Here is a 113,261-nt window from a genome sequence, read left to right on the forward strand (position 1 = left end):
ATATATATATATATATATATATATATATATATATATATATATATATATATATATATATATATATATATATATATATATATATATATATATATATATATATATATATATATGTATATATATATATATATATATATATATATATATATATATATATATATATATATATATATATATATATATATATATATATATATATATATATGTATATATATATATGTATATATATATATATATATATATATATATATATATATATATATATATATACTAGCTTTTGGGGTGGCGCTTCGCCCCGCCCCCCCAATCCCCCCCCTGCGCACTTAAGTCGTTGCGCGCCATACTAGTTACGCGCCATTGTAGTTGTGTACCTGTGTCTTCAGATCTATACCTCATTATTCTAATGATTGCCCTTGAGCTTTGTTGATGGTGATTGCTAATCGAACATTCCCTGTGTCCCCGTCGTCATTTATATATCCCCCTGTGCCCCCGACGTCCCCGTTATTGTTGTTTCCCTGTGTCCCGGTCGTCATTTGTGTCCCCGTGTCCCAGTCTGTAATTTCTCTTTGAGTGTCGCGGTTGTTTTTGTCCCGGTCGTCATTTGTGTTCCGGTGTCCCGGTCTGTAATTTCTCTTTGAGTGTCCTGGTCGTCATTTATATTCCCTGTGTCCCGGTCGTCATTTCTGTCCCGGTGCTTTGTTGATGGTGATTGCTAATCGAACATTCCTTGTGTCCCGGTCGCTTTCTCTTTGAGTGTCCCGGTCGTCATTTATATTCCCTATATGTCCCGGTCGTCATTTGTGTCCCGATGCCCCGGTCTTTAAATTTCGTCAGTCGATTAACATGACGTCAGTCGACACACAAACATGACGTCACTCGACACACACACACACACACACAGACAACTTGTATATATATATATATATACTAGCTGTTGGGGTGGCGCTTCGCGCCACCCCAACACCTAGTTGGTGGGGGCGCTTCGCGCCCCCCCCAAGCCCCCCCGCGCGCGTAAGTCGTTACGCGCCATAATAGTTACGCGCCATTGTAGTTGTGTCCCTATGTCCCACCTGTGAATATAGATAGATATATATATATGGTTTTAACTACGTAAAACTTGCGAATATACAACATTCTTTGCTGTCCCATTGTCTTTGCATATAAATAGATTGTCAGGTTTACCGACTCTTGAACATGCAACATATAATGGTCCATGGGAAAACAATCTGTATTCAGATCTATACCTCATGATTCTAATGATTGCCCTTGAGCTTTGTTGATGGTGATTGCTAATCGACCATTCCCTGTCCCGGTGTCCCGGTCGTCATTTACATCCCCCTGTTTCCCCCGGTGTCCCCGTTGTAGTTGTGTCCCTGTGTCCCGGTCGTCATTTATATTCCCTGTGTCCCGGTCGTCATTTGTATCCCGGTGTACCGGTCTGTATATACATTCGTTTTTTAGTTTTGTTTTTCTCCTTTAGTTTTTTCCTTTTTTTTTTCTTTTTTAGTTTATTTAGATTTTTAGATTTTTTAGTTTTTTTATTAGTTTTTAGTTTTTTTTTTCTTTTTAGTTTTTTTGTAGTTTTTACCTTCTTTTTAGTTTTGTTAATTTTTTTTTTTACTTGTGTCCTGGTCGTCATTTATACTCCCTGTGTCCCGGTGCTTTGTTGATTGCTAATCGAACATTCCTTTTGTCCTGGTCGCTTTCTCTTTGAGTGTCGTCATTTATTTTTTTCTTTTTTAGTTCTTTTAGTTTTTACCTGTTTTAGTTTTTTTTTAGTTTTTAGTTTTTTTAGTTTTTTACCTTTTTTTAGTTTTTTTAGTTTTTTTAGTTTTTTAGCTTTTTTATTTTTTTTATTAGTTTTTAGTTTTTTTGTAGTTTTTGCCTTTTTTTTAGTTTTTTTAGTTTTTTAGCTTTTTTATTAGTTTTTAGTTTTTTTTGTAGTTTTTGCCTTTTTTTAGTTTTTTTAGTTTTTTAGCTTTTTTATTTTTTTTATTAGTTTTTAGTTTTTTTTGTAGTTTTTGCCTTTTTTTAGTTTTTTCAGTTTTGACGTCACCTGATCCAGTTTTTTCAGGTGACGTCACCTGATCCACGATCCACAGATCCACAGACAACTTATTTTTATATATATAGATAGTTTTTTTTTTTTTACTTATGTCCTGGTCGTCATTTATACTCCCTGTGTCCCGGTGCTTTGTTGATTGCTAATCGAACATTCCTTTTGTCCTGGTCGCTTTCTCTTTGAGTGTCGTCATTTATTAGTTTTTTCCTTTTTTTTTTAGTTTTTTATTGGTTTTTACCTTTATTTTAGCTTATTTTTCAGTTTTTTCCTTTTTTTAGTTTTTTTTTATTTTTTATTTTTTTTTAGTTTTTTACCTTTTTTTAGTTTTTTTAGTTTTTTTAGTTTTTTAGCTTTTTTACTTTTTTTATTAGTTTTTAGTTTTTTTTTGTAGTTTTTGCCTTTTTTTAGTTTTTTCAGTTTTTTTTTTAGTTTTTTATTGGTTTTTACCTTTATAGTTTTTTTAGTTTTTTAGCTTTTTTATTTTTTTTATTAGTTTTTAGTTTTTTTTGTAGTTTTTGCCTTTTTTTAGTTTTTTCAGTTTTGACGTCACCTGATCCAGTTTTTTCAGGTGACGTCACCTGATCCATCCATCCATCCACAGACAGACAACTTATTTTTATATAGATAGATAGATATCTTCTATCTATATATAAAAATAAGTTGTCTGTCTGTCTGTCTGTGGATCAGGTGACGTCATGTTTCTGTGTTGACTGACGTCATGAAATTAGTTGTCGTCATTTTTGCTATGACGGTGACGTCATTAATGGTATTTAAGACATGCGTTCACGGAAAAGTGTTTAATTGTAAAATGACTGAAGAACCTACAATGGCAACAGCCGAGGAAGCTGCTCAAAGAGTCTATGCCAAAAAACTTGCTGCTGATAGAGAAAGTAAGAAAAGAAAGCGTTCCGAGGAATCACAAGAACAGCAAGAAAACAGGCTTGCGGCTAAAGAACGCAAAACCGCGCAGTTAGATGAAAATCCACCTGGACAGCGAGAGTCAAACATATCAAAACTGAAAATGATAGCGATGATGATTGGGTTTGGGATTTTGACTTGGATAAGGTCATCAATGCCTACCAGATTTAAGTTAAAAGAACAAAGATTCGTTGATATGTACTTCATAGTGACGCTGAAAAATAAAGAAGAAAAAGAAAACTAAAAAAAGAAAAAAGGTAAAAAACTAAAAAAAAACTAAAAAGAAAAAACACTCAAAGAGAAATTACAGACCGGGACACAAATGACGACCGAGACAGAGGGAATATAAGTGACGACCGGGAACCTCAAAGAGAAATTACAGACTGGGACACCCGGACACAAATCACGACCAGGACACAGGGAATATAAATGACGACCGGGACACAGGGACACAGCTACAACGGGGATGCCGGGGGCACAGGCGGGATATATAAATGACGACCGGGACACAGGGATTGTTCGAATAGAAATTACAGACCGGGACACCGGGACACAAATGACGACCGAGACACCGGGACACAGGGAATATAAATGACGACCGGGACGCTCAAAGAGAAATTACAAACTGGGACACCGGGACACAAATGACGACCGGGACACAGGGAATATAAATGACGACCGGGACAAAGGGACACATCATTAGAATAATGAGGTATAGATCTGAATACGGATTGTTTTTCCCATGGACAATTATATGTTGCATGTTCAAGAGTCAGTAAACCTGACAATCTATTTATATGCACAGACAATGGGACAGCGAAGAATGTTGTATATTCGCATGTTTTACGTAGTTAAAAACATATATTTATATCTATCTCTATTCACAGGTGGGACACAGGGACACAACTACAATGGCGCGTAACTAATATGGCGCGTAACGACTTACGCGCGCGGGGGGGCTTGGGGGGCGCGAAGCGCCCCACCAACTAGGTGTTGGGGTGGCGCGAAGCGCCACCCCAACAGCTAGTATATATATATATATATATATATATATATATATATATATATATATATATATATATATATATATATATATATATATATATATATATATATATATATATATATATATATCTATCTATATATATAAAAATAAGTTGTCTGTCTGTGGATGTGTCAGGTGACGTCACCTGAAAAAACTGGATCAGGTGACGTCAAAACTGAAAAAACTAAAAAAAGGCAAAAACTACAAAAAAAACTAAAAACTAATAAAAAAAATAAAAAAGCTAAAAAACTAAAAAAACTAAAAAAAGGCAAAAACTACAAAAAAAACTAAAAACTAATAAAAAAGCTAAAAAACTAAAAAAACTAAAAAAAGGCAAAAACTACAAAAAAAACTAAAAACTAATAAAAAAAATAAAAAAGCTAAAAAACTAAAAAAACTAAAAAAACTAAAAAAAGGTAAAAAGATAAAAAAACTAAAAACTAAAAAAAAACTAAAAAAAAAGGAAAAAAACTGAAAAATAAGCTAAAATAAAGGTAAAAACCAATAAAAAACTAAAAAAAAAACTGAAAAAACTAAAAAAAGGCAAAAACTACAAAAAAAACTAAAAACTAATAAAAAAAGTAAAAAAGCTAAAAAACTAAAAAAACTAAAAAAACTAAAAAAAGGTAAAAAACTAAAAACAATAAAAAATAAAAAAAAAAAACTAAAAAAAAGGAAAAAACTGAAAAATAAGCTAAAATAAATGACGACACTCAAAGAGAAAGCGACCAGGACAAAAGGAATGTTCGATTAGCAATCAACAAAGCACCGGGACACAGGGAGTATAAATGACGACCAGGACATAAGTAAAAAAAAAAAATTAACAAAACTAAAAAGAAGGTAAAAACTACAAAAAAACTAAAAAGAAAAAAAAACTAAAAACTAATAAAAAAACTAAAAAATCTAAAAATCTAAATAAACTAAAAAAGAAAAAAAAAGGAAAAAAATAAAGGAGAAAAACAAAACTAAAAAACGAATGTATATACAGACCGGTACACTGGGATACAAATGACGACCGGGACACAGGGAATATAAATGACGACCGGGACACAGGGACACAACTACAACGGGGACACCGGGGGAAACAGGGGGATATAAATGACAACCGGGACAAAAAAACTAAAAAGAAAAAAAAAACTAAAAACTAATAAAAAAACTAAAAAATCTAAAAATCTAAATAAGCTAAAAAAGAAAAAAAAGGAAAAAAATAAAGGAGAAAAACAAAACTAAAAAACGAATGTATATACAGACCGGGACACCGGGATACAAATGACGACCGGGACACAGGGAATATAAATGACGACCGGGACACAGGGACACAACTACAACGGGGACACCGGGGGAAACAGGGGGATGTAAATGACGACCGGGACACCGGGACAGGGAATGGTCGATTAGCAATCACCATCAACAAAGCTCAAGGGCAATCATTAGAATCATGAGGTATAGATCTGAATACAGATTGTTTTCCCATGGACCATTATATGTTGCATGTTCAAGAGTCGGTAAACCTGACAATCTATTTATATGCAAAGACAATGGGACAGCAAAGAATGTTGTATATTCGCAAGTTTTACGTAGTTAAAACCATATATATATATATATATATATATATATATATATATATATATATATATATATATATATATATATATATATATATATATATATATATATATATATATATATATATATATATCTATCTATATTCACAGGTGGGACATAGGGACACAACTACAATGGCGCGTAACTATTATGGCGCGTAACGACTTACGCGCGCGGGGGGGCTTGGGGGGGGGCGCGAAGCGCCCCCACCAACTAGGTGTTGGGGTGGTGCGAAGCGCCACCCCAACAGCTAGTATATATATATATATATATATATATATATATATATATATATATATATATATATATATATATATATATATATATATATATATATATATAATATAAATATACAATTTTTGATTTATATATATATATATATATATATATATATATATATATATATATATATATATATATATATATATATATATATATATATATATACAGTTTCTCTCATGTTCTTGTATTTTGCTGAAGACGGCCCTTGGACATAGGGCCGAAATATCCACAGAACTGATTTCCACTGTCTTGAAAAGATTTTCCCTATTGTCTCTACTTTGTATTTGTTTACCTATTGGCTAATGCCCTCAAATTCCTTGTCTTAGAGGACATTATGTTTTCAACACTAGAATGCAGGATTGGTCCACAAAAACATCTCTAGGTGAATCTTAAAACAGCTTATTTTCAAAACGCTGCTAATCACTAGAAGAATGGATTCACTATAGCAAAATACCGTTAAAGCATGAAGAAAAGTCCTTCAAAGCTTTTATTAGGCCAAAAAGAATATACAAAGCATAGAAAAAAGGGTAAGTTTTTTACTGCCATTAAAAAAGTTTTACAGAAAAATCAAATAATTTTACTCACAGTAGAACTGTCCCTTTATTAAACTGAAAAGAATGTGTTCTTTTAGTTATTTTGTATGACCAGCCAGAGCAGCATTGGTCAGGACTCTTTATTAACCCGAAAAGAATGGCTTATTTTCATTGTGATGAAAAAACCTATTGGCTAATGCCCTCAAATTCCCCCTCACAGAGGAAGTAGTAAAACTCTAAGCTTTCAACACTAAAATTCAGGATTGTTCAGCAAAAACATCTTTAGATTTCTCTGAAATACCCTATTTTCAAAACGCTACTAATCATTAGAAGAATGGAGTCACCATATCACAATATATTAAGTTTCTACCGTTAAAGGACGAAGAAAATTCCCCAAAACCCTTTTTACCGCCAATAAGAAATTCTTACAGTAAATATCAAATAATTTTACTCGCGTTAGGAAAGGCATATTCTCCTCATGTTGGAGGGTTGAAGAGGGGACATTCTTGCCTTGTATTGGGAGCGCAGGTCTAAGAAGCCTCAGCATTCTTGCCATACGTGATGACCGTTCGTCTTGAGGTGACCGCAGTATGGGGTCATAACTTCGCTTATGGCGATTTCTTCATGCTGGAGGGCTGAAGAGGGCACATTCTCCCCTTATACGACGAGCTTAGGTCTTGAAAGCCCGGTATTCTTGCCATACATAATGACCGCTGGTCTTGGATTGACCACAGTAGGGGCCACATCTTCACTTATGGTGATCTCCCCATTTTAGAGTGCTGAAGGGGGTGCATTCCCCTTGTTTTGTTTTTGGGGCGTGGATGGGCTGGCATTATTGTCATGCATTTTGACCGTTATTTTTTGAAGTTATTGCAGTTAGTGACACATCCTAGCTTACCTTTGTCTTCTTTATAGGTAGGGGCAATGGTCTGTACTTACCTGAAATGGAAATTAAATTGCACGAAATTAAAGTTCCTTGTTAAGTTTACTTCTAGTAGACCCATGTGCCAAACACATCATCAAGAATTTGTGTAATAAAGAATAATTTTTGTTTTTCCGAATAACTTGAACCTTAAAATCTTAGTTTCTCCTTAGATTTCAGATGAATAATTGTTTGTTTTCCTGACCTGCGAGGATAAACATGAAAATGAGTTTTTTAAAAAAAGGTATAGAATTCAACTAACCAAAAATAGAACTAAATAATCTAGCTAAGTGAAGATGAGTTGTATATTGAATATGGGAAAAATGGAATGTTTTGACAGAAAAATTTGAATTAAAGAGTTTTGCTGACCGTAAGTATTTATATTCCGCGATTAAGGTTTGTTTTTATTGTCTATAATAAGCAATAGTAAAGGAAAAACATTATTCACACATATTTCACACTTGAGCTCTAACAATTTTATATAAGATCGTTTAAATGTGATAAGTGAAACGTTCTGAGAAAGAGAAAAAAATCGAGTTTAATAAGCTATGCATAACCGAAAAATATTACTTTAAAATACCTATCTATGACAAGTCTGTAGACCCGTCTTTGAAAGGTTCATTGTTCCAACCTAACCCCTTTTTCAAGACAACAAAAAGTAGCTAAACTAGACTTTTGGGGGATATAGGCAAATTTTCTTTATGAGAAATATGTACAGTAATAGGTCATGCTAGAGGAAAAAGCCAGACAATAAATGAACTTTTAGTCTGTAGCCTAGGGTTACATCTGACACTATTAAGTGGGAGGAGGCTCACATAATAGTTCACTTCTTATAGTAAAATTTTCCTTGTTTACATATTTTTTTACTATAAAGAAAGGGTGTTATTCGCTATGTAGTTGTATTTATGTAGCCATTTCACGCTAAAATTCAATTTCACCTTCGTCTCTTTATTTTAGCAAAAATGATATACTTTTTCCATTGAAATATCATTTCCTTTTCATAAATAGAATTTAGCAGACAATGCAGATGTTATAAGTGCCCCTCTTTCACGATCAACTAACAACTAATTAGTAGTTTGTCCTCCTTAGTGAATAGCTGTTGACCGCTTGAAATGGAATTAGTCATTTTTGAATATAAAAATAAACTACCCCCTAAAAAATCTAAGATTATATTAAACCATAACTCATCAATTTAATCAGAAAAGGCATCCTTATTTTTGATCTGCTTGCCCTGATTAAGCGCAAATAGAGCGTTTAATTTATGAGTCGGTAAGAATGCACACTTTTGCATAAATATTGCAATACCGGCTGTTTGCTTTAAGCCCAAAATCTGACGGATATTAATCAAGTTGTTTTTAACCCTTGCTAACCCTTGTTTTAAACCTTGCTATATGCTCAAAGTGAATTAATAGGAGTCATGGCTCTTACAGTAAAGCATATTTTGACGTGATAAAAATTAGATTAACTTATCCACGGTGAAACTCCTTTATGTGGGAGGGGTGGAATTTTGGCCTTTAATCCAATATAGAGAATCATAGTAGGTTAAATTTAAGTATAATGCCCTCTTTTTTGGGGGGGGATTATATAAACAAAGCCTTACCTGTTAGTATCTTTGAGACATGTCCATTTTTTTAAATTAAGTTGCATCACCTTCAAAATCTAATACAAGACTGATGAGAATTCCGTTCTAATACCCGTTTTTATGCGCCTCGGGGACAATAGAAAATTACCCGGTACCCGCTAGAAGAATAGGAATGAACATTGGGTCGCGTAACGCTTCTCTTTCCTGGAATTGACGGGATACCCTTTGTTCGCTAACGAAACTTTGTTCTTGGGAAAATCAATAGACGTCTTGACTCTGTAACGGTTCTGGTCATAGATAATGGTGGAAAAATCCCTTGTTTGCTGTCAGGAAAAGGTTATGTGTATGATGCATTAAAATATTGGGTGATGAACAATTGAGGACCATGCCCTTACTTGAGAAGGGCCCTGAAGATTTGTTCCTGGCCCTCGCGGGTTTTTAAACAATTAGAGAAAAACACTATTATGTAACATTTGCATAACTAAACAAACCATATTACGTAACAACAAAATAAATCCTGAAGTAAAGAAGCCCTGGCCCGTTTTGAAAATCCTCCCAATTACGTAATTAACACCTGCATCTCTTAGAAAATATTCCCTTTTACGTAACATGCACCTGCACCTTGAAGAAGTTTAAAAAAGTGTTGTGTCTGGGAATCGAAGGAAGATAGCCCCACTTAAAAGCATTATGGCTATATTACATATGTCAGTATTTTCGTGGTCTTTATTGAACCGAAGAAAGAATATTAGCAAAGTACCGCGATTTTAACGGCTTATTTTTTTCCAGTGACCAAAAACATTGAAGGTGTCCCCCTCATCTCATACGTGACAGCCCTGGCTGTGATAGCAGTAATAAAAGCGATTGTTGCAGTAGTAGTAGTAGTAGAAAAAATGATATTGCCTTTTTGGTCAATTGGTCATCTCTTTAAAGATTGAATATTAAAAGGGAACTAGATATTTCAATTTCCAATGTAATGAACCTCCTTAAGAGTCTATACGACCAGCTCTTCCATAAAATACCTCATGTGCCCCCGGGACACAACTTGCACCCCTTTTTCCGAGGCTTTGGGTTTTTCCCCACCGCAAAGGCCTTGTTTTATGATCTTTAGACTATTTTGAACAAAACTGTTGACTCAAAATTTCTAACGGATGCATTTGGGAAAAAGATGTCATGGAGGATGGGCGCAATTTGCTGTGGGGTGGGGAGGGGGCAATTGCACACTCTGGACCCAATTTCACCCCCACCCCTCCAGACATCACTTCACAATAAGCTCAGTTCAATGATTAACTGTGGTTTTGGATTTGAAAATGATATTTCATCATTATTTTCTAGACAAGTTCGATGTGGAAAAAATCTTATTATTGCATGACTACAGACTCGTTTTAGAATTTGTATCACACCTTAAATTTTTCCGTTTCATAGAGAGAAATAACTGAATTTTCAGAGTTCATATAACGGTTAATATATTATTCATTTCGAGTAGTACTAGGTGAGAATAAGATGTTACCTGATAAATCAATTCATTTTTGTATAAGGTGTGTAATGACTTTAAACTTACTATTTTTATGCCTAAGCTTTTAAGATAATTTTAATTATATACTGAAAATTACTGCTATCAAAACTTATCCCTAGGTAACTAAATGAATTTACTCTTTTTGTCTTACTTTGACTTACAATTAACTCTTCTATAGTAATTTTATTTACCACCCGCTGTGATCATAAATCATAAATTCAGTTTTAGAAAAGTTCGCAGCTAGGTAGTTACATTCAAACCATTTATCCAAAGATTTTACTCTAAATGCAAAATTTGTTATGTACAATTATTCTGTATAATATGAAGTAATAAATGTTTTCTAACTTCAAACTGTCGAAATACTTTCCCTCTCCTCCTTAATGTGCAGATAAAAAGCCCAAATTATATATTTTTCATCTATTCTGTCACTTGTCTTTGTCTTGTTTCATGCTAAGCTGACAGAAAATGGTAAATTTACGACAGTTCATATAACTGACTTACCAATAAACTTAACATACCACTTGAAGCCTCTTTTTATGTTCTTCATAATGAAAAAAGGAATCACCAATGCAACAGCACAAACACGGAAATAAACATACACCATAAAAAAAAAGACAGAAGGAGAAAAGCAGACTGTTTTCCTGCTTTAGTAACAAATAAAGATCAGTACTTGAATGAGACCATAACCTTACTCATCTATCCAATTACATAGGTCAAACTGCATAGCCATACACAATCAACCGTAAAGAATAATCCATGGACAGGTAGTCGTGCCGTAATTAAGTATAAGTCGTCATTTACCAAATATTAAAAACAATAAAAAAGACAAGTAATTCAGAGGTGAAAACCCAACACAAGGGCTAACCTAACTAACCTAAACTAACCTCATTAAAATAATTTTAGCACTGAGAAAATGTAGCATTATTTTTTCGAAAACGATGGAAAAAGAAGGCGCTGAGAAAGCGTAGTATTATTTTATGGAAAACGAGCGATAACTCGTACTTCATTTGAAAATTCGTCATTTTTAAGAGCTCAAAAAGTGCTTAAATTTGAATTTATGGTAGAAGTGACTATTATATTCATAAACAACCCAAAAGAAGGCATCGATTGGTATATTCACTTTATTGGTGAGCCAGTTATATGAACTGTCATAATTTTACCCATAACTTAAGGAGGAACCCAGTTTGTTCTTGAGTTTTAAACATCGTAAACATGAGTGTTTTGTATATAATACACAATTACCTTGTTAAGTTCTTCCTTTGATTTTTTTTTCTCCTTAGCGTATTTAGTTTGATTTAACCATCTTGTGAGTTGATTGGAGCCTGGCTAGTGAGTCAAATTACAAATTGCTTTCTTGTGACATAATTAACCGTAAACTTAAAAGGAAGAAGATAAATTTTAATTGATGAGATTTGGGATAAGATTACTTCAATGAACATGTTTAAGAATACTTTTTCAAATATATACTCGGCGATCCTGATGGTTTCTGATTTAGCTTTCGAAACGTCGTCAAATTATCTCTATAACCCCTGTCTAACCCCATACTTCTTTCAAATATATACATGGCGATCTTGACTGTTTCTGATTTAGCTTTCGAAATGTCGTCAAATTAATTGCAGCAAAACGGATGGTTTTGCGTCGTTTGTCGTACGATTTCTGTCATTTGTCGCAAGTCGCAGGATTTTGTGCAACAACGCAGCAGTGGGAACCAGGGATAAGGCAAAATATTTCAAAAGCAGATGACAGTAAGGTTTCAAAATTCGAATGGACGAGCAACAAATTTGACTGTTGTCAGCATGGACAAGAAAAAAATCCTTAGTGGGCTAACAAAATGGTCTAGAAGAGGGATTACTACTTGTACCTGTGGAGCAGTAAACGGAACGAAGGCTTTCAATTGCAAAAAATGTGGTAAAGCCCTGAAAGCAAAAGCCAGCTCTGTCAAGAAAGCTCAGTTGAGTGAAATAGGCTGTGCAGTTCGTTTAGTAGGTCCTGATGTAGACAAGGTTTGTTAACATCTCAAATTTAACCTAATACTCGTTAAATTTCCTTGGGTTTCGTTTTCATAAGACTAAGAAGTAAACTTTTGCTGTTGTTGATGAATTTGCTAGCTAACAGATGAACATAGGCTATCAATTGATTTGGCTTTTAACAATCTTAGGAGGCTAAATTTGGAGTTCAGTACATTAAACATAATTAATTTAATCAGAAAATTATTTCAAAACAAGATGTCTGAAATACAGTAATTCTGAACAACAATATTCCTGGGACCAAATTCTACCTGGTTTCAGTAAAAAGAGAAGTTGTGATTTTATTAGTATTTTGGCTTTAAGGATTTGTTTTTAGGTATATCATATTTAAAAGACATATTATTTTACAAGAGTGATCTGACAAGATTCATAAAGAAAATTAAACCCAAATTAAATTTGACAAAAAGTTGTATTTCTTTAAATTATGTACCTGGTCTAGATAAAATGCTAGTGTAGACATAGGACCCTAGCTACACAAATGAAACATGTTGAGAAAACAGTTCTTTCTTTATAATATACAGAATAATCCTAGTTAACAAATTTTGCAAGATCTTCACTTCTTTCCTTGTAGGCTATTTCCAGTTTTTCTATCACATTTCCAAATTTTTTTGTGTCTATTCTGTTAGTCTTGAAATGTGTTTATAAACAAATGCCATCTAACTTAACCTAACCTAATTTATCACTATTGGTCTATTGAAATGATTTTTCAAGGCACTGATGATGTTTAATTAGAAATATAGAACACTTGCAAATGAACAAATGCAGTTATTTTTCAAAACTTTTTGAAAAAATGCAAAAAAGTGAAGATTAAGGTTCTCCCTGTGAAAAACATGTTAACTAGGATTATTCTGAGAGAGAGAGAGAGATTGGTATATTTAAAAACTATCATAGCATAGCTAAATTCAGTTTTTTTTTTACAAATTCTTACATTTAAACAAAATCACACACTACAGCTCAGCATTGAAAATCATTATGAAGAAAAGCACAAATGAGTTGGCATAACAATTAGTTCATACTTTAGGGGGTAGAAGTTTATTTTGTAACCAAGTTTGACTATTGGGATGGGCTGGTTTGGGCAGCAGTGATCAGTGGCTTATATTGGCTTGGACAGATTTTCCAAATTGCAGAATCAGGTGTTCAAGCTGGACTGTAAGAGTAGATAAATACAGTTTTGCAAGGGCTTGATCATAGGATATTTTGTGGTTTTGGAGTATAATCCTTATTGCTCTTTTCTGGACAGACTATGTTGCATATTAGGTATGCAGTGTGGTTGGCAGATGTACCCCACACCAGGTATGCATACATGAGCAATAGGCAAACATAACACATATAGGCATAGAGAAGACTTTCAGTATCACACCCAAAACAAAGAATTGTTCTATTAACATGTTTCCTTATGTATACCTAGAGTTCCTTAAGCAAATTTCATACAAATATAACATTGATAAATGCTTTCAGTCAATTAAAACATTGAGTAGTTTTCTAAGTTCTAGGAAGGATGTGACTTGTGGCAATTTGGATAGTGGTGTTTATAGTATTCCTTGTTATTTTGGAAGGTTTTACATTGATTAAACCCACCAGCAGTTTTTTCTTAGCAAATTATTAAGGATTATAACTCAACTAGCTGTTGGGGTGGCGCTTCACGCCACCCCAACACCTAGTTGGTGGGGGCGCTTCGCGCCCCCCCCAAGCCCCCTGCGCGCGTAAGTCATTACACGCCATATTAGTTACGCGCCATTGTAGTTGTGTCCCTATGTCCCACCTGTGAATATAGATATATATATATATATATATATATATATATATATATATATATATATATATATATATATATATGTTTTTAACTACGTAAAACTTGCGAATATACAACATTCTTTGCTGTCCCATTGTCTGTGCATATAAATAGATTTTCAGGTTTACCGACTCTTGAACATGCAACATATAATGGTCCATGGGAAAACAATCCGTATTCAGATCTATACCTCATGATTCTAATGATTGCCCTTGAGCTTTGTTGATGGTGATTGCTAATCGACCATTCCCTGAGTCGCCATCGTCATTTATATATCCCCCTGTGCACCCCAGCGTCCCCTTTGTAGTTATGTCCCTGTGTCCCGGTCGTCATTTATATTCCCTGTGTCCCGGTCGTCATTTGTGTCCCGGTGTTCCAGTCTGTGATTTCTCTTTGAGTGTCCCGGGCGTCATTTATATTCCTTGTGTCCCGGTGTCCCGGTCGTCATTTATATCCCCCTGTGCCCCCTGGCGTCCCCATTGTAGTTGTGTCCCTGTGTCCCGGTCGTCATTTATATTCCCTGTGTCCCGGTCGTCATTTGTATCCCGGTGTCCCAGTCTGTATATACATTCGTTTTTTAGTTTTGTTTTTCTCCTTTATTTTTTCCCTTTTTTCTTTTTTTTCTTTTTAGTTTATTTAGATTTTTAGATTTTTTAGTTAGTTTTTTTTAGTTTTTAGTTTTTTACCTTTTTTTAGTTTTTTTTAGTTTTTTAGCTTTTTTAGTTTTTTTTCTTTTTAGTTTTTTTTGTAGTTTTTACCTTTTTTAGTTTTTTTTTCTTCTTTTGTATTAGTGTGAAATAATTCAGACGTTATATGCAGACAAACACGATGTCACTCGACAGACAGACAGACAGACATAAACCACAAACAACTTATTTTTATATATATTTATTCATATTTTTTTAGTTTTCTTTTTCTCTTTTATTTTTCAGTTTTTTCCTTTTTTTTAGTTTTTTTCTTTTTTAGTTTTTAGTTTTTTACCTTTTTTTAGTTTTTTTTAGTTTTTTTAGTTTTTTAGCTTTTTTAGTTTTTTTATTAGTTTTTATTTTTTTTGTAGTTTTTGCCTTTTTTTATTTTTTTCAGTTTTTTTTTAGTTATTAGATTTTTACCTTTTTTTTAGTTTTTTTTTCTTTTTAGTTTTTTTGTAGTTTTTACCTTTTGTAGTTTTTTTCTTCTTTTGTATTAGTGTGAAATAATTTAGTGTGACGTCGCCTGATCCACAGATCCACACACAGACAACTTATTTTTATATATATAGATTGATAAAGCTTTAATATTTAGTAAGCCTCCTGAAATTTTGGTTTTGGTAGAACATGTTTTCTATCACCTTGACAACTAATAAAATCTGATGGTGTGAGAGCCATTTCTAATAATAGAGGCTTGACACAGTGGGCTATGGAAGCAATTAAAGTTAAAAAAAAATTCTTGCTAATTTTTCAATAAACAGAGATATAAGTAATTTAAATATTGATGTGATTTATAATATTCTTCTTAAAAGTAGACCAATAGCTGATGAGAGTAACAAATTTTTGCATAGTCATCAAGGGACTAAGGACATACAAGAATTGCTGCTGTAGAATAAAGCAAGAGCATTCTATTTTAATTAAATAGTTAGTTTCATATCCACTTTATTGTATTTTATTCAGTTGCTTCAGTGTTTTCATTAATCAACTGTAATTAGCTTCTTTGGTGCTCAATCACAGTAACTACAATTACATATATTGATATTGTTTTTGTGTTTCCTGGTTTTAGATTTTATTTAGTTTTGGGTTATTTTAGATTTTATCTTTTTTTCTTAGTGTTGAAGACACCTTGTTTTATCCAGGCAAAATATACTTGTTGTTTCAGTTTGCCTTTTCCTTTTGCTGGCTGTATTTCCTATTTGTTTTCTTCATCTTGAGATTATGTATATATCTACCCAATAAAACAATAAATTCTTACTTCATAATATATAACATGTTTGTATTAATCAAATCATTATGTCCCCTTCCATTGTTATCTGCTTTTGAAAATTTTTCAAATAATATTTTGGTGAATATTAAAAACAATTTCAGACAAAACTAGATTGTATTAAGTTTAAACTACACAAAACTTGTTCCAACAAACCACCAATGATGTTTGACAATATTCATTTAACACAGAAATACATATATTACTAGGACTATATATGGGACCATAAGGGGGGGAGATTGTCATATAAATAACCATGATATTTGGAAATACCATGAATATAATGGTACAATCTTTATTTTACTAGCATATTTCCTTCAGAAGACACATAACTTTCGAGTTTCCAAAATCAGCAAGAAGGTGTTGGTTTAAGGACTTGAGACAAAATTTTAAGGGATCAATTATTTCAACTCTTTTGTTTAATCAACTTGATACAAAAAAAAACTAACCTTAACTTTCAATAAGATTGCCAAGATAACTCAGTAGAAATTCTATCTTTCAGCTTTCAACTCATATTTTTTTGAAATTCTTGGGAATCATAATCTAACTGAAAATGTAGACAATTTAGAACTAACAGAAGGAATTTGATATGCTCTAGATTGCCTGAGAAACAAATAAGGGGACAGGATAAGTAAAGATTTATTTCCTAAAAATAACTACCAAATTTTTCATTTTAAAAAATCATATTAAAATATTAACTACTCTTTAGAAAGGGCATAAAAAATGTTTTGGGGATATTTTCATCATTTAAGTTGCAAATTAGTCAATAAAAAGAAAAATTGCCAGGTAAAATATATGGGGAGGAAGGTGCATCAGTATTAAAGTGAATCAAGGCAAAAAAATCAACTCAGTATGAGCTTCAAAATAAAAATTGGCAACTCCTTATATTTATGAAAATTGACAACTTACATTTTTGCTACCACCAGTTTTAGACTAACCATGATGTTCAACTCAAAATTACATCATGTGGCAGAAATACATTTAAGAAAAGGAGATTACCATTTGACTTCTTATTCAATGCTATTTCTAACTTTATAGGGCTAGTTATAATGCAACCTACCAGTCACCAGGCAGTGAAAAGCATGTTTTGACTTTCAATAAAAATATGATAATTTGCAATCTCCTAAAATTCAAGATAGGCCTGTATCTGTAATTTAAGCTCACATATTTGGGAATTTAAAAATTTGCAACTTTCACATTTGAGATGCCACAATATTATTTTTTAATGCCCCAAAGTAGATGTTGTCATTACACCAGAAATCTAGACTCATGATACCTTGTATTTCAGTGTTTTATTTAAGGTGATACAGTAGCTTATTGCTTGATTTTTCTACTCTCTTGTTGGTGAATGGTGAATTGTTCAAATGACAAAACTTCAAATAGCGACCTCTCTAGGAGGCTTAGTTATCAAGATCAGTCATGAATTTTGGGTTTGACAATTAAGAAAAGTTGACATTGAACTGCTAATTTTATCAAATGAGCAAAATTTTATATGCAGGTATAATTTTTCTATGGGTAACCATCTTGGGAGGGAATCATCCAGGGGAAAGCATGAGCCATAAAAGTGTTAATGCATAAACAACTACAAAAAAATCATTGAAAGTTGAATTCAAAGTCTTTTCTTTAGGTAAAGGATTGGGAATTATTTGGACACTATAAATACATAAACAACTTAGAGATTTTCGCTGAAAGTCAAATTTGAAACTGCGTTTTTCTTATGGATTTACTGGTGACAGTTTAATTACATCTGAAAAATAGAGTTGAGGATTAACTGGGAGACCATAAATATATAAATATGTCAAATGGATTGTAAGTTTGAAGGAAACCAGGGGTGTAGTTTGCTATGAGGCAGGGGGGGTGGCCACTGCCCCTCCCAGACCTTGGTTTGCCCCCTCACACCCCAGTTCACCACCACCCCCCCCCACCCCGACCCCAGTTTGCCCCCCTGCTGAAATTTAATTTCTTCCAACATCTTGTCAAAACTAAGATAAAACTGCATAGTTCAAACATCAACAGAAACAGATTAGTTTTTAATACATATTTACCTTTACGGTAATATAAGTTCCCTTTGTATTGTACTATAAAGTACCTTTGCAGTACTTTTAAAATACTAAACAATACTTTTATGATACCAAACGGCTTTTTTTACTGCCTCTTTCACTTTGTTTGAGAAAATTGGCTCCAATTCCCCCCCCCCCGGATTTCGACAAAATTATACCTCTGACAGAAACCCTACCAAGGTTGTAGTCTAACCTGAATTTTGATAACAAGGACTGCTAAAAAATGTTTATTTGGGTAAAATATGGAGTAATTACGTACATATATATATATATATATATATATATATATATATATATATATATATATATATATATATATATATATATATATATATATATATATTATATATATATATATATATATATATATATATATATATATATATATATATATATATATATATATATATATATACATATATATATATATATATATATATATATATATATATATATATTAAATTCGGCTAGAAACAAACCGAGCTAGCCTATTCTGAATAAGGCTTTTATTTATCCATTGTCTTGCCCAGAAATGGCTCACAAATCGCCATATTGCATGGCACTCTTTTGTCTACAATTTCAGGTAACATAGCTTCCATATAAAATTTATGGAGGCTTGGAAACATTCTGTGTTGCCAGAAATTTTTGTCGTGAATGATTTTTTCAATGTGAATATCTCCTTTGCCAAAGTACAAAAAAAAAACAGGTCAAGGTTGCAACATTCCAGCTGTACCTGAACTTGATAAAAATAATTATGGTTCCTCTTTAAATAGATGCTATTTTATTGTTATTAATTTTGAATTTAAAGTAAATCCAAGTTTAAACCTGGTTATTCAACTTATAAGTTTAAGCCGATTTTTCGATTGTGAATTTACAATATAATGAGCACATACAAATTGAAGTTTGAGTTTTATCTAATCTGACAAAACTGCTTATTGAACACCCCTTTTTGACCCGTCGGGAACCATGAAAGTTATGACTATAAACTTACATGTTGGATGACCTTTGTCTTGTAATTCTTGAAGAGATATGGGATATCCGGAAGCCAATGGGAACGCCTCAACTCCGTGAAATCCAGGTTTCTCCCTGATGTTGTGGTTTTCAGTCCAAAGAAACCATCCCTCTCAGTAGATGCAGCATTTTCAGCTCTTTCTCATTCCTTAGACTTGGTGATACAAGAGCAATACACAAATGGTTTGATAAGGCTGGTCTTCCCAGGGAAATTTACTTCTCCTTCAGACCATCATGGTGGACTTGATCATTCTTCACTCTTCAAGTTGAGCCCTCTCCTGTTCCTTTTTCTGTCAATACTTAGCACTTCAACTATCTTAGAATTTAAATAAGTAACAACATAGTGTATTCAACAGATACAAAAGATTGTAATAATGAAAAAATTGTATCCATTCGAGTTCAAATCCAATTTATGCTGGTGGGTTAATTCAAAATTTAATAGGGCTATACTAAGTGCACAATATAACAAGAACCTGTCTTTCACTTGCCAAAGTTGACTTAATACTAAGCAAAAGATGAAAAAGAAAACATATATATGACAGCTAACTTTGACCTAATTGCTTCTATAAGACACTGAAATGTAGTTACCTTTTCTCCACTAGTCTGTCAATCAAGGCAGGCGAAAGCACAGAAATTCCCAAAGCGGCAAGATTATTCAAAGGATAATTCCTTGAAACTGATTTTCATTATTTTTTGAGCAGGTAGACTAAAATATTTTTAGGGACTAACATTTCCTGTACTTAAATCAGACAATTCTGAACAATTCATCGAAACTGAATATATCTCTATATTAGGCCCAAATTGAAAGAAATTAAGTGGTTTTTCTAAGATATCTGGGAAATTTCTCTGGTTCATTTAAATCTATCATCTAATTCCTACCAGTTATATCATGGCCGCCAATATAATTCTAAATAGTTTGACCACACTAGCTAAAATATTTATAATGGACGAGATAGGGCAAGTCTTTAATGTACCACATCCCCTAAATCATTAACATTATTCAGCATTTTCATCATTTTTTCAGAGAAGGCTGTTAAATTCTGAAATTGAGTAAAACAAATATATAATTGCACCTCCGCTGTAAATTGGAAATAAAAAGACATTTAGCATTTAGAATATTGCTAAGATACTGCCAGCACATAGGGACCTATTTGACCAAAAATCTATTACCTTAGCACAGGGCTGTACACAAAAGTTTTTTTGTTATTTGCCTTCATTTAGCATTAAGGTCAATCTCCTAGGTTGAAAGCTAATTCTATTAAGATAGCATTGAAATACGTACCGAGATTTCCTCCTTTCTCATTGGCTTAATTGCTCTCTTGAGGGTTGTACCAGAATATTTAAACTCTGTTGACTTAATTGAGATATTACGACTGGATTTAAAGGGAATTTAAATTTTTCACATGTCTAATTGGTAACAGCTGACCATTGGAATTTGGTTGGTTACAAGTCAGATAACGGTTTAGCATTTGAATTTTCACAATGGGCAGAAAAAAAAACGAGATCAAATAAGGGACAGGAAAACCTGAGACATTGGTACGTTCCATCTCAACGTTATAGTAGAATATATTACTTTTATTCATGGACAAGTTACATTTTCAAACAGTTCGTGGTAACAAACTGCAGTAAGGAGCAACCAGGCTCAATAGTAACCAAAACTCTAAAAGCCGAAGTTTTGGTACAGATAGTTACATCAAAAGAATTGCATTTTAATGCTAATTTTAAATATATAAGTTTCATCAAGTTTAGTCTTACCGGTCAAAGGTTACGAGCCTGAGAAACTGTGCCTTATTTTAGAAAATAGGTGGAAATACCCTCTAAAAGTCACTGAATCTTAACAAAATTACACCATCAGAGTCAGCGTATCCGACAACCCTACTGTAGAAGTTTCAAGCCCCTATCATAAAAAAGGTGGAATTTTGTATTTTTGCCAGAAGACAGATAACGGCTACGTACTTTTTTGTTTTTTTTGTTGTTGTTTTTTCCTCAGGGGTGATCGTATCGACCTAGTTGTCCTAGTATGTCGCAAGAGGGTTCATTCTAACGTAAATTAAAAGTTCTAGTGTCCTTTTTAAGTGCCCAAAAAATTGGAGGGCACCGAGGCCCCCTCCAACGCACATTTTTCTCCAAGGTCACCGGATCAAAATTTTGAGATAGCCATTCTGTTTAATTTAGTCAAAAACCTAATAACTATGTCTTTGGGGATGACTAAATCTACCACAGCTCCCGGGGGAGGGGTGGCAACTTATAAGCTTTGACCATTGTTTACACATAGTAGTTGTTAATTATGAATCGTACAGATGTTTTCAGGGGGACTTTTTGTGTTGGGGTTAGGGTGGGTCGGGGGGGGGGGGCAGGTTACGTGGGAGGATCTTTCCATGGAGCAATTTTTCATAAGGGAAGATAATTTCCATGAAGGGGTCGCAGGACTTTCTAGCATCATTTAAAAAAAGGCAATGAGAATTTTTTTTCAACTGGAAGTAATGGTAAACATTAAAACTTAAAAACGAACATAAAATATTACTTATATAAGGGGGTTCGTCTCTTCCACAATACTTTGCTCTTTACGCTAAAGTATTTTTAGTAACTCTAACTAGTTATTCTATGGCCTTTGTGATTCAACGGTCATTCTGAAAGATTTGGGACAAAATTCAAGCTTTAGTGTAAAGAACGAGGTATTGACGAGGGGGCAAACCCCCTCATATACGTAATAAAAATACACAAATATATAAGTTCGTTACATAAGTTAATTCGTAAGGTACGTATGTTTGTTACTAACAAAAACGTTTGTAAAAAAAATAAAACAAATCTAGTTGTCTTTTTAAGCAACCAAAAATTGGGAGGTAACTAGGCCTCCTCTCCCACCCCCCTTTTTTTAGCGAAGTCGTCCGATCAAAACTATGAGAAAGCCATTTAGCTTGTAATTAACATAAAAATTGCTTCTCCAGACTAAACATCCGTATGATATATGGGTAGATTATTGCAAAATATATCGTGCGAAGAATACTTTCTGCCAGAATATGCTTCAATCTTTTGAGGATGCCAACTCCACGTGCAACTTTGGTGGAGATAATGTCGCTATGATGCTTCTACGATAGATTAGAAGCATTATGGAAACCGAGGTACCGCAGTGAAATAACTTGTAAAATAGGCTTTTCACCAAATAGAACTTTACTACTTACATCAACAGAATCACCCACTCTACAGAATGTCAGTAAAAAAATTTCTTTACATTCATACACAGCAAACTTACACTTGTAAACATCTCTAATCTTTTGAGAGTAGTACGAGCTTTTGCTATCAAATTATCTGCGGATTTTGGAAATTTTGTTAGCAATAATGTTAGTAATATATGTATCCTTTAGATAAACGCGCATCATGTTCACGTAAACTAAATAAAGTAAAGGGCCCAGCACAGACATTTTGCTATTTATAATGTTAGATATTGTCGTATGAGTGTCTACACCAGGAAACTACTTTACCCCATGAAATACAAGGCTATCAAGCATGGACTCTTGATCATAATTAAATGAAAAAAAACTAGTTTTTTTAATTGTAAGTAAGGAGCGACATTAAAACTTAAAACGAACAGAAATTACTCCGTATATGAAATGGGTTGTCCCCTCTTCAACGTCTCCCTCTTTACGCTAAAGTTTGACTCTTTGCCACAATTCTACTTTTTAAAACAATTAAAAGCTTTAGCGCAAAGAGCGAGGCGTTGAAGAGGGGACAACCCATTACATATACCGAGTAATTTCTGTTCGTTTTAAGTTTTAATGTCGCTCCTTACTTACAGTTAAAAAAACTAGTTTTTTTTTCATTTAATTTCTGAACGTTTTTGAATTAATGCATGTTTGATTTTGGCTCTCCACCATAGGACTTGTCCAATCTTATTGAATTTTTTGTATTGAATCAGATTGACAGATTATTAGAATGAAATTTGCATATTAATTTCTATTTGGCTAAATGGCTTTCTCTTAGTTTTGATCAGACGATTTTGAGAAATAAGGGGTGGGGAAGGAGGCCTAGTTGCCCTCCAATTTTTCGGTTATATAAAAAGACAACTATAACTTTTAATTTTTAACTAACGTTTCTATTAGTAAAAATATACGTAACTTAAGAATTAACTTACGTAACAAACTTTTATATTCTTATATTTTTATTATGTATATAAGGGGGTTTGTACCCTCGCTAATGCCTCGCTCTTTACACTAAATCGTAAGTTTTGTCTCAATTCTTTAAGAATGACCCCTGAATCAGAAAGGCCATAGAGTAAATAGTTGAAATTACTAAAAATACTTTAGCATAAAAAGCGAGGTATTCATCTCCTCCTAAATACCTCGCTATTTATGCTAAAGTATATTTAGAGCCCCTCTTATGCGTAATAATCTCTGTTCGTTTTAAGCTTCAATGCTACTCCTTACTGTCTCCTTAATTGAAAAAACTTTTTCATGTTTATTTTTTCATTGTTGTTTTTATAGTAGTTTTAGAAAATCCTGCGCCCTTTTCATTGAATTTCTCTTCCCCCACGACATATTTCTCCAAGGAAAGATTTACCCGCATAGCCCCCTCCCCTCAGCCCCACCCCCAAAACCAAAAAAAATCCCCCTGAAAATGTCTCTACACTTCCCAATAGGATTATTAAATGTAAACACTGGTCAAAGTTTGTAACTTGCAGCCCCTCCCCCAGGGACTGTGGGGGAGTAAGTCATTCCCAGAGACATAGTTATTATGGTTTTATACTATGCGGAACAAAATGGCTATCTCAAAATTTTGATCCGTTGACTTTGGAGAAAAAATTAGCGTGGGAGGGGGCCTATGTGCCCTCTAATTTTTTTGATCACTTAAAAAGGGCACTAGAACTTTTCGTTTCCGTTAGAATGAGCCCTCTTGCAACATTCTAGGACCATTGGTCGATACGATGACCCCTGAAAAAAAAAATAAAAATAAACACGCACCCGTGATTTGTCTTCTGGCAAAAAATACGAAATTCCACATTTTTGTAGATAGAAGCTTGAAATTTTCGCTATAGCGTTCTCTGATACGCCGAATGCGATGGTGTGATTTTCGTCAAGATTCTATGACTTTTACGGGGTGTTTTCAGCTATTTTCCAAAATAAAGCAAATTTTCTCAGGCTCGTAACTTTTGATGACAAAGACTAAAGCTGATGAAACTTATATATTTAAAATCAGCATGAAAATCCGATTCTTTTGATGTATATTTTAGCATCAAAATTCTGTTTTTTAGAGTTTCGTTTATTATTGAGCCAAGTGGCTCCGTTACCACGAACTGTTTGATTATCAAGCTTTTTTTCTATTCGACCAATTTTCTCCTCCAAATTTTCAATTTGAAATCTCAGACAACCTAGTAGAGCCTGCTCAATTTTTGCAAACTTTGGATTAAACTCGAGCGTGATTGAATCATAAACCTGGCTGATTATCAGTTCAGTACCTTCTTTGTTCAATGAATTTGGGTCATTGAACTTTTCAGTAACTGAAAGTAAACGAAAGTAAGGAGCAGCATTAAAACTTAAAACGAACAGAAATTACTCCGTATATGAAAGAGGATTTTCCCCCTCAACGCCCCGCTCTTTACGCTAAAGTTTGACTCTTCTCTTAACTCTATTTTAAAACAGTAAGAAACTTCAGCGTAAAGAGCGGGGCGTTGAGGAGGAAAAGTTCCTTTCATATACGGAGTAATTTCTGTTCGTTTTAAGTTTTGTTGTTGCTCCTTACTTTCATTTAATCTTGGCTCTCCGCACATAAATAATTAAAACAAAATGTACATATTAATTAATTGCAATTAATCGGAAGATTTTGAGAAAAAGGAGCGAGGGAGGAGGCCTAGTTGCCCTCCAAGTTTTTGATTGCTTAAAAAAGCAACTAGAACTTTTATTTTTTTACAAACGTCTTCATTGGTAAAAAATATACGTAACTTACGAATTAACTTACGTAACGAACATCTATATTAGTATGTTTTTATTGCGTATATTAGGGGGTTAAACCCTCGTCGATACCTCGCTCTTTACACTAAAGCTTAGATTTTGTCCCAATTCCTTAAGAATGACCTCTGAATCACAAAGGCCGTAGAATAAATAGTTGAAATCACTAAAAATACTTGAAGCGTAAATAGTGAGGTATAACGAGAAGGTAAACCCCTCATATGCGTAATAATTTTTGTTCGTTTTAAGTTTTAATGCTGCTCCTTACTTTCAGTAGAAAAAAAATTTTCATATTTATTTTTTCGTTGTTTTTTCAAATAATGCTAGAAAATCCTGCGTCACCTTCATTGAAATTATCTTCCCCCATGAGAAGTTTCTCCATGGAAATATCCTCCCAAGTAACCCCCCCCCCCCTCAACTCTCCCCCTAAACCCAAAAAAAATTCCCTGAAAACGTCTGTACACTTCCCAGTAACCATTGCTATATGTAAACACAGGTCAAAGTTTGTGACTTGCAGCCCCTCCCACGGTGACTGCGGGGGAGTGAGTCGTCCCTAAAGACATAGTCATTAGGTTTTTCGACTATGGTAAATAAAATGGCTATCTCAGAATTTTGATCCGGAGACTTATGGGAAAAATGAGCGTGGGAGGGGGCCTAGGTGCCCTCCAATTTTTTTGTTCATTTAAAAAGGGCACTAGAACTTTTAATTTCCGTTGGAATGAGCCTTTTTGCGACAGTCTATGACCATTCAGTCGATAAGATCACCCCTGGAAAAAAAAACAAAAAAACAAACAAATAAACATGCATCCGTGATGTCTTCTGGCCAAAAAAAATGCGAAATTCCACATATTTGTAGATAGGAGCTTGAAACTTCTACAATAAGGTAACGGGAACAATAAGGTTCTACATTAAGATTCTATGACTTTTAGGGGGTGTTTTCCCCTATTTTCTAAAATGAGGCAAATTTTCACAGGCTCGTAACTTTCGATGAGTATAACTGGTCTTGATAAAACTTATATATTTAAAATCAGCAATAAAATGCGATTCTTTTGATGTAACTATTGGTATCAAAATTCCATTTTATAGAGTTTTGGTTGCTATTGAGCCGGGTCGCTTCTTACTACAGTTCGTAACCACGAACTGTTTGATTGGTTATATTTTCCAGCAGATGACTTTTTATTTTCTCCAGCTGGGCTTCAGTTGTAGCTAATTGTTCGTAAATCGGGGCGATACTTGAAGACACCGAGTTAGACCATAATTTATCTCTTGCTTTCAGGGCTTAAAAGGTCTTAGAAAAAGTTTCGTAAATTTCTGTGGTATTAACAAGTTTTTGTGGCACTTTGTATTTTCGAAGTGACATATAGTGATCATAAATTCTGTCGGTCTGTCTGTCTGTCTTTCCCTGTTTTACTAGTTTAGGCACTTCCAGATAAGCTAGAACGATGAGATTTGGCTGGCGTATCAGGAACCAGACTAGATTAAATTAGAAATAGTCATATCCCCAATTCGATCATCTGGGGGGAGCGGGGAGAAGGTTAATTCGAAAAAAAAGACCGGGATGAAACTTGGTGGTAAAAATGAGCACAAATCCTAGATACGTGATTGACATATTCGGAACGGGTCCGCTCTCTTTGGAGAAGTTGGGGGGAGGGTTAATTCTGAAAAATGAGAAAAATCAGTACCAGACAAGATTAAATTAGAAATAGTCATTTATCCGATTCGACCGTCCGTGGGGGGGGGGAGTGGAGTGACGGTTAATTCGAAAAAATGAGGTGTTTTTAAGTTACGAAGGAGTGATCGAATTTTAATGAAATCTCATATTTAGAAGGATCTTGCAACTCAGATCTTTCATTTTAGATCTGGCTGAATCCAGTTTCATTGGGGAGAGTTGTGGGGGGGGGGGTATCAGAAATCTTGGAAAACGCTCAGAGTGGAGAGGTCAGAATGAAATTTGGTGGCAAGAATGAGCACACATCCAAGATACGTGACTGACATAACTGGACCGGATCCGCACTCTTTGGGAGAGTTGGGGGGATTAATTCGGAAAAATTAAAAATGAGGTATTTGTAATTTATGGACGGGTAATTCGATCTTATAAAACTTGATATTTAGAAGGATCTTGTGCTTCAGAACTCTTATTACAAATCCCAACTAGATCCAGTGAGAGTAGGCAGAGGTGGATGGGGAAACCGAAAATCTTGGAAAATGATTAGAGTCAAGAGATCGGGATGAAACTTGGTGGTAAAAATAAGTACAAGTCCTAGAAACGGGATTGACATAGCCGGAACGGATCTGCTCTCTTTGGGGGAGTTGGGAGGGGGGGGGGGGGTGATTCTAAAAAATTAGACAAAATTAAGTATTTTAACTTATGAAAGAGTGATCGTACCTTAATGAAATTTCATATTTAGAAGGATCTCGAAACCCAGATCTCTCATTTTAAATCCCTACCAGATCCAGTGTCATTGGGGGGGGGGGGGGGGCAGGATATATTGGAAAACGCTTAAAGCGGAGAGATCAGGATGAAACTTGGTGGAAAGAATACGCACAAGTCCAAGATAGGTGACTGACATAACCGGTTTGGATCCGCTCTCTTTGGTGGAGTTGGGGGGGAGGGGGGTAATTCGGTAAAATTAGAAAAAATGAGGTATTTGTAACTTGCGAACGGGTGTTCAGATCTTAATGAAATTTGATATCTAGAAGGATTTTGTGCTTTAAAACTCTCATTTTAAATCCCGACCAGATCCGATGACACTGAAGGGAGCTGGAGGGGGAAACTGGAATTCTTGGAAAACGTGAAAATCGAGGTATCTTACGAATGGGTGATCGGATCTTAATGAAACTTAATATGCAGAAGAATCTTATGTCTCAGATAATCCATTTTCAATTAGAATTGGATCCAAGGACATAGAGGGCTGGAGGGAAAAACAGAAACCTTGGAAACCGGAAATCTTGGAAACCGCTTAGAGTGGAGAGATCGAGATGAAACTTGATGGGAAGAATAAGCACAAGCTATAGATACGAGATTGACATTATTGGTACGGATCCGTTCTCTTTGGGGGAGCTGGAAGTTGTTAATTTGGGAAAATTAGAAAAATTGAGGTGTTTTTAACTCAAGAATGGGTGACCGGATCTTAAAAAAATTTGATAATTAGGAGAAACTCATGTATCAGAGCTCTTCTTTCAAATCCCGACCAGATCTGTTGACATTGGGGGGGGGGGTTGGAGGGGGAAACCGTAAATCTTGGAAAACGCTTATAAACACAGTAGATACGTAATTGACGTAACCGGACTGGATCCGCTTTCTTTGGGGGAGTTAGGTGGTTTGGTTCAGCGCTTTGGTGAGTTTAGTGCTTCTGGACGTGCTAGGACGATGAAAATTGTTAGGTATGTCAGGGAGCTGCACTCTTTGACTCGTTACAGTTGTTTTCCCCGATTCGACCATCTGGGGGGCTAAAGGGAAAGGAAAAATTAGAAAAATTGAGGTATTTTTAACTTACGAGTGGGTGATCGGATCTTAATGAATTTTGATATTTAGAAGGACCTCTTGAATCAGAGCTCTTATTTTAAATCCCGACCGGCATTAAGCCTCTGATTTTCCTTTTAAAGCAATCTATTGATTCTTAGAATGTTACTACAGGTCATATCATATGAGCTCTTGGCTCCTCTTGACCTCGTCATAAGTGCGATATGAGCTCTTAGCTCTTGTTTCTGACGAATAGTATATAAATATAAGTAGTTTGAAAAATTTATTAAATACCCCTAGGGATTTCCTTCCTCCCTTACTTGTATTTATATTACTTGTATACCCCAGGGCAAGGGTGCCCAGTGTTTATTATGTACCTTCACGAATATATTACTTTAAATGACATTAATTTAGTAGTATATGCATTACTCCGTAAAGCAAAGTATATGATTACCCCGGTTCCAAACCGGGGTAATCAACCATTTATGAACGAGCCTATAAATCGTCAACTGTATGAGATGATGGGGAAAAACCAAAATATTCCAAGATACGGCACTATTAGGAATGAAATGAGATCCCGTGGAACTAAAATGGACGAATATCCTACAACTTTAGATTAAAAAAAATAATGTTCGTATATTTTATAGGCCTACAATCGGCGTTTCTTAATTTTAAGAGCCACTAATGTTTAAAATAATGTGTTTTAAAGAATAACGTTCTTTTTAAAAATGATATTCATACATTTTATAGGCCTACAATCGATGTTTCTTTACTTTTAAAGGCCAATAATGTTTAAAATAATGTGTTTTTAAGAATAATATTCTTTTTAAGAATAATATTCTTTTTTAAAATAATGTTCATACATTTTATAGGCCTATAATCAGTGTTTCTTTACTTTTAAAGGCCAATAATGTTTAAAATAATGTGTCTTTAAGGTTATTGTTCTTTTTAAAAATAACGTTCATACATTTTATAGGCGTACAATCGGTGTTTCTTTACTTTTAAAGGCCAATAATGATTAAAATAATGTGTTTTTAAGATAAATTTTCTTTTTAAAAATAAGGTTCATACATTTTATAGGTCTACAATCGGTGTTTCTTTACTTTTAAAGGCCAATAATATTTAAAATGATGTGTTTTTAAGAATAATGTACTTTTTAAAAATAATGTTCATACATTTTATAGGCCTACAATCGGTGTTTCTTTACTTTTGAAGGCCAATAATGTTATCTGCGTTGTAACAGCTTTGTAACCTAAAAAATGCCAATTCGTATGAAGTGTTAAATATGATATTGCCTCAAGGTGTTGTTGCCAATTATACATGTTTTCAACTTCCTTTTAAATCTGGTCGCAATGCTAAGGAGATGTCAACATTCTTAATGATATTCTGGCAAACCCCTCAAGGAGTGGTCAAGCCAATGAGAAAGGAGGAAATTTTGAATACTAAGAATTATTGCTAAAAATCATTCCACATAACTACAAACTTGAGAATCTTTGGGATTATTTATCGGTATAAGATCTACAAAACGACACAAAAATCAAGGCTGTATGATTAGTACAACCCTTTTAAATAGTATAGGAAGAATATCTTAAATGGCAAATTTTAAAGGAAACTGATGATAACAAAAAAAAAATTCACGGCCAAAAATTTTGAAATTTTGTGGCAAATCGAGAGGCTACTTTACAATTCTCTACGTCTTCTAAAATTAATCTTATTACTACTTTTAAAAATTAGAGGTGTCCCCACTAATTAATTTTTATGAAGCTCTAAAGAAAAAAAATGCAAATTTGTTCGGCCTATTCATGTTAAAGCTTTCAATGAAGCTACAGGAATTTTTTCATTAAAGAATCTGCTCGTGTCTGTTGTTAATTAAATAAAAAAAAACTAATTTTTTTAGCTGAAAGTAAGGAGCGACATTAAAACTTAAAACGAACAGAAATTAATCCGTATATGAAATGAGTTGTCCCCTCCGCAATCCCTCGCTCTTTACGCTAAAGCTTTTAATTGTTTTAAAAAGTAGAATTATGGCAAAGAGTCAAACTTTAGCGTAAAGAGCGAGGGATTGCGGAGGGGACAACTCATTTCATATACGGATTAATTTCTGTTCGTTTTAAGTTTTAATGTCGCTCCTTACTTTCAGCTAAAAAAATTAGTTTTTTTTTATTTAATTTCTGAACGTTTTTGAATTAATGCATGTTTGGTTTTGGCTCTCCGCACATAAATTATTAAAATGAAATTTGTATATTAATTCTTTTTTTGGCTAAATGGCTTTCTCTTAGTTTTGATCAGACGATATTGAGAAATAAGGGGTGGAGAAGGAGGCCTAGTTGCCCTCCAATTTTTCGGTTACTTAAAAAGGCAACTATAACTTTTAATTTTTAACGTACGTTTTTATTAGTAAAAAATATACGTAACTTAAGAATTAACTTGCGTAACAAACTTTCATAACCTTATATTTTTATTATGTATACGAGGGGGTTTGTACCCTCGTTAATACCTCGCTCTTTACACTAAATCCTAAGTTTTGTCCCAATTCTTTAAGAATGACCCCTGAATCGGAAATGCCGTAGAATAAATAGTTGAAATTGATAAAAATACTTTAGCATACAGAGCAAGGTATTTATCTCCTCCTAAATACCTCGCTTTTTATGCTAAAGTATTTTTAGAACCCTTCATATGCGTAATAATCTCTGTTCGTTTTAAGTTTCAATGCTACTTCTTCCTTTTATTTGAAAAGACGTTTTCATGTTTATTTTTCATTGTTTTCTTATAGTAATGCTAGAGAATCCTGCGCCCTTGTCATTGAATTTTTCTTCCCCCATGACAGATTCCTCCAAGGAAAGATCCTCCAACATAGCCCCCTCTCCTCAGCCCCACCCCCAAACAAAATAAAATCCCCCTGAAAACGTCTGTACGCTTCCCAATAACCATTACTATATGTAAACACTGGTCAAAGTTTGTATCTTGCAGCCCCTCCCCCAGGGATTGTGGGGGACTAAGTCATCCCCAAAGACATAGTTATTATGGTTTTCGACTATGCTGAACAAAATGGCTATCTCAAAATTTTGATCCGTTGACTTTGGGAAAAAAATGAGCGTGGGAGGGGGCCTAGATGGCCTCCAATTTTTTTGGTCACTTAAAAAGGGCACTAGAACTTTTCATTTCCGTTAGAATGAGCCCTCTTGCGACATTCTAGGACCACTTGGTCGATACGATGACCCCTGGGAAAAAAAAAAAAAAAAAAACAAACAAATAAACACGCACCCGTGATTTGTCTTCTGGCAAAAAATACAAAATTCCACATTTTTGTAGATAGGAGCTTGAAACTTCTACAGTAGGGTTCTCTGATACGCTGAATCTGATGGTGTCATTTTCGTTAAGATCCTACGACTTTTAGGGGGTGTTTCCCCCTATTTTCCTAAATAAGGCAAATTTTCTCAGGCTCGTAACTTTTGATGGGTTAGACTAAACTTGATGAAACTTATATATTTAAAATCAGCATTAAAATGCGATTCTTTTGATGTAGCTATTGATATCAAAATTCAATTTTTTAGAGTTTTGGTTACTATTGAGCCGGGTCGCTCCTTACTACAGTTCGTTACCACGAACTGTTTGATACGCATTTCACTGCTATAGGAAAATAGCATTGGCTTCAAACCTCGGAGATTGACCTTAAGAGCCAGCAATTTGATGGGAAATTACCTAAAAAATAATGGTATTTTACCACTAAACTTACAATAAAGTGTAATCAGTTCCATGGGTTTATTTAGTACTGGGAAATAATTGTTTGAAGTATTGTGTTGGAGAGTAACTTTGCTGCACAAGAAAAAAAATTAGTAAAATTAAAAACAACGTGCAGCAGAAACATCTTTGAATCATAGAGCATATTTGCCATATCCTCCATTTACTATTTTCCCACTTGCTTTTCAGAAAATTCATTCTACAAACAAAGAAGCTACTGTACTTAGAAGTAATTAGTAAAATAAATACTCTTCAAAAAGAAGTTTAAAAAATTAAGAGGCAAGTTTAAACTAAAAATAAACAGTAATTAAGACACATTTATTTTATTAAAATTAAGACACATAATATTGTAATCTAAAGGTTAAAATGAACAGAAACTACTATGTATAAATTAATGAAACCTAAAAAAACAGAATTAAATTAGATAATTAAATCAAACTAACAGACACTACCATGGATGAATATTCCTCAACTTACAATTCTATGTCCTAAAGGGCTGAGATTCAAGTCCTAGTGTCAATAATTTGCTTTGGTGCTGAGGTGAATAGTAGGATTTTTTAGGATCAACCAGAGTCCACCCAGCTCTAAATGGGTGCAAATTTGAGGAAGGTAAACAGAAAGTGTGCAAAATCACAGGATGGCTGACCCTATCCTCCCATTGCACTTCCTGCCTGAAGGACCATGGAAGAAATCAGCACTGCTGCTTTTGACTGTAAAGTCTAGTTCTGTTTCTTTATTTTTTATGCTTATTAGAATTTTTTTTCAACAAAATAGATATCTTTTAATTTTAATTCTATATCCTGAAGGTTTAGGGGTTCCTTGGAGGCAAAAAAGGTAAAGAAAAGAGGCTGGCTGTCTTCAAATATTTTTTACTCCTCCAATAAGGTACTAGGATTTTTAGTGTCTCATCAAATGAAGTCCCTCTCAAGTTCCTACAACCACGCCTTCTGGACAAAGTGGTTATGTGGAAAATTATGTCAGGGTGGCACATAGTTCTTTACTAAGGCAATGCTAGTGTGTTTTTCTTTTCTGGCCTTTGAGCCAGTTTTCGCAATAGTCTAGTCGTTGTACAAGCTGATTATGTTTGCATGCTGTGCTTTCAGATACCAATTGACATAATAGTTGGTCTTGTTGTGAAAATCTGGTAATATCATAACCAATAATAACCTTTGATTGATTGCAAACAAAGTTAATGACAGCTCAGAGGACATGGCAGAACAGTCATTGCTACTCTACTTCGAAATTGATTATAGCCCCTCTTCCTTAGTCTACTGGTTGCATTAGTTTTCGGTTTTTATAGTTATCATAGTAAACAAGAAATAAGTTTAATTATCTGCATTGTTTATTTTCAGATCTTTTCTGTGCATGTTCCAAACAATGGCCTAAATTTTAGATCTTTTGTTCAGATTTTCTCTTCTGAAGCTGAAGGAAATTGGGGACTTTGTTATGTAGTCAATTGTCCAACCAACACACAGGTATGCCTCATTATATGAGGAAGATCTCTTCTTTGGTAACTTGTAATATTAAGTATAAGTATATATTGTAATATAAGGTATAGGTAAACACTGGAATGATGGTGATGTAAAAAAGATTGCCTACAGTCAAAGCAGGATTTAAAGTTTTTACACTCCTAGTCCCAAGCATTTTTGGTGCTCCGTTTTTGCGAGATTTTTGGAGAAATCCTCAAAAATGTGGGATATTGGAAGTACTGAACATATCGCAATTGATGAGCCAAAAGTAATGAAAGAGAGGTGGTGTTGAACTCTGAGCTGCCATCCTTGGGACACGTCTGACAGTTTATAGTGGCCGCGGGATTCATGTGTTGATTTGAAATCATTTTTATGTGAAAAGGCAGCGCGGCGGTGGGTGCATCTGACACTTCGACGATAAATCATATCAATTCAGATTTATTGCACCCCTGGCAATACGCGCCCCTAGGTCTGGGCCTATTTGGCCTGCCTACAGTCATATTATAAGAATTTCATAGATTCAAGAATTTTGGTGATTTTACACCATGCTTTGATTCAGCAATATGCGTCATATGGATATATGCTATGGTCAAGTATTTTCTATAGAAATTTCAAGGTCCAGATTTTTCCAAGTCCAGGTCCAGGTTTTTCATAACAAAGCAGAATCTTTTATTGGAGGATATATAGATGGTGTTTATAATATTGTTGCTTTCTTTAACATATTGTAGGCGCTTAATATAGAACAGTTACAGAATTACTAGTTTGGAGGTTTTACTTATCAATCTTGGAATTGTAGAAGTCCTGTGATTGTTCAAGATTATTGTAATGATAATAGGCCATTCTATTACCATGAAACTTTTCAGGGGTGGATTTTCAGTATTTTGATTGAGAGGCAGAAGGGTCTATATCTGAGGGCTCGGGATAGTTTCAGGGGAAAAGCCCTCTCCCTGAATTTTTTGAAAAACACAGGCCTAACATGTTTTTAAGCTGTCTAAAAACTTATATTTTGGAAAATCACTTATAATGAATGCCAACAAAATAAGCGGTAACAAAGTCAAGTTACTAATTAGCAAAAAAGATGCTTGGTTAATATCAAAAACCTTTAAAATGCAGGATAAACACTGCAGACAAATCGAACACACGTAAAATTAAGTTGGCAGTCCTGCTTCTGCGCCCATCCAATGTGGAGACTCACTGGTGGATTGTCCGCGCCTGGCTTGCATGGCGTGTATCTATTTGTGTGTGCTTACCTTACTCTATAAGATTTTAAACAAACCTAGCGCCTTATTTAATATTTAATAAAAGTTAATTTAAAAAAAATATTTAATTTAATAAAAAGTTAATTTATAATGTACCTCTTTAATTCACAGTTAATTCATAATGTACCTCTTTAAACAAACCTAGCGCTATAGTAATTTTTGCTGTATTGCCGTTAATTTAATAAAAAGTTAATTTATAATGTACCTCTTTAATTCACAGTTAATTCATAATGTACCTCTTTAAACAAACCTAGCGCTAGTAATTTTTGATGTGTTGCCATTAATTTAAAAAAAAAGTTAATTTATAATGTACCTCTTTAATTCACAGTTAATTCATAATGTACCTCTTTAAACAAACCTAGCGCTATAGTAATATTTGCTGTATTGCCGTTAATTTAATAAAAAGTTAATTTATAATGAACCTCTTTAATTCACAGTTAATTCATAATGTACCTCTTTAAACAAACCTAGCGCTATAGTAATTTTTGCTGTATTGCCGTTAATTTAATAAAAAGTTAATTTATAATGTACCTCTTTAATTCACAGTTAATTCATAATGTACCTCTTTAAACAAAAATAGCGCTAGTAATTTTTGATGTGTTGCCATTAATTTAAAAAAAAGTTAATTTATAATGTACCTCTTTAATTCACAGTTAATTCATAATGTACCTCTTTAAACAAACCTAGCGCTATAGTAATATTTGCTGTATTGCTGTTAATTTAATAAAAAGTTAATTTATAATGAACCTGTTTAATTCACAGTTAATTCATAATGTATCTCTTTAAACAAACCTAGCGCTATAGTAATTTTTGATGTGTTGCCATTAATTTAATAAAAAGTTAATTTATAATGTACCTCTTTAATTCACAATTAATTCATAATGTACCTCTTTAAACAAAACTAGCGCTATAGTAATTTTTGATGTGTTGCCATTAATTTAATAAAAAGTTAATTTATAATGTACCTCTTTAATTCACAGTTAATTCATAATGTACCTCTTTAAACAAACCTAGCGCTAGTAATTTTTTATGTGTTGCCAATAATTTAAAAAAAAAAGTTAATTTATAATGTACCTCTTTAATTCACAGTTAATTCATAATGTACCTCTTTAAACAAACCTAGCGCTATAGTAATATTTGCTGTATTGCCGTTAATTTAATAAAAAGTTAATTTATAATGAACCTCTTTAATTCAGAGTTAATTCATAATGTACCTCTTTAAACAAACCTAGCGCTATAGTAATTTTTGATGTGTTGCCATTAATTTAATAAAAAGTTAATTTGTAATGTATCTCTTTAATTCACAATTAATTCATAATGTACCTCTTTAAACAAAACTAGCGCTATAGTAATTTTTGATGTGTTGCCATTAATTTAATAAAAGTTAATCTGTAATGTACCTCTTTAATTCACAGTTAATTCATAATATACCTCTTTAAACAAACCTAGCGCTATAGTAATTTTTGCTGTATTGCCGTTAATTTAATAAAAAGTTAATTTATAATGTACCTCTTTAATTCAAAATTAATTCATCATGTACCTCTTTAAACAAACCTAGCGCTATAGTAATTTTTGCTGTATTGTCGTTAATTTATAATGTACCTCTTTAATTCACAGTTAATTCATAATGTACCTCTTTAAACAAACCTAGCGCTATAGTAATTTTTGCTGTATTGCCGTTAATTTAATAAATAGTTAATTTATAATGTGCCTCTTTAATTCACAGTTAATTCATAATGTACCTCTTTAAACAAACCTAGCGCTATAGTAATATTTGCTGCGTTAATTTAATAAAAAGTTAATTTATAATGAACCTCTTTAATTCACAGTTAATTCATAATGTACCTCTTTAAACAAACCTAGCGCTATAGTAATTTTTGCTGTATTGCCGTTAATTTAATAAAAAGTTAATTTATAATGTACCTCTTTAATTCACAGTTAATTCATAATGTACCTCTTTAAAAAAACCTAGCGCTAGTAATTTTTGATGTGTTGCCATTATTTTAAAAAAAAGTTAATTTATAATGTACCTCTTTAATTCACAGTTAATTCATAATGTACCTCTTTAAACAAACCTAGCGCTATAGTAATATTTGCTGTATTGCCGTTAATTTAATAAAAAGTTAATTTATAATGAACCTCTTTAATTCACAGTTAATTCATAATGTACCTCTTTAAACAAACCTAGCGCTATAGTAATTTTTGATGTGTTGCCATTAATTTGATAAACAGTTAATTTATAATGTACCTCTTTAATTCACAATTAATTCATAATGTACCTCTTTAAACAAAACTAGCGCTATAGTAATTTTTGCTGTATTGCCGTTAATTTAATAAAAACTTAATTTATAATGTACCTCTTTAATTCACAGTTAATTCATAATGTACCTCTTTAAACAAACCTAGCGCTATAGTAATATTTGCTGTATTGCCATTAATTTAATAAAAAGTTAATTTATAATTAACCTCTTTAATTCATAGTTAATTCATAATGTACCTCTTTAAACAAACCTAGCGCTATAGTAATTTTTGATGTGTTGCCATTAATTTAATAAAAAGCTAATTTATAATGTACCTCTTTAATTCACAGTTAATTCATAATGTACCTCTTTAAACAAACCTAGCGCTATAGTAATATTTGCTGTATTGCCGTTAATTTAATAAAAATTCAATTTATAATGAACCTCTTTAATTCACTGTTAATTCATAATGTACCTCTTTAAACAAACCTAGCGCTATAGTAATATTTGCTGTATTGCCGTTAATTTAATAAAAAGTTAATTTATAATGAACCTCTTTAATTCACAGTTAATTCATAATGTACCTCTTTAAACAAACCTAGCGCTATAGTAATTTTTGATGTGTTGCCATTAATTTAATAAAAAGTTAATTCATAATGTACCTCTTTAAACAAACCTAGCGCTATAGTAATTTTTGCTGTATTGCCTTTAATTTAATAAAGAGTTAATTCATAATGTACCTCTTTAAACAAAACTAGCGCTATAGTAATTTTTGCTGTGTTGCCATTAATTTAATAAAAGTTAATTTGTAATGTACCTCTTTAATTCACAGTTAATTCATAATGTACCTCTTTAAACAAACCTAGCGCTATAGTAATATTTGCTGGATTGCCGTTAATTTAATAGAAAGTTAATTTATAATGAACCTCTTTAATTCACAGTTAATTCATAATGTACCTCTTTAAACAAACCTAGCGCTATAGTAATTTTTGCTGTATTGCCGTTAATTTAATAAAAAGTTAATTTATAATGAACCTCTTTAATTCACACTTAATTCATAATGTACCTCTTTAAACAAACCTAGCGCTATAGTAATTTTTGATGTGTTGCCATTAATTTAATAAAAAGTTAATTTATAATGTACCTCTTTAATTCACAGTTAATTCATAATGTACCTCTTTAAACAAACCTAGCGCTATAGTAATATTTGCTGTATTGCCGTTAATTTAATAAAAAGTTAATTTATAATGAACCTCTTTAATTCACACTTAATTCATAATGTACCTCTTTAAACAAAACCTAGCGCTATAGTAATTTTTGCTGTATTGCCGTTAATTTAACCTCTTTTATTCAGAGTTAATTCATAATGTACCTCTTTAAACAAACCTAGCGCTATAGTAATTTTTGATGTGTTGCCATTAATTTAATCAAAAGTTAATTTGTAATGTACCTCTTTAATTCACAATTAATTCATAATGTACCTCTTTAAACAAAACTAGCGCTATAGTAATTTTTGATGTGTTGCCATTAATTTAATAAAAGTTAATTTATAATGCACCTCTTTAATTCACAGTTAATTCATAATGTACCTCTTTAAACAAACCTAGCGCTGTAGTAATTTTTGCTGTATTGCCGTTAATTTAATAAAAAGTTAATTTATAATGTACCTCTTTAATTCACAATTAATTCATAATGTACCTCTTTAAACAATCCTAGCGCTACAGTAATTTTTGCTGTATTGCCGTTAATTTAATAAAAAGTTAATTTATAATGTACCTCTTTAATTCACAGTTAATTCATAATGTACCTCTTTAAACAAACCTAGCGTTATAGTAATTTTTGCTGTATTGCCGTTAATTTAATAAAAAGTTTATTTATAATATACCTCTATAATTCACAGTTAATTCATAATGTACCTCTTTAAACAAACCTAGCGCTATAGTAATTTTTGATGTGTTGCCATTAATTTAAAAAAAGTTAATTTATAATGTACCTCTTTAATTCAAAGTTAATTTATAATGTACCTCTTTAAACAAACCTAGCGCTATAGTAATTTTTGCTGTATTGACGTTAATTTAATAAAAAGTTAATTTATAATGTACCTCTTTAATTCACAGTTAATTCATAATGTACCTTTTTAAACAAACCTAGCGCTATAGTAATTTTTGATGTGTTGCCATTAATTAAAAAAAATAATTCATAATGTACCTCTTTAATTCACAGTTAATTTATAATGTACCTCTTTAATTCACAGTTAATTCATAATGTACCTCTTTAAACAAACCTAGCGCTATAGTAATTTTTGATGTGTTGCCATTAATTTAAAAAAAGTTAATTTATAATGTATCTCTTTAATTCAAAGTTAATTTATAATTTACCTCTTTAAACAAACCTAGCGCTATAGTAATTTTTGCTGTATTGGCGTTAATTTAATAAAAAGTTAATTTATAATGTACCTCTTTAATTCACAGTTAATTCATAATGTACCTTTTTAAACAAACCTAGCGCTATAGTAATTTTTGATGTGTTGCCATTAATTAAAAAAAATTAATTCATAATGTACCTCTTTAATTCACAGTTAATTTATAATGTACCTCTTTAATTCACAGTTAATTCATAATGTACCTCTTTAAACAAACCTAGCGCTATAGTAATATTTGCTGTATTGCCGTTAATTTAATAAAAAGTTAATTTATAATGAACCTCTTTAATTCACAGTTAATTTATAATCTACCTCTTTAAACAAACCTAGCGCTATACTAATTTTTGCTGTATTTCCGTTAACAAACCTTTAAACAAACCTAGCGCTATAGTAATTTTTGCTGTATTGCCGTTAATTTAATAAAAAGTTAATTTATAATGTACCTCTTTAATTCACAATTAATTCATAATGTACCTCTTTAAACAAACCTAGCGCTACAGTAATTTTTGCTGTATTGCCGTTAATTTAATAAAAAGTTAATTTATAATGTACCTCTTTAATTCACAGTTAATTCATAATGTACCTCTTTAAACAAACCTAGCGCTATAGTAATTTTTGCTGTATTGCCGTTAATTTGATAAAAAGTTAATTTATAATGTACCTCTTTAATTCACAGTTAATTCATAATGTACCTCTTTAAACAAACCTAGCGCTATAGTAATTTTTGATGTGTTGCCATTAATTTAAAAAAAGTTAATTTATAATGTACCTCTTTGGGAGGTCTCCCTCCCAAATTATTGGGAGGGCTACTAACTAGGCCGAATGAGGCCTGTAAAACGTGTCATAGTGTTAATTTTTTCGTCCTGCATAGGAGTAGAACTAGTATTTGCTTCCCTCCCAGGGTTTTAAGGCCTGGTGTATGGAACTCTATTTAGGAAAGCATTTGTATGGCTAAACACCCAGGGTTGTTTAAAAGCAATTTAAAGAGGTATTTGTTAGGTAGGGGCTCTTATTTATTATGATTATTATTATTGATATTATTTTTGTAGAATTGGTTTATGAGAGACTGGTTGTGTTTTTCTGTTTTGTTTTTTATGGCACTTGGTATGAACCAAGTGACATATAGCGATCGCAAATACTGTTGGTCTGTCTGTCAGTCTGTCCTGCTTTTGCTACTTTAGGCACTTCCAGATAAGCTAGGACGATGAAGTTTGGCAGGCGTATCAGGAACCAGACCAGATTAAATTAGAAACTGTCGTTTCCCCGATGCGATCATCTGGGGGGGTGGAGGTGGGGGGACGGTTAAATCGGAAAAATTAGAAAAAGGGAGGTATTTTTAACTTACGAACAGGTGATCGGATCTTTATGAAATTTGATATTGGGAAGTTTATCGTGTCACTGAGCTCTTATTTGAAACCCTTACCGGATTAGGTGACATTGGGGGGAGTTGGGGTGGAAAAACCTAAAATCTTGGAAAACGCTTAGAGTAGAGGGATTATGTAAAAATACAAAAAACTTGGTGGTAAAAATAAGCACAAGTCCCAGATACGTGATTGACATAACTGGACCGGATCCGCTCTCTTTGGGGGAGTTGGGGGGAGGGTTAATTCTGAAAAATTAGAAAAATGAGGTATTTTTAACTTATGAAGGAGTTATTGGATCTGATTGAAATTTGATATTTCGAAGGATATCGTGTCTCAGAGCTCTTATTTTAAATCACGACCGTATCTGGTGACATTGGGGGGGTTTGGGGGGGGGGCGTACCTAAAATCTTGGAAAATGCTTAGAGCCGAGGGATCTTGATGAAACTTAGTGGGGAAAATAATCACAAGTCCTAGATACGTGACTGGCATAACCGGAACGGATCCGCTCTCTTTGGGGGAGCTGGGGGGGTTAACTTATGAAGGAGTAATTATATCTTAATGAAATTTGATGTTTGGAAGGAAGTTGTGTCTCAGAGCTCTTATTTTAAATCTTGACTGGGTCTGGTGACATTGGGGGGACCTAAAATTTTGGAAAACACTTGTAGTTGAGGTATCAGGATGGACCTTGGTGGGAAAAATAAGCGCAAATCCTAGATACGTGATTGAAATAACTGGAACGGATCTGCTCTCTTTGGGGGAGTTGGGGGGGGGGGTCAATTCTAAAACATTAAAAAAATGAGGTATTTTTAACTTACGAAGAAATGATCAGATCTTTATGAAATTTAATATTTAGAAGGACCTCGTAACTCAGATATCTTATTTTAAATTCCGATAGGGTCCAGTACCACGGGGGGGGGGGAATCTCGGAAAACGCTTAAAGCGAAGAGATCAGGATGAAACTTGGTGGGATGAATAAGCACAAGTCCAAGATAAGTGACTGACATAACCAGACCGTATCCACTCTCTTTGGTGGAGTTGGGGAGGGGAGCTATTCGGAAAAATTAGAAAAAAATGATGTATTTGTAACTTACCAACGGGCGATCAGATTTAATGAAATTAAATTTGATATTTAGAAGGATATTGTGCTTTAGAACTCTCATTTTAAATCCCGACCAGATATAGTGACATTGGGGGGAGTTGGAGGGTGAAATTGGAAATCTTCAGAATAATTACAAGTTATAGATACATGATTGACGTAATTGGAGCCGATCTGTTCTCTTTGGGAGAGCTGTGGGTTGTTAATTTGAAAAAATTAGAAAAATTGAGGTATTTTTAACTTAAGGACGGGTGACCGGATCTTAATGAAATTTGATATTTAGAAGGAACTCATGTCTCAGAGCTCTTATATCAGTTCCCGACCAGATCTGTTGAGATTGGGGGAGTTGGAGGGGGAAACCGAAAATCTTGGAAAACGCTTATAAATGTAGTAGAATCGTGATTGATGTAACCGGACTGGATCCGCTCTCTTTGGGGGAGCTAGGGGGTGAGATTCAGTGCTTTGGCGAGTTTAGTGCTTCTGGACGTGCTAGGACGATGAAAATTGGTAGGTGTGTCAGAGAGCTGCACAAATTGACTTGATAAAGTCGTTTTCTCTTATTCGACCACCTGAGGGGCTGAAGGGAGAGGAAAAATGAGAAAAATTGAGGTATTTTTAACTTACGAGTGGGTGATCGGATCTTAATGAACTTTGACATTTAGAAGGACCTCGTGACTCAGAGCTCTTATTTCGAATCCCGACCGGCATTAAGCCTCTGATTTTCCCTTTAAAGCAATCTGTTGATTCTTAAAATTTTGCTAGAGTTCATGCCATATGAGCTCTTGGCTGTTGGTTCTTCCAACCTCGTCACAAGTTTCATATGAGCTCTTAGAGCAAGAGGGGTGCTATTGAAGTAGATACTATTCCAGCGGTAGTGAAGAAAAGTAATTATTTAACAAACACGCTACTCGTTGTATTTGAAAACATTACACATTACATTACAAACGATAAAAACACATTAAAGAGTCATAAATATAAGTGTCGGTGCTTGGCTTTTACTAAAATTGTCAGCAATTCTCTACTGCAGACGACAATAGCATAGCGTATACAAGTTTTCGGGTGGGCGAAGGTCAATCTAATAACTATTAAAAAGAAAATTCCTTGTTTTATTTCTATTTTTTGTCTTGCTTTTGGTGATTCTTTTTTATTAGTTCAAAAAGTAATGATTTTTTTAGTAGCTAATTGTATGTAGTCACCCTACTGCAAGTGTTTTGTAACTTTTCTTGGGTTTATTGGTAATCTGGTTGATGTTTTTTTTAGTATTTTAAGTTAAATTGAGATGGTGTAAATCTCAAAGTAATAAAGACTGTTTTTGAATGCTTCACAAAACTTGTCTTCTTTTTCTTGAAAGTCTGAGGAAGGTAGTTATGTTCTGCCAAAGTTCTTATGAAATGTCTAGCTCTTTTTTTTTTGCTGCTATATTTGATATATATTAATATCCTTGCAATGAATTTTATCTAAATATAATGTTGAAACTAAATTTCTACCTAAGACCTTTAGGTAGTATTTTAAATTCTGAAAAGATAAAACTTGCTGTAATTTAGGAGCAGAGTGTTTAACGTTTTCTACCCAAGTGGTAAGCTCTACGTTGGCCAAATTCATCAATAATTTATGGAACAAGTAACTGAAAGATATGGTTCTGTAGGTGAAGCTCTTAAATGTACAAAAAAAACAGAAATTGTCAAGAATCTATGAGAAAATATCTTGTACAAACATAAAAAAGAAAAGCGGTTTAGAACGCCCAATCAGCTGGGTATCACCGAAGCTTCAGGACCTAACACGTTTTCTAGTATCATCCTTCAAAGATGTTCTCCTGAACTCACTGGTCCTCTTGACTTTCTGTTTTGTAAATACCTTGCAGTGTGATCGTTCTAAAAACCTTAGAAAGCTGCTCATGTCCTTTTGTAAAAGATAGATGATTATCATGCTAATATAGGATCTTATTACCCAATCAGCCTCCTGCCCTGTGTAGAAAGAACGTATGGGAGTGTATTTAACAAGATTAACAGTGCCTTACATCACTCTAGCTATTTGCTGACACACAGTACGGTTTTCGTTGAAAACGGTTTACATCAAACTGTCTTATTATCTGGTTCCAAAAGGGGGTTGAGGTCGCGTCTCAGGGGCATAATGCTCTTCTTCTCTCCTTTGATATTATAAAAGTATTTGATCGTGTATGGCATCAAGACTTTCTTTTTGAGCCTAAAGCCTGTGAAGTTGATGGTCAGCTATTTGAGTTGTTTTCTGACTTTCTTCGTTAACATTCATTATATATTGTCCTGCGCGGTTTCATTTCAAAAGAACATCCAGTGCTGTCAGGAGTACCCGGGAAGTATTTTGGGTCAATTATTTTACTCTTGTTCATAGACGGCCTAGGGGGTAGTTTTGGGGAAAACTTTACCATTTTGCTGATGACACAAAGATCCCGCGAAGAACAAAATCCCAGCAAACCCCATAAAGAGCTTCAGGGTGACATGGACCAAAATGTGGTGTAAACGGATGCATGGCTCGTCAGTTTTAATGCATCAAAAACAGAAGAAATCTTAATTTCGATATCGTGAAACGTGATGGCTCCCCCTGTTTTGATCTCTAAATGATAGGTGATACGAAGAGCAGATACACTACGCCTTGCTGAAGGATATTTCTCGTAACATCTCACATGGTCGAACATCTATGCAAAGTGAGATCCTCCTGCTTCGGGAAGCTAGAATCCATCTTAAAGTGCAAAAGTCTCCTCTCGGAATTATTCACTTTAACACTTCACCATTTGCATCAAACGAATCATTGAATATGTGCATCCTCTCTTTGTTCCAACTACCACACTGCTCCTCTTCAATGTATCCAAATTTGAGCAGTTCGCGCAGCAATTTTCAGTAATTCTGATGTCACACCCCTGCAGCGATCCAGAATCGTTTCGACGTGGTGTTTATGTCGGTATTTTACAAATTCAGGCATCAGTCTCTATCAGAGGAAATTTCAAAAGCTGTTCCAGGCAGAGCAAAGCCTTTGCAATTTACCTATATACAGTTAATCAGAACTACTTTTTGCACGGTACAATCTGCAAGGTATGCTTGAAAATGAGTTCCGTCCCGCGATCCGTTGCTACTTGGAGTGTCCTCCCAGTGGAGGTAATCCTGGAAAGTCCTTCTTTCAAAGCATTTCAGAGAAGGTATAGCAAATCCCTTAACATTAAAAGGTGAGGTAATTACTAGGACTAGAGGCTTATCATCATTTGTGATGGAGTCAGGAAGTTTTTAATAATAAAATAAACTTCACTTGTTTTATCGATTGTTTCAAAATATCTTTAAAAATCTTATGAAAAGAAATCGTGTACAGTTTCTGTATTATACAATAATACAATTTAGAATTTGCATTGTATGCAATTTAATTTTATTCAATGTATGAATTATATACAATTCAGTAGCTTGAAAAATCCGAAATGGCATTTTTTTTTTTAATTTTCTGCTCTCTTGTAAGATTTATATGTAGTGCTGAAATGTATTCTTTTTCTTCAATCTCCATTTTGCTCTTTCTGCAAAACTAGAAAGGGAGATGCCATTTTTGTTTCTAAATAGAGACTATTGCTTTTTTTCAGATTAGTAGCAAAAGACATTGTTTCTTTCTGAAGCAAAGCAGAAAATAGAATAGTAGAGACTCACTGAATCCAGAAAACGTACGTTTACAGGTTTGTTGGAAACGCCAAATGGAGATTGAATTTCATATATTACCGTAATTGATTTTTGCGTAATTAGTTCAGTGCCAATCCTTATCATGTAACATATTTCGTTAAGCAGGGCAAAGATGGCTGTGATGATTCCCCGTGTTCACATATCCAGTCTGCTTTGGACTGTTGCAAGTCTGCCAAACCTCTCAAAATCTTGGAGTCCTTTTTCTCCCATCTGCAAGCGCCACCTGATATCGGCGAAGAACTTAAGGAGCTGAGCTCAATCCCATATGAAGTTGTGCAAATGGTTAACAGTTATCACTTCGTCGTGAAGTGTAGTGACAAGAGTGACGTCCCCCTTGGGTTTGTGCATTGCTACTTTAATTTAGCAAAAATTAAAGCAATCTGCGACTGTTTCATGTACTCGAATAGAAATCATATCCCTGTCTGTGAGCATTTATATGCTTGTTTCTGGGCCATGCTGAGTGATGGAAAACTTCAGTCTGAATATTCAGCAATATTACTAAAATATCTGCCAGGAAGATTTGATGGGGTACCTGAAACTGCTGCAAAACTGCGAAAGGTAAGCATTCATATCTTGAGATTATTTGGAGTGAAATGAAATAGAAGTAGATTGGGTACCAGTATGATCCAAAATTAAGGTTTTTGTCCCCTGTGAAAGTTTTACTATGAATTTTTTTTCTGATTATTTAGGGCTTTAATATACCAAAGAAAGACACAAATTTTAATATTATTCCAGAGCTGAGATTCATTTCTATCCATTTACCGAATTATATTTTTGAAATTAGATCTATAGGCTTTTTTAGACTGAAAAAAGTTCGAAAATTGGTTGAAAATCGTTGAAAAAAGGACAATTTTTCTATTGTTTTAAGCAAGTTTAAATCGTTTTCTAAGAAAAAGTTTAAGTATAATCGTAATTCTGGCTCGGTGAATGGATGGATCGGTGATTTGTTATTGCAACAATATAAGCACTTTGTTCTTTTAGTGCAATTTACAGCTAAAGGATTTCTGCAAAATTGCTTCTTTTGAGCATTTACCTTAAAGCCTATGCTTAAAAAATTATTGGTGAAGTAAGTCCCAGTTTGTCCTAGAAATTTTAATTTTGTTTTTTGATAAGAAATATAATCTTAACAAGGAAACCTCATTGAGATCTCGTTTCCCAATACAAAGAATAAGAAGTTGGTGGCTGATTTAAATGTATCGAACTAGGTAATGTCATCAAGGTTGTCAAAGCGAAGAATAACAAGTTCGAAGCTGATTTAAATGTATCTAACTAGATATTGTTATCAAGGTTGTCAATACAAAGAGTAACAACTTGGGAGCTGATTTAAATGTATCTAACTAGGTATTGTCATTAAGGTTGTTAGTAGTAAGAATAAAATGTTTGCAGCTTATTTAAATGTATCTAACTAGATATTGTCATCAAGCTTGTCAATAGAAAGAATACAAAGTTGGCTGCTAATTTAAAGGTATCTTACTAGGTATTGTCATCAAGGTTGTTAACAGAAAGAATAAAATGTTGGCAACTGGTTTAAATGTATCTCACTAGATATTGTTATCGAGGTTGTCTATACAAAGAATAACAAATTGGAAGCTGATTCAAATGTATCTAACTAGATATTATCATCAAGGTTAACAATAAAAAGAATAACAAGTTGGAAGCTGATTTAAATGTATCTAATTAGATACTGTCATCAAGGTTGTCAATGCAAAGAATAACAAGTCGGAAGCTGATTTAAATGTATCTAACTAGATATTGTCATCAATATAGTTAATAGAAAGAATAAAAAATTGGCTGCTGATTTAGATATATCAAACTGGGTATTGTCAACAAGGTTGTTAATAGAAAGAAAATATGTCGGCAGCTGATTTAAAAGTTTTTCGTCAAGATTGTTAGTAGAAAGAATAAGAAGGAATAATATGTTGGTGGTTGATTTAATTGTATCTAACCAAGTATTGTGATCTAGTTTGTTAATAGAAAGAATAAAATGTTGGCACCTGGTTTAAATGTATCTAACTAGGTATTATTATCAAGGTTGGTAACAAAGCCCTTTAAGTTACATTCTAATCTTAGTGCTATTAATGCTAGTTTAATTCAGTTAAACTTAAACAAATACCTATAAAAATTGTGCTTCTATTCTTGTCAGTTTTTGATCAGTGCTTTTAATAAACCCAGATGAATACTGTACGCAAGGGTTCCACTTTCCGTGATTGCCCTTGTCTGCTAGTTGTACCTCTACCTGGAATGCTCATTAACTTTTTAATATTTTCATTAATATAGTTTTTAATAATTTTTATTGATAAACTCTTTCCAGGATGCTAATTAACTTTTTAATATAGCTTCAAAAATGAAAATGAACGCACATTTAAAAAAATACATAAAGCATAGCTGAATACAGGCTTCACATTTAGGCAGGGGTTAGAGGGTCTTTTCCAGAGGAAGGAGTGGGGGGATTCGAAGCACGTAAAGTTATGTTTAGTATAACTAACTGAAACATCAAGAACTAACTAAATTGAAGGATGATTTTTTATTTTTCAAAAAGTTGTTGAACTCCATTCAGTAAGTAGTGCATTAAGGCGTTTGCAAAACAAAGAATACAATTTAAAGAACCTTTAAACCTCAGAATATGGTTGCTTGTTTGAAAAATATGCACATCAAATAAACATAATTTTTTTGTCTTTGTATAATTATTTTTCATACAAATTTTGTTTTCGGGATGACATGAGACGAGACAAACTAGCAAACACAAAAAAGACATAATTGATAAGAAAATCGTAAAAAAAAATGTGCCAAATCCCCTACTACGTAAGTGCCTCTAAATTGTAATATGTTCCAATTTCATAATTATATGTTGCATTGTCATTATCCCATTTTTAGTGTTTATTTAATAAATAAACAACAAATGAGATTACCTTTTCTGTTTCCTTTCTTGGTATTTCAGCAGTTTACTTTTGAAGTACGGACCATACAATTTCGAAGAACGGCCAGTCAAAACCACTAAAAGTTCAAAGCTAATATTTGACTTGACTGTCACATAATTTCGTTGATCAGGTTCTGAAAGCATCTGACTCCGAACCTCAAGTAACAGTCCGTTAACATACATGACAATTTCCGTTCGTTTTGAGGTTTTAAACCAAGTTCCTCTCCTATAACTCTTTATAGGTTGCATCATTTGCAGTTCGGTTTTATTGAACATCCCTGATTGGGAGGTTTGTTCTCAAGGATAAGTTAATCTTAATCGGTAAGCAGTTTTTAATATTTTCTTGACAATACCGCACAAGACTCATGGTGTCTTGATCCTCTAACATACAGGACCAATTATAATTAGTCTAGTACTTCTGAACTGATACCAGTCCTCTTAAAATGTATTTGCATACCATAACCTAAGATACAATGTAATAAATCCGATGTTTAAGTTTTTATCAGGCTGGTCTTAGGTAAAGTAGGAAAATAACTCGATCCACTACATGCCCTCTACTATATTGTGCATACATCTAACGTTTTCGGAAGCTAATCAGAAATGAGATGAGAGGCTATGAGAGGAAGGGTATGTTATACCAAAAAAAAATCATAAAACATGTACAAAAATCTAGATATTTAGACCTAATATCTAAGATGTGTCTTTGGCTATATGTGAAAGCGAATTTTTATCATTAAAAAATTAAAAAATAAAATTGAAAATGAATTGCTGTTCTAGAAGCTCTTAGAAGCATCAACTTCATAAAAAATATTAATTGTTAAATTGAAAGAGTAAATAAATTCAAACAGCCATTTTTGAGGGGGGAGGGATTCAAGCAAAAAATGAACTTTTAGGCCACAGTTTTTCATTTTCCAGGCACAATTTTTTTTTAGATCCATCCCAGGGGATCCCAACCCCCACTCTAGATTAGTATGCATGATAGCATTGGTAAACTCTTGACAGTTGTTAGTTTTTCATAGTTCGATATTTTTAAAAGCTTATGACAGAGAAATGACCCGCTTCTTAGAATTGACAAAGAGCAAGAGTACTCAGTAATTCTTGTAATTTAGATTTTATAATTTGTATATTCTATAGTTTTATAATTCATGTTTTATATCGGTTTCTCTTTGAATCTTTAACATAATTTTGCTTATCAAACAGTTCTTTGGTAATGAACTGTTTGGAGATTACATAACCTTCTTCAACTCTTGGGAAAATGGCTGCAAGTTGCGAAATGTACCCATGGTTTACATCTAACATTTGTTGTTAGGAAGGGTACAGACATTTTTTGGAGTGGAGGGAAAGTTTTCGAGGACATGCTTTCAAGGGGAAATTTTACATTGGGGAAACTTGCCAGAATTCCTTTATGAAATTCTTTTTATTTGTCTTTTCTGACTGAGTTTAACATAATAATGGAGATGTTCCTGTGGAAATTTTCTACGGGGATGGGATTATCTGGAGGGGTTTTCCATGGAGGGGGGGGACATTTTTTGCGGAAGAAATTTTCCATGTTTTTTTTTCGGAGTGCAACTTTCTACTGGATGTGAGGGGATTTCTGGGGGAAATTTTTTCACGAAAGGGGGATATCCGACATGATTCGAAAAACGATCAGAAATTAAAGTCTTTTTCAAATGAAAGGATGTTAAGAGTATTTTTGAGGGGAAAGGGCCGTAAGATGCGAAAATACCCGTTGTTTACATTATATTATTTGTTATTGGGTCTGCAAGAAATTTTCCCTGGGTTACTGGGTTACAGCGGGTATGGAATTGTCGAGGAGGGATTTTCTATGGGACGGATTTACACTGAATGAAGCTTGTCTTTTCGGGATTGTTTGAAAAACGATTGGAAATTAAACAACAATTCTTTCTTGACGCTAAAGTATTCATGACTTAAAAAGAAATCTTATTTTAGTTAAAAGTCTTGTGTGTTTCAGGATTCATCCTTAAAGAATTGAGGCAAAAAGTCAAACTTTAGCGTAAAGAGTAATGTACGTTTTAAATTTTAATGTTGATCCTTACTTTCAGTTGAAAAAACTGTTTTTTTTGTTACTGTGTTACTTTTTTTTTTTTGCTAACTCTAGCTTAAAGAATACCTGGCATATTTTTCTCAGTGCACCTGCTTTTTCCCCAGCTTTTTTCTTAGGAGAGAGGGAGCCATGGACAAGCTGAATAGTAATCTGAAAAGTAATTTTTCTAGTATTGACCCCCTCCCCCCTCGGAAAGTGCTCCAACCTTTCAAAACCTTTTGCAGCTACAAATGCCTTTGTAGCTTCATAGGATATGGGATGAAAACATCAACACTTCAGTTTTGAACTGACTGGTCGAGTGGTCCCCATGCAGTTCAAGGGATAGCATGCAGTTCAAGGGATAACATGATTCTTACGGGCCAAAGGATAGGACCCTAAAGTTTACAAACAACCCAGTTAGAATAGAGGCTTAATACAAGTACGGTAATGCACATTTTAAATGTAACTGAACAAAATTCAATAAGTGTAAATATATTTAAGTAAGAGTCATAAAAAGAATTCGGATCTATATGAATGAAGAGCCCAAAGCGAGTTCCTTGGGCCCAAGCTGGTATTTAATTATTATTACGCTTATCGGTTTCAAGTATGAGGCTAATATTATAATTTGTAATTTCAAAATTAAAATATTGTAAATGATTATTTCAACAATAGTGTTTATATTTCCCCGGAGTGGGCATTCAGGGATGATTAAGCTTGTTGATTGCAAATCCGGTGCTAATATTGCAACAGAGAAGTCATAAATTAAAGTGTGACAAGCACGTATCTCTCCATTTGCAATTGCATCCCTTGAAAGTTGGTATTTATGGGTTTCTATGGGGTTGATCTCAGAGGACACTCAACTGCCCTTTCAGTATCGTTTATAAATTTAATCTACCATGAAGAGGAGGCCTCGTGGTTCAACTAGGTCCTAGGATTTCTGCAGATCTCACCATTTTGAAAATCCACAGAACAAAACTATTTCTTTAAAAGTTTATTTGCAGCCTCCTCTAAGAATATTGAACAAATATAACGTATTTTATATTTTTAATATAGTTCCTAAATGTATATTTAGAACAGCCCTTATTTCCAAAGATTCCTTGGCTCCTACTCAACCAGCATAACGCTGGAACAAATTTTCGTGATTATCGCCTGCCAATCCTACCAATTTCAATTCCGTATATGTTACCCGTTATTATATTGGGCTTCCACGTTGAAACATTAAAGTTTATTTAGTCCTCTCCTACTTAGCAATCATTTTCCACTGTTGACTGTTATTTTGAGTAATAGTAGCGCTCCTGTGGCCATACCTCCTGCGCAGGAACTCACCTCCCACGGGAAAATCTTCCGAAACCACGGATAGGCTACTGTTAAGTCTCCCAATTCTTACTTCTTCCGGCCCTACTGAAAATCGTGAGCAAAGCAAGAAAACATAATAGTCTAATCATCCTTCCCCTTGTCGTGATCGCATCCAGACACGAATCTCTGACGAAGAATACTAAAGCAAACAGTCACATAGACTTTCCTCCACTTTCTATATGCAAATGCTGAGAGACAAAATTTTGAAAACGCTGCTGAACTGAAAGCTAAGGTCCAGCTGTAAGGCCTGGAAATTGTAGTGATCATTAAGTATATGCCTGTAATCCATCAATTCTAATGCTAGCAGAGTTCAAGGAGGTGTTAAAGCTTCGTCCAGCTGTCTACTCTTTGGCTGGCAGAAGTGTTGCAGTACTTTTTTTTTGCCTATGATTCCCTGAATGCAAAGGGTAAATTTAAAAGACATATAAAAGGGCCTCTTTTCCACTTTCTCCTGCAAAAGTTTGAAAAGACTACTCTGGCAGGGAGGAGGGATGCTTTGCAAAAAAGTTTTGGGCCTAAGGCTCTATCTGATCGTCGGTTTTCTGGTATTTCCCCCTACCTCGCCCCAAAAATTATAGTAAATGCACGAAGAAAAGTCCTACTCTTGGCTCTGTGGTACATATTTATGCAACGTATAGGAAACCTTTTGTGCTCTCACTTGTCGAGTTGTATAACATAAGCTGAATATGTGGTCTCTCTTTCATCTTTTAAGGCAGTAAACATGTTTCAAGGCAATTATTTTGAATTTGCTCTGTTACTTTACTATTTTCATCTATTTGACGTGAACACAAATTAGGCCAAAAGAATGTTTAATTCCACTCTAATACGTGTCTACTCAAATTCCATATAATCTCTTATTTTTAGTCGATATTTATCCTTGATAGTGTTTTTCTTCGACTGACTTTTTAATTTTAGAAAGTTTTTACATATCCAGTAGTTTTTTTTTTATTCTCAAGAGTTTTACGCACTGGCTTTTTTTAGTTTTCCTGTTGAGAGTATGTATATTTTAACATTTTTGGTTTTTTCTTGCATTGCTTACCCACTTTATCTGTAATGATTTAAGATTGAGTTGATCCTGTTGTTTTAGTTCTTCTTAATTGACGAAAGACACAAATTTGGGATGTTTTTTCTGATTGTTGTTTTGAAATAAAAATGCATCTTATCTTAAAATAATATCAGATAGCGCCATAATTTGGAAATAACGATTAGAAAGCGGTTACCCATTAAAAATTTATTTTAGGAATATTCAATGGATGGTGAGTCATCATTGGTGAATTTTGATTTCCCAATTCTTACCCCTCTTGTCCAGACACCAGCTAGAGTTAAGCATCGTACACTGAGATGTCAATCATCAGAGAAAAATGCTGGCGAAATCCGTTTAACTTCAAATAGCCATAATTCAGAGTCTTGGAAGTTTTCTGAATGGCTTTCAAGTGCAGTAGAAAGAATCAATCAACAAATGCATTTTGAATTGGAAGGCAAGCCCGAACCAATTATTTTTCATATACCTGAGGTATAATTTTTTTTTTTTTTTACTCTTTTTGGCGAAGTTTTGGCAAAGCTAACCAAAAGAAATTTTCATTATGGGTATTTAAAAAATTCCTAGCATGAGATAGTTTTTGACTGGGGTATAGCTTCAGCCTTTTTATGTGGGTGAGGAAGAGCTCCATCTGGAGAGTCAAGGGACATGGGCTAGACGATAATTTTTCCAAATTATTTAGGGAGGCAGATGCCACCCTTGCCCCCTCGAAATGACACCGCCGGTTATTGACTTGCGGACAAATTACAATGCCTTTAGTTTCTTATGAATTACAACATTCAATTAGTTCCTCCTTTTATACTGCCTTTTGGCATGCTGCCAAGTGTCTCTTTCTCTAATAGCTTCAATTACAGTAGGTATATAAAACAAACTAGACCTGCGTTGCATGGGCAACGTGAGGTATTACGGCAACCTTTGTTCGGCTTCGCCGAGTAAAATGTTGAGAGAGCAACACTTTAGTTTTGTTTCCTCTCTTCGGTTAAACGCTGAAGTTGTTAATCTGTAAGGATCCTAAAATATATACTAGGTACACCAACTCGCAAAAGTTACAAAACCCTCATTGCAACTAGCAGAAGTTGCAAACCCCTCATCATTGAAGATGATTGTAGCCTAACAGCCGATTATTACTTACAAGTCCCCTACATGTCTTACCAGTGGAACCAAATTGGTCTTACTATCAAATACACCGGAAACAAATAATAGGTACACCAACTAGCAAAAGTTGCGAACGCCTCATTGCCAAAGATGGTTATGAGCTAACAGCCGACTTTGCTTAAAACTTCTCTATATGTCTCACGATTGGTATCGGCCCATTTTTGGTTTCAGTGTGTACCTTACTACTGAACTTGTCAACCGCTTTAAATTTCAAACTGGTATATCTCATGAAGGAATTTTTTTAACCTAAAAATGGGTGACGTATACTTTCATAGTTTGATCAGCTCATCAAGAGCTATCGACTGCCGTCGAAAAAAAATCTATCTGTCTTAGCTCAAAAGTTGACTTTTTTGTCATAGGCCAAGTTTTTAACGTCATCACTTAGAAAGGAGAAAAGGATAAACTCCAATTTCTTTATCAATGAGAGAACTTTTAAAGTTTCAGAGGCATATCTGACACCATTTCTGTATCGGCCTATTTTTGGTTTCAGTGTGTCCCTTATTACTGAAGTTATCAACCCTTTAAACTTTCAAACTGATGTATCTTATGAAATAATTTTCTACCAAAAAATAGATGAAATAAACTTTGATCAGCTAATCAAGAGCTATCGACTGCCGTCGAAAAAAATTTATCTGTCTTAGTTCAAAAGTTGACTTTTTTGCCATAGGCCAATTTTTTAACGTCATCACTTAGGAAGGAGCAAAAGATAAAGTCTAATTTTTTTCGTAATAAGAGAACTTTTGAAGTTTAAGAGGCACATCTGATACCATTTCTCTACCGCAATCCCAAGTTCAAAAAACCGAATGATAAACTTTGCTGAAATCACGAACAGAAATGGGTAGAAACAATAGATTTTTGACCCCAGGCAGGAGTTCTACGAAGCTTTTCAAAATGCAAAGTCATATTCATCAATCCGGCCTAAGGTCCACACTTTCCGTAAAATCCGCGGAGGTTAGACCCTTACCACTTTTTAGGAATAAGCTGAAATCGGGGTGCTAGGAAAAAAAAACAAAAAAAACACGACAAAACCAAAGCGTTGCTCTCGCAACACAATTCTGTCTTCGGGTTGTCAAATGCCGGAGTCAGTTACTTTTAGTGTCTTATGAATTACAACATCCAATTACAGAAAAGACATTAGTTCTTCCCTTTATATCAAATTGTGGCATATTTCCGAAGATGCACAGATTTTGCCACTGAGGAGTTGGATTCCAGAAAAAATATCATTGTGGTAAAATAAAAAAAAATTGTAGGAATTTCCTAAGATTGTTTGAGGGCTCTTCAGACTAATTTTGATGAAGAGATACTTTACACACTACTCACAGTCCTGACCCTAAGGGGAATGCAGATTTTTCTGGGTTGAGAAGGGTGGAAACGTGAAACGCGAGATTTTTAGCCATTGTTTTTCAAGCGTAATTTTTTGGCCAATATTAAGTAGGAGGAATACCCCCTCCTTCCCATGCGCTCAGTTAATTTTAAAGGTATTTTAGATATTTGATCTGAATCTAGTCGTGGATTGATTGTATATATTTAAAGATTTGAGGCTACAACGGAGTTTAGACTAAGTGGGGCTGGTGCTAATTCGGATCTAAAGAGATTACAATTATGTCTAGGGATGAACATAACTCATTTGTTTGGTCTCGTTTATTTGTTTCTTCATTTAGTTTTCTCTTTTTTCTATGTTTAGTGATCATTAGGGACTAGCGATCGGCGTTGGTTGTTAGAGATTATAGTTGTGTTTACAAGTAGTTGAGACAATTGGTTTAAATATATTTGGTTGATTATATGCATTTAAAGATTTCTGGAAACGACAAAGGTTTGACCATGGGGGGGGGGGGGAGCTTGCACCGACTTGGATCTTTAAGATTTGTTCTAGATTCATTCATTCTGGATTGCCATGTCATTATTCTAGATTGCCGTGTTACCTTCTCTCGTGGCCAGATGTGTCTTTTTTAGTATTTTAACTGTATTGTTTTTTTTTATTGATTGTTCATTTAGCGACAGAACAATCTTGGTCTTGACATAAAAAAAAACGTTTCTATTAATAAAGAAAAGACTTGAATAAAATTGTAAAGCCCTTTGAAAACTTCATTTAATGATGTATAATTGTTGTATTATACTAATATGTATAAATGTATACTAATGTATGTATACTTTATAATGTATGTATCTATAATGTATGTAATGTATGTATACTAATATGTATAATATGTAATAATTATACTAATATATATACTAATATGTATAAATAACCTGACTATGATCTGTTCTTTCAGCAGAATATTCTTTATTTTAACTGTTAATACTCAATGTGATGTATAGTATTTTGTCGGTGACCATGGAAAACCCTATTTCTGTTTTTTTTTTTTTTTTCAAATTAATCAAGGGAGCGGAAAAAAATTGTGAAACGTAGGGTAAATATATAAATTATATGAGGTTGTCATTTGCCTTAAGATTTGAAACTGATTACGAACCAACACATACATCATAAAGCCGGTCATACAAAAATGTATTAGTAATGCAGTTATAACGTTTATGCTTTCTAGTGGTGATGTAGCGTATTCTTCGTCAGAGGGCGTAATGGTTTACATTGACTTCTTTATACGTTCAGCGTTAAGCAACCTGCTTGTCACTAAAAAATACAAAATGTTTTTTGACTCACATCTGCTTTGGTCCATGGCGAGTGCCTCATCAAGGTTGATGTTCACCAATATCAGGAAGTTGGACAGGCTGTCGGACTAGCGCTTCTTCAGATACCCACGAGGTCTTTTCCACCGAGCTGCGTGATGGCTAAAGTCGTAGATGGTCTTTGTTGGTAGTCGTGGGGTCATTCTAAGTAGGTGTCCGAACAACTGTAAGTTTTGTTCTGCTACTTGGGCAGAAAGCAAGATTCGTTGATCATTTTGAGCAACCTTTCTTTGCTAACGAAGTCGAACCATCACAGCCCTCTCCCTGTCGTTCTTACAGAGCAATGATTGCTACATCGTCCCTAAGTTTTATGCCTAAAATTACCCGGAAGGCCCGAAGAAAAATTATTACCATATATTCCTCTTCTTTCTTCATAGTCCATGCTTCTACGCTTGATTTAACTATGTTCATCTTTCCCCTCTCGAATACACTCGAATACCCCTCTTGAAAGAAAGAATTTAAGATAATAGGTACTCATATTCTCACTCCGTCTTTCAATTTGTATATCTTCAATTTTTAGCGACTATTTCTTGTCTCTTTCGTTGGTTTTGAATTTTCTTTTCCTTTTTTAATTCTTTAATTTTCGCCTTTCGTTTTAGTGATCGTGAATATACTTTAATACTGACTCTTTGCATCTTTTTTGCTTAGCATATGTCCGTTTCTTGTACATCTGTAGACAGATAGTCCGATTGAGTGAGAGGCAAATCTGGTATTAACCCTTTTATTAGGAATATATAAAAATGATGTTAGTTCATTTGTTAATAGATAAGTCTATCTGCTATCCGTCCATGCGTCATTCCTAGGGTAGAAGAACTGAGGTAGATGGTCATAGAATCTATAGTTTTACAAGTGTGTGATTAAAAGGCACGGGTAAACGGCGGGAGTAAGTATGCCTCTCTTATTGGACCAATACTTCTTTGTTATCTTTTAGAAGGGCACGCCCGCCCAAAGTCTCAGGCTGGTTGACCAAAAATTTAAAATTGATGTAGGACCATTAGATTGCCTGGAATGGGAGGAAAACAAGGCACGCCTACCTATGGTCTTAGGCAGGTTGGAACAAGAATTTAGAATTGTCTTCTTTAACCTTCCCTATTTTGAAAATATATAACAAAATTAAATTGGTGTCTGAGGTGATGGCTTTGACCCCATATAAAACCGAAAATTCAGCAGATTTTCAATTTTCAATGATTGAAAATCTTCCTCCCCATCCAATACAAATATAAAAATTATATTACTCCGTTATTGCACACAACTACCTGACCAAAGATTTTGATAAAATTTTGAAATTTTGACTGACCTTTGAATTGTAATTCAACATTTTAGTTCTTAAGCAGAATAGTTGGAAGAAGAGACTTTACAAGTATTCCTACAGTTAACTCCAATTAACTCCAATTAACAGTTAACTCCAGGACCGTTAATTTGCGTGGAATGACAGGCAAACAAGCGTCTAAAGTCAAAATTGGGATCATTTGCAATGAGTGTCTGGCAACATAGATAGATAGATACATGTTTATTTATTTTATTATTTTATTATTTGATACATGTTTATTTTATTATAGATACACATAATGTTATAGATAATGTTATAGATACATGTTTATTTTATTATTTATGTTTATTATTTATAGATACATCTTTATTTACAACAAGAATTAAACCATATAAACAAACAGCGCAAATGCCTAATGGCATACTTAAGCGCGTGATATATCACAAAAAAATGAACAAAATACAAACAAAAGAAATAACCGTCATTACTTTGGCTTAAACTAATGTGCAATTCTAATGTACTACTCTGTTTAGTACAATCTGTACTAATTCTTTTGGAAATCAAACTTCAACACTCACAACGGAAAATAGTATGGGAGACTAGCAACATGATTTCTTAATAACTTCAGAAATTTGTTTCTATCATTACAATTTCTCACAGCTATTGGGATTAAATTCCAAACTTTTGGACCAATATGACGCAAACTAAATCCCGCTTGCACCGTTGGCCTAATTTCAAAAGAGAAATCAGAACTATGAGATGTTGGGTAATTGTGGAATTGTGAATTTGTCGGGAATAATCTTGGGAAATTTAGTGAAAGTTGTCCAAAAATAAAATTGTGGCAAATATTAGAAATGGCAATATTATGATTGTGATAATTGTGATTGCCCAACATCTCATAGCACTAATTTTATGAATTATCAAGGTGATATATAATTCATAAAATTAGACATTTGCACTAATAAAAAATTAATATAATGTTAGCTGACCAACAGGTTGACTGGAATTGCAAGGTGAATAAGCGTCCAAAGGTTATTCTATAGTTATTTTGGCATTTTTTATTTTTTGTAGTTATTTTCTATTTCTAACCGTTTCGTTAAAATACGGGATCCTTTTTATATTATTAATCCTTACAGGCTATGGATCTATATATATATATATATATATATATATATATATATATATATATATATATATATATATATATATATATATATATATATATAAATATAAATATATATATATATATATATATATATATATATATATATATATATATATATATATATATATATATATATATATATATATATATATATATATAACTACTACAAATCCTTGCATATCTAAGTAACTGTGAATAAAATGCTGAATATTTGATATTTGAGTGTATATTACTTTCAGGGAATGGGAAATTGATCACTTCAAAATCAAAATCTTATTATACAATTTAAAACCTAATTTATTATTATCAGAAATATTAATATTCAAATCTAAGAAATGATCGTCTAGACCAGTGCCATGACTAGGTTCAAGAGTCTGCTCTGATGGATATATGTATTTAGAAATATCAATAAATTCCTTACAGTTTAAAACCAAAATATCATCTAAATATCTTTTATTATTTGACAAAACATGTTTTAAGTTATTTGGGTTATTCTTATCCATCATATATTTATATTCGAGTTGACTTAAAAACAAGTCAGCTATAAATGGGCTGGCATCCCCCCCCCCATGGGAATTCCCACATTTTGCTTATACAAATTACCATTAAATCTTATATAAGTATTATATAAAACAAATTCTAATAAGTCAAAAATCATATCTAAGCTGTAACATCTCGAGCTAACTGTAGTCTTAAAGCAGTTTGTCCATCTAGCTTTTTTATTATAAGTATCTATTTTTAAGAACCTTTTACTAGATAAGAGGAAATATTTCTTAATAACCGTTTTTAAATTTTCTAACACTACACTAAGTGATAGATTAGTATACGTTGTCGCAAAATCAAAAGACTCAATTCTTTGAGCTGAAACGATTGTCAAAGAGTCTATCACCTGCAGTGAATTAAAAACATTCCAGTATGGATTAAAATTCGAAATTTTTTTAATACCAGAACAATAGGTTTTAAATTTTCAACGAGATCCATATCACTTGTTCTTGCTTTTCCTCATCTCAAGTTTTTGTACTTCTTTTCAGAAATTCTTCGACTGCCTCAAAGATAGAATATCAGCTGCCTGTGGAACTAAGCGTGCACCCGACAGCTTTCAAGTATTCATTCGAGACAATTCTCCCCCAATTGGTAGCTTCACTAAATATACATATGAAATCAACTCTTTGGACCAAGTGAAAAAGATTTTCAGGACTAATTTGGTATGCTATTCTCAGAACCATAACATTAAAAAAAAATATATGTATCTACAAGCTATCCAATACCTTTGTTAATCTACAACGTAACATATGGAATCAACTCTTTGGACCAAGTGAAAAAAAAATTCAGGTCTAATTTGGTATGCTATTCTCAGAACAATAACATTAAAGAAAACATATCTACAAGCTATCCAATACCTTTGTTAATCTACAACATAACATATGAAATTAACTCTTTGGACCAAGTGAAAAAGATTTTCAGGAATAATCTGGTATGCTATTCTCAGAACAATAACATAAAAAAAAAAAAATAAATAACAACAAATCCTCGAGCTATCCAATACCTTCGTTAATCTAACTCATGCATATGAAATCAACTCTTCGGACCAAGTGAAAAAGATTTTCAGGACTAATTTCGTGTGCTATTCTCAGAACAATAACATTAAAAAAAATATCTACAAGCTATCCAATACCTTTGTTAGTCTACCACGTAACATATGAAATTAACCTTTTGGACCAAGTGAAAAGGATTTTCAGGACTAATTTGGTATGCTATTCTCAGAAAAATAACACTGAAAAAATATATACTTACGAGCTATCCAATACCTTCGTTAAACTAGCACATGCATGTGAAATCAATTCTTTGGACCACGTGAAAAAGATTTTCAGGACTATTTAGTATGCTATTCTCTGAACAATGACATAAAAAAAAAAAAAATCAACCTTTTGGACCAAGTGAAAAGGATTTTCAGGACTAATTTGGTATGCTATTCTCAGAAAAATAATATTAAAAAAAAATATACTTACGAGCTATCCAATACCTTCGTTAATCTAGCACATGCATGTGAAATCAATTCTTTGGACCAAGTGAAAAAGATTTTCAGGACTAATTAGTATGCTATTCTCTGAACAATGACATAAAAAAAAAAACAAAAAAAAAATATCTACAAGCTATCTTATATATGAGAGGGTAAATGAAAGCAGATAACCAAAGCTTTAAGGTTTTCCAGACTTGTTTACTTAGACTTAGTCTTCTCATGTCGGGTGGCGTATAACGGTGCCTCTTAACAATGACTTTTCAAGTGCCGGAGACCAAAGATCTTCCGTTAATGATCAGAACCGTGGAGCATCTTTCTCCATACAGCGTCCCAGTGTTGAATTTTGCCGTCCACACCATCTGATACTAGGAGGGACTCAGCATCACACATCGCAAGGGAGGTGACCTCTGCTCATGTGCATCATGTGACCCCAGTATCACTATCGACTACTTTTGATTTATTAGTCACAAGTGACTTTTTCGATGAAAACGTTTGCAATCTTGTCAGCAAAATGAATTCCAAAGATAAATCTGGAACAGTTGTTCCCATACCCCTGGATTTGTTTCTTAGGAGTAAATAGTAGATAAAAAAGAAATAGAAAAGAATGAGAAATCTGTAGAGGTGGCGGACAGTGGCATCAATTCAAGGAAATTAAGGATGCTGCTTGCATTTTTCAAAGTCAATGGGGAGAGAGGCAATTTTGTTTTATTATTTCATTATTATTATTATTATTATATTTTTTTATTATTATTTCTTATTACTTTTATTATTTTATTATTTATTATTATTTGTTTACTATTTATTTTCAGTTTCAAAAACGGTAGAGATGTAACAAAAACATGCCACATTGTATTAAGACCATTTTGAATTTAAAACATTTATAAAAGTCCCTCTTGAGCATTGGAACACAAGTGTTCATGGATTTAAATGGTCATCCACATGCCCAAATCAGTTATAAATTCAGAGGTATAGGGAAAAATAACTCGTTAAAAAGACGTTCGTAGTCCTAGTTTTCAGAAGATAGGATAGCAGACATTTGATCCTTTGAAATTTCGAGAATAAGCTCCTTGGAGACTTCAGGAAAATCTTTCGGAATAAATTATTGTTTAACTGAACTGTAAAAAAGGTCTTAGCTTGGTTGGTCCAAGCTTCTGGCTTGATTTTCTCTGCTAAAAAAGAAACTAGGAAACATGAAAATTAACCTATTTCTTTGTTTAAACTTCGCCTAAGAAGCGTCTTTTCAAATCACTCTTCAACTGCTGCGACATAAATTCGTGTAGAATCATCGGTTGTCACATTTTTTTTGGGATGGGGATGGGGTACTATTATGCCTTTTTTATTCTATTCTGGTGTGAATTTCATCATCATTGTGTTAACATTTCTCTATGGCTGCTTTTATAAGTTGAAAGACATTTTTTCCAGAGTTTTGAGCTCACCTTTATAATTTTCTTTTACTTTAGGTTAGATGGCAAGCAATAACAGTATCAGGAACAACAGACTGGTAAACAGTGTCTCGGCGTGTAAGAATTGTGACATAATAACGATATACTATTCTTACGACAATGACCGAGTATTAGAAAATAATACTGACCTGTATCAGAAGCTGGTGCATTCTTTTGTTAACAAAAAAATTAATTCCCTTGGATAGCTTGCAGAAGCCTTGTTATCTCTTTTTTTGTTTGCTATTTGGATAATTTTTTTTCTTGAGAATAAAAGAGTAAAAATATGACTTGGTTAGGTGAAGGGTTTTACTGAATGAGATACTGTTTCTACAGTATCTCTGAACGTGCCATAGTAAAAAAAAAAATTTAGATTTGTGTCCTGTTTTTCCTCTTTTTGAGAACTCAAATCACTCCAATTACTTAAGAACACCTTGTTTTATTCTAGATTCAATTAGAGCCGGTTCGTTCTTTCATACAGAGGGGAAAGGGTAGCTATCACCTGGTGACTGATGTAAATAGCTTGACAGCTGAAGAACGAGCTACTGTTGTACAAACAAGGATTAAAGTTGGTAAAGTTGCGTTTCGTTTTCTTGCCCGTTCATTATAAAAAGAAAACTTTATTGAATCTTTCTTTTTTTAATCGATCTTCTTATCGATTTTAAATGTTAAGACTGCTAAAGAAGCTGTATGCCTTCTTTCTTATAGAAGCTAGCTCTATTAAAACACTGAATGTCCACATATTCCAGTCATTCCATCTTAGGGGTATTTTGCGAAATGACTTTCCTGCTTAAGGTTGCCAAGCCTATGTCTGAGACACTTTATCTGAGTGTATATCAGAAGAAAATTCCCCCTCCCTCCAAACAGATGCAAAATATTATCGAGTAAGTATAACTTAAAATATAAATCATTACTATTTTTGCCTCTTTGTGCCTTAGCGTTTCAGAGTCAACAATCCGGCTTGAATTTTTTTTTGGCGTTTGTCCCTCGAATATGTTGTTTTATTATCCTCGTTTGTCTATTATCGTTTGTTTCTCGAATAAGTTGTTTTATTATTTATATCACCAAGTTTTCTGAGGAATCTCAACCTGTTATTATGTCATTATGACGTTCCGCATTGTTAAGGATGATTTGGAAATTATTTATTGCTAAACATGAACTTAAGAAAAGGTATTATAGATGGTTAGGAAAGGGCAAGGTGCCTTTCAACTCCGACTCGGACATTACTAAATAAGCCCCGTTAACTACTCCTTCTTGCAGTAATTTGATAGCATTAAGCCAAAATATAATCATCATAACTGTCTCCTCAAGAAAAGAAGAATTAAGCCGAGCTCCTTTTTCAACACTTTGATATGGGTTGTTGAACATAGACCAGGCAGCCTTTTAAAATACTATTGAGAAAGAGATTTCAATTGTACTGCAGCATTGAGACCCCTTATTTCACAGCCGTATTCTGTGGCCGGTAGAATAGCGTAGTTAATACACATATTTGTATTAAATATATAATGAAAAAAGTATATAACTTGACCACAATAGCAGCATCATCATGAATATTCTTTTTTCATTTTCCTCCCCTTTTTCGTATTGTTTTTATTTGTATTTGTATTGAGTTTGTAAGCCCAAACTAGCTTTGCTTCGAGCCATTTGCTTGTTTTGTTTATTTATATTAATAAACCCATCTCTCTCTCTCTCTCTCTCTCTCTCTCTCTCTCTCTCTCTCTCTCTCTCTCTCTCTCTCTCTCTCTCTCTCTCTCTCTCTCTCTCTCTCTCTCTCTCTCTCTCTCTCTCTCTCTCTCTCTCTCTCTCTCTCTCTCTCTCTCTCTCTCTCTCTCCCATCAGCAAACACGTGTTTTTTTGGCACTTTTTTAGGAACACATCCTTCCTAACCTAGTATCAGTAACCTTATCAACCGTACTTGCGAAACCGTACTTTCTCATAAAATATTTAACAGTTTATTCCCCCGGGTTTCAGCTATACTTTCTGAGCTCACAGTTATTCCAAGTTTAGCTTGACAATTTTATGATTAAAAGAAGTAGAGAAAAGGCTAGAGAGAGGGGGGAGAGGAAGCGAGAGGGGAGTAGGGAGATAGAGAGAATATTAAGAAGTGCTGACTTAGATTTATTCACTTTAGATTTATCATGCAATGTTTAATGTTTGGGTTAAGGATATAAGCTAAGAATTTTGTTTCAATTATTGTTAGTTTATAAAGGGGATTTTTTTAAGAATACCTTTTCCTAAAAGCTCTTTCCATCCCTCCTTAATGCTGTAAGAATTTTTGAAACAGTAGTCATCTACTTGTAATGTTTTTTTTTACTTCAGCTAGTGTCTGACATGATGAAAGAATTCCTCTAATTCTTTGTATTCAAACTTTTGTGGTTCGCCGAAACGTCTTTATCCACAGGTTCAAAACCATTGCTTTTCAAGCTTTGAAACCAGGCTCTGAATGTCGTATCTGACACATTTTTACCATAAGTCTCGGCAAAAATTTTGTGTGATTTGGCTGCAATTTTTTTCTTTTGAATAAAACGGTGCAGTAAAGTTCTTGCTGAATGCACTTTATTTAGCGCAAAAATTGACATTTTTTAAAGAGATTAAAAGAAAAATTATTTGCTTAATTATGAACTTCTTATAGATGCGTCACCGTTTTAAATTCCATATATGAAGTAGCGCTAATGCTATCTTTCAAGAAAAAGCGAGATTGTCTTTTTTTTAAATTATAAAATTAAATATAAAATGTCAAATTAACTCCTGAAAACACCGTTTTAAGGTCAATGAGTACCATTAACAGCTTCGCAAAGATACTGTCGGACACGGAGCATGAAAAACAAAGTTGCTTATATCCTTTTGCGAAGACTAGAGAAATACATGCTGCCCCATTCCCTCAAATACAAAACTGTAAGTTTCTCCCACCCCCTCACACACACAAACACAATCCTGGAAGTGTAAAATGGATCACCCAGTCAGGAGACAGAACAGGGTGTGTTTACTAAAGTAAAAAATGTGATACCTTTTAATTAAAGCTATCAACTTCAAACTTTATCATCTTGAAGTTGAATGCAACGCTTGCTTCCTTTCAGATATGAAAAAAAAAATGAAAAACATGTTAAACGCGCTTCTGGTAATAAAATCAGGTGATTTTTTTAAGTTAGTGATTGACTAAATCTTACCGTCACTTACTGATTATATAAAACGAGATTATCGTTTGATATTTCAGGTGCCCCGAGCAACACGTCCGGCTGGGTCGCTCCTTTTACTATTGAATGGATTCCAAAACTTTTACCAGTGACACAAATTGGGGAACTTTGCATCAAGTTTGAATTTGGTCATTTCCTAGCCCTGGGTTCAAAACCTTTAGAGCTTAAAGGTGCTATCAAAAAAGTGTTTATCCCTCGAAAGGGAGTATCGTTATCCTGATTTTTTTTTATTGTTGCTTTCGTCATTTGAAAATGAATCTTGTTAATTATCAGTTCTATTTTGTGTCTTTTGTATTTCGATTTTTTCTACGATGTGATATTTTTCGAAATATATCTGTATAAAACGATTTTGAATTATATTGAGACGAGAACAGTGCATACAGTTTTTATATATTTTTTTTAAAGAAAGAAACCGTGTTAGCCAGGCATGTAAGAGGGCTTTTTTTCGCGGAGGGGGCACAACTTCGAAAAATAAATTTCAAATATGTAAATTAGGTGGAAAACATAATCAACTATAGAAAATCTTTGCACCTCATGGAAGGTTGAAAGTTACCTCCCCCATCATACCTATCTGGCACAGGTGCTTATGGTGTATAATGCTTCCATCACAAATTCTTTGAGACCCGATTTACTTTTCTTTATGACGATACTTTGGAGTGCATTAAAAAAGATTTTAAGTTGGTTTAACATAAATAATGTCCGTTAATTCGTTCTTTAAATTTTTTGAGACCTGATTCTTTCTCTCGTGGTTGTTCTAATACTAAAGGTGTAAAATGACTAAGATTTAAAAATATGTGTTGCCCTCCTACACTTTGGTGAACTGGCGCCACTGTTTACCGTAAGCCATTAAGTAATGGTTTCTTTCTTTCATTTTTTCTATCATGGAATGTCTTGAAAAAAAGATTAAATTTCTGATATGTAAACTTCAAATTTTTGGACATCCCTAAGGAAGAATTCCTTTTTGTGGAGTCAAACTGAAGACGTATTTCCAAAATCCTCAAAAAGTTTCTTGGTCGTAAAAATAATGTGGATCTTTTGCATTATTCCTTATCATCATAGATGCTCTTAGGTTTCAAAATTATTGTCAGAAACGCAGGAAATAAAAAAATAACACAGCTCGTCTTTAGTGGTTACTCGGTCTAGAAGGACGCATGTTAGTGAAACGATTCTTACTTCATCATACATAGAAAATTTGTAGCCAACGAATATTCCAGGCGTCTCCTATTCCATTTATTTTTTCTCCACTTTTTCCTCTCTTTTTTTTATAAATATTTTGATTTCCTTTGCTTATAAACATCGGAAACAAGAAGAACAACAGGGAATTTATTTCGTAAGATAGTGGAAATCTAAGTTGAATGAATATTTCGTGCCTCTAGCCTATTTACGCTCCACTTAGCTGATTTAAAGATAAAAGTACTGAACTTGGTATAGGCCTACCCTGAGATTTCTATGAGTTGGAATTTGCTATCTGGTATACTGTAAAGGCAATTTCAAGTCTTAGGACACAGATTTAAGATTTGAAGTACCTTGCTTTATAGCACAAAGTAGCTTTTGTGACTCAAGACGCTTTAGGGAACTAAATAGCCCCCTGAAATTGGAACCAAAATTCAGCCCCTACTTAGAACTTATTTTTCAGCCAAGGAAAGGGAGTAGGCTGTGATACCCAATTAGATCCTTCTATTTAGCTATCAAGCACGCTCTTAGGTATAAGAGTACCAGATCAACCAATTGATATACTTTAATAGGTCTTAAATCAGAGCCAAACTGAAATATCAAAAAGGAGGTTGATATCTCCTCTCGAATATTTCCCCACATGGGAGTAGAATTATCTAGGATTCAGTGGCAGTTCTAGGTCTGGGCAGGGTAGGCCCTGTTCTTCTGATATCTAATATTAAATTCCATTTGTTTCACATACCTAGGTATACCTTGCCTCACTCCCCAGATTATGAGGACAAAAACCTCTACTGCCAGGATTAATCTGAAAAATACTATCCCTGACAGATTTTGGCATAAATATACAATTTTTGATTTACATATATATATATATATATATATATATATATATATATATATATATATATATATATATATATATATATATATATATATATATATATATATATATATGCATAGAAGTACCGGTCCCTGGCACACGGCAGGCTTCTATATATGGATTTTCGTTGTAGCTTGTCTTCTAATTATATATTTTGATAATTATTGATCGTTTAATTGATTTAAAAGAAGAAATAATGGTTTTTGTTCGCAGTTGTCAGGGCTTCCTTCTACACTTCCTTATTTTCGTTCATTTTCTGGGGGTAGCAGAACTTTTAACCTACTTTGTCTTTTAACACGAGAAAATGCCACGTATTACCAACCATGATTAGAAACAGAAGAACTAAGGTCGACGCCAACAAATTCAAAATATGGCCTTTCGACTTATGTATAGTAATTCACGTGCTTCGTTTTTGGTACTCCCATTCTTACCTTCGCCTTGAGTCATTAGATAATCATTTATTTGTCATATTTTGGTCATATCCCTGTTCGTTGCGGTGTAAGACAAGAGGGAGTTCTTTCGCCGTGTATTTTTAATGGTTGTATTGAAAATTTATTATTAAAAATATCGATTACATGCCTACTAGGACCATCTGATATCTCATATCTGGCTTATGCGGATGACCTTCTTCTGATTAGTCAAACTGAGTCTGGTCTTGCCCGTTCAGGGAAGTCAGTTACTTCTGCTTTCCGCGATATCGGCCTGTACCTAAATATTGACAAGTGCGAGTTTCTTGTTTTCAACTGTAATAATTGTTCAGAATCACTATACTGTGGTGGTTTTAGTATTCCTCGTGTTAAATCGTTTCGTTGGCTTTGTATAACAGTTTGCGATTCTATGAATGTTCTCCGGTCTCGTGCTGTTAAAGACATTAGCGATAAGCTGAGGCTCCGTTACTCTAAGATTGTAGCAAATCGTGGATACTAGGAGAAGAGCGCTAACTCGGCTTTACTCAAATTTTTGTGATCATTCTGTACTCTTCTGTTCTGGTATTAGGCCACTTATGTTGACTGGTGATCTAAAACGTATTCGCATAAATTATTACCAGTATTGCAAATTTCTTTTATATCTACCCCGTTCTTACCGGAATAAAAAACTGGTTAAAAAGTATTGTGCGGCAGATATTACTGGTGCTTTCGAAAAATTATCTGCCAAGCTAGCTATTGAAGCGTTTTATAGGCTAGGATGTTTTCATCGCCTTATCCGTCTTTTTTCTGTATGTGATTAAATTTGTTTCTTGTTTTACTTTTGCTGTTTTTCTTTTGTATTTACTCCACTTAATCTCTGTTTTGTGAAGTGGGTGATAAATAAATTATTATTATTATTATAGTAATGGCTAATGTGGGCACATCCAAGTTGACCTTTACTACAGTCATTTGTAACTCGAGATATGTGAACTTCTTCTCCTGATTTTTCCCCAGTAACTATATTCGCCTTAATTATGTTGTTACATAATTCAGTAATAATAAGGCGGATCCCGAAGTGCCTAAGTTAGGTAAAAGTATTACTATCGTATTTTCCTTTATTTTTAAGTAGTATGGTGGTAAATATATTATTCCAATTGAATCGAGGAATTATGGAATAAATTCAACTCCTCCTTTTTCTTTTTCTTTTACAGAATCGTAACTTTTATACGATTTCTATTCTCCTGGGAGGCGATCGACAATTTTCGCTTTTACTGACTTCTTTGTTGATTGAAGCTAAAATAACCCGATCCTTTATTAAATTGAAACTTTTTTTAGACATACATTCTCGAAATATTTTCTCAATCAAATTGCCACTGGAAGATACAAATATTTTTGCAATTACCAGTTTTTTTCTCTTTTCGCAATTTAATGTTAAGTTAACGGGCCACTTCCCCAGATCTTGGGTGAAAGCCACCATCGTCCCCCTTTTTAAAAAGGGGGAAATGGGCGACTGTAACAACTACAGACCAATAGGTTTAACTAGCCAACCGGCGAAGATTCTTACAAAAATACTCCTTGACCGTATGAAATCTCTGACAAACCATATCTAAGGGGAATACCAAGCAGGCTTTCGAAAAGACCGCTCCACCATAGACCAGATTTTCTCCACTCGGCAAATAATGGTGAAGTATATCGAGCTTGCGAAAGAGCTGCTACTACTCTTCATTGATTTCAAGCAGGCTTTTGACTTGATATGGCGAGATGGATTATGGCACATCCTGCTACACTTTGGAGTCCCTGAAAACATAGTAATCCTGATAAGAGACATGTATTCACCTTTCGTCAGCCAAGTCCAAACGCCCGAGGGATTGACAGAAGGGTTTTTGACATCGGCGGGTGTTCTTCAAGGTTGTCTCTTGTCACCCCACCTCTTTGACCTATTCCTCAACGCAGCGCTATCATTTGCCGAGACTGTTGACGGTGCAGAAATTGGAGGGAAGCTTATCGATAAATTGGCATAAGCAGATGACATCGGAAAATTCAACAGTCAAGAGCATCTACTCCAAGCTGACACCGACGAACTAGTGTCGGCAACAGAGGTCTTAGGGATGGTCGTTAACACAGCCAAAACCAAGGTTATGCGGGTGTCTTGAGACCCTGCTGTAAGAAACGTGAAGCTAACAATAAAAGGAGAGCCAGTAGAAAATGTTGACTCCTTCGTCTACCTAGGGAGCCTCCTAACATCTGATAACGACTGCTCGAGATCGATCAAACGAAGACTTGGCCTGGCGGGCGCCAGCTTCAAGAACCTCTTGCCAATCTGGAAAAACAAGACTCTGTCAACTTCTCTGAAGGTGCAACTCTTCAACTCCCTCATAATCCCAATTGCTTTATGCTCAAGCGAAACTTGGTCAGTAAAGGCTGACGATGAGCGAAGAATCTCCGCATTTGAAACTAAATGCCTTAGACGCATTGCAGGGATCACCTACATTGACCGAGTCTCAAATGAAGACCTCCGAAAACTACTCCGTTGTCCCCGCGCCATCATCGACCGGGTCAGAAACCAGCAACTCCGCTGGCTTGTCATATCCAGCGAATGTCAGCCAACCAGCTCCCAAAAATCACATTCGAAGGACGGGTTCACGGCACGCGCCCCAGAGGCCGACCTCGTAAGAGATGGACCGACAACTTCCAGGCCAATAACCTCCCCCAGCTACTTCGTCTAGCGCCGGATAGATCGAACTACCGTCACCACATCCACCATTTGTTAAGAAGAGAAGAAGCCCCAATACAGCCACAAAGGCCGGACGGGACTTAAGTGAAGTAAGTCAATTTAATGTCTTTTCAAAGATATCTAATTATTGGATCTTGTCCCATTTCTAACAGCGATATCTACTAAGCTTTAAACTTTTGGTTTTCTTTTTTAAGGTTTTTGAATTGTTATAATCCCTTGTCAAAGCAGAGAATCGTCATTTGCAATAATTTCAATTTTTTTACCTTCCTACTGACATTATATAACTGGTTGCGTTGAAAAAGGTTTTCTTTTGAATTGTTGTAATTCCTTGTTAAAATATATACAAATAATTTTGCAATTACCAGTTTTTTGCTCTTTACGCAATTTATTATCTGTTCGAAGATATTTGATAATTGAAGCTAGTCCGATTTCTAACAACGAAATATGCTAAGCTTCAGACTTTGGTTTTTTTTTAAGGTTTTTGAATTGTTGTAATCCCTTGTCAAAATAGGGAATCATCATTTATGATAATTGCAAACTTTCGTTTTTTGGGCCTTCCTACTGACATTAATATAACTGATTTCGTTGAACCTTGTTATATTAATGATGTAGCGAGTTGGTTTTATCTTACAAAAAAGCACATTTTCAGGTATTTCTCTAGTTCAAATTAAATCATAAAATTTTTGCTCAGGCACCGTGAATATTTTTGCAGTTATGTAATAACTTCAGCGATTCTGAACTGAACATAAAAAATTGTCAAATTTTTCTCATACTGTATCTGTTCAAAGATATTTGATTATTGAAGCTAGTCCAATTCTTAAAAATGATATGGACTAAGCTTGAAACTTTTGGTTTTCTTTTTTAGGTTTTCTGAATTGTTGTAATCCCTTGCCAAATAGAGAATAATTATTTGTAATAATTGCAAAATTTTGTATTTTGGGCCTTCCTACTGACATTATACGACTGGTTACGTTGAAACCTGTAAGCTTAATGACGTAGCGAGTTGATATTACCTTACAAAAATAAACTAATTTTTATAATTTTCCGTTATTTCTCTAGTTTGAATTAAAAAATTAAAATTACTGCTCAAGCACCGTAAAAATTTTTTCAGTTTACATAACAACTTCAGCGACTCTAACTGAACTTAAAAAATTTCCCATTTGTTTCATTTCTTAAAAAGACATTGTACTTATAAGAAAATAAATTCGGTAATGATATTTTTCTAACAACGATTTCTACTGTGCTTCAAAGTATTGGTTTTACTTTTTGAAGGCAATTACCAATTTTTTGCTCTTTATGCAATTTAATGTCTTTTCATACTAAGTCTATTCAAAGATGTTTGATTATTACAGCAAGTCCGATTTCTAACAATAATTTTTAATAAGCTTTAAGCCTTAGGTTTTCTTTCTTAAGCTGTTTGAATTGATGTAATCCCTTGTCAAAATATATGCAAATACCAGTTTTTGCTCTTTAAGTAATTTAATATAAACTTCTCCATACATGAAAATCTCAAATTTTTTTCATATAAGTGACGTCCTTGCAATACTGACGTTTATAAAAATGATGTCACTCACATAAACTTTTTTTTTCCAAAATTAAGGCTATTAACGAATTTTCTGAAACTTCTGACCTATCTTTGTCGTTTTGTTTTACCCCAGAATATATCCCAGGATGCTAATTTTCCCCAAAAAAATATGGAGCCGTTCTTGAGAATATATAAATAAATAAACAATTATCATGATTATCCTTTTTAGCGAGCCGTATAGGGCTGAATGGAAAGCAGCTCGTCCGCGGTTGGAGTGGCAATATGTCATGAAGAAAAATTTAAAGGAAATGGGAACTTCCTGGGAAGGTGTAACGAGGTAGGCTTTGAATAGATTGGCATAGAAAAGGAGCGTGCTCAGCTCTGTTTGCCTCAGGTGGCTGGGTGCTGTGGTGAGTTTGTTAATAGTAGTAGTAAATGCTATAAGGTTATTTCCTCTTATTTGTTTGTGGATTATCAGAGATAGAGAATTGTCCCCTTTTCATATCTCGTAGACATCTTAGGTCTCTTTATTTCAGTCTTCAAAGTTTTCATTCTTCCTCAACTCGTCGGTGTCTTAGAGGGTCAAGGGTATTTTGCTACTAACAACTCACTGCAGAACCAAGCCACATGAGGCCTACATAGCAGTGCACACTCCTCCTTCTATGTCACCTATGCCCTCTTTAAATCCTCCCAAGAGATTCCAATTTCATTTAAATTCTTTATTACGATCTCATCACCACATTCAGGGACGTTCCATTTTTTGTTTGGCCCTAGATAAATGACAGAAAAGGACAATCTTGAGACAAACTTATTGTTTGAAATATGATCAGTCAAACGAATACCCCAATCAGTCTGTAGACAATTCATCTGGAATACATCTAACAAATCCTCCGTCTTCCGAAGTGCCCACGTTTCAGAATCATACCCGACCACTGTCATCACTATAGATTCTAATATTCTAATCTCGGTTCACATATATTTTCAACTGTGAAAAAACATACTGAGCCATGGCTATTCTACTTTTAACGTCTCCATTGCCTTCACCATTTTTATTAAAAAAAAACTATCCAGGTAAGTGAAGTTATCCATGTGATCTATTTATTCTTTACCCAATATCTTCACCTTCATTTATCCGTAACTTAAGCGACTTAATCTCCTTAAGACTAATTTTTAAGCCTTTTCTTGTACACTTGACTCTCAAATCCTTCAGAAAAATCATTTGTTTTGCTAACAGGTTCACGCAGGTAATACGACAGAATTAAATAGTGACAAGCTCTTAACCATTTGAGGGAAAGGCACAAAATCTTCTGCAATCATATTTTCTAAGTATTGTAAGGCAGTAACAAGGACCATGTCTTTTTGGCAGGGTACCTAAACGTAGGACTGAGTTGGATTCAAGATCTTTATAACGCTCTAAGTTATCTATATTGCTAGCAGCCTAATTTATTCATTCAGAAGTCTCAATGAGCCGTACTGCGATATTTGTGAAATATTGTGTGCTTTCAAGTAAACGCTGATAAATATCACTGGCGTTACAAAGGAAGGATTTAGGGTATTGGTTTCCCATTTAAACCATTTTATACGCAACTATAGCAATATTATTTTTTAAGTTCAAGGGATTCCGAGCCTGTTGCTGCTCACGCCTATTGCTGCTTTTTACTTGGGCAAAAAATTCTTTTAATTCAGACGAGTTTTTTGGGAAGCAAGATCCACAACTGTCAAAAGAACTCGAGCTCTTCTTCTTCAGCAGAAAGCACTTGGACTCCATTTTTCTGGGTCATTGTAGTTTTAAAGTTGGCTAACTCTTTTCTATGCATCGATTTATTCTTCCAAAGGAGGGGCGAAGGAAATATCTTTGGATTCTTCGAAAGGACAAAACAAGGGAAGTGTAATGTCCTGCTACCTTTTCCCCACAATTTAAGAATAAAAAAAAACCGACAGGTACCCCTACGGCTCATGCGAAAGGACCCTCCCCTTCTTTTGCTTGTCAACCCTTCATCTTACCGTTTTAAGGACAACTTTTATAAAGTGTTGAAACTTCAGAAGTAGTCAGCAATTTTCTTGAAGATCCATCTCTCTTGCTGAGCTGCGAAGTCTGCCTCTAGTAACAACTTGATATCTTTCTGGAATCCCAACATTATGAGACATAAAACCGCTACTGAGTTCTCCACTTCTTAAGGCTCTAAGTAACAGTTTTGAAAGTCAAAATGCTGAAAACAAGATTAAATGATACAATATTTCTCAAAACCACCCAGAATGACCGATGGGTCTTTTTGATATTTTAGGGGAAAATCTGTGACACTTCTTAACTTATTTTGAAAATAGTTTCTTGTTAACCTTTTCATTCTGTCAGTTTTGCCATCTAGATTCAACATTGAAGATTTGAAATTTCGATCATCATCATCACTTTTGATTACTACATTGCACGTGCCTATATAAACGCATCAAAAAGTGTGTAGGATACATCATAGGCGCAATGGCAAGACTGCCTTATTACTATGGACAGCAAAATTACAGAAGTTCACCTGAAAATCCATTCTCAGGTTTTGCTCCTGATGAACAAATGCCTTTTGCAAATACTCTGCTATCAACTGTATTTCAAGGACAGGTATGCTTAGGAATAACTTGGCTATGTTTTGTTTCATGTTTGGTCAAATTCATCTTGACAAAACCTCCCAAGTTTTAATAGCCTTCTCAGGTTCTGGAGTCATTCCTGAATGTTTTAGTAGGCTAGCCTAATAAAAAACAGCCTATGGCACTAAACCTGTTAGGCTACTACCCCCCCCCCCAACAAATAAAGCAACATCCCCTCCCCAAAAAAATAATCAGAAAACGGTTTATACCTCACTGGTTTCTTCTTCGATTTCAGCAAGCTTGTGCTTTTCAGTCAAGACTATTCAGCCCTTTTCCTTTAGACTCACTTTGAGAGTTGGAATAAGCTACTGCAATGGTTGCTCCTTATTTAGCTTGAAACTCCTTAGATATCTTGAGTAAATATTTTAATTCTAGGAGTTTAAATATCAGAGGATACAGGCCTACATTGAGTTCTGTGTACAGGTCTGGTCAGATAGAATCTAAGCTTATAGAGAGATTTTGTGGTTTGAAGCACTTTAAAACAGTTTACATTACTGGGTATACTGTGCAGACATCAGCATATTACATTCAAATAGGCAATGGTGAATTGTTAATTTTTTTTTTATATTAGCCTACAATGTCTGCAAAAAGGAAAAGAGGGAATTGAGCCACTTGAATTAGGAAATTGATACACAAAGACCTAATAATTTAGCCCATTTGAGCCTGATCAAATTCTATGATAAATTATAGAAAGGTGCTTATTAGGGAAAGGAGATAAATTTGGTCTATTCTTAATTAACATTACCTCTGATAGTCTCCAGCAGTATATGTCTCTAATGGCAATTGGTCTCCCACTTGGCTGGTCTAGGCTATATTTAGAGCATTTTTTACAATTTCATCTGCTTGATGGTTACTGGTTATACTTGAGTGGCTTGGAACATACTGAAGGTATGTTCTTGTGCCTCTTGACTGAAGAATATCAGTAATGCCAAGACAATATATTGTGTTTGTATCCATCTTACAGTGAGGAGCTGAATACTCTTGGCTTGACTAGGCCTGACAAAGAGTCAGAGTATACTATAATTTTTTTTTATAAATTAGCAATCAAGGGTTGATTATTCATAAGGTGCTCTAATGCCATGATTATGGCATTTAACTCTGCAGACATTATAGAAACATTATCATACATTCTCCCACTCATTTCAACATTAAGGTGTGGGAGAAAAGCTCCACTTGCCACCTTCTCATTCATTTTGGACCCATCAACAAAAATTTAAAAATGGTTTTTATATGTAATTAATTTCAAAATAAAATTTCCACAAAATACATTTTTAAAAAAATGAAGTACTCAATTAAACTAAAAATGAACAAAATAAGAGCATATAACATATAACTACCACAAATTAATAAATAAATGAAACCCAAAACAAACAGAAATTACAACAAATAACCAAGTAAAAAACTCAAAACAAGTAGAAATTAACATGACTAGGGTTTAAAATCTCAATGCCTTCTAAAAACCAGAATATAATTTGCACTTTACTGAGAAAAATTCAAATCAATATACATTGTCAGTTTAATATACATATGCTGATATTAATTCCTTAAAATCTTAATTAATTTTTCATTTCTTGAAGTTATAAAAGTGAAAACATTTAAAAGAATGTTTTTCAGTAAAGTGCAAATTATATTCTGGTTTTAAAAAGCATATGGAATATTCCATGGGATGGAAGTTTCTTGTGGTAAACTTTCCAGGGGTAAATTTACACCTAAGGGAATTATCAGAATTCCTATATAAACTTCTTTTTATTTGTCTTATTTTCTTTTTGGTGACTGAATTTTCCATGTGGAGATATTCTTGGGAAGATTCACCAGGGTTTTAATTGTCTAGAGGAGTTTTCTTTGGGGGGGGGGGATTTTTGCAAGAGAAATCTTCATTGGAGAATTCTCTGCAGCAGAAATTCTCTATAAGAATTGTCCATGGGAACCACTTGGTGTCTAGGAAAAATTTCCTGTGGGAGGGTAGATTTCTGGCATGATTTGAAAAACAATTAGAAAATAGAATCATTATTCAACTTTTTTTATGGCACTTGGTATTAACCAAGTGACATATAGCAATCACAAATTCTGTCGGTCAGTCTGTCAGTCCTGGTTTTGCTATTTTAGGCACTTCCAGGTAAGCTAGGATGATGAAGGTTACAAAGCATATCAGGGACCAGACCAGATTAAATTAGAAATAGTTGTTTTCCCAATTTGACCATCTGGGGGGGGGGGGGAGTGTGGGGCTGGTTAATTTGGAAATAATAGAAAAAATGAAGCATTTTTAACCTATGAGCGGGTGATGGGATCTTAATGAAATTTGATGCTTGGAATGATAGTGTGTCTCAGAGCTCTTATTTTAAATCCTGACTGGATCTGATGACATTGGGGGAAGTTGGAGGGGGAAACCTAAAATCTTGGAAAACACTTAGAGTGAAGGATCAGGATGAAATTCTGATGGGAAAAATAAGCACAAGTTTAGATACATGATTGATATAATCAGAACAGATCCACTCTCTTTGGGGTAGTTGGGGGGGGGGTAATTCTGAAAAATTAGAAAAAAATGAGGTATTTTTAACTTACAAACAGGTGACTGGATCTCAATGAAATCTGATGTATAGAAGGATATCGTGTCTTAGAGCTCTTATTTTAAGTCCCGACCGGATCTGGTGACATTGGGGGGATTTGGGAGGGGGAAACCTAAAACTTTGAAAACAATAAGAGTGGAGGGATTGGGATGAAACTTGGTGGGAAAATAAACACAAGTCCTAGATACATGATTGACATAAACGAAACGGATCATCTCTCTTTGGGGTAGTTGGGGGGGGGGTGCGGTTATTTCTGAAAAATTAGAAAAAATGAGGTATTTTTAACTTACAAATGGGTGATTGGATTTCAATGAAATTTAATATTTAGAAGGATATCATGTCTCAGAGCTCTTATTTTAAATACCGACCGGATCTGGTGAGATTGGGGGGGGGGAGTTGGGAGGGGGAAACCTAAAACTTGGAAAACACTTAGAGTGGAGGGATCAGGATGAAACTTGGTGGGAAAAATAAGCAGAAGTCTTACATACATGATTTACATAATTGGAATGGATCCGCTCTATTGGGGGGGGGGGTTAATTCTGAAAAATAAGAAAAAATTATGTATTTTTAACTTACAAAGGAGTGATTGGATCTTCATGAAACTTCATATTTAGAAGGACCTCATAACTCAGATCTCTTATTTTAAATCTCAACTGTATCAAGCGTAATTGGGGGGGGGGGCAGTTGGGGGACCAGAAATCTTACAAAATACTTAAAGCGGTGAGATCAGGATGAAACTGGATGGAAAGAATAGAAACCTGTCTAAGATACAGGACTGACATAACTGGACCGGATGTGCTCTCTTTGGTGGAATTGGGGGGGTGGGTAATTTTGAAAATTGAGGTATTTGTAACTTACAAAAGGGTAACTAGATATTAATGAAATTTGATATTTAGAAGGATCTTGTGCTTTAGGTGGAATCATTCATAAGGAATTTTCAGTAGGAATGGAATTGTCTACTGGACGTTTCTTGTGGGGAGCAGGATATTTTATGTTGTAGGAATTTCCTGTGAGGGGAGAAAATTTTTCATGGAGAGGGAGCCAGATTTCTCAGCATTATTTGAAAACAAATTAGAAATTAAATGAAAAAAGCAAGTTTTTTCAACTGAAATCAAGGAGCAACATTAAAAAAAAGTCAGAAATTATTCCATATATGTGGGTGTTTCCCCCTCCTCTATGCCTTGCTCTTTCCACTAAAGTTGTTTTGAAAAGTTTCTATCATTCCAATTAAATGACCCTTGTGTTTAAGGCATTTTTCAAAGTTTTTCAACTTTCAGCTGAAATTTTTTTTTTCATTTAATTGTCACTTAAAAGGGCATTCATATTTTAAATTTTTGTTTAAATGAACCCTTTCCTAATTTTCTAAGACCTTTGGTTTGATGCAATCATCCCCAAGGAAAAAACACAAAAAAGATAACAAAAAACTCCTATCCATGATCTTTAAATAGCAGTTAAGACCACACTGCCTTCCCATCATAAAAATAAACAAATTGGGACTGTTTTAATTTTCCAATTTTAGTTTTGGAGATCCAATGTTGTTTAAGTTTTACTTCATTTTTATATGTAGATTGCTCTTGGATATAGAGCCAAAATATTGTTAAGCTTTAAGCAAATTTCACTGTCATCATAGGAACCTATTGTTTTGCTTGCTGTTGTTTTATCCATGATTATTCTTTGCAAAAAATTTCAAATATTTGTAGATAAGAGCTTGAAACCTTGATAGCAGGGTTTTAAAACCTTTATAGTAGTGTGTTGTAGTCATGGAGAGGGCAGATGTTTCAAATGATTCTCTTTAATGCCAAAACATCTTGGCTTTCATTGAGCCTCCAGATAAATACAGAATTAGTTCAAAGGAAGGGGAAATAGAAGAAACCCATATAATTCTTATTGAATTGTTGGAATATTGCTGCCCCTCTGATCCTAACCTCCCGCTTGTGGTCATAGTAATTTGACATGCTGTGGATCATTCCTGCACAACTAGTGCTCTCATTTTAGTTAGAGCCATGATTAAAAAATTTTGTATAGTCTATTAAGTGGTCAGTTTGTCTAAACCAGTCACTTTTTCAAATTTAGTTTATGGACTTCTTTCTATCTTTTAAGCATCTATTTGAGTTAGGTGATCAAAGTTTTCATGAATAAATCAAGGTCTTAAAACATCCTCTGGGAAGATGTTATTGAGCTACTATCTTTACCTGTTTCTTATTTTTAGGGCTTAGAAGACTGTATACATTGCAGGTTTAAACCTTTGAATTCTGACAAAGAATTTCACCTTAATTTAGAGTTTTCAATGTACTTTTCATTGATCTAGTTTGTGAACATGCAATTCCTGTTGTTTTGGCAGGAATGAGCAAAGCAATAAGGCTCAATTTTTTTACTCCTTATTTGAGCAGAAGATATATTTTGCTAGGTTTCACTTTTATAGCACAAAGTGGGACACAGCCAATTCGAATCATTGACATTGCTCACCAGCACCATCACAAGATTTGCCTTAGTTGTTGGACAATGTGATTTAAAGCAAATTTAAGGTAAAAGATTGTTAAAAGTCATGAAAAGTTAGTACTCTCTGGAGGGGGAAGGAGTGAAGTTAGATGCTTCATAATGTCTTCTCTGGAGATCAGGATCAGCCCAGGACGCACCCCTGGTTGTTTGATTTGCCTAACTCAGCTACTTTCCCAGATTGCAAAAAGCCCCTAAACTAGAGTTTTATCTATTCTATTTTGAGTCCTAAAGGTGACACCTTGTTTCTTATTATTTTTGATAGTACAAGACAAGATTAGTAGCATCAATGAGGGGAGGGGGAGCTATGTTCCCTAAGTTTTTTTCCTTCTCTAGATTTTCAAAAATACCTCTTTGAGTTTACTTTTTAAAAATGCTCATTTTTTTTGTTGTCATTGCTAAGTTTGAAAAAAAAAGAAAAAAAATAGTAAGCATTTTGTCTTCTCCAAACAGAGAGGACAAGTCTGAAGAAAGGATATGTTTTGTTTGTGTTGATTGATGCTTATGTAATTTTACTATTGGTTTTCATGCTGTTTTTCTTTCTCTTTTTTTTTACAAATTTTTAGTTTTTATTTATTTGCATCATTACCTTATGCTGAAGAGACCTAGAGTGAGCAGGTAGAGCTCTAATTGCACTTCCCATAAACCAAGCCAATTTTGTTTGATTTCTTGTTGATATATTCAAAAAAAAACTAATTAGGAAAACACCATATCAAGTGTTAAAAGAATAACATAGTGAAAGCTGAAAGAAGCTAGTTTAGCATTCATGGTGCTTTTCTTAGGAATAAAAAGAACTAGACCGTTCATGCCAGCCCTGTTTCTTGGTCATGCCTGATCTTCCCTGCTGCAGGCATCTATATTGGAAAATAAAGTTAGGTACAACTTGTGTAAAATGAGATGAAAAAGCTGGGTAGTAGAAAGTTGTTTTTAAGTGTTTAATTTGGCCATCTATTTTTTTTTTAGATTATAGAGGCTGGGCTTTGATCTTTGTGTTTTTCGATGGCTGTGGGTATCATATTATTGTTGGCAAAGGGACACAGAGGGCTATCTCATTTATGTAAATAAGGAAAAGTAAATATCCCAAGATACTACCCTTGGGTATGCCTCACTTGCATCAGTAGGATGCAAATCCTTCAAGCAAAAAGCAAAGTCAACAATCAGAAAGAAAGCTCTTGGTTATATGTAACAAACACTAAGTCTTAACATGGTTCTAAATCCTACGTAAACCAAAGAAAATCTAGAGTCAAAGAGAAGTAGACTTAAATCAAAGTTAAGGAAAATGTATTTTTCCCCAAAGATAGGTAATTGACTAATTTGTCTTCAATTCAACTTTCTAGGCCTCAAAAATGGGAGGAACTAGAAAAAGATATTAAAAACAGCTTTGAGGTATAACTTAGGCTCTATGTCTATTTTCGACAGTTTTATTCTACTAATTCAACCACTTTCCAACATAGCACAAAGCCCATTAACTAGAATTTTACAAATCATTCCCCTTCTAAACTAGACTATTTAATATTGCAACAAAAGGGTTTCTTTATTCTAATCAAGTAAATGCAGTTTAGTCGATTTTCAGAGTTGCTTTAAACTTAGTTTAATGTCACCTAACCAACCCCCCAACCCCCACCCTAACACCAGGATAGACTACACTAAGTTTCTGTTTTTGGGTGCTAACAGCAGAGTATATATCTTGTTGTGAACTACACACAAATTTCAGAGCCTAGGTCTACTCTGTTGTATTCCAAAAATTTTTGTTTATTAAAGCTAGAAGCTATATGTACCAAATTGATACATCTGATTCAAGTGTGAAATTTTTATTAAGTGGCTTCTTTAATATGTCTTTTTCCCATTAAGGTAACACTGTCAAGCTTGAGCAAAGTGCTAAAAAACCAAAGGGAAAGCCCCTTTTATAGGAGAATTATAGAAGAAGAACACATTTATAATAAGAATTATTGGGAAGAATGCTATAGCAGAAATTAGAAACAAAACAAGAATGAACATTCCTAAAATTAAAGATTTGTGTTCAAAACCATGCCACTATGCTAGATTAAATTTGAAATTACAAACTTGTTACAATAACTCCTTGATTCATAAAAATCTTGTACTTAGTCCCTTTAGGAATAGACCAAAAGTTGCCTCCTTCCCTCTACTTGCATGATATCCTTATTGGTTTTGCAGAAGACCATACCTTAGACTTCAGTTCCTCCAGTGCCTCTAGAGGCACACAGGCTTTCAGTGAGTAGCCTCCAATCTTCCCACATGTGAGCTCCTGCATACATGTCTTCCCACTCTGGAATGAGACTTGTCTGGAGGGCTTCTCTGTCATGTTCCATGTCCTACCGAGTGTGTTCTTTGATCTTCCTCTGCAACAGGTGCCTTCTGATTGCCATTGGAGGAGCACTTTTGGAAGTCTGTGTCCAAGGTATTGCCTTCTACATCGTTGTACAATGGTTGTGATATCTGGCTGGACTGTGTGGGTACAGATCTTTATGTTGCTGACATGGTCTCTCCAATGATTCTAAGGATTCAGCAAAGACAGTTATTCTTAAAGGCGGTAAGACATTTCTCCTGTTCTGTAGTTTTCTTTAGGCATTCCATAACTTAACTCAGGACAGACAGTACACTGCTCTGGAACAACCTGAGTTTCAACTTCAGCAAGTATATGGAGGATTTCCAGACTGGCAGAAGTCTCTGAAATGATGCATTGGCCGAGACTATCCTGGTGTACAATTCTTTTTCAGATTTGCCATTGGAAGTAACTTCACTCCCTAAGTATTTGAAGTCTATCACGTTTTATGTTCTCTCCTCCTAGTGGGATTCCCATCTTTGAACTATTGATTGATATTGCTTTAATCTTTGGGTGTTGACATGTAGTTCGAATTGTTCAGCTTCCTCTGCGAGTTTGTTAAGGAATTCCTGAAGCTTCTGCTTGTTGGATTCTATGAACCCAACATCATTGGCGAAGTTGACACCCTGAAGAAGTTTTTTTGCAATTCGGATTTCATGCCCATTTATCTGTCTAAAGATGTAGTTTACAACTAGGACGAAGAGGAGAGGTGACAGGACACAGTCTTGCCTGACGCCAGATGTCACCTTGAAGCAGCTTGTTTTGCCATCCAATGTTTTGATACAACATTCTGTCTCTTCATACATAGCAACTATTATATGGATTACTTTCTTGGAATGCTGTAAAACCATAGTACTCTTTACAGCATTTGACAATCTACTGAATTAAATGCCTTTTCAAAGTCCGTGAAGAGTATATACAAGTGCTGCCTCCATTTGTTAGATTCTTCCAGCATGGTGCATAAAGTAAAAATAAAGTTGGTGCAAGATCTTTTTCGCCAAAATCCATGTTCACGTAAGTGAAGTCTTCATGGAGTCTTCCTTATACTATTGTCATGAAGAGCTTTGCAGGGATCGAGAGAAGATTGATTCCTCTAAAGTTGTTGCATTCTTTTGCCTCCCCTTTCTTGAAGAGTTTGACTAAGGCTCCTGTTCTCCAGTCTTCAGGGAACTTTTTGGTCTGCCAGAGGAGCAAGAAGAATGACGGCCAGGGTTCAATGCAGACTGAACTTAATCATTTCAGTTGAAATGCAGTCTCTACCAGGGTCCTTTCCATTCTTAAGTTTTTTAGCTACTGAGAGTAAAACATCAGCTATTGGGTTTTCATCACTGATGTGAAGACTGAAGAGAGGTTGGTCTGGTATATCCAATGGGACCACTGGTGTGGGCAATGAAGTAGGGCTTTGCCCACCATTCTTTTTGTTCTTTTGCATCTGTCAGGAGCCTTCTGTTTTCATCTTTCACCAGGCATTCTTGGGTACTTGACTTTCCTATTATTTCTTTGGTATGGCAATATTCAGTTTGTGTGTCTCCATGGCTTGCTGATTCTTTGGCTTGTCTTGCCTTTTCATTCATGTATTTTCATTTAATTTCATTTCATGTATCAATTATATTTTAGTTGCTAATGGGCTCTTGTGGCGTGCAAAAGGAAACCAGTTATTTTTTCCTATTGAATGTGTCTTGACTTCTAAATTAGCATAATGTCGAGTGAGAAAGAAAGACTTGTGCATAATGCTTTGCTAAATTATTTATCGCGAGCACTCCAAGCAAATAAGACTGATGAAATTTGCGAAAAGGCAGTGGGATTTTATGACAAGGATATGATTATCAAAGCTAAGGATACACTTTGGCACTATTTAAATACTTCGAGTCGTAACGTTGCTCGCCAAAAGATTGCCAATAATGTGTTAGATATGCTGAAACTGATCCAGTTATGTGAGACTAACGAGATCAAATTACCGAAATTCGTAATTTTTGATCCTATGGAGGTCCCAACTACGCCTGGTGGATTGAGTGCTATTGTTGCTCAAAAAGTGACAGAAATCTCCAATAATTTGAAGGACTTTATTGAAAGTGAGAAAAAAGCCCGTGCAGCTGAGAAACTTGCTACATCCATAAATCAATTAGTCACTCCACCAGTCAAGCCTTCCTATGCAGTTATTCTCAAGAAGCCCTCCTTAGACCTTAAAAAGCGTGACTCCCGTAAAGCTTATCTGGAGCATGTATGTGGAGAAGCTAGTGGGAATATAATCAATCTTCGCCCCAGTAGAGACGCCTGGAAAGTAGTCAGAGGGATAAAAGTGGTGCTGAATCTATTATGTCACGCATAACCGGGAATAACCCTGAAGCCAAGCCTAAACTCCAATGCCCCTCCTTTTTCGGTATTATCCGTTATGTTCCTGAAGACCTGAACGAAAATAGCCTATGTGATCTGATTGCCAACTGTTTGAAAGCAACTCAAATCTGAAACACCCGTTTGTTTAAGCTTCTTTTTGAGTCTTCTATTCGCTTTCCACACATCATAGGGTACAAAAGACTCCCCATTAGTATATTTCAACGCTTGCCACCCCAATGCTTCTCTTGCCAGTCATATGGTCATCTTACGTCTGCGTGCTCAGGTACCCGAAAATGTTCCAGGTGCGGTGAGGCTGGCCACTTCACAACCAAAGGTAATCCTTGTACCAAGGCACTTAAGTGTGCTCTTTGCAACTCCTCTGGCCACCCACGTTACAGTTTAAAATGTCCTGTCGCTCTGTCTTCTAAAGAATTCCAATGCCTGAGGAAACATTAAAAATTGTGTCGTGGAACATCAATTGGGAAAATTCTACTGAAACATCGCCTACTGTCTGAACTTTGCTTGCTGTCTGACGTGCTGGGTCTCCAGGAACACTTCTCGTCAAGCGATAGTCGTCAACTGTTGGAGTTCAAATATTCTCTTAATCTGTTTTTTCCACCCTTTTAAGTCCACTCGCGGAAGGCCTTCAGGTGGTTTGGCCCTGATGATACTCAAAGAGCTACTTGGTAATCTAGTTGCTAAGTCTGACCGTTTCCTTGCGGTTGAAGTTTCGAATGTGGTCATATTTGTAGTTTGTTTTCCTTCTAACTACCATAATGATATATCTGAGAGGAATTTCTCTCTCACATGTATATCTATTGCCAAGCTAGTATCAAAATATGAAGATGAAGGCCTAAGTTGTCTCCTGTTTGGTGACTTTGACTGTGAACTGTCTGACCCTGAAAACAATAGATCTCAGATCTTACTCCATGCTTGTTCAAGTCTCACCTATGTTGGAAATGATCGCGATTTTACGTACATCCATCAATCTGGCTCCGTGTCTCAGTTGGACTATTTCTATTGTTCTTCTATGATTAAACCCACCTCTAATACAACAGTTCTTCTTGATTACTCCATATCCGACCACATGCCGATCTGTAATTCTTTTCAAATAAAGCCCTTGCAGCAAACTTCACCCACAAATTCCCCACCTAAATGGTTGTTCAGCCTCAACTGGGAAGCTGCTAACATTGATTCCTACCAGAGCTCATGTGACTACATATTGTTGAAGATCCGAATTCCTTTCGCACTTCTCGCTTATCCGAACATGACAATAGACTCGGAAAAAACTATCCTACTAAACATCAACTGTTCTGACATAATGCATGCTATCTGCAGTTCCTGTCAGCAAAATTCGCCTCGGCACGGAAGTGCGTAACTGGTGGAATAATCCTAATCTCCTGGCCGCATGTGATTCAGCAAAATTCTGGCTACAATTATGGGCAGATTGTGGGAAGCCGTGCTCCAGAGTAGTCAACGCTGTTCGTATTTACACGAAACGTAAGTTTTCCAAAGCCATCGCACAGCATAAGGCTAACGAAATTGCCCGTACCAACAAGATTGTCGATAATTCGCCTCCTGCTTTATGGCGTCTTTGAGCTTCAAGTTCAAGTTCTATTTATTTTCATAAAATAACATAAACAATATCACAAAGGGCTCAATGGCCCGTTATTTGGGAAACAGCACACAATAAATAAAGAATCATAAAAACTTGTCATAGACATACTAAACAACATCTAAATATAAATATGTAAGAAAAGAAATCAACTCACCGGCAGTCCCCGCGAAACAGCGACCCTCACATCACCCGATAAGAAAATACAAATTAAAATTCTCGCGTCATCGAGGATACAACACCAACAAAACAACAACCCAAAAAAAGAAAAAAAAATAAACCATAAGAAACATTTAATAAAAAGCCTTTAATAAGAAACTTTTCATCTGTCTCTTAAAGGAGCCAAGTGTTCGTGACTGCCGGATCTCAGCGGGAACCAAGTTCCAAGCACGTCCCACAGTCACAGCCAGGCCGAAGTCTGAACGAACCAAGGAACTAGCTGGAATCATCACATCCTCCCGGTTACGAACGATATATAAATTTACTTCCCCTACTAGTTTAAGCAGTCCCGAAAAACAAAATGGGAGATCTCCCTGGAAATATTGATATGCTAACGAAGATAGAGATGAAACATAAATATCTTCAATTTTGAGGAGGTTAAGAGGAGTGTGTGTAGCCGACTGGATAATTCTTGCCGCTTTCTCATAAAGATTGTGAATAGGAGCAAGTATCGAGGGAAATGTGGACATCCACACAGACGAACCGTAACATATATAAGGGTAAATCAGAGAAAAGTATAAAAGACGGGGGATAGGGAAAGGGAATAAACGCTTTAATTTTCGGATGATCCCAAGTCCACGGGAAATTTTCACTCTTATTATTTGAACATGCCACTTAAATGATAAATTTTCATCCAAAAGAACTCCCAGGAATCGCACATATCGATCCGGGGGACGACTTATGGAGCCTCTTGGTGTATGAAGCTCAGTAATTGTGGGGCAGCTCACACCTTTACGAGAAAAAATAAGAAGGTAGGACTTTTTTACATTTAAAGTTAATTGATTTATGTCAAACCAAAAGAGTATTTTCTCAGTCATTGCTTGAAGCTTTAGAATAAGGGATGATTCATCCAGAGCTGCAGCACCTAAAGTAGTGTCATCTGCAAATGCTATTAATTCTTTTTGACTATTAGGTGTGAACACCAACGTACTCTCAGAGTAAGATTTGTGACACAATCCACAGCAAACATTGTTAATTGGGGTGTAAAAAGTCGGTAGAGATCGTTCACATATATGAGGAAGAGGGTTGGCCCAAGAATAGAACCTTGGGGTACTCCGTATTCAATTGGAACTTTTTCGTCTGTAACTTCTGTGGCGATAGATCTGTCAGTTAGATATGACGAGAACCAAGACAATGCTTCTCCACGGACACCAAAATGACAAAGTTTACCAATGAGAATATTATGTGTAATGCTGTCAAAAGCTTTCTTTACATCAAGAAAAATGGCTGCAGGAATAAGATTAGAATCTATAGATCGTCGTATAAACTGAAGAAGTCTATTACAAGCATTTTCTGTAGAATACTTTGCGCGAAACCCAAACTGATGCTGATGGAAAAAAAAATTAGCTTCAAGAAATCTCACCAGACGTTTGAGCATTGCTCTTTCAAATATCTTGAGAACACTGACAGAAGAGAGATTGGTCTGTAGTTCCCAGGATCCTTTCTGTCACCTCCTTTAAAGAGAGCTATAACACGAGCAAGTTTAAGACGTTGGGGAAATACTCCTAGTTCAAATGACCTATTATCAAGTGGTAAATTGGGATGATAATTGATGGAAGAATATGTTTAATTACTTTAGCAGAAAATTGGTCGAAACCTGCTGAAGAATTCTTTAAAGACAGAACAATATTTCTAATTTCCTGCACCGTAACCTCCCCAAGACCCATTGATTTCAAGCACGAGGGACCTAAGAACTGCTTCCAAGACTGTGACAAAGAGGAATAAGAAGCGCTATTAGCAGTTTTTTTCCCTATCTCCGCAAAGAATTTATTCATATGATGTTGAATTTGGCCTTTTTCTGTTACAAGTTGATCGTCTACAATGAGAGACTTAGGGAGACCTTCTGGTTTCATGGACGGCCGACTAACTTCCTTAATCAAGTCCCACGTCTTTTTTATATTTTTACCGCAATCAACAAATCTTTTTGTAAAATAAACTGTTTTAGCTCTGCGAATAATTGATTTCAGAAAATTACGGTACAAAATTACGGTTTATTGATTTTAGGACTCCAGATGTTAACCATGGAGCTACAGGTGTTGATCTTTTTGATCGAGGATTTTTTAAAGGAGCTTTTAAACAATAAGACGTGAATTTTTCCTTAACTGTGTCATAAAACCGGCCAAATATGTCATTCTAAGACAAGAGATTAGAAGCTTGCCTAGACGACGATTTCGTAAGGTCAAGGTTAAAGTCACCCATCAATATAACTTCATATTTTTCAGCAAGAACTTTCCTAAGAACGTCATCTAATGTTTCAAGAAATTCAGTCACAGATCCGCTTGGAGAACGATATACTTCGCCAATTATTACCCTTTTCTTAGCGTTAATTGGGATTTCAATAAAAAGTGACTCAAATATGTTTTCATTATTTATGCATAAATCATGTCTTAGTACAGCCTGAAAATTATTTTGGATGTTAAATCCGAGTCCACCTTTTTTGCCCATCTTACGGTTAAGAAAAATCGACATTTAACCGGGGATATCCAAAAGTACCTGATTATTCTCATTCAAAAATGTTTCACAGAGACTGATAATTGCTGGGCACGAATCCCTGCATAGTAATTGAATATCGTCGAATGAAGACTTTAGGCCCTGAATGTTAAGATGCACAACCGGAACAACATCGCCCCACCGAGCTCCGGAGCCCCAAAATCTCAGCTCCTCCACAAACACGCTATCAATAATATTCACAAAACTTTCATCAAAACTCGTATTGGGGGCTTTACCAACCGGATTATTTATAATTTCATTAAAATTAACTCTCTTAATTTCATTTATCATTTAATCTCTCTAATGTTATGTTGACGTTAATCCCCAAAGGAGAATCAAAAGTAACCATAATTACTTACCGATACAGGTGATCGAGAGTCATGTTGTAGTCGCGTGAACACCAGCGACGTCAACTGCTTAACATTCCCAAGTAAAAAGGCTAAGACACGAACTTGATTATTTTGATCTGAAACAAAAAAAATGACAAGTAAAATAGCACAGGAAGGTGTAAACACTGAGGGAAAAGAATGAAAAAATAAAAGGGAAAAATACAATAAGACAAACAACAATAAAGAACAGCACATTTTTTTGATATATAATATATAGAGTGGAAGCAAGCACTCGTTAATGATCATGCGTCAGAATCAAAATCAGTATTGGCCGAGGGGGAAACTAGGGTAAACGGGTCGTAGCATGCGTCATCAACCTTGATCCAATTGGAACTAGGAGTCTTTTTGGATTCTAGCCATAATCTAGTCCCTTTTTGAACCACCTTGGTGTGAAACACTTTATCGGAGGGAACTTTACAATTTCTTAAATTATAAGCCGTACTCAGAAGCTCTTTCCGACGTTTAGCCAATTCGAATGGAAGGTCAATACTGACGCTTTTTCCCGTATTTCTTAGATTACCAACACTAGCCATAATATTATCCTTATGTCGAAGATTTAAAACAGATACAAGAATAGGGTCCGATGCCGGGCGCGAGTTTTGTCTGATGGGACGTTTAGCTTTACTTCTAAGTCTATAGATGGCCGTAAACTTAATATCCCTGTAGTTCCGTATCGACATTTCTGATAAAAAATCATTAACAGTTTCTTCAATGTTTTCATTTTCCTTGTTGGGTATCCCATGGATAAGAAGATTCTTGCGCTTAGCGTAAACAAATCTTCCAATGACCCACCCTGCATGCCAGAAAAAGACTAGTGCGACTACTTCAGAGACCAATTTTCAGCCCCTAATTCCTACCAAGACAACACCTTTTGCCAGGCTCTCGATGAGGAGCTTCAGTTTGCAGTTACGGATATTGGTGTCCTGGTTACTCCGTCCTTGATGCGTTCCAAAATTGTTAAGTTAAAAAAAAAGAGAGAAATCTAAGGGCATCAATGGTATATCTGGTACCCATTTAAGCTTTGCTAGCAATCTTCTCCTAGAGCACCTTTTTCTGCTATTTCAAATGATTTTCGTTACTGGCATCGTTCCAGGCAGCTTTGGTGTTGGATTAGTCCATCCTATTCTCAAAAAGGTAAACCAGCTGATCAGTGCCCTTCATATCGTCCGATCACTATTTCAACTACTTTTTGTAAGCTATTTGAATCCCTTATTTTTGATGAAATTGCACTTCAATGCACTACTCCGGACGACCAGTTCGGGTTCAATAAGGACTCAGGACGGGAACACGTTCACAGCGTTTTTGCAAATCTTCTTATTAATGCAGATAAAAGCGGTGATCTTCTCGTCATTGGAGCGCTTAATGTAAGTAGAGCCTTTAATTCTGGCATCCATGGCCATATCCTGCTCAAAGCCCTTCAGCGAGGTGTTTCCTCTTGCATCATTTCTCCTATTTACAGTATGTACAATAAGCTCTCGGCTGTCATCCTGATCCCCTCTCCGTCCGGCACTTTTCCTTCTAAAGAAATGCTGAGTGTCAAGAAAGGCGTATGTCAAGGTGGCAAAACTTATTATCACTATTTAATAACGCTATCATCGAAGCACAAGTAATAAAGCCGTCGTGCTTTTTCCCGGGGATTAATCTTTCGCTGCTTAACTTCGCTGATGACATTCTTCATGTTTCTCGTTCGATATCTTTATTTCAACAAAATTATGACTCACTTGCAGCGGTATACAAGGAGATCGGACTTTCCTTCAACGAATCTAAAACAGAACTATTTTTCTTCAATGGTTCAAAAAATGAGCTTTCAATTAACCTCTCCGTTAAAATTGGCGACACTCTGATTAAGCCTTGTGAGTCCCTTACTGGCCTTACTATTTCTTCTACATTGAAGGACACACGCTCAGCACTGACAACCACCTCTGTTCCCGTCTACGAGCGTCTTACGGATTACTTGTTGCCAATAAGTATTGTTTCAACCGTCCTCTCCTTGCCCGGCTATACAATGCTTTTACTACCCCTTATCTGCTTGCTTTGGTTCCCTTCTGGAAAGTATTCACAGCTACCGAAAAGAAAGCCATTTGCAGTGCATTCTACAGATATGCTATGTTTCTCCTGCGTCTCCCTTCGTGGCACAGCAATGGCGACATCTCCAGGAAATATAAGGTCACCAACCCTTCCATGGCCATAGAGAGAAGAATCTCCAAATTCAGTACCAATGTTTAAGAGCCAACCCCCCTGGACTAGTGTTATTTTATAACATTTGTTGTGGAAGTGTATTTAAATTTTTGTGCTTTTATTTCTCTTTTCTTTTATATACTCCTTCTTTTCCGTTTTTGACGGGTAATAAATCTATATATATAAAAATAAGTTGTCTGTGGATCTGTGGATCGTGGATCAGGTGACGTCACCTGAAAAAACTGGATCAGGTGACGTCAAAACTGAAAAAAACTAAAAAAAGGCAAAAACTACAAAAAAAAACTAAAAACTAATAAAAAAAATAAAAAAGCTAAAAAACTAAAAAAACTAAAAAAAGGCAAAAACTACAAAAAAAACTAAAAACTAATAAAAAAGCTAAAAAACTAAAAAAACTAAAAAAAGGCAAAAACTACAAAAAAAACTAAAAACTAATAAAAAAGCTAAAAAACTAAAAAAAGGTACAAAACTAAAAAAACTAAAAAAAACTAAAAAAAACTAAAAAAAAAGGAAAAAACTGAAAAATAAGCTAAAATAAAGGTAAAAACCAATAAAAAACTAAAAAAAAACTGAAAAAACTAAAAAAAGGCAAAAACTACAAAAAAAACTAAAAACTAATAAAAAAAGTAAAAAAGCTAAAAAACTAAAAAAACTAAAAAAACTAAAAAAAGGTAAAAAACTAAAAAAAAATAAAAAATAAAAAAAAAAATAAAAAAAAGGAAAAAACTGAAAAATAAGCTAAAATAAAGGTAAAAACCAATAAAAAACTAAAAAGAAAAAAAGGAAAAAACTAAAAAAAATTTTCATCTAAAAAACTAAAAAAAACTAAAAAAGGTAAAAACTAAAAGAACTAAAAAAGAAAAAAATAAATGACGACACTCAAAGAGAAAGCGACCAGGACAAAAGGAATGTTCGATTAGCAATCAACAAAGCACCGGGACACAGGGAGTATAAATGACGACCAGGACATAAGTAAAAAAAAAAACTAACAAAACTAAAAAGAAGGTAAAAACTACAAAAAAACTAAAAAGAAAAAAAAAACTAAAAACTAATAAAAAAACTAAAAAATCTAAAAATCTAAATAAACTAAAAAAGAAAAAAAAGGAAAAAAATAAAGGAGAAAAACAAAACTAAAAAACGAATGTATATACAGACCGGGACACCGGGATACAAATGACGACCGGGACACAGGGAATATAAATGACGACCGGGACACAGGGACACAACTACAACGGGGACACCGGGGGAAACAGGGGGATATAAATGACGACCGGGACAGGGAATGGTCGATTAGCAATCACCATCAACAAAGCTCAAGGGCAATCATTAGAATCATGAGGTATAGATCTGAATACAGATTGTTTTCCCATGGACCATTATATGTTGCATGTTCAAGAGTCGGTAAACCTGACAATCTATTTATATGCAAAGACAATGGGACAGCAAAGAATGTTGTATATTCGCAAGTTTTACGTAGTTAAAACCATATATATATATATATATATCTATCTATATTCACAGGTGGGACATAGGGACACAACTACAATGGCGCGCAACTATTATGGCGCGTAACGACTTACGCGCGCGGGGGGGGCTTGGGGGGCGCGCGAAGCGCCCCCACCAACTAGGTGTTGGGGTGGCGCGAAGCGCCACCCCAACAGCTAGTTAATAATAATAATATCAGCAAAAACAGCCTCAACATATGAACTATTTAACTCAAGATGTTTGAAAACAGTGTCAAGTATAAAAATTAAACAATGTGTGGTGCTATGAATCGGCCTAAAGCCAAACTGATTTGGGTTAATATTATCTTGAATATTTTCAAAGAGGAAATTGTAAGGGGTCTTGTTTTTCGGTATAAGTGATATAATAGCTTGTTTAAAACACACTGGAAAATCCCATCTACAAAACATGTGTTAAAAATTGCAGTTAGAGATACACTTAAATAATAGGCACATTTCACAATCAATTTGATAGGGATATCACCTGGGTATTCTGACTTATTTGTGTCAAGATTTTCGAGTTTAAGCTGGGTCTGATGTATTTCAATCACAGGAATGTCACTCACTGCACTGTTGGCCGGCATATTTTGGAGGGGTGGGTGAGTTTTACAAATTGAAGGAAAATAATCATTTATAATGTGTGCACTCACTGGGTCACCATTACTATCCAGTAAGAGAAATTTTAAAGAGACGTTTCCCATGAGATCTTGGATACATTTGTGGAAATTATTAGGGTTAGCATACAGTAACTTATTGAGCACGTGAGCACCATGCTCTTTTCTTGCTTTACGGATTTCACTAATAACAATGTTTCGAAGTTTTCGAGATTCCTGGAAAAATCCTTCCTTAAAGAGTATTACGTTCATTTAGTAGGCACAATTTTTTTTTATTTATCCATGGTTTACAATTGGATTTGCAATTGACTTTTTTCACTGAAAAGGTGTCACAGTATAATTGGAAAAGTTCTGCTGAAAACTTAGAAGCCATTTCATCACCATTGGTAAGACATAGGATATTGGCCCAAGATTTGGAGCTAAGTTTTACTTTGAATTTGGCAATCTTCTCGTCAGTAATGGGTCTATATGAATTATTGATCAATGGTTTTGGGGGAAAGGATGATAAAGGGATCCAAAAGATGCATAGATGGTCACTTGCCCCTATTGGAGGGGCTATTTTTGGGGCACAGTAGTAATCTTCAATGTTGGTAAAGATCAAGTCTGGGGTTATATCACTGCGTGTAGGCGACTTGACTACCTGGTCAAGAGTAAGAGCAGCGCTAAGCCACTTTTGGTCTAGCTCATTAAAATCACCACATAATGTAATTGCAGCATAAGGGTACTTGCAGCGAATCCTGTCTACTTGATTTTTATGTTGCCATCTGTGGATGTCCAAGTGTATTTACACAAGACCAAATTCTTCATCTTCCTTTTTCCTGCTCAGAGCTTAGTTTTCAGAATAACTGCTTAAAAGTATTTAAAAAAATTGGAAAAGATTAATTTGGCATTTTTTTCAACAAAAAAAAATGCTGTAGTGCCTGTTCTGAGGCTAAATGATACATAAAAGGGCACATGATCAAGAGGGGGAGATTGTCCAAAGAATCTCCCCTCCCCTTCTGAACAGTTTTCAGTATTACTTGAAAATTCCCTCTGTCTTATTTAGGAGAAAAACCTGATTAGATATTAAAAATATATATATTTTTTTAATGAAAACAAAAAATAACACAACTATAATATTTCCTGTATTGCCTGCCTGCCTTCCTGATGTGAAATAGATATTGTTCATACTTTGAAATAAAGATAAGTTAAACCAGAAGTTAGCAGCCACCCTCCCTTCCCCCATATGTAGGATAGCTTATGTTTACCTAAGTTTTAATACTGCTTGCACTTTACCTTTTTTTTTGCCAAAAAAATGGTTTTGAACCTTAAAATATACTAGCTTTGCAAAATAGTTGGGGGTTGTAATGCTAAGAGGTAGCTTAATCCAATTGTCCATATATCAAAAATGAGATTCATAATCATGTAGACTCCATGGAGTACATATAAACCACTTTATTGTGATTTAATAGCCTGAAAAAAATTGAATAGTCTATTATGTTCTGTTGTATTGGTTGCACTACATGTACAACTTAAGTTAAAAACACTTGGCATATTCAAAATGACATATCACTGATAATTTAATGATGCTATTGCCTGGCAAAACATCCACCAAACGTTAAAAATATGTTGGACGTTAAGATTTGTAGTAGCTGGTTGCTGTGGTTTGTTGGCATCTAGGAGCAAAACTTGAAATTTGGCTTCTTTTTTTTGGAATTTAAAATTTTTGACCTTTTTTTTTAATTTGACAATTTTGAATTTTTTTCCGGTTGGCTCAGATCACCCTCACTATAATTTTTCTACTTTGTCAACTAATAAGGGTCTTGATGAATAGAAATATCTTAATGGTTCAAATAAGTCAAACTTGTCAATTGTAAAAAAAAAGTCAAAATTTCAAGTTTTGCCTCTAAGTGTCCAAAAATATTTTGGACATTAGGATTTGTTGTAGCTAGTTTTTTTTGAATTTTTTGGCAAATGAATAAATTTCTTGTCCTGACATAAAAGCCCTATGGTTAAGTATCTAGTAAGAAGGGGCTTGCATTACTGTTTTCTATGTTGGGAAATCAATCTGCAAATAAGACAAAAACATCTTTATTCTGTAAGTTGAAGAGCATGGGTAACAACGGGTAGCAGCAACTGGAGCTAATACAAAAAAAGCTATTAATGCTGTCTCGTGTCTGGCTACACATGACATTTTTTCAATCTTTGTAATCGTTTTTCTGTTAGACACCTATTACTTCTCTAATTTTACCAGTTGCACTAATTAAATTAATTGATATTATTATTATGCTTAAAAATGTCAATTGGCCAAACGCTAGATGGTGTTGATGGGTTTTTTTATTGGCACTAGTGCCAGTTTGCAATTTTTTAAGTTACCCATACTGTTTGCTGTAAGCAACAGCTGTAAACCGTCTTACCAGGAACATTGCATGCAAAATGCATCAACTGTGTGAATCAGGCCTTCTTGAACTAATTTTTTTTATAGTGTTTTCTCACCTGTAAGGTCTCACTTGTGTTTACCAATCAATGACATTGTCATGAGATGCCATTACGTTTTCTAGTGCTATAGCTTGTGCACATGTCATTTGTTGCTTATATCATCCATGTAGCTTTTCCATTTTTGTGTTATTATTTTTTTAGGTTTTTGGTCCAAATCCTGGCTATAGAATGTATCAGCAATCCCAAGTCTATCAGGGGATGGATTACAGAGGCAACCGTGGTTTTTTAAACGAAACAATGGAAAGAGGCCCAAGATATGTTGCAAACACACAGGTAGAATAAACAACAATAGTTACTAATTTTCCCTTTATGATGTCATCATTAAATTGTGTATTATATATTATACTAGCTGTTGGGGTGGCGCTTCGCGCCACCCCAACATCTAGTTGGTGGGGCGCTTCGCGCCCCCCCCAAGCCCCCCCGCGCGCGTAAGTCGTTACGCGCCATTGTAGCTGTGTCCCACCTGTGAATAGAGATAGATATAAATATATATTTTTAACTACGTAAAACATGCGAATATACAACATTCTTCGCTGTCCCATTGTCTGTGCATATAAATAGCATTTATATTCCCTGTGTCCCGGTCGTCATTTGTGTCCCGGTCTGTAATTTCTATTCAAACAATCCCTGTGTCTCAGTCGTCAATTATATATCCCGCCTGTGCCCCCGGCGTCCCCGTTGTAGTTGTGTCCCTGCGTCCCGGTCGTCATTTATATTCCCGGTCGTGATTTGTGTCCGGGTGTCCCAGTCTGTAATTTTTCTTTGAGGTTCCTGGTCGTCATTTATATTCCCTCTGTGTCGGTCGTCATTTGTGTCCGGTCTGTAATTTATCTTTGAGTGTTTTTTCTTTTTAGTTTTTTAGTTTTTTACATTTTTTCAGTTTTTTTTTCTTCTTTATTTTTCAGCGTCACTATGAAGTACATATCGCCGAACCTTTGTTTTTTAACTTAAATCTGGTAGGCATTGATGACCTTATCCAAGTCAAAATCCCAAACCCAATCATCATCGCTATCATTTTCAGTTTTGATATGTTTTGACTCTCGTTTTCCAGGTGGATTTTCATCTAACTGCGCGGTTTTGCGTTCTTTAGCCGCAAGCCTGTTTTCTTGCTGTTCTTGTGATTCCTCGGCACGCTTTCTTTTCTTACTTTCTCTATCAGCTGCAAGCCTGTTTTCTTGTTGTTCTTGTGATTCCTCGGCACGCTTTCTTTTCTTACTTTCTCTATCAGCAGCAAGTTTTTTAGCATAGACTCTTTGAGCAGCTTCCTCGGCTGTTGCCATTGTAGGTTCTTCAGTCATTTTACAATTAAACATTTTTCCGTGAACGCATGTCTTAAATACCATTAATGACGTCACCGTCAAAGCAAAAATGACGACAACTAATTTCATGACGTCAGTGGACACAGAAACATGACGTCACCTGATCCACAGACAGACAGACAACTTATTTTTATATATATAGATTGACACCCTATCCCTCAAATAGTATTGAATTATACCTTTTAAAGTTAGAAACTCATATAGAGTATATATATATATATATATATATATATATATATATATATATATATATATATATATATATATATATATATATATATATAAAAGTAATATGTCGTAAAAATCGGGAAAATATGGCCTGTATTGCGAACAAAACTCCCCTCAAAGAATTTTTCTTTTCAAGATATTCTGTAAAATATGGTCATGTCTAAGGGGGCTACTGGGGTCGAACCTTCCACTCCCAAATTTTTTTTCCAACCTCTAAAAAACATTAACAAAAATGCATCTAAATAAGTTGTTGATGCGTTTTGTAATTATTTTTTTGGCCCCCCCCCCCCCATTAAAAATCCTGGATACACCCTTCCTATATAATGAAAATTCCATTCATAATCAAGTAGTTTTCAGTACAAGAACAACATTTAGCAATATTGGGCTGATGTATGTGATGTTTAAAAAGTTAAGTCAAAAGCTGGAAACCCTATAAAACATGAAATTCTGTAATTGCCTCAAGTTTAATTAGAGTTGCTTCTTGCTTTGTTTGATAAGTGCTGGTCTTTAGATAGCTGTTGACTTCCAAGGGTATCTTCTGATATATTATAAAGGAAGGGGGGTATTTTATGACTTTTTCGAACAGGGGGGGGGGGCTAAGATTTTGAAAGGTTTGAAACAGTTTTGCTGTTGTTTATGTTTTTTCCAAAAATATTTATGTTTCTAAATGGTTGTAAAATCTTGCTATTTTTGTACATTTTTGCTTTCCTAGGGGGAAATAGGGGCTGCCCTCATATTGATTTCAGAACAAATTGCAATTGAACCAGAACAAATTCCAATAAAAATGATTTTTTTCTATCCAAGGCAAGGGGGTAGTTGCCCCCCCAATAATGTAGAGAGAAAAATTATTATATATACCATGCCCCTTGATTATCCGGATATGCACCCCTCTTGCTCTCCCCCAATAAAAATGATGGGGATTCGCCCCTGCTCATCTAGCTGTTTCACAAATGTGCTATGTTTGAGGTCAAGGTTGATATTGAGGAGATGAAATTTCTGTTTCCATATAAAGGCGTACAACAGCAAAATGAATATCTAGAATAGGGTACTAGATCACAGTAATTATGAAAATCACCTTTATTTGAACGTACAATTAAGACTTTCATTTATCTTTTTAGATTGAATGATGAATATACAGCAAACTACTATTAAACTTTGAGTTGTCTGAAATGTATCTTTTACAAAGAAGAATTAGTGGAAGAGTCGGGAAAAGTCCCTTTTGGAGAGAAAGGTGGAGTCTCGGTGAAAATACACTAGAGAGGTTTTGGAAAGAGAAACGATGACTGGTCAGGAGCAGTGATGATTATAATTCTCGCTGCCCCTGCCGATCTACACGCTGCTGATGTAGTTTACCACTAATCCTGTTACTCAAACTTTCTAACGGAATGTAATATCCTCAAAAAGTATAGCGGAATTCCTTCACAGTGTGGAAAACGAAAATCTGGCCGACCACAGAACTTGAATCAGAACGAGACGCTCGAGAAAGTTGTCGAGTTTTTCCAGGCTAACAATGATGAGCAACTAACAAAGAATGATTTTGTTAGTATAATGAATAAGTTCATGGGCGATTCGGAGGATTCTGGATGTAGTTAAAGATTCATGAAAAAGAAGATGCAAGAGAGATTTGGTGAAAGCGCTGTATTTGCAGAGCTAAAAGGCAGACAGGACGTCATTACGTTAAGAGCCATAGCTCATGTTGAATTGTTCAGCTTCCTCTGCGAGTTTGTTAAGGAATTCCTGAAGCTTCTGCTTGTTGGCTTCTATGAACCCAACATCATTGGCGAAGTTGACATCCTGAAGAAGTTTTTTTGCAATCCGGATTTCATGCCCATTTATCTGTCTAAAGATGTAGTCTACAACTAGGACGAAGAGGAGAGGTGACAGGACACAGTCTTGCCTGACGCCAGATGTCACCTTGAAGCAGCTTGTGTTGCCATCCAATGTTTTAATACAACATTCTGTCTCTTCATACATGGCAACTATTATATGGATTAGTTTCTTGGAATGCTGTAAAACCACAGTACTCTTTACAGCGTTTGACAATCTACTGAATTAAATACCTTTTCAAAGCCCGTGAAGAGTATATACAAGTGCTGCCTCCATTTGTTAGATTCTTCCAGCATGGTGCATAAAGTAAAAATAAAGTTGGTGCAAGATCTTTTTCGCCGAAATCCATGCTGTTCTTCACGTAAGTGAAGTCTTCATGGAGTCTTCCTTATACTATCGTCATGAAGAGCTTTGCAGGGATCGAGAGAAGATTGATTCCTCTAAAGTTGTTGCATTCTTTTGCCTCCCCTTTCTTGAAGAGTTTGACTAAGGCTCCTGTTCTCCAGTCTTCAGGGAACTTTTTGGTCTGCCAGAGGAGCAAGAAGAAGGACGGCCAGGGTTCAATGCAGACTGAACTTAATCATTTCAGTTGAAATGCAGTCTCTACCAGGGCCCTTTCCATTCTTAAGTTTTTTTTAGCTACTGAGAGTAAAACATCAGCTATTGGGTTTTCATCACTGATGTGAAGACTGAAGAGAGGTTGGTCTGGTATATCCAATGGGACCACTGGTGTGGGCAATGAAGTAGGGCTTAGAAATAACTTGCCCACCATTCTTTTTGTTCTTTTGCATCTGTCAGGAGCCTTCTGTTTTCATCTTTCACCAGGCATTCTTGGGTACTTGACTTTCCTATTATTTCTTTGGTATGGCAATATTCAGTTTGTGTGTCTCCACGGCTTGCTGATTCTTTGGCTTGTCTTGCCTTTTCATTCATGTATTTTCATTTAATTACATTTCATGTATCAATTATATTTTAGTTGCTAATGGGCTCTTGTGGCGTGCAAAAAGAAACCCGTTATTTTTTCCTATTGAATGTGTCTTGACTTCTAAATTAGCATAATGTCGAGTGAGAAAGAAAGACTTGTGCATAATGCTTTGCTAAATATTTATCGCGAGCACTCCAAGCAAATAAGACTGATGAAATTTGCGAAAAGGCAGTGGGATTTTATGACAAGGATATGATTATCAAAGCTAAGGATACACTTTGGCACTATTTAAATACTTCGAGTCGTAACGTTTCTCGCCAAAAGATTGCCAATAATGTGTTAGATATGCTGAAACTGATCCAGTTATGTGAGACTAACGAGATTAAATTACCGAAATTCGTAATTTTTGATCCTATGGAGGTCCCAACTACGCCTGGTGGATTGAGTGCTATTGTTGCTCAAAAAGTGACAGAAATCTCCAATATTTTGAAGGACTTTATTGAAAGTTAGAAAAAAGGCCGTGCAGCTGAGAAACTTGCTACATCCATGAATCAATTAGTCACTCCACCAGTCAAGCCTTCCTATGCAGTTATTCTCAAGAAGCCCTCCTTAGACCTTAAAAAGCGTGACTCCCGTAAAGCTTATCTGGAGCATGTATGTGGAGGAGCTAGTGGGAATATAATCAATCTTCGCCCCAGTAGAGACGCCTGGAAAGTAGTCAGAGGGATAAAAGTGGTGCTGAATCTATTATGTCACGTATAACCGGGAATAACCCTGAAGCCAAGCCTAAACTCCAATGCCCCTCCTTTTTCGGTATTATCCGTTATGTTCCTGAAGACCTGAACGAAAATAGCCTATGTGATCTGATTGCCAACTGTTTGAAAGCAACTCAAATCTGAAACACCCGTTTGTTTAAGCTTCTTTTTGAGTCTTCTATTCGCTTTCCGCCCATCATAGGGTACAAAAGACTCCCCATTAGTATATTTCAACGCTTGCCACCCCAATGCTTCTCTTGCCAGTCATATGGTCATCTTACGTCTGCGTGCTCAGGTACCCGAAAATGTTCCAGGTGTGGTGAGGCTGGCCACTTCACAACCAAAGATAATCCTTGTACCAAGGCACTTAAGTGTGCTCTTTGCAACTCCTCCGGCCACCCACGTTACAGTTTAAAATGTCCTGTCGCTCAGTCTCTTCTAAAGAATTCCAATGCCTGAAGAAACATTAAAAATTGTATCGTGGAACATCAGTTGGGAAAATTCTACTGAAACATCGCCTACTGTCTGAACTTTGCTTGCTGTTTGACGTGCTGGGTCTCCAGGAACACTTCTTGTCAAGCGATAGTCGTCAACTGTTGGAGTTCAAATATGCTCTTAATCTGTTTTTTCCACCCTTTTAAGTCCACTCGCGGAAGGCCTTCAGGTGGTTTGGCCCTGATGATACGCAAAGAGCTACTTGGTAATCTAGTTGCTAAGTCTGACCGTTTCCTTGCGGTTAAAGTTTCGAATGTGGTCATATTTGTAGTTTGTTTTCCTACTAACTACCGTAATGATATATCTGAGAGGAAGTTCTCTCTCACATGTATATCTATTGCCAAGCTAGTATCAAAATATGAAGATGAAGGCCTAAGTTGTCTCCTGTTTGGTGACTTTGACTGTGAACTGTCTGACCCTGAAAACAATAAATCTCAGATCTTACTCCATGCTTGTTCAAGTTTCACCTATGTTGGAAATGATCGCGATTTTACGTACATCCATCAATCTGGCTCTGTGTCTCAGTTGGACTATTTCTATTGTTCTTCTATGATTAAACCCACCTCTAGTACAACAGTTCTTCTTGATTACTCCATATCCGACCACATGCCGATCTGTAATTCTTTTCAAATAAAGCCCTTGCAGCAAACTTACCCCCAAAAAATTCCCCACCTAAATGGTTGTTCAGCCTCAACTGGGAAGCTGCTAACATCGATTCCTACCAGAGCTCATGCGACTACATATTGTTGAAGATCCGAATTCCTTTCGCACTTCTCGCTTATCCGAACATGACAATAGACTCGGAAAAAACTATCCTACTAAACATCAACTGTTCTGACATAATGCATGCTATCTGCAGTTCCTGTCAGCAAAATTCGCCACGGCACGGAAGTGCGTAACTGGCGGAATAATCCTAATCTCCTGGCCGCATGTGATTCAGCAAAATTCTGGCTACAATTATGGGCAGATTGTGGGAAGCCGTGCTCCAGAGTAGTCAACGCTGTTCGTATTTACACGAAACGTAAGTTTTCCAAAGCCATCGCACAGCATAAGGCTAACGAAATTGCCCGTACCAACAAGATTGTCGATAATTCGCCTCCTGCTTTATGGCGTCTTTGAGCTTCAAGTTCAAGTTCTATTTATTTTCATAAAATAACATAAACAATATCACAAAGGGCTCAATGGCCCGTTATTTGGGAAACAGCACACAATAAATAAAGAATCATAAAAACTTGTCATAGACATACTAAACAACATCTAAACATAAATATGTAAGAAAAGAAATCAACTCACCGGCAGTCCCCGCGAAACAGCGACCCTCACATCACCCGATAATAAAATACAAATTAAAATTCTCGCGTCATCGAGGATACAACATCAACAAAACAACAACCCAAAAAAAGAAAAAAAAAACCATAAGAAACATTTAATAAGAAGCCTTTAATAAGAAACTTTTCATCTGTCTCTTAAAGGAGCCAAGTGTTCGTGACTGCCGGATCTCAGCGGGAACCAAGTTCCAAGCATGTCCCACAGTCACAGCCAGGCCGAAGTCTGAACGAACCGATTGACTAGCTGGAATCATCACATCCTCCCGGTTACGAACGATATATAAATTTACTTCCCCTACTAGTTTAAGCAGTCCCGAAAAACAACATGGGAGATCTCCCTGGAAATATTGATATGCTAACGAAGATAGAGATGAAACATAAATATCTTCAATTTTGAGGAGGTTAAGAGGAGTGTGTGTAGCCGACTGGAGAATTCTTGCCGCTTTCTCATAAAGATTGTGAATAGGAGCAAGTACCGAGGGAAATGTGGACATCCACACAGACGAACCGTAACATATATAAGGGTAAATCAGAGAAAAGTATAAAAGACGGAGGATAGGGAAAGGGAATAAACGCTTTAATTTTCGGATGATCCCAAGTCCACGGGAAATTTTCACTCTTATTATTTGAACATGCCACTTAAATGATAAATTTTCATCCAAAAGAACTCCCAGGAATCGCACATATCGATCCGGGGGACGACTTATGGAGCCTCTTGGTGTATGAAGCTCAGTAATTGTGGGGCAGCTCACACCTTTACGAGAAAAAATAAGAAGGTAGGACTTTTTTACATTTAAAGTTCATTGATTTATGTCAAGCCAAAAGAGTATTTTCTCAGTCATTGCTTGAAGCTTTAGAATAAGGGATGATTCATCCAGACCTGCAGCACCTAAAGTGCTATCTGCTATCTGCAGTGAATCTGCAAATGCTATTAATTCTTCTTTACTATTTTATGTGAACACCAACGTACTCTCAGAGTAAGATTTGTGACACAATCCACAGCAAACATTGTTAATTGGGGTGTAAAAAGTCGGTAGAGATCGTTCACATATATGAGGAAGAGGGTTGGCCCAAGAATAGAACCTTGGGGTACTCCGTATTCAATTGGAACTTTTTCGTCTGTAACTTCTGTGGCGATAGATCTGTCAGTTAGGTATGACGAGAACCAAGACAATGCTTCCCCACGGACACCAAAATGACAAATTTTACCAATGAGAATATTATGTATAAGGCTGTCAAAAGCTTTCTTTACATCAAGAAAAATGGCTGCAGGAATAAGGTTAGAATCTATAGATCGTCTTATAAACTGAAGAAGTCTATTACAAGCATGTTCTGTAGAATACTTTGCGCGAAACCCAAACTGATGCTGATGGAAAAAAAAATTAGCTTCAAGAAATCTCAGCAGACGTTTGAGCATTGCTCTTTCAAATATCTTAGAGAACACTGACAGAAGAGAGATCGGTCTGTAGTTCCCAGGATCCTTTCTGTCACCTCCTTTAAAGAGAGCTATAACACGAGCAAGTTTAAGACGTTGGGGAAATACTCCTAGTTCAAATGACCTATTAATCAAGTGGTAAATTGGGATGATAATTGATGGAAGAATATGTTTAATTACTTTAGCAGAAAATTGGTCGAAACCTGCTGAAGAATTCTTTAAAGACACAACAATATTTCTAATTTCCTGCACCGTAACCTCCCCATTAACCATTGATTTCAAGCACGAGGGACCTAAGAACTGCTTCCAAGACTGTGACAAAGAGGAATAAGAAACGCTATTAGCAGTTTTTTTTTCCTACCTACGCAAAGAATTTATTCATATGATGTCGAATTTGGCCTTTTTCTGTTACAAGTTAATCTTCTACAATGAGAGACTTAGGAAGACCTTCTGGTTTCATGGACGGCCGACTAACTTCCTTAATCACGTCCCACGTCTTTTTTATATTTGTACCGCAATCAACAAATCTTTTTGTAAAATATACTGTTTTAGCTCTGCGAATAATTGATTTCAGAAAATTACGGTACAACTTAAATGCTTCTAACTTGGCCTTATTTGGTCTTTTTTTGTACTCCTTCCAAAGGTTCTGCTTCCTTTTTATTGATTTTAGGACTCCAGATGTTAACCATGGAGCTACAGGTGTTGATCTTTTTGATCGAGGATTTTTTAAAGGAGCTTTTAGACAATAAGACGTGAATTTTTCCTTAACTGTGTCATAAAACCGGCCAAATATGTCATTATAATTGCCTAAACTAATATTTTCTGGTAAAGAAAAGTCCCATTTATATGTACCAAGATCTTCTTTCAGTCTATCCAGCTCCACTGGTGAGCAGCAAAATCTCGGTTTATCCGGGGGGACTAATCTTTGTGGATTTTGGAAGATTTGAAACAGGGCTGAAACTGGCAAATGGTCAGAAATGTCAGAAAGCAGTACTTCATTCCTAATGGAGTGTAGCGATGAAAAAATATTGTCAATTAATGTTGCTGACTGGTTTGAAATCCTTGTCGGTATGTTTATATAGGAGCCAATCCGTATGAAATTAGTAAAGACAAGAGATTAGAAGCCTGCCTAGACGACGATTTCGTAAGGTCAAGGTTAAAGTCACCCATCAATATAACTTCATATTTTTCAGCAAGAACTTTCCTAAGAACGTCATCTAATGTTTCAAGAAATTCAGTCACAGATCCGCTTGGACAACGATATACTTCGCCAATTATTACCCTTTTCTTAGCGTTTCAGATTCAGATTCATTTATTCAAAAATTCATATTCATCAAAATCTTCAACTTGCCCAAATGGAGAGACAAGCTCGACTACTGGGCAAGACATATAAACAAAATTTAACAATCCTCATTGATACAGAACAAACAAAAAATGAACCACTATTTCATCAATAAATAAAAAAGAGTATCTTTAATGAGAGTATTTAAGGTGGAGTAAGTGGAGTGAGGCCAAAATAAAATTAAGAATTAAAAATTTTTACCAACCGTTCTTGCAAGCAGATTCCATTATATGACTTTTTAATCGTCTCTTGAAAGATCCTTTTGGTAACTCAACAATTTTATTTAATGAATATTTGTTGGCTATTGATGGGATCATATACCGGAGGTTGAAACGGGATCTTTCATTTTTCACCAGAGGAAGTTTGTATGGGTGAACACATCTAGTTGTCAGTGAATTTTGATGTTTGGACAGTAAATTCTGGTCAAAAAAGAAATTATGTACATGTTGAATCTTAAAAAACCAACTAGATAATAGGAGATGAGATTTCTGTGTGAGAGTCATTATGTCTAGAAACAGGTAAGAGGTACGTGTTTCAGTGTGGATATCTGTACTCCTCGGGTGTTGTAAAAACTTATCTAGAATTCGAATAGCTTTGTTTTGCAGGGTTTGTAGTGGTTTAATATGTGATTTAAAAGTCAGCAAAAATATAGCTTAGCAATATTGGATTTGTGCATCAATTAGGCAAAAATATAGGATTCTTAGAACCTTATATGAGAATAAAAATTTTAGTCGGTGGAGCAAACCTATATATCTTGATAATTTTAATCTCAACAACGAAATATGTGTTTTAAAATTCATGGTAGGGTCAAAAACGATACCTAAATATTTTGCTGTGTATACTCTTTTGATTTCATGATTAGTATCAATGGTAATTTCATTCAGAGAAATATTTTTCAACTTTTGATTTGATCTTCCATAAATAATAAATTCTGTTTTAACAAAATTAGGGACAAGTTTGTTAATTTGGAACCAATTTGTGACGGATTTTGCAACTTCAATCAGTTTTTCTTTCAGTGCATCTAATGTTGGTGCTTTTAAACTTGCTGCAGTATCATCCGCAAACATAATTGTTAATGCATTTTCAGTAGTAGAATTTGGGAGATCATTTATATATATTAAAAATAATAGAGGTCCTAAAATTGAACCTTGCGGTACACCGATATTATTATTCGATGTCTCAGACGAATATTCACCATCAATATCTACCACAAACCTTCGATTGTGCAAATATGATTTTATTAATTTTAAAGGTACTCCTCTTATTCCCGTATTTTCTAGTTTTTTAAATAGAATTTCGTGATTTAAAGTGTCGAAAGCTTTCTTAATATCAAAAAACAATGTAGCTGCTAAACAATCATCATCTAAAGCATCATTAATGGAAATATGTGTTGCGGCGACAGCATCTTCTGTCGATCTTTCTTTTAAAAAACCAAACTGGAACTTCGAAAAAAAATTTATCTTTTCCAGAAATGATGTAAGTCTATATTTCATTATTTTTTCAAAAACTTTAGCCAGTGGGGAAAGGAGTGCAATAGGACGGTAATTATTGGGATCTTGAGCCTCCCCTTTTTTAAATATAGGGATTATTTTAGCCTTTTTCAGAAGATCAGGGAAAACACCATTTTTTATACTCTTATTTATAACATCTGCAAGAGGTTCATATATTACTCCTGATATTTTCTTTAAGAGATTTGTCGATATATCATCTACTGAAGCCGAATTTCCTCTCTTTAAATCACTAATAGCTTTTTGGTATTCATCAAATGATACTGGTAGCATATACAATGATTTATCTTCGTTTTGGGGCATAAATCGTGTATAATCTGATGGCTTATCCAAAAGATCTCTAACCAATTCTTCACCAATTTTACTGAAATGCTTAGCAAATAATTCTGCGATATCCTTTTTTTCAGTTGATTCATTAGCGTCATTTCCATTATTAAGAAAAGTCGGTATTGATCTTCGTTTATTTTTATTTAATTTATCACGCAATATTTCCCACATTTTCTGTTGGGATGCAGCTGAAGATATTTCCTTCTCATAATAATTTCTTTCACTTTCTCTCAAAGTTCTAGTCAGAGTGTTTTTGTACAATTTGAATTTCTGGATGTTTTCATCAGACGGATAGTTGCATTTAATTTTGTATAGTCTATTTTTTTCATTAATACATTTCAACAGTCTCGGAGATATCCATGGTTTTTGTGGCATTGACTTGGGTGTTTTCCTTTTAACTTTCGGACATATATCATTATAAACATCATTAAATGATTTATAAAACATTTCCAATGCCTTGTTTGCATCCTCAGTACTGACTACTTCCTTCCAATCTATATCTCCTAGCTTAATAATTAAACGCGCAATTGATTCATCATTTATTATACGACCTGTTTTTTCAATCCGTTTATTTTTTTTAGATCTGGCCAAATTAAATTCAGAAATTATCACACCGTGATCTGAGATATCGTTTAATATTACAAAAGTTGAAAAACAAATACTATTAGAAAAAATATTATCAATTAATGTTGCTCCAATATCATCTATTCGAGTTGGAATCAGACATGATGGGAGCAGTCCTTGACAAAGCATTAGTTCTAAAAATTCTCTTATCTTCGAATCATTTTGCTTTGCTTGAATTTTCATTAGGTCTAGGTTGAAATCACCAAAAATAAATATTTGCTTATTCATCTGTGATATTTTATTTAATAAAATTTCAAGTTGCATCAAAAATTGATCTATACTTCCGGAAGGTGGGCGATATAAAGATATCATGATTGTTGATTTTTTATTAAATTCACATTCCAGAATACACGTTTCAAAAATCATTTCTACATTCCAAATCATTAGGTCTCGTCTTATTTTCGATTTTAACTCTTTTCTTATGATAAATCCTAATCCACCATGCTGATGGTGTTTTCTACTCTCGTGAACAAAATCATAATCAAAAAACTTTACATCATTAATATTTCTATCATTTAAGAAAGTTTCGTTTACCGCTAAAGCTTCAATTTTATTTTTATTAATTATGTCATTTATGAACTCAATGCTATTAAGTAAACCTCTGCAGTTAAAGCTAGAAGACCGTACATTACTGCATGTGGGGATAGAATCATCCATAAATGAATATTTGTTTTTCGGGCTATCTTCCAAAATTACTGCTTCATCATCCTTCACATCTTTCAAGCATTCCAGTATATCAAAAGGATTTTCCTCTAACAGTTTAGTTCTGCTTGCAAGATCAGGTAAATTATGTAAACTCAATATCATAAATCAACAAAAAAGCCTCACTCCAGTTAATCAATAATTTAACAAAAGACCACTCAAAAAAGAAAACTAAGCTAATCACATATAACAACCGCATACGTCGGAGAAATCCATTGCGTTTCGGTGGAGGTATGTTCATTCTTTTTCATTCAACAGAGAACACGCATATTTTGGCAACAATGTGCGCACACCAACACATATTTGCGGATTTATATAATGACTGTTATGAACAAATCCTAACAAATCACTAATAATGCGAAAAAAATTTAAAAAATTACACAATTTATTCGACTGGTGGGACGTTATACCACTTCTTTTTTTGTTTCACTCCGTCTTGGTCTATGTAGCATAATGTGGGTGGTACCGTGGGTGGGATCCATGCAATAAAACCTTTCTCCTTCATTTCTTTCTTTTTTTGATTCAGCGTAGCGCGAATCTCCCTGCAAGTTTTACTAACATCATCACTGAAGAAAACTCCATTGTAATTAAATTTTGTCGCTTTATCAAGGTCTTTTTTCCAGGGCTGGTCACGTAATTGTTTATTCGCTTGAAGTACCGAGAATTTGTCATCCGAGTTCATGAGTCGTATTTTCACAAATTTGTTATGTACTTCTTTAACTTCAAAATTAATTTTTAGTTGTAAGAAATTTACCAGCAAGTGTTCCATTTTCGTCGAGGCCTCCGGCACTGAAGCAGCCTTTAAATTCCAAGCAATAATGTTATCTTTCTTTTCCAAATTCTCTAATATGAGGACCTTATCAGTGAGAGGGCCTAATCCATGGTTTCTTTCATTCTTATATCTTTTAATTCTGCCTGAATCTTTGTAATTGTATCCGAGTGGGTAGCAGTTTTAATTTCAATATCATTCACTTTGGAGGTTAGACCACTAATGTCTGAACGGATTTCGGATAATTCAGATCTCAAACCTTGTATCTCCTCCCGCGTTGCTTTAACTGTTTCTAAAATCTGATGGACCGAACTGGTCAGTGCATCAATCGAATCACGTATTGTCCCTTCGGCTGTGAATCTTGCACAGATAATCGTGTGGATTCCATATCATTACGTCTCTTTTTCCTGGTCATAATAACTATTCACAGGTGTTCACAAAATGGCATAAAATAAGTCAAAATGCGCGCTCTCTGATACTGAGATGTTAACTCGAGGAGAGCATTGAATGAACTGCGTTAATTGGGATTTCAATAAAAAGTGACTCAAATATGTTTTCATTATTTATGCATAAATCATGTCTTAGTACAGCCTGAAAATTATTTTGGATGTTAAATCCGAGTCCACCTTTTTTGCCCATCTTACGGTTTCGAAAAATCGACATTTAACCGGGGATATCCAAAAGTACCTGATTATTCTCATTCAAAAATGTTTCACAGAGACTGATAATTGCTGGGCACGAATCCCTGCATAGTAATTGAATATCGTCGAATGAAGAATTTAGGCCCTGAATGTTAAGATGCACAACCGGAAAAACATCGCCCCACCGAGCTCCGGAGCCTCAAAATCTCAGCTCCTCCACAAACACGCTATCAATAATATTCACAAAACTTTCATCAAAACTCGTATTGGGGGCTTTACCAACCGGATTATTTATAATTTCATTAAAATTAACTCTCTTAATTTCATTTATCATTTAATCTCTCTAATGTTATGTTGACGTTAATCCCCAAAGGAGAATCAAAAGTAACCATAATTACTTACCGATACAGGTGATCGAGAGTCATGCTGTAGTCGCGTGAACACCAGCGACGTCAACTGCTTAACATTCCCAAGTAAAAAGGCTAAGACACGAACTTGATTATTTTGATCTGAAACAAAAAAAAATGACAAGTAAAATAGCACAGGAAGGTGTAAACACTGAGGGAAAAGAATGAAAAAATAAAAGGGAAAAATACAATAAGACAAACAACAATAAAGAACAGCACATTTTTTTGATATATAATATATAGAGTGGAAGCGAGCACTCGTTAATGATCATGCGTCAGAATCAAATTCAGTATTGGCCGAGGGGGAAACTAGGGTAAACGGGTCGTAGCATGCGTCATCAACCTTGATCCAATTGGAACTAGGAGTCTTTTTGGATTCTAGCCATAATCTAGTCCCTTTTTGAACCACCTTGGTGTGAAACACTTTATCGGAGGGAACTTTACAATTTCTTAAATTATAAGCCGTACTCAGAAGCTCTTTCCGACGTTTAGCCAATTCGAATGGAAGGTCAATACTGACGCTTTTTCCCGTATTTCTTAGATTACCAACACTAGCCATAATATTATCCTTATGTCGAAGATTTAAAACAGATACAAGAATAGGGTCCGATGCCGGGCGCGAGTTTTGTCTGATGGGACGTTTAGCCTTACTTCTAAGTCTATAGATGGCCGTAAACTTAATATCCCTGTAGTTCCGTATCGACATTTCTGATAAAAAATCATAAACAGTTTCTTCAATGTTTTCATTTTCCTTGTTGGGTATCCCACGGATAAGAAGATTCTTGCGCTTAGCGTAAACAAATCTTCCAATGACCCACCCTACATGCCAGAAAAAGACTAGTGCGACTACTTCAGAGAGAGACCAATTTTCAGCCCCTAATTCCTACCAAGACAACACCTTTTGCCAGGCCCTCGATAAGGAGCTCTAGTTTGCAGTTAAGGATATTGGTGTCCTGTTCACTCTGTCTTTGATGCGTTTCAAAATTGTTAAGCTAAAAACAAAAAAAAAAATCTAAGGGCATCGATGGTACATCTGGCACCCATTTAAGCTTTCCCAGCAATCTTCTCCTAGAGTATCTTTTTCTGCTATTTCAAATGATTTTCGTTACTGGCATCGTTCCAGGCAGCTTTGGTGTTGGATTAGTCCATCCTATTCTCAAAAAGGTAAACCAGCTGACCAGTGCGCTTCATATCGTCCGATCACTATTTCAACTACTTTTTGTAAGCTATTTGAATCCCTTATTTTTGATGAAATTGCACTTCAATGCACTACTCCGGACGACCAGTTCGGGTTCAATAAGGACTCAGGACGGGAACACGTTCACAGCGTTTTTGCAAATCTTCTTATTAATGCAGATAAAAGCGGTGATCTTCTCGTCTTTGGAGCGCTTAATGTAAGTAGAGCCTTTAATTCTGGCATCCATGGCCATATCCTGCTCAAAGCCCTTCAGCGAGGTGTTTCCTCTTGCATCATTTCTCCTATTTACAGTATGTACAATAAGCTCTCGGCTGTCATCCTGATCCCCTCTCCGTCCGGCACTTTTCCTTCTAAAGAAATGCTGAGTGTCAAGAAAGGCATATGTCAAGGTGGCAAAACTTATTATCACTATTTAATAACGCTATCATCGAAGCACAACAAGTAATAAAGCCGTCGTGCTTTTCCCGGGGATTAATCTTTCGCTGCTTAACTTCGCTGATGACATTCTTCACGTTTCTCGTTCGATATCTTTATTTCAACAAAATTATGACTCACTTGCAGCGGTA

General features: G+C 34.9%; 2 protein-coding genes across 2 annotated transcripts in view; both read left to right on the top strand.

Annotated features, from left to right (window-relative positions):
• The first annotated feature begins 12,174 nt into the window (after positions 1-12,174).
• On the top strand, positions 12,175-66,615 carry LOC136028779 (uncharacterized protein C2orf42 homolog). The gene is made up of 7 exons (XM_065706681.1): positions 12,175-12,462; positions 33,798-33,920; positions 46,090-46,542; positions 53,542-53,814; positions 60,647-60,820; positions 63,523-63,646; positions 66,289-66,615. The coding sequence occupies exons 1-7, from the start codon at positions 12,199-12,201 to the stop codon at positions 66,486-66,488; spliced, it is 1,611 nt and encodes a 536-aa protein (XP_065562753.1). The 5' UTR covers positions 12,175-12,198; the 3' UTR covers positions 66,489-66,615.
• Positions 66,616-75,381: 8,766 nt separating this feature from the next.
• LOC136028674 (zinc finger protein on ecdysone puffs-like) overlaps positions 75,382-113,261 on the top strand; it is a gene marked incomplete in the record, with an annotated part of 72,223 nt that continues 34,343 nt past the window's right edge. Inside the window, 2 exon segments of the mRNA XM_065706501.1 lie at positions 75,382-75,595; positions 97,007-97,138. Of these exon segments, the coding sequence (XP_065562573.1) occupies positions 75,464-75,595; positions 97,007-97,138 (264 nt within the window).

This window comes from Artemia franciscana, chromosome 7 (assembly GCF_032884065.1).
Source record: "Artemia franciscana chromosome 7, ASM3288406v1, whole genome shotgun sequence".
Classification (NCBI taxonomy): Eukaryota; Metazoa; Arthropoda; class Branchiopoda; order Anostraca; family Artemiidae; genus Artemia; species Artemia franciscana.

Excerpts from the sequence above, each read along its gene's own strand:
- LOC136028779 (XM_065706681.1), top strand. The coding sequence starts at position 12,199 with ATGACAGTAAGGTTTCAAAATTCGAATGGACGAGCAACAAATTTGACT. Across the intron at positions 12,463-33,797 it reads TAGGTCCTGATGTAGACAAG|ATCTTTTCTGTGCATGTTCC; the intron begins GTTTGTTAACAT and ends GTTTATTTTCAG. Across the intron at positions 53,815-60,646 it reads TTATTTTTCATATACCTGAG|AAATTCTTCGACTGCCTCAA; the intron begins GTATAATTTTTT and ends ACTTCTTTTCAG.